This window comes from Lontra canadensis, unplaced genomic scaffold (genome assembly GCF_010015895.1).
Source record: "Lontra canadensis isolate GAN:19392208 unplaced genomic scaffold, GSC_riverotter_1.0 scaffold25, whole genome shotgun sequence".
In the NCBI taxonomy this organism is placed as follows: domain Eukaryota; kingdom Metazoa; phylum Chordata; class Mammalia; order Carnivora; family Mustelidae; genus Lontra; species Lontra canadensis.
The window spans coordinates 11,557,827-11,680,454 of NW_022631019.1; the positions used below are offsets into that span (position 1 = coordinate 11,557,827).

The 122,628-nt window shown below is 55.8% G+C and overlaps 4 protein-coding genes and 1 non-coding gene across 16 annotated transcripts; 2 read left to right on the plus strand and 3 right to left on the minus strand.

Moving 5' to 3' along the window:
• Window positions 1–939: 939 nt before the first annotated feature.
• On the plus strand, window positions 940–48,739 carry CROCC (ciliary rootlet coiled-coil, rootletin). Of its 9 annotated transcripts, none has more exons than XM_032863542.1 (38): window positions 8,938–9,142; window positions 9,737–9,881; window positions 10,371–10,529; window positions 10,995–11,149; window positions 15,711–15,896; window positions 15,996–16,079; window positions 16,153–16,214; window positions 16,298–16,463; window positions 17,284–17,390; window positions 20,427–20,663; window positions 21,121–21,217; window positions 22,237–22,320; window positions 22,743–22,976; window positions 23,702–23,901; window positions 25,694–25,876; window positions 26,727–26,871; window positions 27,553–27,699; window positions 27,971–28,201; window positions 28,933–29,126; window positions 29,396–29,523; window positions 30,891–31,060; window positions 32,883–33,062; window positions 33,755–33,907; window positions 34,266–34,409; window positions 34,837–35,075; window positions 35,525–35,684; window positions 37,123–37,290; window positions 38,408–38,780; window positions 42,298–42,467; window positions 42,579–42,699; window positions 42,975–43,138; window positions 44,470–44,685; window positions 45,354–45,578; window positions 45,969–46,118; window positions 46,365–46,565; window positions 46,746–46,877; window positions 47,640–47,819; window positions 48,489–48,739. In XM_032863542.1, exons 1-38 carry the CDS (start codon window positions 8,948–8,950, stop codon window positions 48,573–48,575), a joined length of 6,372 nt encoding a protein of 2,123 aa, XP_032719433.1. In that variant the 5' UTR covers window positions 8,938–8,947; the 3' UTR covers window positions 48,576–48,739. The 9 variants fall into 9 exon arrangements, with proteins under 9 accessions (XP_032719440.1, XP_032719442.1, XP_032719439.1 ...); XM_032863543.1 differs by having other exon boundaries at window positions 33,755–33,889; XM_032863549.1 differs by lacking the exons at window positions 8,938–9,142; window positions 10,371–10,529 and adding an exon at window positions 940–1,305.
• Window positions 48,740–50,273: 1,534 nt separating this feature from the next.
• On the minus strand, window positions 50,274–56,086 carry MFAP2 (microfibril associated protein 2). The gene is made up of 9 exons (XM_032863557.1): window positions 56,064–56,086; window positions 53,763–53,838; window positions 52,671–52,757; window positions 52,471–52,497; window positions 52,286–52,372; window positions 52,128–52,172; window positions 51,287–51,374; window positions 51,002–51,075; window positions 50,274–50,792 (listed from the first exon to the last, which is right to left on the minus strand). The coding sequence occupies exons 2-9, from the start codon at window positions 53,797–53,799 to the stop codon at window positions 50,689–50,691; spliced, it is 549 nt and encodes a 182-aa protein (XP_032719448.1). The 5' UTR covers window positions 53,800–53,838; window positions 56,064–56,086; the 3' UTR covers window positions 50,274–50,688.
• Window positions 56,087–59,231: 3,145 nt separating this feature from the next.
• On the minus strand, window positions 59,232–77,574 carry ATP13A2 (ATPase cation transporting 13A2). 4 transcript variants are annotated; one of them, XM_032863553.1, is made up of 29 exons: window positions 77,427–77,574; window positions 70,888–70,982; window positions 70,579–70,761; window positions 70,221–70,279; window positions 69,939–70,050; window positions 69,589–69,665; window positions 68,788–68,865; window positions 68,568–68,637; window positions 67,723–67,857; window positions 67,557–67,623; window positions 67,347–67,478; window positions 66,667–66,822; window positions 66,085–66,195; window positions 65,943–65,989; window positions 65,665–65,853; window positions 64,492–64,698; window positions 63,936–64,031; window positions 63,699–63,858; window positions 63,496–63,616; window positions 63,176–63,300; window positions 62,249–62,409; window positions 62,009–62,125; window positions 61,799–61,878; window positions 61,444–61,596; window positions 61,256–61,352; window positions 60,193–60,416; window positions 59,942–60,093; window positions 59,636–59,805; window positions 59,232–59,549 (listed from the first exon to the last, which is right to left on the minus strand). In XM_032863553.1, exons 1-29 carry the CDS (start codon window positions 77,434–77,436, stop codon window positions 59,415–59,417), a joined length of 3,519 nt encoding a protein of 1,172 aa, XP_032719444.1. In that variant the 5' UTR covers window positions 77,437–77,574; the 3' UTR covers window positions 59,232–59,414. The 4 variants fall into 4 exon arrangements, with proteins under 4 accessions (XP_032719444.1, XP_032719445.1, XP_032719443.1 ...); XM_032863554.1 differs by having other exon boundaries at window positions 67,723–67,830; window positions 69,589–69,668; XM_032863552.1 differs by having other exon boundaries at window positions 69,589–69,668.
• On the plus strand, window positions 71,071–71,201 carry LOC116871425. Its single transcript, XR_004383395.1, has one exon. It is a non-coding gene; the product is annotated as a small nucleolar RNA SNORA16B/SNORA16A family (small nucleolar RNA).
• Window positions 77,575–83,994: 6,420 nt separating the features above from the next.
• Window positions 83,995–113,512, minus strand: SDHB (succinate dehydrogenase complex iron sulfur subunit B). Its single transcript, XM_032863558.1, has 8 exons — window positions 113,366–113,512; window positions 102,783–102,910; window positions 94,761–94,846; window positions 91,644–91,780; window positions 90,916–91,032; window positions 88,299–88,400; window positions 86,755–86,877; window positions 83,995–84,214 (listed from the first exon to the last, which is right to left on the minus strand). The coding sequence occupies exons 1-8, from the start codon at window positions 113,435–113,437 to the stop codon at window positions 84,137–84,139; spliced, it is 843 nt and encodes a 280-aa protein (XP_032719449.1). The 5' UTR covers window positions 113,438–113,512; the 3' UTR covers window positions 83,995–84,136.
• Between the last annotated feature and the right edge of the window lie 9,116 nt (window positions 113,513–122,628).

Consider the following 122,628-nt stretch of genomic DNA (forward strand, 5'->3'; position numbering starts at 1 on the left):
AAAAAAAAAAAAAAAAGCTATTTATATAGTTGTAAGGAACTATCATTGAGCTATATCGAGGGTAGGCAGCAAGGTACAGAATACGGCGTAGATAGAATATGCTCTTTTGCATAAATGGGAAGGGAAAGCTTTATGAGCATAAAATATCTCTGGAAAGATACCCAGGAAATAGCAAGTTGCCTACATGAGAGACTGGATGCCTGGGAGACAGAGATGCTGGATACTAGGAGATACTTTTGTAACTTTCAGAATCTGAACCATATAAATATACCATCTTTTCAAAGAAAGGAAGAAAGGGCGCCTGGGTGGCTCAGTGGGTTAAAGCCTCTGCCTTTGGCTCAGGTCATGATCTCAGGGTCCTGGGATTGAGTCCTGCTTTGGGCTCTCTGCTCAGCAGGGAGCCTGCTTTCCCTTCCCCCCCACCACCTGCCTCTCTCTCTCTGGGTCAAATAAATAAATAAAATCTTAAAAAAAAAAAAAAAGGATCTCTCTCTCTCTGGGTCAAATAAATAAATAAAATCTTAAAAAAAAAAAAAGGAAGAAAAAATCTTCATCTGTTATATCAACACTCAAAGATACAGAGCAGAGTGAGCATTTTAGTGTCTTCTCATTTTATTATATATATAAGCAGTAAATAAATTTTTTTTTACAGATAGGGGCTTATTCTTTTTTTTTTTTAAGATTTTATTTATTTATTTGACAGAGAGAGATCACAAGTAGGCAGAGAGTCAGGCAGAGAGAGAGGCAGAGAGAGAGGGGGAAGCAGGCTCTCTGCTCAGCAGGGATGCTGAGGCAGATGCTCGATCCCAGGAACCTGAGATCATGACCTGAGCGGGAAGGCAGCGGCTTAATCCCCTGAGCCACCCAGGTGCCCCAAGATAGGGGCTTATTCTGTCTAGTGTTCTGAAACATGTCACTTAATAACTTATAACCATTTCTCCAGGCATTGAATGTTCTTCTCTAACATTTGGAATGATTTCATAGTTTTCCATTAAAGAAACCACCCAAGATTAGGTATGTTAGTGCTGGACCTTCCAGTCTTTCTCATTTTTTGCTATCAAAGTTGGATCTTATAGAAAGATTTTGCAAGTTACCTTTGAGATATCCAGTGAAACAAGTCAATCAGAATGCCTCGTCCTCTAAGCCTCCTGGTTAATGTGGTTTTACGGATGGTGGGCAGAGTCCAACCCAGCCTAGCGTCCGGATTTGGCAGGCAGTTGGCCCTAGCAACCCTGGGGTGGCAATTCCAGTCGCTTGTTTTCCAGTTACCTGAGCTGCAGATTTAGAACCCTCTGCAGTGAGCAGGTGAGCCCCCGGCACGACTCCCTTCGGGTGGCTGATCTTGGGGTCACTGGGCTGAGCACCATCTGGGTGACCAGATGGGCTGGGTGACCAGATGGGCAGCAGTTCTGGGGACTCAGATGACCACTGACCAGGCTGAGCTGAGCAGAGCCACTGACTCAGCACAGAGAGGGGGGCCAGAGGTATGTATGTGACTCCCCGCAGCAGGGTCCTGTGAGCTCTGGGATAAGAGGGTCGGGAGAGAGTCGCTGTGCTTGCTGTCCCTCCCAAAGACTCCTATCAGGTTGCATGGTATAGAGGAAAGAAGGTGGGATTGAAAGCTACTGAACTCCCTGCCGAGTATCATTGAGCGAGTGACCGTACGTACTCTGAGTCTCGGTTTCCTCATCTGTAAAATAGAAATAATCCTAGAACCTGCTTCGTAGCCTAGATTCTGTGTCAAGAGCATTCAGAGGGGACTGAGGATAGCATGAGAAAATGGAAGCCAAAGCAGCCAGCACAGTGTGGTACGCAGCTGGTGTAGGCTGCCTTCGAGGTGCACATGCCTGTGACCAAGGGACACCTGGTGGAGGCAACAGGAGGTCTGTTGGAGGGAGGGACAGGGATGTGGGCCTGAGCTCGGAGCTTGGTTCTGGGAGGAGCACTCTGGAGTGAGGGCTCTGCAAGGACACCGAGGATCAGCAGTGGACTGGTGAGGCCATGAGACTGTCAGGGCCTGGGTAGGGACCCCCCGCAAGTCTGGGGACTCCAGACAGGGTGACACAGACCTGGGCCATGCTGGGGTGCCTCGGAGCCAGCTGTGCTTACTGGCAGACGTCAGCCAGCCCTCTCCTTTGTGCCCTTCCTCTCCCAACCTCACAGCTCCACCTCCCCAACCCCAAACCCTAAGGATTGACCCAAACCTTTCTGGATCAATAGCTCGTAGCCCCGGCCCAGGCCACAGCCTCACTTGCGCCGTCCCAGGGTGTCAGGGCTAGAATGCCACGTTGGCAGCCTCAAATGTCGTTTCTCAGATATAAAACCCAGGCTCTTCTTTCACAAAGAGAAAACTCCTACTCACCCCCTCCTGCCCATCTATTGACTGTTTTCCAAATATAAAATCATCAAGTTAGGAGCACCTGGTTGGTTCAGATGGTTAAGCATCTGCCTTCAGCTTAGGTCCTGATGCCAGGGTCCTCGGATTGGGCCCCACCATGGGGCTGCCTGCTCGCTTCTCCCTCTTCCTCTCCTTCTGCCACTCCCCCTGCTTGCGCTCTCTGTCATATAAAAAATAAAATCCTTTTAAAAAATCATAAAACTAAACATGCTTTTTCAAACCAACCGCACCCCTCTCTCCGCCATAGATTTTCAGACCTGCCTCCCCTTTGAAAATGGGTGATTTGATTCAATGCTTTGGAGCACAGAGCGAGATTGAGCCCCAGTGGGCAGATAGAATCTACAGATCACGGTTTAGTTCCCAACGCATGGTTTCCTCGGAGGGCCTGTGAAGCTGGAGACTCTTGACTCCAGGGTTGTGAGTTTGCGACCCACTTTGGGTGCAGAGATTACAAAGAAAAAAGAAAAGGCATGGTTTCCTCTGTGTTCTGGTCCCTATCCCATTTGGGCAAGGCACATGAGTTTGAAACAAAGAGTGGGTAGCAGATGGGTTCATACCATTTCACAGATGAACAAACTGAGGCCAGGGTGCCTCAGGCAAGGTTGCAGGGCGATCAGGAAAACGTTCTCCTGCCGGTGCAGTCATCAAAGCCTCAGTACTGTTACTGTGGGCTCTGAAGGCGCGGGGCGATGGCGGGGGATTGCCCCTCGGTCTAGCTGGCGACAGGCGGAGGCCAGAGCTTGAGTTTTAGACCTTCAAGGCCGGGCCAGGGAATATAAGCGAGACCACAGCGGGATTCTGCCCCTTAGTGTGGGCGTTTTCTGTTATGCAACAGGAGCGAATAATCCCTCTTTGCTCGATTGTCCGGAGCCCCAAGTGAGACCGCGCTGGAAAAGCCCTCAACCCAGTACCCGCCACCAGCTAGCGCTCCATAGTTTGAGAGCGCTGCCTGGGTCAGGTCTGCCGCCACCCCGGGGCCCAGGGACCCGACGCGCCCCTCGCGCGGGGCTACACGGGAATGCGGGAGGGCACTGGCACGGGTCCCTCCCCCGAAACGGCCTTCGGCCCCGTCCCGCCTTGGACACGCCCTTAGGCACGCCCCCTCAGTCCCCGCCCCCGCCCTTGCTCCGCCCCGCCCCGCCCGGCCTGTGCCGCGGCTGCGGTGGCGGCGGCGGCGGCGGCGGCGGCGGCGGCGGCGCGCGAAGGTAGGAGGCCGCGGGCGCGCGCTTCGGCGGACGGAGGCCGCAGGGCTGAGGTGGCGGCGCGCGCGGGCGGGAAGGCGGGAGCGCGCCAGGGGGCGGGCCGGAGCCGTTGTCCCCCGGCCCTTGGGAAACCCTGCGCGGTCGCCGCGTCCCCGCACCCCCCCGGCTCTGTGGGCGTCGTGCCTGCCCTCCGCTCCAGACCCTGTCCTGGCTCTCGCGGGCTGGGGGCCGGGCGCGGCGGGGGCCTGCCAGGCTTGGCGGCCTGAGGCCCCGGCGGGCGCCCGCGTGCCGCGTCCCCTCGCCCCTCCGGCTGGACCGCCGCCAGAGGCCCTTCCCCCCCGTCCCCACAACAGGAGCTCCCGCGCTGCGGCTTCCTGTGGGCCCGACACCGTCCCTGCGGTCCTCGCGCGGGAAGGGATTTCGCCCTCGCGGCGACCCGACGGAATGCAGAGTAGCCTGCAGGCCCAGAGTGGTCAATTGAGTTACCGAAGATGGCACAGCCTGAGCAGGGGATCTGGGCCCTCCTTGGGTTTCTCAGCGTGGGGTTTAGGGTCGGCGTTTTGAACGGCTCCGTCGTGATTTTTATGCAAACCCAAGAGGACTGTGTTCTGGCTAGATGTCTGCTCCCTTGGTGGCCAATCTCCCCAGCTCCGCCTGGGACTGGGACTTGTCTGGGGGATTGGGACATTGTGGGACAGGGTCTGTCAGGGTACCTTCTGTCTGTTTTCATCGGAGATTTCCTCTTTTCCTTAACTGGGCTCGCAACAGGTGCTTAATAAATAAACAAGTCTGTGTTAGGAGCAGAGGGAGGCTAAGGCCAGGCTGGGCTCCTAAGTTCAGAGCAGGGTTCAGAAAAGACCTCAGGAGTCAGAACCCATCGATCTTGAGGCTTTGCCTGACTTAGCTCTTCTTCTCCCCAGACTCTCTCTCAAGCCCTGAGGATGAGGGCCAGCCCTTGGACACTAGGCACCCTTCCCACTCGGTGGTCCCTGTGGGGACCCTATCAGGTTTTTACACTAAGTTCCTGGGATGGAGCAGGTGCTGGCTATGTGTTCCCTGAGGGTCGTTCTGGGATCCCAGTCTGTGGGTGACATCGTTTATCGCCAGGACTTACCCGATGTGACCCCCAGCAAAGCTCAGGAGAATTGTTATTTTTTCTTTAATTTCTTTCATTTAGTTTCCTATATTATTACTTGTTTCAACATTCATTAATTCAACAGCTGTTCATGGAGCATTGGCTGTGGAGACAGCACTGAACAAAGCCAACTTGGTCCCTGTCCTTGGAGGAGATAGACAACATACATGTTAGATAGACAACATACATGTTACACAACATACATGCCTGGCTACGGGCAGGCACCACTTTAGCTGGTATTTTTGAGTCAAGGTCTGGTTGACAAGCAGGAATCAGCCATGCAGAGGAGGGAAGAACATGGCAGGCAGAAAAAGTGGCAGGTGCAAAGGTCCTGAGCATGCCTGGTGTGTTTTGATGAGAATCAAGGCCAGCATGGCTAGGGTGGCGTGAGCAGTGGGGGAGCGGGAAGAGGATGACGAGGTGGGAGAGGTGGACTGGGGCCAGATCCGGCAAGTCTTGTATGCTGTGGCGGGACTTTGAATTTTGTTATTTTGAGTGTGATAGGAGGCTGTGTGATGTGTGTGTGTGTGTTTGTGTGTGGGGGTGGGTGGCGGGGGTATTGAGAAGAAGAAGCGATCTCCATTGCTTGAGAATATACTGGAACTGAGGGACAAGAGTGGAAGCCGGCAACCTATGAAGAGCCATCTCGGTGGTGCAGGCAAAAGACGGCGACAGCTTGTATAACACACACCCGAGACCCCCGGTGGTGTTTGGCACACAGTAAGCGCGACATAACGGGAGCCATTGCTGTTATTGTCCAAAACTTTGGAACCAGGCATGCCTGGGTCTCACATGTGGCTCCAGCTCTTCATGCTGGTAACTTTGAGCAAGTTATTTAACTTCTCTGAGCCTTAATGTTGTCATCTGTAAAGTCGGTAGAACAGTACTGGCATGACAGGGCTGTCAAGAAGGTTAAAACAGGGGGCGTCTGGGTGGCTCAGTCATTAAGTGTCTGCCTTAGGCTTGGGTCATGATCCCAGAGTTCTGGGATCGAGCCCTGCATCGAGCCCTGCATTGGGCTCCCTGCTCGGTGGGAGGCCTGCTTCTCCCTCTCCCTCTCCCGCTGCTTGTGTTCCTGTTCTCACTGTGTCTCTCTCTGTCAAATAAATAAATAAAGTCTTAAAAAAAAAGGTTAAAACAGATATGTACAGATGCAAAGTTATAGGCAGAGGGCTGGGCTCATGGTTGGTTCAATGTTTTTGTTATAATTTCTAGTCAGTAATAGGAGAGTGAAGGCATAAGTAGGTAAGAACATGGTGTGTTTGAAACTCATGAGTAATCTCTGGGGGACTTTTTGGCTGATTCCTGCCACTGGATCTGGCAAACAGCAGGCTGGGAGGGTGGGCCAGAGCCCAGCAGGGGTGGGGAGGGAACAAGTGCAGAGTGTCTCCTCTGTATTTATTTGCTGAACAACGGCTGAGATATGCCACTGTGTAGCGGGTACAAGGTTCCAGAATGGGTATTGGGAAAAGTCAGTAACACCAGCGGTAGTAATGATAACGCCAGTAAGAGCCAGCACTCACGCACTATTTAACATGTAATCATTAAGGTGATACCAGCTGATATGACAGTGAGACCCGGAAGTCTCAGAGGCTTAACAGAAGTTTATTTCTCATTCATGGAAAGCCCTGGTGGGTGTTTGGCAGGTGGCTTTCTACATGGCGACCCACGGACCCAGACCCCTCCAGCTGGTGGCTCTGGCATCCCCTGGGACCTCAGCATTCTTTCCTTCCAGCTGCTGGACAGGGCAGGAGATTAAACAGTCCCTCATGCAAGGTTTTCATGGGAAGATATGAAGTGGCACACATTCTACTTAGATTCTGCTGACCAGAACGTGTTACATGGCCATATCTGACGGCAAGGGAGTCCCATTTTCTAAGAATTGGAAGTATGTTTTGGTGAACACATAGCAGTCTCTGCCACACCACATCCAAGCACACAGCTAGGCATGGATCACCTTATTGAATCCTCATGATAGAAATAGGCACCATTATCATCCCATTTTACAGATGAGGAAACTGAGGCTCAGAGAGGTGAAGTCACTGGCCCAGGTCGCACAGCTGGTGGGGAAGGATAGCCAAGACTGGGGTTGGATGCTGAAACTATAATGTCCAGATTTTTCCTATGAGGAATTTAATCATTGCTTCGAGGTTTGGCTGCAAATTTGGGAGACCTGCCTGCGCACACTGGGTTTAGATGTGATTTCTTGGCATCTAGAGAACCCAGTCAGACTCTAGGGGGAGAACTCTGGGCAGAGCCAAGGGTTCTGGCATCCTGCTCCCTTCCCCTGATCCCTTAGGGCACTGGCTAGGGGAAGGCACAGAATAATGGCCAGTCCACTAAGCACATCTGGGGTGCCTCCGTGCCAAGCTGGGCAAGTGGGGGGTGGAGATCCTGGTCTAGGGGGTGTTTGTGATCCGCCCCCTGCTCTGGTTATGGGTGTGCAGCCTATAGAGGGGACTTCTGGAGGGTGTCTGGAGGTGGGAAAATGGGAGTCCCAAAGTTTTGTAGTGACAGCTCTCTGCCCCTGGCCCAGTTCACTTTTGCCTGAATTTGGCCTTGCTTGCCACAGCAACTTGATGGTGCTTACCGTTTTGGCCTGGTGCCCTGTTTCCTGGTTTTCCATTTGCAGAATGGATTTCCTAGTTGAGGGTGAGGGGTGCAGCCTGACTAATGTGCACTTATATTGCACCTGCTGCATTCCCCAGTCTGACCTAGAGAGAGTAATAGAGTCTTTTTTTTTTTTTAAGATTTTATTTATTTATTTGACAGAGATCACACACAGGCAGAGAGGGCGGGGGTGGGGGGGGGGAAGCAGGCTCCCTGCCGAGCAGAGAGCCTAATATGGGGCTTGATCCCAGGACCCTGAGATCATGACCTGAGCCGAAGGCAGAGGCTTTAACTCACTGAGCCACTCAGGCGCCATGAGAGTAATAGAGTCTTAAAGGGAAAATGTCTGGCTTCGCCTTGGAGCACTTACTGGGGGGCTGCCTGGCCCAAGTGGAATGAGCTCTGGGCTTACCACTTCCCTGTGGCATGTCACTTTGAATGGGTGAGGCTCTAACCTCTCTAAGCCTTGGTTTTCTCACCTGGACATGGGTTGAGGTGGGGACTTAATGAAGTAATGCGACTCTGCCTCCTCTGGGACATGGCACTTAGTGAGGCCGCAGGAAGCAGGAGTGATCCTAATGAAAACAGGACAGAAGCTACCTTCTGCTCACTGCTCACTCCGTGCCCGCTGGGGTTCTATCCCCCTTAACCTTTCAACCCACATGATCCTCAGTGACTCTGTGTGGCAGAGGCTCTCAGTCCCATTTTAGAGATGAGGGAACTGAGGCTCAGAGAGAACCTTGGACAAGGTCATATTGCCAAGGAGTGGCAGCGCTGGGGCTCCCAGGTGACCACAGATATGCCGCTCAGTCCAGGCAGCCTCCCTGCCGGCAGGGCAGGAACTATGGGACGGGTGGCCGGACCTCTGGCCCTGGGATAGAGGGACTGGCCATTTTGGATTTTCAAATGAGTGCAGTCGTTATTTATTGAATGCTTGCTATGAACCTGGCACTGAGTCACACGCTCTTTGTGCCCACATGGTTTTTGGTTGACTCTCCCAGACAACTCCGTGAGATGGGTGCCAATCATTCTCCTCATCTTACAAGGGGATGGTGAGGCTCAGACAGGCAAAGTTGCTTTCTCAGAAGTACACAGCCTGTCTGTGTGTGTGGCGGGGAGTGGTGATGAGGGGATGAGGGGATTCAGATCGCTGGGTATGGGCGATTCCACAGCCTGCGATCCTTACCTGGAACCTCTTGTGAGAAAACGTCACCCCAGCGCCCTGGGAATAAGGGCTTAGCAAATCACGTGACCCCTGTCTGGGTCAGCAAAGAAGGTCTAAGACTGGCCTTTTCCACCTCCTGATGCTGACCCCACTGCCTGGGCTTGGAGGGCTCTAGGACCCAGCAGCTGGGGAGGGTGGACAGTGTGTGTGTGTGTGTGTGTGTGTGTGTGTGTGTGTGTGTGTCTGTGTGGTTGGGAGGGGTAGATCCTTGGCTCCAGGGCCCTCCTCCCCCTTCTCTCCACCCTTTCCTTTTCTCGCCCACCTCCTCCCCTCTTTCCTCCCCTCCCCCCTCCATGCCAGCTCTTTCTCCTCTTCCCTCCCCTCCTCTTAGTTCCCGGCCCCTCCCCCCTCTCAGCCCCTCCCACCTCAGTGGTCACATGGGGGCACCGCGGGATTTAAGCCTAATCTGCCCTGTGCTCAGCACAAAGGTCTGGCTGTGGGATGGGCAAGCTGAGCTGGTCTCTGGGGCCCTGGAGAAGGGCCTGGAGGGGGCTGCCCACAGCTTGCCCTCCATGAGTTTGGGGCTGGAGGAACCTTTGGAGGCCCAGCTGGCACTGGAGACGGTTATCCAGGTGGGTCCTGCAGCCTGGGCCCACCCCGTCCAAGGCAGGGGAGCCTGGGTCTAGCAGGAGTGGGGGAATGGTAGATGCCTCTTGGGGTCCTGGGGTGGGATAGGTGGGTTTGGGGTGCACAGGGGCCCCAGCTTGCCGCTCCCAGCCGGGCTGGGGGTAGAGCAGCTGCTCAGGGCTCAGCGGCTATGGCTCCCCTATTCCAAGGTCCCATGGGGAAAAGGGCATCCCTGCTCCCAGACTGAAGGGTTGAGGTGACTTCTGCTAGCACAGTGGGATCTTCATCCATGTGGGGTTGGAACTGGACAGCCGCCCCCGACACTGCCGGCCCGATGGGTTTTGTGAGTGGGCCATGCGTTTGGTTCACTTCTCTGGTCCTCCGTGGGGGCTCCTTCCCTAGGCAGGGAGCACACAGTCTTCCCATGGGGGCTGTTGGCCATTCTGACTCCCTGGCTTTCCTCCATTTGGGGGATTTCCTGAGGGTCTCCTCGGCACCCACATCTTGGGCTGCGGGACTTTGTTCCTCTCCCACCAGACCAGGGAGCCCAGCGTCCCAAATCCCCTTCAGAGCTTCTCTCCCCCTGCCCTTCCCACCAGACCCTGGAGAGCGGCGTCCGGAGAGCAGGCCAGGAGGAGGGCCTGAGCGTGCAGGACCCGGCCCAGGACTCTCCCAGGACCGCCGGCCTGCCTGCCCGCATCAGAGAGATTGTCACCCGCCACCTCTCCCAGCCTGAGAGCCAAGGTGCCACTCTTCTTTCAACCTCCACAGACACTGCCTGCCTCTCACCCCTCCTCATATCCCCCTTCCCGTGGTCAGTGGCAATGGTGACTCACCTCGAGGCAGACACAACCCTGTGATGGAGGGACCCATTTCACAGACGAGGAAATAGAGGCTCAGAGGTATATTTGCCCAGAGTTGTTCCCCATGGGGTGCTCCTAGGCAGTGGGGACCAGCACCCCATCTGGTAGCCCATAGTGAAGACTTAGACCCAAACACCACATTCTCTCCCAGGGATGGTGTGAGCTGCCTGACCCTGAGACTACAGGGGAGGGCAGCTCAGCTCAGCTCAGCTCAGGGCTTTGCAGAAGTCCGAAGGGTGGTACTGACCATTCCCTGCCCAGGCAGAGAGGCTGATGGGCCCTTGTTCCTCGCGGTGGGTGGAACCTCAGCCTCATAAGCGGTTTGAGAGTCTGGGAAGGGCGCCCTCCGATGCTACTTGTGTGTTTGCAGCTCTCCTTTCCTTGGTGGTGTTGCTGGTGCTCTGGCTGCAGTCCTTGTCCAAACTCAGCCTCCTTGGGAGGAACAGAGATGTTGAGGCCCCTAGGAGCCCCAGGCAGGGAGAGACTCAGAGAGCCCTCACCTCAGTCTGGAAGAGCCTAGAGGCCTGTGGTGTGTTGGCGTGTGTCCAGTTCTCCTGGGATGGAAGGGGAGCCCACAGGATGGTGGGGGGCACATCCACTTCTCCCTTTGGCTCTTCCTCCCTTTTCCTCCTCCCTTTTCCTCTTCCTCCTCCTCCCAGCATGACCCATACTATCTTAAGCCCTGGCTTCAGAAGCTCCATGAAGCCCTTCCCTTAAGCGAGGCCTCCCGGCTTTCCTGGTCGGGTCTGGTTACCATTCCACTCATTTGCAGAGCAGCAAAACTGAGGCCCAGAGAAGAGTAACAATTGGAGAAAGAAGGAGCTAGTCCCTGCCCCCTAGACCGAGCTTCCCTCCGCACAATCTGGGCCTGCTGGGGCCACCCTTGCGCTGCGGTCGTGTCGGCTCTGAGGCTCACTCCGGGGATGGATGTAGGGGGAGGATGTCCTGCTGCACCCTGGGGGAAGTCAACCTCGTGCCTGCTGTCCCTCTCCAGCCCCGCTGCCCGCCCCGGAGATGGCATCAGTGCGCTCACTGCAGGAGGAAAACCAGCTGCTGCAGCAGGAGCTGTCCCGCGTGGAGGACCTGCTCGCCCAGAGCCGTGCGGAGCGCGATGAGCTGGCCATCAAGTACAACGCGGTCAGCGAGAGGGTGGGTGCTGCCTGCGGCCCGGGAGCTGGGCCCGGTGCTCCTCCGATGCGAGGGCCGGGAGATAGCCAGGCCGGGGCACTGGGCCGAAGGTGGGCCCGGAGTCAGGCTGGCCTGGGTGCCGATTGTGGCTCTGCCAGCGTGAGTGGCCTTGAGCAAATCCCTGTGCCCTCGAGGTCTGTTTTCTGTCTCAGGGATGCTAGTGTGATGTGGGCTTGTGATGAGTTGACCAGCTGATGGAATCAAGTGCCTATAGCCAGGGTGTTTCATGCCTACCTGTCCCACACCGGCTTGGGGTGGGGGGCACAGAGAGTAAGACCCCTAGAGGACCCTGCTACCCCTCCAGTGTCTGGACATCCCTCTGTGCTCCCATGTACACAGGTCTTGGGGTCCGGCCAGCGGTGGCTGGACATGAGGCAGGTAGGCTGGAGTAGGCACGGGCAGCGTTCCGCCAGCCCTCTGGGGTGGCCGCGGACCTGCAGCCACTCCCAGTGGGGGTGAGACCTCGCCAGGGAAGGAAGGAGAAGCCAGGCCAGCCTCCAAGTCCAGACAGGACTCGCATTCCCCAGGCACCTGTCCCCAGGGCCCAGGCCAGGACTGTGCGTTGTTTTGGGTGCCTTGTTTTCTCTGGGCCCCCAGGCTTGTGAGAGGGGACACCAGGGAGCAGTAGCTGGTGGCTGGGAGTTGGTGAGAACGTTGCTGGAGGGAGGGCGTGTCTGGGTGGGAGACATGCAGGTGGTACCAGTCATCCCAGTAACTACTGTTTACTGGCTCCCTCTGGGCGTGGCGCTTGCTGGGTGCTTCACAGTTGCTGCCCCAAGAGAGCAGGCTCCGAGAAGGACAGCGCCAGGCTTGGGGTCACACAGCCAGTGAAGGCTTGGGCTGTTGACCCCCAGCCCGGGGCTGTGCTTTGCTGTTTTGTTTTCTGAGTGTAGGAAGAGACAACTGTGCTGGGAGTTCCAGGGGGGGCAGTTGGAAAGTTGGAAGGGCCTCAGACAGAGCCCCCTGTGCGCTAGGCAGAGCCAAGTTAGCCGAGGCTCTCTAGGCTGGGCCTGTCCCACGGGGGTTTGCCTAATCACATTGGGAAGAGGGGCACACATTTATGTGTGTGGTTGTGGGGGGTGTAAATGTCCTGGCGTTGGCTTGCCTGGACAGGCTCCTGACTTGTTGAGACTTGCGGAGGAGCAGGGCGGGAGGCCCGGAGTGGCCCCTAGCACAGGCGACAGTGCGGAGCTAGTGTTCCCAGGTTTGCAGGGGGTGCAGAGGTGGGGGCTGGCCCAAGTCCCCTGTTGTTGTGGGTGACGGGGTCTCGAACCAGCCCTCCTCCAGTTTAGCTCCCTCTCATCTTTTGGCCACTGGCTCAGTGCCAGGCCCCCAGGGGACAGTCTCTTAAATGCCAGCTTCTGACTGACAAGGAAGCTGGCGCAGCACCCCCTCGCTGGCAGGGGAAGAAAAGGAGAGATGGGAGGTGGCACGTTTCTCTTCTGCTGAGACACAGCTGCTGCAGCTGAGGCTGCCTTGGTCCAGAAGATTCCCTCGTGTGGCTGGGCAGTCCCCTGAACAGCACCCTGAGGGAGCCGGGCGTCTCGCTTTTCTGGGTGTGAGGTGGTGTGAGTGAGGCCCCCCGCGTGCAGGCAGGGTTTGGATGAGAGTGCCCTCCAGGCCTGTCCTGGGGCGTGGGCTCCCAGAGGACCTCAGAGCCTGGAGATCGCCCATGACAGATGCAGAAGCAGGCCCAAGGTAGGGGCTTGATAGGGTCGGTGGTGGAGCTGGGTTAAGGGCCCTGGTCCAGGGCTCTGCGGTCCTGTGACACTCTGTCCCTTCTGCCCACTTGTTCCCATGATGCAGGTGGCAGGGCCGGACCTTGTGGCCATAACTATTACATGTGGGCTGTTTGGAGGCCCATCAGTGAGGTTGTTCCGACCCTTTCAATCCTATGCCATCCCTGGGAAAAAGTAGCGGAGGCGAGGTCAGGATCTGTGCTCTGTTGACTGCATGTAGAGAAACTGAGGCAGGGGCTCCCCGTGGCCTCCTCTCAGGTCAGAAGGAGAACTTCATGGTCCCTATGGAGGCCCCCTCCATCTTCCTGTCCCTGAGGAGCAGGTGTTGGGCAAGGCAGCTGGGAATGGGAAGGAAGGCATGGCCACGCCCCCTGGGCTCCCCCAGTGTCCATGGCAACCTGGACCCAGCGAATGAATGGCGGGTAGTAGGCAGCGGTTGCTAAGGGAGACAGTAAACTTCTTTCATCCTTAGCTTGGTGACCCGCCTCTTTCGCTTTTGAATTTACAAGTTAAACTGAAAGGCTGTTTTGTGAGGGGTAAAGCTTGTGCGAAGGGGAGGTGTGGCTGGGAGTGGCCAGGGCCTGGCTGTGAGCTGTGGGGAGAGCCGGTGGAGCACCCAGCGACTGCCTGAACCACCCCCAAAATCACAGCAAATAGTGCCCGCTTCACACAGATGTGCAAACACACAGAGCAGGGGCCCCGGTCAGACCCAACCTGGACACACAGAGATGTCACCTGGAAACACGAGTTCCCCATCGTGATACACTCTGATTCGTGGACCGGACACAGCATGAGTCCCCCCAGCAGCCAGACGCCACACTGTCCCCACCCCCCACAATTCACCGCACGTACCACCCAGACACACAGCCACACCACCGAGCTGCCCTGTCCCGCAGACAGCACAATGCGTGGCCTCCCGTCTTGTGGACACACACAGCCAGACAGAGGTACGCTCATACCCGCACTTTGCACAGAGTTGCTGATACACATGCTGCTGACACATGTGGAGCCCAGACACGCTCCCCAGCCCCGCCCACTTACAGATCTGCCTCCAGACATAAAAACACATGAACGGGGCGCCTGGGCGGCTCAGCTGGTCAAGCGTCTGCCTTCGGCTCGGGTCACGATCCCAGGTTCCTGGGATCAAGCCACACATCGGGCTTCCTGCTCATGGGGCAGCCTGCTTCTCCCTTTCCTCTCATTCTCTCTTTCTCTCTCACTATCTCTGTCTTGTTCTCTCAAATAAATAAAATCTTTGAAAAACAACAACAACAACATGTGAGCACATGGGCGCTCACTGGGGTCCCTGTGAAGGCCTAGCCACAAAGACACACAAGGTCCCCTGTGGAGACAAATGACAAAGCACAGCCAGCGAGGTGCGCCCTCGATGGGCAACACACGTGGGATCTCAGTGCCACCATACTCCGAGGGAGACACTGTGCCTGCCACCCTGGTCACAGGCCTGCAGCCCACCTTCCAGGCAACAGCCCTCAAGCACTCCCCACGCGCCCCTCCTTATGGGTGGTACCCCAGTGGCCATGGTCGCCCTGCTCCGGCACTGACCCCAGCACACGGGGTGGGGTAGGCAGAGAGCAGGTTGTTAGCATGGTCGAGGGGCTCCCGGGCATTCTGGGTAGATGTAGGCCCAGAGGGCTGGCCTGGCCTGGCCTGGTCTGGTTCGTTAGCCCACGTGACAGCAGTTGCCCTTGCTGTTGGCTTCCCTGGGACTTGGCGTGGGAGAGCATGTGAGTGGCGTGCCAGGCACCGGGGAGGTAGATAGGTGGTGAGTGTGGGCCTGGGTCAGGATCAGCCAGGCTGGGCTGTCTTCCTCTTGGTTCTCCCTGGGCGTTGTCACTCTTCTCTCCGTCCCACTCATCCTCAGCTGCCCGCTCCCCCGTCCCTTCCCCAACAGCTTGAGGAGGCTGAAGGGCCCCCTGGGACCAGCAGGTGCCCAAGGGGTTAGGAGGCTCTGCCAGAGCAACGATGACGACAACAGCGCACGCACCCAGGCATCCGGCCTGTGCTCACGGGGTCTGCTAATGAAGGGGCTGCCAGCTGCCTGGGGGCGGAGCCTGGCGCCGACAGCAGCTTTCCATGGACGCCCGCCCTGTGCTAGAGTGGGTGCCTCTTACAGAGCGCTGTGTATGTGGGGAGTGGGGGCGTGGCGGGGAGCCCACCCTTGTCACCCCGGGGGTGTTTGAGACTGCCACTGTGCCTTCTGTGTGTGCGTGTCTCTAAGCTCAGATATGCATGTGTGTATTTTTGCCTCTGTTTGAAAGTATTCAGATGTGCTCATGCGATTAATTCATGATTCAACAAGCACGCCACTGCCACTCTCCTGGGTCTAAGATACGATGGAGAACAAAAATCTGGGTTTTCCTGAGCTCACCTTGGGTGGGGGTGGGGGGACAGGGGCCTGTTCCTAATAACCTCCCGCAGCCGGGTGAGGTGTTCAGCCCAGAGGCTCATGGTGCCCCCAGGCAAGAGCACAGAGGGCCTGTAAGTTTCCCTTCCTGCCAACCCCGGGCAACTTTGTGTTTTGCATGCGCGTGTTCATGGGCCCGCCTGCATGTGTCCACCGTGCCTGATCTGTGTGTCCATGCGTGCCCAGCCTGTGTCCCTGCACAGCTGCGTTACCCTGTGCACGGGAGCGCTCCACCCTGGGCTTGCCCACGTATGCCTGCAGGGCATGTGGGTCTGGGCCCAACCTGGCATCCTCTGCAGAGTTCCGTGCCTGCCTTCCCCGGAGGCCCGGGCCTCTCACCCAGGGACCTTCCCTGCAGCTGGAGCAGGCTGTGCAGCTGGAGTCTGGGGAGCTGGAAGCGCCCGAGCCCAGGGGGCTGGTGCGGCAGAGCGTGGAGCTGCGGAGGCAGCTGCAGGAGGAGCAGGCCTCCTACCGGCGCAAGCTGCAGGCCTACCAGGAGGGCCAGCAGCGGCAGGCCCAGCTTGTGCAGCGGCTGCAGGCCAAGGTCAGGGCCACCCACTCCTGCTCCTGTCCCCCTCCCCCACCTCACTTTGCTCTGCCCCCATCCCCTGGGGCTAACCTTCCACTCTGCACCTGTCCACAGACCCTCCAGTACAGGAAGAAGTGCTCAGAGCTGGAGCAGCAGCTGGTGGAGAGATCCACAGAGCTGGAGCAGCAGCGGCTGAGGGTGGGTGCCAGCAGGGGTCAAGGCAGGCCCTTCCCTCTGCTGGCCCAGGCTCATGCCCACTTCTCCTGCCCAGGACACGGAGCACAGCCATGACCTGGAGAGCGCCCTTGTCCGCCTGGACGAGGAGCAGCAGAGGTGGGATGCGGCTTTGAGGGCGCAGGCTGGCAGGGCTCTCTCTCTCCTGCCTTGGGCCCACCAGTTCCTTTTGCACCCCGCAGGAGTGCCAGCCTGGCCCAGGTGAACTCCATGCTCCGAGAGCAGCTGGACCAGGCGAACTCAGCCAACCAGGCTCTGAGTGAGGACATCCGCAAGGTGACCGCCGACTGGACACGCTGTCGGAAGGAGCTGGAGCAGCGGGAGGCGGCGTGGAGGCGTGAGGAAGAGGTGGGCATGGGGGTGCTGGGAGGCCAGTGGGGCCTCAGGGGCCCAGCCTGACCTGAGGGGTAGGAATTAGGGGTCAGGAGAGGGGTCCCTGCTAGCAAGTGAGCTCTTTAGCAGAAGTAAATAGTTGTTACCCTAAGAGCTGGCCTTGCTCAGCCCATACCGCGTGCTGGCACGCATTTTCTCCTCTGTTCCTCATAATAACTGTGTGTGGTAGGTGCTGTCACGCTCATTTTAAAGAGAGGTTACATAACCTGCCCACAGTGAGGCAGGGATGCCGCTGGTAGCAGGATCTCTCTCTCTCTCTCTTTTTTTTTTTTTTTTAAGATTTTATTTATTTGACAGAGAGAGAGGTCACAAGTAGGCAGAAAGGCAGGCAGAAAGAGGGGGAAGCGGGCTCCCTGGGAGCCCCATATGGGGCTCGATCCTGGGATCCTGAGATCATGACCTGAGCTGAAGGCAGAGGCTTTAACCCACCGAGACGCCCAGACGCCCTCTCCAGCATTTTACGACCTTGACCTTTGCGCTGCCAACTGCAGCTGCAGCCCGTGGAGGCGTTGCAACCCGATTCCCTGTGCGGGAGGGAGGCGTGGGATCCCGAGCGGGCCAGCCCCCACTTCCCCTGTACGCTGGCCTGGGGCGCTGGCTCAGGGGAAAACCCACGCCCTGGTCCCGGCACCATCGATCTGAGTTGTGGGAGGAGGCGGGGCGGGGCCGCGGCGGGGGCGGGGCCGCGGGGGACAGGGCCGAGGGGGACGGGGCCGCGGGGGACGGGGCGGAGGAGGGGGCGGGCCGGCCCTCACGCAGCCCGCCTTCCCTCCAGTCCTTCAACACCTACTTCAGCAATGAGCACAGCCGTCTGCTCCTCCTCTGGAGGCAGGTTGTGGGGGTCCGACGGCTGGTCAGCGAGGTGAAGATGTCCACCGAGAGGTGAGTGAGGCCCGGGTGGCAGAGGGGCGGCCTGGGGAGACGCTGCGGCAGCTGAGAGACAGCCCCGGTTTTTGAGTTGGATTCAACTCAGCTCAGTTGAACTTCAGTCCAGCCCAACACACCTACTGTGTGCCAGGCTCTGTGGAAATGCAGAGACAACTAGTAATGTGAGCTCCTACCAATCCTGGCAGTCAGCATTTACTGGGTGTTTACAGTGAGCTAGGCTCTTGGGCCATTTTGTTTCTTCTGAGATCTACAGCATCCCTGGGAGGTAGGAACTATAATCCCCATTTTACAGATGAGGGCACCGAGGCTCAGAGGGGTAGAGTGACCTTCCCAAGGTCACACAGCAGTAAGTAAGTGGCTGAGTCAGGATTTATAGCTCCTGCTTTTAATCCACTGGACCATTCAGCTTCTGCTACAGGACCTCACAGGCTCTAGTGATGCAAAGATACGGACCCCCAAAATTCTAGACTGAGGAAGTGAGTGGTGAGTGACATGGAAATAGAACAGAGCATATCCCAGATTCTCAGGAGGATGGCAGGGTTGGGGAGGTCAAAGAAACAGTTCATAGAGGAGGTGGAATTTGCACTGACCTCAAGGGCTGGGTAGGATTTTAACCAGCAGAGCCAGGGGCGCTCCAGGCAGAGAGAAGAGTGGGAGCAGAGGCTTGGAGGTAGGAGGACATGGCAGTCGATGGGGCTGAAGCAAAAAGCAGGGGAAGGGAGGTCAGGCTGGGAGAGCCTCAAAGGGCCACATCAGCAGGGGAGCGTGTCCTGCTTAATCTTTGAGCAGGTGAGACTGTGGGAGAGCTGAGGCAGGCCAACCCCTTTCTTTCCTTTTCTGCATTAACATTTTGTTTAATTAATGATCTTATGTTAAAGTCATCGGATATTCAGTGTCCATATTTCCAGTTGACACATCAGTGTCACAGATGATTCACTCTTTTTTATTTTTTTTATTTTTTTAAGATTTTATTTATTTATTTGACAGAGAGAGACACAGCAAGAGAGGGAACACAGGCAGGGGGAGTGGGGGAGGGAGAAACAGGCTTCCTGAGGAGCAGAGAGCCCGACATGGGGCTCGATCCCAAGACCCTAGGATCGTGACCCGAGCCGAAGGCAGACACTTAAGGACTGAGCCACCCAGGCGCTCCGAGTCCCTTGTTTTTATAATTTGTTTGAATTAGAACCCATAGATGCTCACCAAATGTGACTGGCTGACTTGTGTTTTAAGTCTTTTCATTTATTCGTGTAGGAAACTGGGATAGTTGGGGGGCGCCTGGGTGACCCAGTCAGTTAGGCGGCTGCCTTTGGCTCAGGTCATGATCCCACTGTCCTGGGATCCAGCCCCACAGCAGGCTGCCTGCTCAGCGGGGAGTCCGCTTCTCCTTCCTGCTGCTCTTGCACTCCTCCCCCCGCCCCCTCTTAAATAAATAAATAAATAAAGGAAAGGAAACTAGGACAGTTGTCCTAAGAGTTTCCCACAGTCTGGATTCTGAGGTGGTGTTTAACACCTTGTCCCCTATATTTCCTGTCAGTTGGATGTTAAATTTAATTCTTTCTTTTTTAAGATTTTACTTATTTATTTGAGAGAGAGAGAGAGAGAGCACGAGCAGGGAGGAGGGGCGGAGGGAGAAGGAGAAGCAGACTCACTGCTGAGCAGGGAACCCAAGGCAGGGCCTGATCTCAGAACCCCAGGATCATGACCTGAGTGGAAGACTAAGATGCTTAACAAACTGAGCCACCCAGGCGCCCCTGGATTTAATTCTTGATCAGATTCAGGTCTGGGTTTCAGGTACCCCTTTACTTAGTTTCAATTTAAGATTAAAATTTTTAAAACTTCATTGAGGTATGGGGCCTCTGGGTGGCTCAGTTAAGCATCCAGCTCTTGGGTTTGGCTGAGGTCATGATCTCAGGGTTGTGAGCTGGAGCCCCGTGTTGGGCCCCATGCTTGGTGTGGAGTTGGCTTGGGACTCTCTCTGCCCCTCCCCCAATAAATGAATAAATCTTTTAAAAAATAAAAATTTAACGTTTTACTTTTGAACAACTCACATAGTCACACGGTTCAAATTTCAAAAGGGTGTACAGTGAAAAGTCTCCCCCGTCCCCATTTCTCTGCTCCAGATGCTTCCCTCCCCTCCTGGAGACAAGTGGTATGACCAGTTTCCTTCATGACCTTCCAGGCTTATTTTATTCAAGCAAATACAGCAGATCACACACACACACACATACACTCTCTCTCTCTCTCTCTCTGTCTCTTTATCTCCCTCCCCTCCCCCTTTGCTCCATACTCTTGGTGGAATTTCATCTTTGTGTTCTTGAAGATGCGGTCTTCACCGAATAGCTATAACTCGGAGGTGGCTCCGTCTCAAACTTTGAACAGCTTCCCCATTTTTCTTGGCTACAGAGTATTCGCTGAGTGGATATACCAATTTTATTTAATAGTAGCCCTCTTTTGGGGTGCCTGGGTGGCTTGGTTAAGCATCTGCCTTCAACTCAGGTCACGATCCTGGGGTCCTGGGATGGAGCCCCACTTCTGGCTCCCTGCTCAGCGGGGAGTGTGTTTCTCCCTCTCCCTTTGCCCCTCCCCTTTTTTGTACTCTCTCTCTCTCTGTGTCTCAAATTAAAAAAAAAAAAAGTAGTAGCCCTCTTGATGCACATTTAGACTCTCCCCAGTATTTCTTCCATGAGCAGTGCTACAGGGGATCACCTTGTGCACAAGTCCCTTTCCTTGCATTGGGGCCATATCTGTAGGATCAGCTCTTATGGGTATAGTCGGTGGGTCAAACAGCCTATCCACTTATAATCGTCAGAGCTCTTCCTAATTGCCCTGTGTCGTGGTTACACCCACTTACCCTCCTGCCACAGGGCCTGTTTCTCCACAGTCTCACCTGCATTGTGTGTTATGTGACTTTTCTTTTTTCTTTTTTTGCCAACCTGTTAGTGCCATCCCACTGTAGCATCCTGGGATAGTTTTAATTTATCCTTGGGAGCCTGCCTGCATCCCATGCCTATCCTGTGCTCTCTCCACCAGAGACCTGCTGCATTTGGGAGGGGAGCTGGCCCGGACCTCAAGAGCCATCCAGGAGGCGGATCTGGGGCTGAGCACCGGCCTGCAGCTGGCTGAGAGCCGTGCTGAGGCGGCCCTGGAGAAGCAGGCGCTGCTGCAGCTACAGCTGGACGAGCAGCTGCGGGACAAGGTGCTCCAGGAGAAGCAGCTGGCCCAGCTGCAGGTGCAGAGCAACCTGGACAAGGCCAATCTCAGTGCCAGGTGGGTGCCTGGTAGGCAGCACAGGAGGCGGGCTGCCCTGCACAGGGGGCATCTGGGGATGCAGGGAGGAGCGAGTACCTGTTAACTGGCCACGGGCCTTTCTTCCCAGTCTGCCCCAGTCACACCCTGTGTGACAGAGGGAGAGACTGAGGTTCGGGGGCTCTTGCCCAGGGCACATTAATGAGCAGTTCAACTGCTGATGCTAGAACTTAGGCTCCTTGCTCCAGAGGCCTGGGCGAGTCCCCAGTGCTAAAGCAAATGGCAACCTCCTTCTCCTTTATAGAGGATCAGCCTGAGCTGCAGAGGGGAGGGACTCACTCAAGGTCACACAGCCAGGGACGCAGATGCTAGGGTCTCTCCCTGAGGTTAGGGAAGGCATGAAGGACACAGAGCTGGTGGGTTTGAGGAGAAGGTGGGGTGCGTCTCCCTTTCACCTCTGTTACTGCCCTTCCTCCAGAGTGACCGAGCTGGCCCTGACAGTGGAGCGCCTTCAGAACCAGAATCTGGAGAAGGATCGGGTCAACAAGGCCCTGAACGAGAAGCTTGAGGCCCTGGTGAGATGCGGCTGCCCCTGAGATCTGGAGGACGGGATCGAGAGATAGACCAGACCCCTGGATGAGGGTCATGTTTGCTTGGGCCACTCTTAGCATCCTGTGTTGGCTCAGTTTCAGCCCTCATTCACTGAGCTCCTAGTGCATGCCAGGCTTAGTGTGAGCCCATAGTGTGTGCCAGGCTTAATGTGAGCCCCGAGTGTGTGCCAGGCTTAGTGTGAGCGCCTAGTGTGAACCCCTAGTACATGCCAGGCTTAGTGTGAGCCTCTAGTGCGTGGCAGGCTTGGTGGTAAGTATGTTCACCTCCTTCATCCTATTTCAAACTCTCAGCAGCCCTGTAGCAGTTTCCCATTACACAGATGAGAAAGCTGAGGCCAAGGGGAAGTACTTGCCCAGAGTCTCAGAGCCAATAAGGTGGGGCTTGAACAGATGCCTGTGCCCTGCTAGCCCAGGGCTCCTTTTCTTGGAGCTCAGCTGCCTCCCCCCCAAGAGAGACACCCTTCAAGAGTACTGCTGGGTTGGTCATCCTCCTGTGTGGGGCCTGGCCTGGGTTCTTTGTTGTTTGTTTTTTTTTTTTCTTTTAAAGATTTTACTTATGTATTAGAGAGAGAGAGAGACAACACAAGCAGGGGGAATGACAGGTAGAGGGAGAGGGAGAAGCAGGCTCTCCTTGGAGCAGGGAGCCTGATGTGGGGTTTGATTCCAGGACCCTGGGATCATGACCTGACCCAAAGGCAGATGCTTAACCAACTAAGCCACCCATATGTCCCATGGCCTGGGTTCTATGTCCAGCTCTCCTCCAATAGTCTGTGTGACCTGTATGGTGACGCTGCGCCTCTTTGGGCCTGGGCTGTTGGGTGCGGGCCCTGGGGCTGCTACGGGGTCTACCAAGTGGCGGCCTGTGGTCATGGCCTTAGAGATCTCCTGATGGGCAGGGCCTCCAGGAAGGGAGAGGACGGGGGAGCTTCAGGTTGGGCAGAGAGCCTGACCATCGTTTCTTCATCTCCACGACATCACTCCAGGAATCCCTGCGGCTCCAGGAGCAGGCGGCCCTGGAGACAGAGGACGGAGAGGGGCTGCAGCAGACCCTGAGAGACCTGGCACAGGTGTGAGGTGGGAGGGAGCCCTGTGCGGGGCGGGGCTCGGCCGGCTGGGAGCACCGCCGCTCTGGTGGCTTTAAGCTGAACTGCAAGTGGTTGGGGGCCCTGGGGACCCAGGCTGTTGCTGTTGGACACCCCTGTTGGCTGAGCCTGGCCTCTACCCTGAGGGGAGCCCCAGCCTGAGAGGGGAGGCACTGCCGGTTCCAGGCCCATCGGTGAGAACGGCCCAATCACGGCTGGGTGATACACGGGAGACCTCACTCGGGTGCCGAGGGCTGTGAGCCAGGAATGGGGAAGACCTGTAGGAAGCTTAGAATGTGCTGTGGAGTGTGCGAGGAAGCCGGACACCTGGCCCCGGGACCCCACTGCCTCGCCTGGGCCAGCTAATCCGTGGCCCCCTTCTCAGTGGCCTCCCTACTCCACCTCAGGCGGTGCTGTCGGACATGGAGAGCGGGGTCCAGCTGAGCGGCTCTGAGCGCACTGCGGATGCATCGGACGGCAGCCTGCGGGGACTCTCGGGCCCCCGGACCCCCTCCCCGCCGCGGCGTTCCTCGCCGGCCCGCGGCCGATCCCCGCGCCGAGGCCCATCCCCAGCCTGCTCCGACTCCTCCACACTCGCCCTGATCCACTCCGCCCTGCACAAGCGCCAGCTGCAGATTCAGGTAGGAGGGGCCCCAGCGCCCTCCAGGCGGTGCCAGAGTCCCAGGGGTTGGGCTTTGGGTCACTCGGGGCGGAGCCAGTGCCCTGGGGGTGGGGCCAGAGTTCCGGGGGAGGAGCCCGGGTCTGAGCTTTTCGGAGTAGAGCCAGAGCCCTGAGAACGAGCAACTGAGTCAGGACCCATGGAAGTGGTCGAGAGCGAGCAGGCAGATCTGAGCCCAGAGTGGGAGGTGCTTGGGCAGTGGGCGGCGGAGCCTGGGGCAGAGCTAGAGCGCGGGTATAGAGAGATTACTGGACAGACAGAGCCAGGACCCGGGAACCAGGAAAAGGCCGAGTGTGTGTGTGTGGGGGGGCCCGGGAATCAATCTAGGATCAGAGATGCTGGAGAACTAGGGTCAGTGAGGAGTCTGGGGGAGAGTCAGAACCCGGATGCAAAGGGGAGGGGCCTGGGAGCCCTTGGGTAGTCAGAATCCCGGAGAGGACAGAGTGTGCTTGGTGGTTTGTGTGGGGCTTAGGTGAGAGTGGCCAAGGAAATGGAGGCTCCGAGCCGTGGCAGGGCGCTCTAAAGGGCAGTGGGGGCGCAGTGAACAGGAGTGGAAACCTAGTGTGGGGCCTTAGCCCCCCTCTCCTGGCCCGGGCCTGGGCTGCAGAGTGGGCTGGTTGAGCGGAGGAGGGGGCGCTCTGGGAGCTTCCGAGGGCTCCCCCAGACTCAGCGGTTCCCATGCCACAGGACATCCGTGGGCGCTATGAGGCCAGCCAGGACCTTCTGGGCGCCCTGCGGAAGCAGCTCAGTGACAGCGAGAGTGAGCGCCGCGGCCTGGAGGAGCAGCTGCAGCGTCTGCGGGACGAGACCAGCGGGGCCACCCAGGCTCACGAGGATGCCCAGCGTGAGGCCCAGCGTCTGCGGAGCACCGTGGACCTTATGAGCAGGTGCCTGAGAGGTCAGAGGTGGGGGCCCGGATCTCATGCCATCCTGACCCTGTAAGCACGTGGTCATCACTGGCCATGTATGTCTGTTCAAATTCAATTAAGCATTATGGGGGCTTCTGGGTGGCTCAGTCGGTTAAGCGTCTGCCTTTGGCTTAGGTCATGATCCTGGAGTCCTGGGATTGAGTCCCGTGTGGGCCTCCCTGCTTCGCCCAGGGTCTGCTGCTCCCTGTGCCCTTCCCCTTGCTTGTGCTCCTAGTAAATAAATACATAAAATCTTATCTTTGAAAAGATTTTATGTATTTATTTGACAGAGAGAGAGAGTGAGAGCACAAGCTGGGAGACAGAAGGAGAGGGGAAGCAGGCTCTCCCCTGAGCGGAGAGCCCGATGTGGGGCTCGATCCCAGGAGTCAGGGATCATGACCTGAGCCCAAGGCAGATGCTTAACCGACTGAGCCACTCAGGTGCCCCCAGTTAATCATTTTAAAAAGTAAAAGTTTAGTCCTTCAGTTGTCCTCGCCACATTTTAAGTGCTCAGTAGCCACACATAGCCATAGAACATTTCGATCATCTTAGAGAGTTCTATGGACAGTGCTAAGAAATTACCTGCTCTTACCTGCCTGGTTATTTTTGTGTTTTGTTGTTGTTGTTTGCTGTGTCTCTTCATAAATGTAACCACAGAGTAAAAATCTCCCAAAATGAAGGGAAAATAAAAACGTGGGCCCTCGTCGCAGCCTAACCCATGCATGCACTAGTTCTGCTTCCTGTTGCGCTTCTGGGTAGTGAGGCAGGGGACGCTCCCGCGTGCCAGGACACCTACCGGGTGCCAGGCTCAGTTCCAAGTGCATTACGTGTCTTAGCCCAGTTAGTGTCCCCGTCAGACTCACGCTGTTTGGAGCTGTGACTGTCCCGAGCTTGAGAGACTGGTCCAAGCTGACACAGTGGTGTGGCTGGGGGTAGAACTTGGAATTCACGTCCTTCTGGAAGCAAAACCAGAGCTTCCCATGCCTTGGAAGGAGGGCATTTCTGTAGCCGTGTACACAGTGAACACCTCACTTCGCGTTGTGCTGTTTTAATGTTGTGCTGTGTGGTTTTTCTCACGTGCCGCCGATGTTAGTGTCTAGTGCACACCCAGGTTGTCACTTCGAGTGGAGAGGTAGGGGCCATGGAGACGATGCCAGCAGTCAGTCCTCTGCTTGAGCTGAAAACCCCAGCTGGCTTGGAAGGAGGGGTGACAGATCTACTCCCCACCCCCGCTTTGTTGGGACTGCTGGAGCTCGGGGAGAAGGCAGAACCCTGAAAATCTCCAGAGTTCCCGGTTGCCGCCCCGTCCCTCCACGGCTGGCTCCCATGTGCTGCTGGCCCGTGCAGCAGGAAGGGAGGCATCTGGGCCCACCGAGCTCTGTCTTCCAGAACTGTGGGGCTTGGGAGGGTGGAAGAGCCGTAGGGGCGTCTCCTAGTTGAAGGGACTGGCACTGCCTGTGGGTCCCGGGAGCCTGGCCCGGCCTCTTCAACCGGGTGGGGTGGTTGGAAATGATGCCAGTGCCTCCATCCATCCTGCTGGGCCTCTGAGCTGGGGGGGTTGGCTGTTGGGGTGTCGCCCTGGGAAAGAGTCGGCTCCAGGGAGATGTGGATGAAGTGAGTCACCCATGGAGGGGGGCAGGGAAGGCTTCCTGGAGGCACCGTGCCTTAGAGGTCAGAGGCTGTGGCTGAGGCTAGGACCGCAGCTTGGCCTCCTTCCCTGGGGAAAGCAGCCCCGGTGTCCCCGACAGCGCCCCCGGCTCTGGTCCTGCAGGGAGAAGGACAGCCTGGCCTGCAGCCTGCAGGCAGCCCAGCAGCGGGCCGAGGAGCTGCGGCAGGAGCGGGAAAAGCTGCAGGCGGCCCAGGAGGAGCTGAGGCGCCAGCGGGACCGGCTGGAGGAGGAGCGGGAGGACTCCGCGCAGGACAGCACGCGGGCTCGCAGGGAGCTGGAGCGCAGGTCAGTGGCTCCTGGTCTCCCGCCAGGGCCACTGAAACAGACCGTGGGGCTCCCAACGGTGTTCCTGGGGGCTGGCGGCGGGGAGGGGGGGAACCCACGCCCCCTGCTGTCTGGAGGAATCTCCAAGGCACCCCTCTGAGGCGGGGCCTTCCAACCAGCCCTGTTTCAGGCAACAGGCTCAAACATAGACTCACTTCCTGGGATCAGAGGACCGCTGTGAGGTAGGGGTGAGGGTGGTGACAACAGCCAGCGTTCAGATGACCGTGGTAAGAGTCATACTGTATTGTAAATGGCAAGTTACAGGAATAGTGTTAATAATAACATTACCAAGTGCCGGACACCATTTTAAGCGCCGATGTCCTCTTGTTCAGGCCTCATGGTAACTCTGTGATGTAGGACCTGTCGCTGTCCCCATTTTGTGGGTGCTGAGACTGAGGCACAGAGGGGTCATGTAATTTGACCAGGGTCCCAGAACTAGTTAGTAGAAGAGCCAGGATTAGAACCCAGGCATTCTGCCTTCAGTGTTAACCTCTTCACCGTGCACGCCCTGCTTTCTCCTCTGAGGCGTAAGTCATGGTGCTGGTTAGTACCTCGTGGTACTCGGTATCACTCATGCTTCTGCCGGCTGTTGGAGGGGAGGTATGTCAGGCACTGTTCTAAGCACTTCGTGTTCAGTAGGTCCTGTATCCTTACAACAGCTTCATGAGGCAGCTGTTACCCCATTTTGCAGATGTGAAAACCGAGGCCTAGAGTCACAGAGCCCGAAGCAGAGGGCTTGGCTGTTCTTTTGAGTAAGGCTCTGGCCTCCGGGGCTCCTGTCTCAGGCCCGCCGGCACCCTCTGTCCCACAGCCACAGACAGCTAGAGCAGCTGGAAGGGAAGCGCTCAGGGCTGGCGAAGGAGCTGGTGGCCGTGAGGGAAGCGCTGAGCTCTGCCACGCTGCAGCGGGACATGCTGCAGGCAGAGAAGGCCGAGGTGGCTGAGGCACTGACCAAGGTGGGACCCTCGGGGTGGCACCGCCACTAACCCGTCCCTCCCCCAGGGCCCTAGGCCTTCTCACTCTGGCCGCAGACTGACCCCGGCGCCAGGGTGGCCTCGGGCTGAGCCCTTGTGCCGGGACCACAGGCTGACCTCACACCCCAGCCACAAGTGACCTGCCCTCTATTTGTGGTCCTGTCCTTGCCTTTCCGCACGCTCCTGGGCCGGTGCCTGTTTTTCAGGTCAGCCCGTCCCATCTCCAGATGCAGGTCCTGGGGACTGTGGGAGCCAGGGGCGCTGTCCTTGGTGGGTGCCTGCCCACCCCATAGTCTGGGTCCTGACAGTGCCCCCCTAGACCCCACTCTGAGGGACACTCTGGCCCTGGCCCTGCCCTGCACGACCTGGGGTCCCCCTGCTCCCACACAGCTTTGCCATGTGTGGCTTTTGCCTGGCTTCGAAGGCAGCAGGCCTTCCTCACTGGTTGTTTTCCGTCTCATGTCATGTCTTCTCTCGCCCCCCCCACCCCACCGTCTCGGAGGGGTCCCCTCTCTCTGCCTCTTGTGCCACCCCACACTCCTGCCTCCATCTCTCTACCTTCTCCCATCTCCCTGTCTCTGCACATCTTTTCCTGCCTTTCCCCGGCTCTCTTCTCTCTCCGCCTCTCCCCTCTGACCATCCCTGGCCCCCCTGGCCCCGCAGGCGGAGGCCGGCCGCGTGGAGCTCGAGCTCTCGGTGACCAAGCTGAGAGTGGAGGAGGCCTCGCTCCGGGACTCCTTGTCCAAGCTGAGCGCCCTCAACGAAAGCCTCGCACGGGACAAACTGGGTCTGAACCGCCTTGTCGCCCAGGTAGGCTGGTGCCAGCGGGCCCCCCTGCCCGGGTGCCTCCCTCCTTGTACACCTCTAGCCCTGCACCTGTCCTGGTCACTGCCCCTCTTTCTGTCCACACGCCCGAGGGACTACCCTTTCTCCCCATGGGCCCTCCCCTGGGCTGGTTGGGGTGGGCGAGTGGGTAGAGAGGAGGGGGCGTCCTTGGTCCTGGGTGGGATCCCCTTCCGTAGGTGGAGGGGCTGAGCTGACCCGCTCCTGCTCCTCCTGGTCCACCCGGCGGCTGCTGCAGCTCGAAGAGGACAAAGCCGCCCTGCTGGGCCGGCAGCGGCAGGTGGAGCAGGAGGCCTCCTTGGCCCGGGAGGAGCAGGAGCGGCTGGAGCAGCTGCGGCTGGAGCAGGAGGTGGAGCAGCAGGGCCTGGAGGGCTCCCTGCGGGTGGCGGAGCAGGCCCGGGAGGCGCTGGAGTTCCAGCTTCCCGCGCTGCGCCAGGAGCGCTCCCGGCTGCAGGAGCAGCTGGCCCAGGTGGGTGTGGGGGCGGGGCGAGGGGGAGCAGGTGGGAGGGGCTTTTAGGCTTCCAGCCCCCTGCATCCCGTGCTGGCCTAACTCCCAGGCCTAGGAGCTTGATTCTGGGTTTAAATCCAGCCCTCCCTTTGCTAGCTGGGAGCCTTGGGCAAGCTACCCAACCTCCTTATGCCGCAGTTTCCCCCTCTGTAACATGGGGCTAACAGTTCTCATCACAAAGGACTGTTCTGAAGTGTAAGTACTTGGTAGATGGAGACCTCGCTGCTCAGTAAGAATTCATGATATGATACCAGATAGAGAATTTTTGAATTGGAATCTTAGACTGTAGAACACAGCTGGAAGGCACCTTAGGGTTTTAGGGATCCAGGGGCTAGGGGGCTGGGGTTCCTGGGAAGGGGCTCTAGGGGATGGGCCATGGGGCATCCCCTAGATGGGGAACAGGGCTCCAGGTCTCCACTCCGAGTCTGTTTTATATATTCAGCCCCTCCAGAAACTTACCCCCAAACTGCGTGAGGACGCTTATGTGCTTTGGTACGCATGTACGTTGCGGGTCCAGAGCGGGCTGTGACTAGTCCCAGGCACTCATAGCACGTTGGGGTCCAGCCAGGGCTTGAACCCAGGTCTCCCACCTGCCTGGCCAGGGCGGGGTTGGGCTCAGGCTTGGAGAGCTGCTTGGTGAGCAGCTGGGAGATTCGGGGAGTGGTGCTCATAGTGCCCGGGGTGGGGGGCAGCTCTCCCGGCAGCTGAGCGGGCGGGAGCACGAACTGGAGCAGGCACGGAGGGAGACCCAGCGGCAGGTGGAGGCGCTGGAGAGGGCGGCCCGGGAGAAGGAGGCGCTGGCCAAGGAGCGAGCTGGCCTGGCAGTGCAGCTGGCGGCAGCTGAGCGAGAAGGCCGGACCCTGTCGGAGGAGGCCACTCGCTTACGGTAAGGCCCTTGGGCTCACCGCCACCCTGGGGGTCTGCCCGGGGCCGCGCTGTGACCAGCCACACCCTGGCGTTGGTCTGCAGGGATGGTTACTTAGGACCCAGGCTTGCCAGCATGTCCTAGCTAGGGGCCCTGGCTTCCCCAGGGAGCGTGGGCCTGGCTGAGCAGGTAGGTTGGCACCTGGCCCACGCCTGGCCACGCCCCGGGAGTCACCGTTTCCTGGGGCCTGAGAAGCCGAGTCCCAAGGCCTCGGATCGTGTGTGCTGCAGCCTGGAGAAGGAAGCCCTGGAGAGTAGCCTGTTTGAGGTGCAGCGGCAGCTGGCGCAGCTTGAGGCCCGCCGGGAGCAGCTGGAAGCCGACGGCCAGGCCCTGCTGCTGGCCAAGGAAGCCCTGACAGGTATGGGGGCGGGTCCTGAGCTGGGGCTGGGGAACTCCAGGCTCCAGCCCAGGCTGTAACCTGTCAGGTCCTGGGGTCACCAGAAGTTGGGAGCACTGGCTTTGGAGTCTGGCTGACCTGAGTTCCAGTCCTGCTGCTGCCACTTAGATCCGAGCTTTCTCGGGCAAGCCCCTTCCCTCTCTGGGCCACAGGTTCTTCATCTGACAGTGAGCAGTGCTAACACTCACCTTCTAAGGCTGTTGCTAGGATGAGGTGAGAAAAGCACGGGAAGACCTTGGCACAGTGCCTGGCTTGGCCAGCGGTGGCTGTTTCTCGTCACCAGGGCACTTAGAGAGGTCTGAGTTCTTTGCAGAGCTGTGGACTCTCTCAGCCCAACCCCCTGCACAGCCCTGCTTCCCTCCATGTTCCTGGGGCCGCACTGTGACCAGCCACACCACACTGCTCTCGTCCAGTATCTGAACTCAGGGCTTCCTCTTGCTCAATAAGCCTTGACTAGGCATCTGCTTGGGCCACAAAAATTAGCTTTCCCGTCCACATCTCCCTGGGCCAGACAGAACCAGGAAGGGAAATGCCGACAGAGGCTCTGGCGGGCTTCCTACCCAGGAGATGGCTTTTAGATTGTCCACAGTGGGGGGTGGCTTCCCCATGGTCATATCCATTGGTGCTGACAGCCCACCAAGCACGTTTGTAGCCATCAGTCATGCGAGGAGATGCTGTATGGAAAGCCGTTCGGCTTTGGGGAATTACCTGTCTCCTCTGAGCCTCCACTCCCTCCTCTGTAGGTTGGGCACGAGGTCAGCTACCCGAGTGTTATAGTGAAGCTGCTGTGAGCTAGCTCTCACGGGCTCACCCAAGAGTCTGAGCCCTTGGGGCCCCTGGGTGGCTCAGTGGGTTAAAGCGTCTGCTTTCGGCTCAGGTCGTGGTCTCAGGGTCCTGGGATCAAGCCCCGCATCGGGCTCTCTGCTCAGCAGGGAGCCTGCTTCCTCCTCTCTTTCTCTCTGCCTACTTGTGATCTCTATCTGTCAAATAAATAAATAAAATCTTAAAAAAAAAAAAGAGTCTGAGCCCTCGTAAGCACTCAGTCCTTTATGGGGGTGGTTGTATTTGCTAACCTCCCTATGTCATTTCATTCCTTTGATGCCATTCTGGCTAGATAGGGAGGGGGACAGAGCCAGTGGAATCATGTGGCAGATGGGGACTCGGGCCCAGGGTGGGTAAGAAGCTTCTCTAAGGCAGCTCAGCTTAGATCCCAGGTGGAGCCTCTCCGCTCTGGGATTCTGCCCACGTGACTCATCTGGCTTGAGTCTGCTGGCCCACAGGGAGGTTCTGACCTGAGCGTGTCCCCTCCTCCCGTCCCTCCTGTGCAGGGGAGCTGGCAGGCCTACGGCAACAGATGACAATTACAGAGCAGAAGGCAGCTCTGGACAAGGAGCTGATGGCACAGAAGCTGGTGCAGGCTGAGCGGGAGGCCCAGGCCTCTCTACGGGAGCAGCGGACAGCCCACGAGGAGGACTTGCAACGACTTCAGCGAGAGAAGGTTCGGGCAGTTGGTTGGGACAGGCAGGCCTCTGAACCCATGTCTCCTCTATGACCTCAGAGAACTTATCCTTCTCACTCTGCATCGGTCTCCAAATCTGTAAAATGGAACTTCATCTCTGTTCCAGAGACCCTAGGGGCAGCTGAGAGAAGCCACTGGGTATGCCTTCTCAAACGCATGGTTGCCCAGGCCCCACATCTGGTTCAGCCATGGTGACCCTGATGCAGGTGATCCAGAGCCACAGTTGGGAAATGCTGACCTAACGTACAGTAGGAAAGCATTTTCATTTGCTAAGAAGTACTGTCTGCATATGAAAGACCACTCTGGAACCTGAGCACATAGAAAGACATAGAGCCAGGTTACTAGAAGACAGAACAGAGCTATCTAGGAACACTGGTTCTAGAATTTCATTGCCTGGGTTGGGACCTGATCTTGGCCGCATCCTGGTTAGGTTACCTGAAGGACCTTCATTTCCCATCTGTAACAATGGGGACAATGATGCTGTAGAGTATTGTGAGGATGAGGCGGGGTAATCCCTAGAAGGGGTTGAGCATAGTGACTGGCATTTATAAGTGCTCCGCTATTATTATGGTCCTGAGATACCGTCCAGAGCCGGCCTTGGGGCAGGGCTGCCGAGTCACCCGTGTTGGACAGGGCTGCCTCCGACAGAGGTTCAGGCTGTCCTTTATGACACCACATCCCCCCTGTAGTCTTGGATTGGAGCAGGTATGCATCTCACTTCTCCTGCAGGCGGTAGCAAATCACTCGCAGAAGGAGCACTTGTGTCTACTTTTTTCACTAACTGGTGGGGCCTAGTGCCGGGGCCAGATACCTGCCTGGGACCCCGAGGGGGCCTATCTTTCTCTCTGGGTTCTACCTACACACCCGCCCACCCTCTAGGGAGCCAAACTCCTGTGTCCTCTCTGACTCCTCCTGCACCTTCTGACTTGGCCTCCTTTTTTTTTTTTTTTTAAGATTTTATTTATTTATTTGACAGAGAGATTGAGAGAGAGAGAGATCACAAGTAGGCAGAGAGGCAGGCAGAGAGAGAGGGGGAAGCAGGCTCCCCACCGAGCAGAGAGCCTGATGTGGGGCTCAATCTCAGGACCTTGAGATCATGACCTGAGCTGAAGGCAGAGGCTTAACCCACTGAGCTACCCAGGTGCCCCCTGACTTGGCCTCTTAATGTCACCAAATCTGCACTCGTCAGGCCAGCTGTTCTGCTATCCCCTGGCCAGCTTTGTCCCTCACAGCGCACCCAGCTCCTCTCTACCCGAGCCCCAATCCCCATCCCTCTTCCATAGCTTTGAACAACTCCTTAGTTGCAAATTCGGATACTCCTTGTCACCCTGACATGAGGCTCTCTATTGCCCTGACTGTTCTCAGAATTGGCCAACTTCTCCTTACAGCCTAAAGGGCCTAGTCTGGCCTGGCTGCTGCCTGTGACTCTGGTTCCTTTGCTCACCGTGTCCCCTCGTAGTACAAGCTCCAGGGGCCTTAAACAGTGCATCAGCTTCTCTCTAGCCTCCAGGCCATCTCTGGGGCTGGACTCTGGGCCTGGGGCTCTGTTTCTTTTCTCTCTTGACCTGGTTGACCACTGCCCATCTCTCCTTCGGGACATGTTCTCTGACCCCCAGGCCAGGCTGCTGCCACTCCCTGGGGCTTGCACAGCCCTGGTGTGTCCCCGTCACAGCCCTGATCACTCACTCCGCCTTGTAGTTACCAGGTCACGGGCCCTGCCCCTCAGGGTCTGGGCTACAAGTGGCTCTTACTGCCTGGGCCGAGCCTGGGGTGGTCACAGGTGCCTGGGCCTGGCCCACAGGAGGCAGCCTGGCGGGAGCTGGAGGCCGAGCGGGCCCAGCTGCAGAACCAGCTGCAGCGGGAGCGGGAGGAGCTGCTGGCGAGGCTGGAGGCGGAGAAAGAGGAGCTGAGTGAAGAGATCTCGGCCCTGCAGCAGGAGCGGGACGAGGGCCTCCTCCTGGCCGAGAGCGAGAAGCAGCAGGTTCGTGAGCCCTGGTGTGGCCTCTCGGCTGCCTGAGGGGACCCCTGTTCTGGGGCCGGTCCCTGCTCAGCCACCCAGCAGCTAGGAGCTGGGAGTCCCTCTCTGGGTCCCAGGGTCCCCGCCTGCAGGATGGGGGGCTCAAGGGGCATGTGTGAAGCGTCGCTGAGTCCCGTGGTCAGCCACGCCTGGTGCATGGTGGGAACTCACCGAGTGGCACTGCCTTCGTGACGCCTGGGAGCCCACAGATCTGAGCAGTCCCCGTGAGGCCCACATGTATCAGGGGACCCTCCTCAGGAGAACGAACTCCTGTCTTACCCATAATGTCGTGATGGAGTCAGGCTAGATAGCATCCATCTCCTCATTAGCCGTGGCCCCCTGAGCAAGTCACTTTACCTCTTGAGTCCATTTCCTCATCTGTAAAAGGGGAGTGATGAAGGGCAAGGATTGTTGCGGCCAGTTAGGGAGATTTCTAAGTTGTGTCCATGTCCAGACTTACTGTATGGCTGTTGTGCCCTTTTCTGGGGCCATAGAAGGGGTGTGTCTGCACCGCTGCCTGGGTCCACCTGCAGTGACCCAGACGAGGTACCAAGCCCGCAGTGGGCACATTTCCCCGGGGAGGGTGGGGGCAAGGCCCGAGCATGCCCCCATGACCAGCCAAGCTCCAGGCATCTTTGCTCCCTGCCTCTGCCCAGGCCCTGTCCCTGAAGGAGTCCGAGAAGACGGCACTGTCAGAGAAGCTGCTGGGCACGCAGCACAGCCTGGCCGCCATCTCCCTGGAGATGGAGCGGCAGAAGAGAGACGCTCAGAGCCGGCAGGAGCAGGACCGGGTAGGGCAGGCCAGGCAGGTGGGCCTCCATCTCAGCTGGGAGACTTGGCCCTGTCTGGAGGGGCCCCGTGTCTAAGGCGTGGGGTGCATGGCTCTGCCCTAGAGAAGCCTCAGGGCTGTGGGGGAAACTTCAGCCCTTCCTTGGGAGTCCCCATCAGAGGGAGGCGGCCGAGCTCTGCTCGGTGAACCCTAGCCTGAGGAAGAGAGCAGCTGTGGGGACAGCACTCACTGGGCATCGAGGGACCAGCAAGGCTGTCTGGTCGGGCGGCAGGAAGGGCCGTGTTTGGAGCTGAAGGTGGACAGCTGAGCTGGCCCCGCTGGGAGCAGCCGGGGGAGGGCTACGGTGGCAGCAAGTCTGAGGAGCCCGCCTGTCCTAGAGCACCGTGAACACCCTGACGTCCGAGCTGCGGGACCTGCGGGCCAAGCTGGAGGAGGCCACTGCCGCCCACGCCCAGGAGGCGAAGAGGCTACAAGAGCAGGCCCGAAACCTGGACAGGCAGCGGGAATCCTCGGCGCGCGAGGTGAGCTGTACCCCCTCTTCCGGGCAGCGCACTGAATGCCACTGGGGCCTGGCCTGTGGGGTCTAGAAGAGTGTGAGATTTGTCCCCGCATGTGAGAGCAACTGGACAGCCAATGCAGAAAGGAGGCAATAAGCATTTATGGAGTGCTTGGGGTGTACATGCGGGACTCAGGGCACTGGGGGGAGGGTCCCAGGCCTCTTGGGTGTCCCTCCATTGCAAGATCGCAGGGGCTGATTATTCCAGGCCCAAACACCACTAACTCCATCGTGCTTTGCGCCAAATCAGATCTCACACATGTGGTCTCAGTGGCTGCAGAGGGAAGCGGCAGGCGCCCGTGCCCAGGGACAGGAGTATGGGCTGGTTTCAGCCAAGTCCCAGATGGACCGGAGCCCGTACCCTGTCCCGTGACGTCCTGCCACCCTCCCAGGCAGAAGAGTTGCGGACGCAGCTGCGCCTGCTGGAGGAGGCCCGGGACGGGCTGCGGCGGGAGCTGCTGGAGGCCCAGCGCAAGGTGCGCGAGGGGCAGGATGGCCGCGAGGCCCAGTGCCAGGAGGCCAACGAGCTGCGGCGCAGCCTGAGCGAGGGCGTCCAGGAGCGCGAGGCCCTGCGGCGGTCCAACGAGGAGCTGCGGGCCGCCGTGAAGAAGGCGGAGAGCGAACGGATCAGGTGGGGCAACGCGAGGGGACCCGCCCAGAGTCCTTCACACTGGATCTCGTCCCTGGAAGCTAACTTCACCCCGCGGTTCTGGGGAAATCACACAGATGGGGAGTCTTTGCCCCTGGGGCTGGGCGCGTGGGGGGTTTTAGGTGATTTTCCTATCTGAAAGAAAGGGAAAGGTAGCAGAAGGCAAGGTGACCCCACCTGTTGGTGTCACCCCAGAGACTAGCCCCAACCTTGGAGTCACTGGCCTACCTCTTGTGGCCTTGGACCTGGCCCCTGGCCCTCCAGGGCTCAGCTCAGGAGGGGCCCTGTGGGCAAGTAGCACTTGGGGCACCTCTGGGCCAAGAGCCGGCCGGACGCACTTGAGGAATCAGGGAGCGGCCTCTGTATAGACCTACACGCTGTACTTTTCCCGGGACCAGTGGCCGCCTCTGACCTCTGCCTCCCCACGCCAGCCTGAAGCTTGCCAACGAGGAGAAGGAGCAGAAGCTGGCACTGCTCGCGGACGCACGGGTGGCCGTGGGCAAGGAGGCCGAGGAGCTGCGGGCTGGGCTGCAGGACGTGGAGCGCTCCCGGCTGGAGGCCCGCAGGGAGCTGCAGGAGCTCCGACAGCAGGTACTGTCCCTGCGCTCTTGCTGCTGGAGCAGCAGCCCTCCGTTAGTGGAGCCTGGGCTGCCACATCTGCAAAACCAGGGCCTTGATCTCTAACAAGCCTTTCCAACTTAAGAACCCTTGAAACTGTGCAAAAGTGAGTGTGTGTGTGTATGTGTGTGTGTGTACATTTGTGTAAGTAGTCACTCACCTTTGTCCCTGGAGCTCTTGTCCAAATCTCAAAGCAGTTCTTGAACACCTCGAGGTACAGACCCAGTGAGATGGAGCTGGAGCTGCAAATATCTTTTGCCAAGAGCCTGGCAGTAAATATTTCTGGCGTTGCAGGCCACACAGTCTGTCGTAACCACCCAGCTCTGCCATCGGAGCGGGAAAGCAGCCCCGCACGGCACAGAGATGCGTGGGCATGCGTTCCACTCCAACTTTGTGTCTGGACACCAAAATTCGCGTTTTATATCATTTTTCACGTGTAAGAAATGTTGTTCCTCTTTGGTTTTCTTCTAGCCATTTAAAAACAAGCCATTTCCAACTATTTAAAAATATAAAAACCATCCTTGGCTCAGGCCTTCCCAGAAGACTTGCAGAGCAGGCAACGGCCCCAGTGGGCTCCTCGGCTCTACCTTGCCCAGAGCTAGCACGGCCTGACAACCACGTCCTCTTCATCTCCCACCAGCACCCCCTCCACCCTTTTAGCCCCCTTCCTGCTCAGTGGAAGTCCTGGGAAGCCATGGGAGTCCCCAAAAGGAAGGCATGTGTGTGCGCCAGGCTCTCGCTGGGGGCTTCGGGTGCTACGGCATGATCTCTGTTCCCTTCACTCCGGGCCTGACTCCCCACCTGCTCCTCTGGGGAAATAGGGGCTTAGAACTTACCTCTGCATTCTGCTTGTCCGAGATCGACTCCCAGTCTGCTGCTTGTGGGCTGTGTGACTTTGGACAAGTCGCTTCTCTTCTCTGAGCTTTAGTTTTCTTGTCTGTTCAATAAGGATAATGTTAGTACTTGCCCGTATAGAATTGTGTGAAGATGAAATGAGTTCATACAGTTGAAGTGCTTAGACCAGGGGTGGACACGTGGCAAGTACACCATAAAACTCATGCATCCCTGCAGAGAAAGGGGGCCAGCAAGCTTTGCCTTCTGCCCTCCAGAGTTCCTCTTCCGATGGGGGTCCGCCCCTCCCCACGGTGAGTGGTTATGATGAGGTGGTCAAGTGGAGGTCCTCGGTGCCCAGGTGCCAGGCATGGCTGGAGCTTGGTGAAGTTATCTGGGGCAGGTTCCCAGTGGATCTGAGGTGGTGTAGTGTTTGTGTCCTTAGAGCACTGGGTCCTGAGTGCCCCCCGGGCCTGGGCCAGGCAAGGTATGGGGCAGAGTTGAACAGGCTGTCAATATGTTGGGCTGTGGATGCTGAGAATGGGTCCGAGGTCCTCCCTGTGTCCGCTGTTTCTCACAGATGAAGATGCTGGACAGTGAGAACGCCAGGCTGGGCCGGGAGCTGGTGGAGTTGCAGGGTCGCCTGACGCTGGGTGAGCGGGCAGAAAAGGAGGGCCGGCGGGAGGCCCTGGGCCTCCGACAGAAGCTACTGAAGGGCGAGGCCAACTTGGAGGCCATGCGGCAGGAGGTAACTCGGATGGGCGCGGGCTGTGTGGAAGGGGAGGGTCTTAGGAGACAGTTGAGGTGCCCTGTGCTTCCTCCCATCAACAAGAAGTAGGTGGGGACTCCAGTGCTGGAGTCACTCTGAGAGATCCCTCCCTAGGACTTGACCCTGTCCCCCACTCTTTGAAATTCTTTCCCAGGTATAATAGCAATAACAACTGCGAGAACTGTGTAGCAGGGGTGGGGAGGTGAGGGGGAGCTCTGTAGACATAACTGGTTTGAATCTCCCAGCTGCCTCGGGAGATAGGTATGCTTAGTCCCATTTTATACAGACTGCCACCCAGGTCTGTCTGACTCCGAAGCCTGCGCTTTTTCCGTTCTGCTTTTCTGGCTGTTCCCCTGTAGTGAATCTACTGTCTGACCTTAACTAAGTCACTTGACCTCTCTGTGCTTCAGAGCATTGGTGGGATGGGGGCCCTGGCATAGGTCCTGGCTTCCAGGTCCTCCGTAAATGGTGGCTTCTAGTGAAACTCATGACCGTCAGGGGTTGACTTATTCCCTAAACCAGAGTGCTGTGTGTGTGACCATGCACTCCGTCAGAAAATAATTTTTTAGTACATGCCCTATTGTATGATTTATTGATAAATTATGTGCACAGAGAGGCAGTATGAGCTCATAGTTAAAAGAACAGCCTGTGGAGCCTGTGTGCCTGGCTTTGAATCCTGGCTCTCAACTTAGTAGCGGTGTGGCCTTCCATTAAGTTATACAACTGCTGTATGCCTCAGTTTCCTCATTTGTAAAACGGGGATGATTCACAGTGGTAATTGGAGTTGTTTGCAAAGTATTTAGTGCCTGGCACTGTTAAGCCCTATCTATGTAAGTGTTGGCTGTTAGTTTATTGCTAAGAAACTGTGTATATTACAAGGCATATACAGAGAAGGAAGAGAAAAAACAAATTCTAGCAGTTAACTCCCACACTCCCAGGGTTCTTCCTGCACATCCTGCCTGGGTGGGGACCACTAAAAACCAGGTGTTGTGCAAGCCGCTTTTGGGGGGCTGGGCTCCAGGCTGGACCTGGGAGGCAGGGCCCCCGGTTGGGGGAGGCCCTACTGACCCCCACATCTCGGCCTTGCCTGTTACAGGTCCAGGGGGCCCAGAGGAAGCTGCAGGAGCAAGAGGGCGAGTTCCGGGCCCGAGAGCGAGGCCTGCTAGGCTCCCTGGAGGAGGCGCGCAGCGCTGAAAAGCAGAAGCTAGACCACGCCCGCAGCCTGGAGCTGAAGCTGGAGGCGGCGCGGGCCGAGGCGGCGGAGCTGGGGCTGCGGCTGAGCGCGGCCGAAGGTCGGGCTCAAGGCTTGGAGGCCGAGCTGGCCCGCGTGGAGGCGCAGCGGCGCGCGGCCGAGGCCCAGCTGGGCGGCCTGCGCTCAGCCCTGCGCCGGGGCCTGGGCCTTGGGCGCTCCCCCAGCCCGGCCCCGGTGCCCTCGCCAGGCTCTCCCGCCCGGAGTGCACCGGCTGGAGGTGAGGAGAGAGCGGAGGGCAGAGGGAAAGGGGGGGGGCGGGGGTGTGTGTCTTGTGGAGTCTCCGCCTCTGGCCACACCCCCGTCTAGTTCTGCTCCACCCCAGAGTCCGTTGGGGGCGGGGCTGCACCTCTCCTGGACGCTGAGTCTCAATCCCGCCCCCAGGTCACTTTCCTTCCCTTTGGGGAACCTGCCAAGGTTCCTCCCCTTCGCTGATCCGTGCTCCCTTTGTTGCTTCATGGGGGCGATGGTGATGCGTCTTAAGGCCCCTGACTCCGAGTCTTTGAGGCTCCATCTAATAGAATCGATGCTCACCGTCTCCCCATCAGCACCCCATCCTCCGCAGTCTTCCACCCCTAACTTGACACACCTCCATTCTAGGCTTGTGACATCACAGCCACAACATCACAGCCAGACAGATACACACCCAGCCTACGAGCCCTTCCAGCAACTTCGTCAGACATCCTTCCAGTCCCATTTGCTCCCAGTGACCCTGGGAATGTCAGCCCTGTGCTTCAGGGGGTGTGAGCATCCACCTGGTCTCTGCCTGACCTAATCTTGATTCCTAGGGCCTATTCTAGGCCATCCTAGGGCCTATCCCCATCTTAACCCTGCCGGCAGTTGACTCTGGGATACTGAGTCGTTGCCTCTTCAAAAGCACAGATATAGCCCCAGGATCCCATTCATTCAGTCACTCAGTATTTATTAAGCACCTACCATGTGCTGAATACAATTGGACGGAGCAGTAGACAGAACGACTAGCATTTCTGCCCTTACAGAGTTTGCAGTCTAGGGATGGGAGCCGCAGACAATAAATGCGGTATATAAATGAAATAGAGAATGTCCTGGGTGGTAGTAAGGGCTCCGAATCCATAAGGACAAATGTATCAAAGACGTTGCTAGTGAGAATGTACTTTTACCTGCCGTAGAAGATAGTTGGCAGTTCCTCGGAAAATTTAGGGTTACCGTGGGCCCCCACAGATCCACCCCTAGGTTATAACCCAAAGAACTGAAAAAGGGAACTGGAACGGGTACGTGTGCGCCCATAGCAGCACTATTCACGGTAGCCAAAGGGTGGAATCGGCCAGTGTCTCCACGGACAGATGAACGGATAAACAAAATGTGGTGTATCCATACAGAGGAACGTTATTCAGCTTTAAAAAGCAATGCCAGGGACGCCTGGGTGGCTCAGTCGGTTAAGCGTCGGAGGCTTGACTTCAGCTCAGGTCATGATCTCATGGTCACGAGATCAAGCCCTGCATCGGGCCCCGCACTGAGCAGAGTCTGCTTGAGATTCTCTCTGTCCCTCTGCCCCTCACTGCCAGCCCCACTCCCCACTGCTCTCACTCTCACTCTCTCTCTCTCAAAAAGACAGTGACATTCTGACACGTTACAACATGGATGAGTCTTGACATTATGCTAAGTGAAAGAAGCCAGTCACGAGAGGGCAAGTGTAGTCTGATTCAGCTTATATGAAATGCTTCGAAAAGACACATTTCATAGAGGCAGAAAGTAAATTTGGGGTCCCCAGGGCCCAGCACGGGGGGAAGGGGAGAATTGGGAGTTATTGCTTAGTGGGTACCGAGTTTCTGTTTGAGGCTGTGCACATTTGTTTGCTTGGCCAAAACAAAGTACCGTGAACTGAGTGTCTTTTTTTTTTTTTTTTTTAAGATTTTACTCATTTGACAGAGATCACAAGTAGGCAGAGAGGCAGGCAGAGAGAGGAGGAAGCAGGATCTCCGCTGAGCAGAGAGCCCGATGTGGGGCTCGATCCCAGGACCCTGGGATCATGACCTGAGCCGAAGGCAGAGGCTTTAACCCACTGAGCCACCCAGGCGCCCCTGTGAACTGAGTGTCTTAGGCAACGGAAATTTGTGTCTCATGATTCTGGAGGCCAGAAGTCTGAGATCAAGGTGCTGGCCAGGCTGTGCACCCTCCGAAGTCGCTAGGGAAGGGTCTATTCCAGATCTCCTGGCTGCTTGTAGTTCCTAGGCATGTGGCAGCAGAACTCCAGCCTTCAGATTTCCCCTCTATATTAGGACACGGATGTGCTGGATCAGGGGCCCACCCTACTCCACCAGGACCTCATCTTAACTAATTACATCTGCAACAACCCTACTCCCAAGTAAATTCACATTCTCAGGTACCAGGGGTTAGAACTTCAACCTATTAGTTTTGGGGGGACATAGTTCAACCCCAAATAGGGGTGATGGAGAATATTTGGAAATAGTGGTGATAGACATACGACGATGTGAATATAATTGATGCCCCTGACCTGTACACTTAAAGATGGTTAGGCCATCAAAATAGACGCAGAAAAAGCATTAGATAAAATACAACATCCAATTATGATCCAAACTCTGGGAAAACTAGAAAAAGATTTCCTTAACTGATAAACTAGATCTTCAAAACCCTATAGCAAATACTACATTTAATCCTTCTATTTAATATTGTTTCGGAAGTCTCAGAGGTCCTAGCCAGCACACTATGGTAAGAAACATAGAATTACGATGGTAAGGTTCAGGAAGGGAGAAACAAACTTGCCACTATTTACAGATCACGTGATTTTTCTATGTAGAAAATATAGGAAAGCTACAATCAGTTGTTAGAACAAATAAGAAACTTTAGTAATTTTGCTGGAAACAAGGTCAACATACAAAAATTAATTATATTTTATTATATCAATGGAAGCAAAGGCAAGAGGATGCTGGGGACAGGCTGACACCCTGCCCTGCAGTTCCGCGGTTGGCCTCCAGGTGCCACCCTGTCTCTGTGCTCACTGCCCCTCCCGCCTCTTAAAGCAAGAGTTTATCTTTCTGCCTGGAAATAGGGCTTTACCTGGTTCCCCATCTCAGCTTGGGATCGTCCCAGCTTTGTGACCAAACAAATTCCTTAACTGCTTTGAGCCTGTCCGGCCTGTGCAGGGGGGTCGTTGGTCCTTCTCAGAGAATTATCGTGAAGGTGGACTAGGGTGCCAGAAGAGGCGGTGCCTGCACTGCAGGGAGATGGTGCGGGGGTGGAGTGTCCACCTTTGGACTGGGCCCTGGGGGTGCAGCCCTCGCAGTGCTCCTGGTCTGGGTGGGGAGGCAGATCTCGGTGCCTTATGAGGGGGTGATGAGCTCACCCCAACCCAGCCTGGGTTTGGGGACACCTCTGGGGAGCAGGCCTAAAGGAATGGGCCAGGCAGAGAGAAGCCAGGGGGAGAGAAGGGAGGAGGGAATGTTCTAGAACTTGGGACCTGAGGGTGATGTGGAATGGACCGCTTGTAAAAGTGAGGGCTGTGCTAGGGTGAGCAGCAGGGCCTCTGTGTGATGGCAAGGAAGTTGGGGCTTATTCTGAGGGCCGTGGGGGCTGGGAAGGGTTCCGCAAAAGGGGGAGAGCCCCAGCATAGTGCAGGAAGCTCATGTGAGCTGCTGGGTGCGGCAAGGTGAGTGAGGCGGTGCACACAGAGCCCGCAGGGCCCTTCCAGGCAGGAGAGGCCAGGGCTCCCTCACTGCTAAGCGTGCCTCCTCCCCTAGGAAGTGGCGAAGGGTTCTACAGCCCCAGCCCCTTGGAACGTAGCCCTGGGTCTGAGCCACCATCCCCAGGACCTGCCACCTCCCCAGCATCCCCAGACCTGGACCCTGAGGCGGTGCGGGGGGCCCTCCGGGATTTCCTGCAGGAGCTACGGAGTGCGCAGAGACAACGGGTGAGGCTGGGTGTGAGCGGCTGGAGAGGGAACCGGGTGTCCAGGGTCCTCCGGGATGCTTCGGGTTGTCAGAACCGAGGTCTTCCCTTCCCCCGGACGCTGGGGCCTCAGGATGAGTTTCGGGCCCAGATGAGCACCCTGAGTCGCCAGCTGGCCGAGATGGAGGCCGAGAGGGACAACGCGACGTCACGGGTGAGGCAGCTGCAGAAGGCTGTGGCCGAGAGTGAAGAAGGTGAGTGTCCACCCTGGGTCCTTGCTCTGCTCTCTCTGCTCTTAGCAGCCGCAGTGGGACCTGTGGGATTGGCCCTAACCGCTCCTGCGTCCCAGCCCTGGCCATCGTGACCTGAGTTGGGGACCTGTCTCCTTTGGGGGGCCCCACTGGCTTTGGGCAGCCCCACTCCATGTGTCCAGACTGGCAGACCCCTGAGGGCCCTGTGGTGGGTTGGGGGGCGGGCAGGCCAGGTGTCTGGCGGCCAGGCCGGGCCTGACGGGGCTGGGGGTCCGCAGCCCGGCGAGGTGCGGACGGCCGGCTGAGCGGGGCACAGGCACAGCTGGCGGAGCGCGAGGAGAGTGTGCGGCGCAGCGAGCGGGAGCGCCGGGCCGCCCTGGACCAGGTGGCTGCCCTGGAGAGGGGCCTGCAGGCCACGGAGAGTGAGCTCCGGGCCAGCCAGGTAGGCAGGAGCCGAGGGCCACAGGGGCAGGGGGAGTCCGTGTGCGCTTCCGCTGCGGCTGTGGGTCCTACTGTGCCTCTCTGTTGCTGTCAGCCTGGGGCCCGGCGCCCGTGAACGTGACCAGCCTGGGACTCCGCCCAGAAGCACGTTCAGCTTCCACACTCCCCTTCCTCCCCGGGGTCCCTAGGCTGTAGAAGAAAAGTCCTGGGCTTTTGAGCCCGATGGAGAAAAGCCTGGATTCTAGTCCTGGTCCGGGGGCTTGCCCTGCCCACTCTCACTTTCTTCCTCTGTGAATGGGGGAGAGCAGCCATTGTCTCCTGGAGATGGAAATAACGTATGGTGTTCGGGGGACCATTTCTTTTTCCTCTGTATAGCCATACAAGTGTGTACGTGTGTGTGTGTCTGTCTGTCTGGGGCAGGACACCCTGGCCCTGGTAGTGACGGTCCAGGCCACCAAAGCCTTGAGCCTTTCTCACAGCCACAGATCCCCTCGCTCCTTCCCCCCTCTCTCCTTAGCCCTCCAGCCTTGCCCCCACAGCCCACCCCCTGCCTCTGGCTCCAGGTCAAGTTTGAGCTGGATTGTTATGTCTGTGGTTCCAGCTCTGGCCTCGGGCCCAGCCACAGGGGCCGCAGGAGGAGGCCAGGAACAAAGCTGGGCAGGGGCCAGCGTGGGGCTGCCGGGCCCAGACATGGCTGCATTGGGGCTCTGAGCACGGCGGCAGAGGGGCCGGGCACAGGGCAGGGTTGTATCGGATGTAATGGGATGGGAATCTGTCTTCCTTTCCTGTCCCCACTTCTCAAGTTTCCTTTATTGTCTGACCCCAAGTGAGGGGAAGAACACCATCCCCTAAAACCAGGTGGGGCCCAGGGCTCCTACCCGGCTCTGCTCAGGTCCCACAGTTGCAGCTTCTGGGCCTGCTTCTGGGGAGTGAGGCAGCAGAGCAGGGTCGCCCTGGAATCTGCATTTTTACCCTCCCTCCGTCCTCCCCAGGGCTCTGTGAATACCTTGTGGTACCCCTCCCCAGGCAGTGTAGTCTCCCACTATACATATTTGAAATAGGGCCACAGAGCGGAAAAAGAGAATTCTGGATCACAAAGCCTGGTACACTCAGCCCAAACCAGAACATACTCTGAGATTCTCAGGTCAACGCATCCTGCAAACATGTGGGTTGACTGAGGCCTCAGGAGGGTCACAGGCTGGCCCCAGGTCACACAGGGAGTAGTTGGACCAGCCACCTCAAGGCCGCTCCGCACTTTCTCCTGCGGGTCCTGAGGGGATGGGGGGTGTGGGGCAGCAGGGCAGCCGGGGCCTGACCCCTCCGTACCCCCAGGAGAAGATCAGCAAGATGAAGGCCAACGAGGTGAAGCTGGAGAGCGACAAGCGGCGCCTTAAGGAGGTGCTGGACGCCTCCGAGAGCCGCACCATCAAGCTGGAGCTGCAGCGGCGCTCACTGGAGGGGGAGCTGCAGCGCAGCCGCCTAGGCCTGAGTGACCGTGAGGCCCAGGCCCAGGTCCTGCAGGACCGGGTAGACTCCCTGCAGAGACAGGTGGGTCCCCACTTCCGCCTGGAGGCTTCTCGTCCGCACGCCCAGTGCCAGGTGCTTCACAGGGACCACGTAATACTCCCAACAGCCCTGTGAGGCAAGCGTCATCCTCATTTCATGGACGGACAGACAGGGGTTCAGAGGTGACCTCGTCACCCAAGGTCAACATAGCTAATAAGAAACAGACAAAATTAGAGTGTGAGACTCTCACAACAGAGTCTAGGAAGTCTGCTTCCCACCTAGGAAGTAGGTGGGACAAGTTAGAGATGTAGATTCCACTCGTGTCCCTTTTTGCCTTGGCTGCCAGGAAGCTCAGCTCTAGAATGTTCAGGAACTCTGCTAGCCCTGCATGGTCACCTGCCAAAGTCAAGAACTCAGAACATTTCCAGGTTGTGGAGGCTGTGGTGGTTATTTTCTCTCTTCTATAGCAGGGAGGAGACCATGGGGTCTGAGACAACCAGGTGGGTGGCACTCCAGGGGAGGGACGTTAAGCAGCAGTGAGCCAGGGCCCTGGTTGCAGTGGGCTGAGCCAGCGGGAGCACATGGAAACAATGAGCATCAGTGATGAAGGCCGAGGCAGAGTGGGAGGGGCTTGGCTTGGGTTCAGCCTCCTTGCTGGAGGCCCTGGTGAGAGCAGAGCCACCTTACCGTCCTCCGTGTCCTCCTGCCAGGTGGCAGACAGTGAGGTGAAGGCAGGGACCCTGCAGCTGACAGTGGATCGGCTGAGTGGGGCTCTGGTCAAGGTGGAGGAGAGCGAGGGGGCCTTGCGGGACAAGGTGCAGGGCCTGACCGAAGCCTTGGCCCAGAATAATGCCAGCCTTACCAGCACCCAGGACAAGAATCTGCACCTGCAGAAGGCCCTCACTGCCTGCGAACATGACCGCCAAGTGCTCCAAGTATGGATTCCGGGGCCTGGCTCGGGGTGGGCTCAGTGAGAGTTTGCCATCAAGGGCAGGCTTGGAGGGACCCTGACAGAGAGCCAGCCCCTGGGGCCATCAGTTGGGAACCCTAGGGAGCCAGTCAGTGAAGCTTGGAGCGGGGGTGGGGGGGCAGTAAGAGAATAAGTCTACTCATTGAGGCTTACAGGGACCCAGAGGCAGGGTTGATAGGACAGAGCTGGGGTCTGAGGGATCCCCACCTTATGTAGGTCCATGGGCCAGGGCTGCCATCTGCCTTGCCCTCCAGATAAGATTTTGGAGCTGTTTTATGGGCTGTGACCCTGACCCAGAGGTAGAGTAGAGGGGAGCCTTTGCTCCCTCCTGGTACCACCAGCCCCTGTCCCCCAGGAACGGCTGGAAGCCGCCCGTCAGGCGTTATCCGAGGCACGCAAGCAGAGCAGCTCCCTGGCCGAGCAGGTGCAGACGATGCGGGGCGAGCTGGCGGACCTGGAGCTGCAGCGGGCGGAGGCCGAGGGCCAGCTGCAACAGCTCCAGGAGGTGAGGGCCGGGATGGGTCCCTTCTGTCCCCAGGATGCCGAAGCCCTCCAGATGGAGAGGGACCTTCCTTATCCCAACCTCCTCCCCGATCTCGGCTCAGCCTCCCATGGGGAAGCATGGTTCCTTCAGCCCCCGCCCCCATTACACAGATGCAGAAGCTGAGGCCGGGAGAGGCGGCCTCAGCTGGTAGCTGTCTGACCGGCTTCGGGAGGCTTGGCCGCACTGGCGGCTCGCTGGCTTTTTCAGGTGCTGCGGCAGCGCCAGGAGGCTGAGGCTGCGGCCCTGCACGCGGTCCAGAAGCTGCGGGACGAGCGGCGGCTACTGCAGGAGCGCCTGGACGGCTTGCAGGGCGCCCTCGGCCAGCTGGAGGTTGAGAAGCGGGAGGTGGAGCGGTCAGCGCTGCGGCTGGAGAAGGACCGCCTGGCCCTCAAGAGGATGCTGGACAAGGTGGGCTGAGCCTCCGGGGCCCTCCCCTGCCTTCCTCTGGGTCCTAGCCGGGGTTGATTTTGGCTGTGTGCCCCCCGACCCCGGCCCCTGGTCTTGCTGCCTCTAACCTGACCCCTCTTCGTGGGACCTCCCTCCCTCCTTCCCGGGGCCCCCTGATGCCCTCCTGCTCTCCCTGTGCAGGTGGAGCGCGAGAAGCTTCGCAGCCACGAGGACACAGTGCGGCTGAATGCGGAGAGGGGCCGCCTGGACCGCACGCTCACGGGGGCCGAGCTGGAGCTGGCTGAGGCCCAGAAGCAGATCCAGCTGCTGGAGGTTCAGGCCCCGGCCACCCTCTCTCTCCCGAGCCCTGGAGCCAGGCCCCACCTCCCACCCTGCCCTCGGCCTGAGTGCCGAACCAGCCCAGGAGCTGCTGATGGCTCAGCCGGTCCAGGCTCCTCAGCCTCCATAACCCCCTAAGTCTGGACCCTTGGAGGGGGCAGCCCAGAGCCAGGGCCCGGAGGGAGGGGTCCTCCCAGCGTGGAGAGAAAAGACATGCCAGTTAGTATGTGAGCCTGTGTGTGTGCTCTGGGCATGTAGAGGTGTGAGTGTGCCTGGGAGTATTCTCGTGCATGTCTCCTGAGCCTTGCGCATGGATGTGGCAAGTGCAAGTATTAGGAATGTGTTTTACGTGTGTGTGTGTGTCTTTCTGTACAGATGTCTTCCTGTCTGTAGATGTATGTAGGAGTGTTGGGCTTTGCACATATGCGTGCATCGATATGAACACAGTAAGTGTTTACGTGCTTGCTTTTGTGCCTCTGTGTGCGTGTGGGTCTGTCTCTGACTACATCTGTGTGTGTGCACGCGCGCATGGGTGCACGCCTGTCAGCGGGGCTCACTAGGTACCCTGACCCAAGATTTGCAGACCAGGTGGGCCAGGAACATGGGAGACAAACAAGGGTTTCTCCTGCACCCCCTGCCTGCACTGACTTTGCCCCGAGGGGCCTTTAGGCTCCGGGAGGTGCCTGACATCCCCTTGCACGCACACACGGCACACGCGCACAGAGCCAGACCCCTGACCAGCTGCCGCTCCCACAGGCCCAAGTGGCGGCCCTGGAGGCCCAGAGCCCCTCCCGGCTAGAGGCCGAGGAGCAGCAGCAGCAGCGGGAGCTGCAGCAGGAGGTGGAGCACCTGCGCAGTGCCCAGGTGCAGACAGAGCGCACTCTGGAGGCGAGGGAGCGGGCCCACCGGCAGCGGGTGCGGGGCCTGGAGGAGCAGGTACTCGGGCCCCTCCCCGGGATGTGGAAGGGGGGAGGAGGGGGAGGAGCCGCAGAGGGCTGGCCCTGACCTCGGGTAGAAGCAGTTGGTCTGATCAGTTGGTCTGATCGGGGACCCACGCTGGTATCCGTCATGGCCAGACACGGGCCCAAGTGATGTCACTGGAACTCCGGCCCCCTGCTGTGGCTCTGCTGTCCTCATGGCTGTCCCCTGGGTGGCACAGGTGGCATGAGCAGCCCCAGCCTAGGTCATCCCAACGACCCACCATAGAGAAAAGGGGACTTTTTTCCTGAGAGCAACAGCAGAAGTCCCAGGGATGATGCTGACTAACCAGCCTGGGTCCCAGATCTCTTCCCAGCTGTCCCCAACCGACCTGTGCATGGGTAGGCCAGGCCTGGGTCATGGGTTCCCTGAGTCGGGCTAGCACCAGGACTGCCTTAATGATGCAAGTGGGGACAGGTGGCCCCTGCGGAGATGCGAGGAGCGGTCAGGAGAGAGCCAGCTGCCATGTGAGACGGAATGGGAGGGGAAGGAAGCATTTTTTCCTGAAATAGGCAGGATTGGGTCCCTTGTGGGGCCCTGGCTGCAGCCACCCCCCCATCCCTCCATCCCCCCCTTCTTTGACATTAGTCTGGTGGCCTGAGCCGCCATCTTCTCTTTCTTCTCCAGGTGTCCACACTGAAGGGACAGTTGGAACAGCAGTTTCGGAGGAGCTCAGCATCCTTCTCCCCCATGTCCGGCCCCGCAGGGGAATGAGCCCCTTCCTGGTTGGCATCCTAGAGAACAGCCGCAGCCGGGGCAGGACCGCAGCCCCCCGTCTGCAGGGTCCGCCCAGGCCCCGGCCTGCCAGGCCACCAGAGCTTGGTGGGGGGTGGGGAGGAGCCAGGTGGCAGCGCTGAGGGCCAAAGGCTGGGGACTCTGAGGAGTCTGCTCTGAGGAGCAGCTTTGTGGCCTCACCTGTGGGTCCCACCTCAGTTTGGCCCCTCCCCTGCGATGAGCCTCCAGGCCCTGTGAGAGCCTCTCTGAGTGGCTGAGCCGAAGCCCGAAGCCCGGGGTAAAGGAGAGCCCCCCCTTGTCTTTGGCTGGCCCTGGGGCATGGGCTCATGGGAAGGAGGAGGGGAGCCTGGGAGTCAGAGACCTGGGCCCTCCCCCAGCTTTCCAGAGGTCTCTCTGCCTTAGTTCGGAGTGTTTGTCAGGAAATTCCTCAGAGTTCAGAGTCCATGTATTTTTATACCTTTTTACAGTGTTAACGGTTCAGAACTATTGTGTTTTTTTGTAGCAAGGAGACCTCATTTTCTAAAAACGGTTTGTGTAGACGTGTCTCTTCACTTCTGCACCTGAGAGATTGGAGGGGCCAGGAGGGGGACACCGGGGCCTGGGCCGGGAGGGATGAGGCCCCTGGCCAGAGGTACACAGGGAGGGGAGGCTTGAGAAGTGCTGGGAGGCTTGAGAAGGGCTGTGGCACTTCCCAGCCTCCCAGGCTGTCGGCCTGGGGAGGGCTCTGAGGTCCTGTGCCACCTGTCCCAGGCAACAAATGCGGCTGTGACCCAAACTGCACTCCTTCCAGCCACAGCGCTCTGGCCCCTCCTCAGGACAGGGTCCCCCTCTGGACACAGGCAGGAGGTCCAGACAGTGCAGGCCTGGGAGAGACCATAGGGTCTTGTCCTGGCTCCACCGAGTGAGCCTGGCGAAGCAGCACAACCTCTTGGAGGCTCGGTTTGCTTGTGTGTAAAATGGGCACACACCTTGCAGGGGGGTCGTGAGGAGGTTCGTGTGCAAGGCACTCAGTGTTGGCGAGGAGACATTCCTCTCCTCCCTGGAGTCCAGTGGAGTCAGGCTCTGCCCCAGCTCTGCCACCTCCAGCTGTGGACCCTGGGTGGGTCACTGATGCCCCTGGGCTTCTGGTCTGTTAGAGACATTACCAGGCCCCACCACGCAGGCCTGTTGGGAGGGTGTGCTGGTCAGACAGGGGGAGCCTGGTCCTCGTGTGCTGGTCAGAGGGAGGCATTCTAAGGCCTTGGCCTACTTCTACCCTCTGACCATCAGCCTTCCCCGCCCAAAGGTGGGTCTAAGTCCACCTACCTTGACCTCCTGCTTTATATCCTAGACGTACTTTATGCCTGCGTGTGGGCAGCTTCCGGTCTGGGCTTGTATCCCTCTGATGACAGGAACTCACGCCCTCACCAAGCAGCCTGGACAATAAAGAAGCTGTATCTCCCCCTCCCCGCAATGACCCACAGACCCTGGGTGGGGAGGTTGTCACAGTCCATCTTTCTGGGTGGGTCCGCTGAAGCCGGTGATCAAGGAGGCAGGACTGGGACCGCAGAGGCAAGGCCACAGGTCACCCAAACGGTCCCTTGTCCCAGGGGGCCAGGCAGCCTCTCAATGAGGACAAGCAGTGTTGGAGGTAGCTGGCCACCTGCCCTGTCCTCCCAACCAAAAAATGACCGAATCTTTTGTAAAAACAATTTTAATTTTATATAAAACAAAGGTGGTCTATGCCCGGGAACTGTAGGAAACCCAAGCAGACCAGCTGGGGTGAGGGGCATAGCCTACCTCGAGGGGCTGGGGGGCCAGGGGACTGTCCTCACAAGGACTGAAAAGGCACATCAGAGGCCCCGGTCCCACCGAGAGACCTGGGATGCCCCTCATCTGGGGGCAAACATTGGACAATGGGGAGCCCCCTGCCTTGTGTTCCAGGGATGGCCGCAGGCTGGGAGAAGGGCCTGAGACGAAGCCCCGGGGCCACAGTCCACTAACTTTACAGAATAAAAGGAATGTGAGGCTGGGGAGAAAAGCACCAGGTCAGGCAGGGCCTGAGGGCCCCGGATCCGAGGAAGGTCCGGGGCGCGGGGCTGCCAGCTCCGTCCTAGCAGCCCCCGCAGCTCCTGGCACAGGAGGCTGCCACGGACTGACACAGGCCACTGCTGGCCATGACCCCGCACTTGGAGAACTTGTCCCGACACAGGTCAGCTGCGGTGGGGGCAAAGAGCTGGGGTCAGGGTGAGGCTGGGTGTTGGAAAACCACTGCCCCTCCCCCACCCCGTGGCAGAGAACGTTCCGAGGCTAAGCAGCCAGGAGGGAGCTCAGGGTCCCCCAGCCGTGACCCCCAGCACAGAACACGTGCTTCATAACCACGGGGCGCGGAGCGGGGAGGGGTCTAGGGGGGCAGGCCTTCCTACCTCGAAGGAGCTCCTCATGGGCACAGACCGTGCGGACACAGATCTCCCTGTTGACCACGTATACGCGGCGGAGGCTGGGGACACGGAGCCGGGATGGTGGTGTCACGCCACCGTCACCCAGCCCCACTGGGGGAGCCTGCACATCCTGACTCCGAGGTCAGAGCTCAACCAGGGTCGAGTTCAACTTCAGGATTTGTGCTTCCCTCAAGTCCCACCTCGGCTGGATGCTGCTGCCTGCCCTGCGCCCCGGCTGCCTCCCCGCCCCACTGCCCTGCGTGTGCTCACCTGTAGAAGCAGACCTCGTTGAGACACTGTTTACAAGGCTTGTGAATGGAGTAGAGGCGGGTGCACGGGTACTGCTCCTCCCGGCAGTCTGGGTGAGGGGCGGGATCAGACTTGAGCGGCTGCAGCCTGGGGCCCCGTGCTGGGGCGCGCCCCCAACACTGCCCACCAAGACTGGCTGTCCTATGGGGGTCTAGGTCCACCCTGCGCCCTCTGGCCTGGGACGCACACACACAGGGGCACGCACAGCTGCACAGACAGCACGGCTGAGCCCCCAGGGGCCGCCGGGTTTTATACAATGTATTTATATGGGCACAGATTTGCAACCACACTTGGAAGCCTGTAAGCTCAAACCCAACCACGCCCACACGCCCAGGGTCGCAGAAGCACACACCAACCACCCACCGGGCCAGGGCTGTGGCGACTCGCAGGACCACACCCTAACACTGAGCTCCGCTAGGGGAGAGCAGCGCTCACAGTCTGGCTCCCTCAGGCTTGAGGGGGCAGCATGGGCTCGCCTGGCTGGCTGGGGCTTTGGCTCCCCTCTTGGCATCACCTGCCATGAGCATCACCCAGCACCCCCTTCCCCTTCCCGGTGTCTGGGGGTAGAGGGCCCTTCCTGAGCCTACGGCTAAGCCCAGGGGCAAGGGGGTCCCCCAGAGCTGCCCGAGGGGCCCTGGAGTTTCTGGCCTAAAGCAGGGGCAAGTCTGCAAGCCACTACCCTACCATCTACCCGGCAAAAGCCAAAGGCCTGGCTGTCTCTGTCCTACCAGCACCGCACCCCACTCTACCCCAGCTTGGGGGGCCGTGCCTCCGTTTCCCCTGCGGTCGGGGAAGCTCTTACCCAGAGGCCCAGGCTCCGTGGGCTCTGTCTCCACGTTTCCTGGAACTGGTGTTGGGAGAGGGGCCGGCAGAGATCACTGAGGGGCGTCTGTTCCGAGGACCTGCCCCAGCCCAGCACAGACCCGCCCCTCCCACGGCTGACAGGAGCTGGCAGCCTACCTACGGTGGGGACCCCGATGACTTCCTGTTGGACTTGCTGCTGGGACTGGAACTGGAACTGCTCCGCGGGGGGCCGGGGAGTCATCTCTGAGATGGGGGATGATCAGAGGGTCCACTCCTTTCTCTCCAGTCCCCACCCAGCTGCCCACCCACCTGACCTGCCCCGCTCTATGCCCTGGCTTTACCTTGATAATCATAGTAGTCCGCGTTTTCTGAGAACAAAGACAAATATGGAATTGTCGGGGGTTGGGCGAGCTCTCAGTCCCAGGGGCCAAGAAGGTCACAACTAAACCCAGGACTCCCACCCCCTTCCCACCGGGTCCCCAGCTGAGTCAGGCACACCCTGGCAGGGTGTGGGGAGACCTGGGGAGGGCAAGGCCCTTACCTATCTGGTCACTGTAGTGGGTGTACTGGACGTGGCCTGGGAACGGAGGCAGTGGGTCTAGGTCGTATTGGCCCTGAGCCAGCAGGCCTACCATGAGGAAGCAAAGCATGAGGGGGTGTCCTGCAGGGAAGGACAGCAGGGGTCCCAAGGCACATCTGGGGAGGATAGGTAGAAGTCCCAAGGGCAGGCAGGTAAGACCTTACGATTCTACACCCAAACTCATTCATCAAGCATAAAGGCCCTTACACTCCCTGTTCCCAAGTCACCTTACTGACTTTTGGGCTGTCCCCTCCATCGTAGCTTTCTGACTATTCCTGGAACTCAGCATCCTCCTGTCTGCCCCAGGGCCTTTGCATTTGACTTTCCCTAGGCCTACAATCTGGTTAACTTTTCTTCCTTCAGATCTCAACTAAAAATTCAGTTCTGCCAAGATGCCTTCACTGGCCCAGCCACCCCTCTCCATCCCATTTTTCTGTTTATTTCCATCATAGCACTTGACACACTGACATTTATCACAGGGACTTGATACAGCAGCTTCCCGTCCCTAGATGGGCCGCAATGAAGGCAGGGATGTGTCTGCCTGGTTCATTACTGTATCCCCAGGGTCTAGGCCCGTGCCTCGCACATAGTAGGAGCTCAACAAATATCTGTTAAATGAATAAATGTTAGACCTGGCAGGGCCTTGGGGGTCACTCCACAGTCAAGATGATATAGGGTAGTTGGGTCCCAAATGGGTCTAGAACCCAGACCTAGAGACTCCCTACCTTGCGTGCTTCTCCCCGCTTACACATCAGTTCCCAGGAGGGTTAGTACATTAGAAGAAAAGCAGGGGCTCCCGGTGCCTGGGTGTGTGCCCAGTCTCCAGAGCCCCAGCCCGGCTGCTTCTGTGGGGGGGTTGGGATGAGGGCGTGGGATGCCCCCGACTTTGGGAGGGGTTGGCCTGTCTAGTTTGTGGTCTAGGAGTCAGGAGGCCCTGTGACCCAGGGAGCTGAGTTCTGGCCACAGGGCACAATGAAGGCTTACTGCCAGCTCCCACCCTCTGCCCACCCCGGGGGAGCCCCCCACCCCCTGCCAGCCCCAGGAGCCACTCACCAGGCAAGAACAGCAGGAAGAGGTAGGCAGCTCTCATGGCTCCGAGGTGAGGCCGTCTGGGCTGGTGTCAGGACAGCTAGAGGAAGAGGAAGGGTAAGCTCTAGTTCAGGCCCACTCACCCATGGCCGAGGAGCCCACCTCTGCTCGCCCACATCTAGCCCAGAAGAGGAGGAGGAGGAGAAGACACTCGGACCAGAAGCCAGGCATAGGGAGGGCAGGGAGTCGGGCGGTGGGGGGTGGGGGGGGCGGCCTACGGAGGGACAACTGCTGTCCCTGTGGCCCACCAGGTGTTCAGGTCCCAAGGGACAAGGCCTCCAACCTTGTTCCAGCGTTGATCTTGCAAATGGGTAGAACCCACCCTGCCCTTCTCACCGGGGGGAACTTTCTAGTCCCCCACTAGCCTGACTCCACTCTCCTAATCTACAGCCATGCCCGTCTTCTGACTCAGCGCCTTCTGGTGTCTCACGCACTAATGTGAACCCCTGACCCCAGACCCAACTTCAGGACCCCGGCCCTGCTCAGCCACCATCATAGCCGGGACTCCACAGCATACACCAAACCCACCACCTGTTCCCAATTAGCCAGAGGGCCCTGAGTGTCTTGCTCTGCAGGAAACCACATGCATGCATGGGCCCCAGGGGCCGAAGGGCAGCCAGGCCTGGGCAGGGCTCCCACCCCCAGAAGATTTCTCTCCTGCCAGGCCTCCAGGCCTCCTAAGACCTGGCTGTCTACATCACAGACTCACGAGACTAAGGTCTATTTTGTCTGCAGCGGCAGGAAGCACTTAGGGTGGAGTCTGAGGGGAGTTTCTCTGGATCCTGGAAGGGCAGCGCTGAAGGGGCCGTGATGTCACCCAGCCCAGGGGTTCTGAGCCCCCAGCACGGTATGACAAGTGTTGTGCGGGTCCTAAGTGGTCCTTAGCCTTCCCCTGGTTCTTGAAGTTCAAGAACGGCAGTGTCTGGCCACACCGTGGGGTTGGCAGGGTCCACGGTTCCCCATGTGCCGTCCCGGCTCAGTGGGAGGCAGTCTCCGGACTGGACTGTCATCCTTCTCCAGCGGTGCTGGGCGACAGCCCAGGGCTCCCCCATCCAGGAGGGCCCCTCCCACCACAGCAAAGAGAGTTCTTCCAGACAGCTAACTGGACACCTGCCTGCCCCAGGGCATCTAGGGAGAGGGAAGGAAACGTGGGCATTGGTCCCTCTTCCCTCCCAATCCTGAGCCTTCTGGGACCCCCCCGGCTGGCTCATACACTCGCCACTCCCTTCCTTACTGGGGTGGGGTGGGTGGGGTGGAGGAGATGAGGCCCATGACTCAAGCGGCCCCAGAGGCAGGGTACTCTGGCTCCCTACAGTCCTGTTCTGAAAACCCTTGGCCTCTCACGGTAGGCGGGACTGAAATACCTGGAGCTCTTTCCTCACTCCCCACAAGGCCTCACTATCCCCTCATCGTCCCCATGGACTGATGGCCGCCAGGCCAGGTGGAGCTGGGGCCTAAGGGGCTTTAGAAGTGGGGTGGGGTTGTCTGTCCCCCAAACCCCTCCTAGGCCTCTCAGCCTCCTGCATAGACTCTCCCTCCCGGGGAAGGTCTGGCACTCAGGCCCAGGCTTATTATTGCAGGGACCCCCAACCCCAGGGCAAAGGTGGGAGTAAGGGATCCTCCTTCCTCTTGGGGGGAACATATCTCCAAGCACCTCTGTCTATACTATGGATTTTGGGGTGTAGGAGAGGCCGAGTGCTGCTTAGGAGGCCCCTACCCCTTCTGGGGAGCCCACCCCATGCGACGGTGGGCAGGAGGGGATGAGCGGGGCCTCCTCAGAGCCCCCCCCCACCCCATGCTCCCCGGGTAGGGAGGAGGCTGGTTGCGGAGTGGCAGGGAGGGGGGGCGGTGGGACCAGATGTGGCCGCGCACATCTGGGAACAATCAGCCGCGAGCTCGTACGTAGGCTCCCCGCGCCCTTCGGGTCTCGGGTGTCCCTTTGTCTCTCAGCCGCTGTGGCCCAGCGGCTCTGACCAACGCCCCCACCCTACAGTGGCAGTTCAGCCTCCCGGGGCAAAGTAGAGCCACTCCCACGCCCCGACGCCCCAACTCGGGCTCCCCCAAACTTCCCCAAACTCGGGCCCCCCTCCAAGCGACTCCAAACCCCCTAAGTCCCTCTTAGCATCTACTCAGACGGCCCTGGGTTCAGGAAACCTGGCAGCCGGCCGCAGGCCCGGGGTCCTGAGGAGCCCCCCCACCACAGCACCCCCCCACCGGGGTTCCCTTAATGGCCCCCGCCGCTCCCGGCGCCAGGCCCGCGCCTACCTGGTCGGGTCACTCCGCCGCCGCCGCCGGCTCCGAGTCCGCCCGCGGAGCCGCCCCTCCGCTCTCTCCGAGCCCCCCTCCGGGCCCCCGACGGCTCGGCGCCCGCCCTCCAACCCCGGAGCCGCTGGGTCCTAACGCGAGCTCCGTCCACCTTTCGCGCCTGCGGGGCTCCAGTCCGCCTGGGGCGGCCCTGGGGGAGGCGCCCCCAGCTGCCACCCTCACATCAGCTCAGAATTCAGGTGAGCAGAACGTCTCCCCCATCTCCTCGCCACGTCTGGGCTGGGGTCTGGTGTGAAGTGGGTTTTGGAGTACGTGTTACCCCATTTCACAGAGGAGGAAACTGAGTCCCCTAAAGGGGATTCACCCAAAGCCACGCAGCTCTCCCCTCTGGGTTCTCCTTGCTTCCAGGACAGCCTTCCTGACCTGCTTTCCCTACTGCCTCTCTGGTTGTGCCTTCTGGGTCTCCGCAGCCAGCTCCAGGGTGGGGCTGGCTTCGAGAACCAGCACTGAGGTCTGTGCATGGACCACAGGCTACCAGGCCTGGCCCCAGGAATGTCCCCAAAGCAACAAGGATCCAAGGAAGATCCAAGTCCAAATTCATCCCTCCTGACCCTTCCCCAGGCCTGGTTCTCCAAGAGGTCCCCCTCTGGGCAGAGGTCCAGCATCCTTCCAATCCCTCAGGGTTCCTTGCTCCCTGCCCCTGCACCCAGCCCAGCACCCAGCCCAGCACCCAGTCCTGCACCCAGCCACTACTCCTGCGCACTGGTCCCAACTGTGGTGGAAGCTGCCATTAGCTCTTGCTTGGACTCTGTAATAACCTCTAATCTAGGCCTTCTCAAATGGGCCCTGCCCTCCCTGATCCACCGCAAACGCTGGCTCCCTTCTACTTAGAGCCTTTCACTGGCTTCCCAGGGTATCTGGGGAAAAAGCTAAACTTGCCTGTGACCGCCTACCCCCAGGACCCCACCCTTCATCTTCTCTGGCTCTTCCTCATTCCCTGCCTGGTCTCCCAGCAGCCACATGGCCTTTTGGCCTTCTCTCCCTAAACCCTTTCCTCTGCCTGCCCCAGGACATTTGCACAAGCTGTTTCTTCCTCCTGCAACACTGATGAGGTCCCCCCTACTTCAGGGGATAGACCTAACCCTCCCTTCCTCAGAGGAGCCTTCCTTTTCTCCCTGTTCAGCCCCTAAGCACCTTCTGCTTTGCGACTCATAGCTGTCCCATTGCCCTTTGTCCGTGGCCATTTGAATTCTGCTCCTCTCCCACGGGAGCTTGGGGGCTACTTGAAGACAGTCATAAAGTCTGTTCTTGCCCATCTCTTGTTTATGCTCATTAGGCACAGTGCCAGGCTCAGAGCCGCTGTTCAGTAAACATTAATGGAATGAATGAATATGCCCTCAGTTCTCCTGGGGCAGACTGTCTGGGGTGGGGGACAGTGCTGGCCCCTGCCTCTGGGGCAGAACTTTGCCCTGCCTCACCAGGGGAGCCTCGGCCTGAGGTGGCAGCTCTGGCTGGGAGGACATAGGATCTCCTTGCCCCCCAGTCATGCACCCACAACTGCCTGTCCCTTAAACTCCGAAGCCTATTAGAGAGAAACTCTGTATGTCCCATGTTTGTTCCCTGGCACTGGTTTGTCCAAAGAATGAATGAATGAATGAATGAATGAGTATCCGCCACCCCCTCTCCAGGGTCTATTACAGAATAGCAGGGACTTCTGTTACCTGGAGCCCTATGGGCCCTGGGGGCCAGCACAGCTCTCCCTGCCCCCTCCCCCTTAGCCCTTGGCTGCTGTCAGGCCCAAGCCCACTAGGGGAGGAGGGGAAACCACCTTGCAGAAAGGCTGTTCCCTTCACTCAACAAAAGGGGGAAACAGAGGCCCCTGAGCTCCCCACTCTTGTGTCCTGGCCCCCAGATCCTCTCTGCTGCCTCTCCCCCCTCCCCTGGCCCTAAGGACCCAAGCAGAGGTGGCAGCTATGCGAGGAGGGGGTAGTGGGTGTGGGTGCTCTTCTTGCAACGACCCTGGAGGCTCACTCCTTCCCTGCTGGCCTCTCCCACCAGGTTACATGCTGTCCACGGGCAGAGACCAAGTCTCTCGTCTACTGTGCTAGCACCTGTACCCGGCACATGACTGTCCAATAAATGCGTGACTAAATCGGCTCGGGGTAAAGCAGGGATTCAAACCCAGGCCTCTCCCAGTGTCCTCCAGCCTCCCCCTGCCCAGCACCTACCACCCTGAACTGTTGCTGATTGACACCGCCATGCTTGGCGCATGTCTGTGGACACACCTCGTACTGTAAATTGCTTTCTCACACCTCACATCCCTTCTCTGCGGGTTGATTCCACATTGACCGAGCTCCTGCGAGGGCAGGCTAGGTTTGGCACCAGGACTTCGGGTGATAAGGTCGGCGAGGGTGTCTGCAGGGCAGGAAGCAGTCTTTCTTTCCTGCTCTCTCTGGCCCTGCCTGCACTGACAGGCCAGATGACCGAGTTGCCTCTCCAGAGCAGGGCTTGGACAGTGTCCCACTGGTGGGATGAGGTCAGAAGCACCCACCCTTCCCCGGGGGACAGGGCACGTGGTTCGGGTTGGGAGATGTGGGCTCAGAGCCTGGATTTTCATCCAAGAGAGGAATCGGACCACAAACTTGTCCCGGGATCTGGGGCGTGGCGGGGGGGCAGAAGGGAACAGTCCTTAAAAGCCTCGGAGGCGCTGGCACTTGTGGGAGGCATGGCCCTTCTCTTGCTGACCCACAGGATGGAGGAGTGTGATGCTGGAGTCCAAGTGATCTGGCCCCACCTCTGACTAAGTGTGTGACCTCTAAGCCTCAGTTTCTGTATCTGTAAAATGGGGATGAGACTGATGCTTTAGTGGTGAGGACTGAAAGACGCCACAATACAAGGTGATTAACGGGGCACCAGGCGTGCGCTCAACCCGCAAACACCATGACTGTCCGATGAACACACAGAGGCCCTGAGAAGGGGGTTGCCCAAAATGATCTGAAAAGTCAGGGGTGCCGGGAGCAGACATGCACCGGCCCCCCGCCCCGCACCAGACATGACGTGGGAGACAGGCTGCACCAGGAAAATATTTTGACTTTTATTTGCTACACCGACAGCGGCCCCGAGGGGGGCTGGTGGCTGTCGTCTCTACACGGGACGTCTGAAGTGGGGGACAACAACAGCATTTCCCCAGCGGATGGCAGGGCAGGCTGGGCCGGGCAGACTCAGGGCAGGAGGATGACGTCTGCCAACCTCCGGGCCGCGGGAGCGACGGCGGGGGCGTCTCTGGAGATGCATCCCGGGTGGTGGCTCAGAGGCAGGGAAGTCCAGTGTCCGGGGGCCGAGAGGCCTGCACTACCTCACCGGCCTGGCGGGCGGCGGCCAGGGCTGCTCGGCCAGCTCCCGCTCCAGCTGCTTGAAACGCTTCTTTGAGACCCTTTTGGGCCGGAGCCGCCGCAGGCAGGCCGGGAGGCACTGGTCCAGCACGCTCTGCGGACAACATCAAGGGTGCAGGGGGGCGGCTGTGGCCCACCCCCCGAAACCCCCCTCCTTTCCCAACCCAGGGTGAGCCCCACCTCCAGCATGAAGGCCCCCACGAAGTTAAAGGCCACCAGGCCCAGCAGCAGCAGCTTGAAGCAGGTGTCGGCGATGTTCCTCAGCGCCAGCGGACCTTGCAGGAGGCCAGGGACCAGGAGGAGGCCCACCAGGATGGAGGCCAAGAGCGCCAGGGCCACCAGGAAGGGCACTGGGGGTGAGGGTGCACATCAGGCTGGGGGGCCCTTGCCCCCTCCCACGCATGTCCGGAGGGGAGAGTCCCCCCACCGCAGGCCACTGCAGCCCGTCCCTCCCCCACCCACACCGGCCCGGCCTCGCGGTGGCACCGTTGGTGTAGAGCGGCCGGCGGAAGGGCGCCCCCTTGGACACGGCTGCAGCCAGGATGAGGTACTGGAAGCTGGACAGAGAGAAGACCACTGTGTTCTCGTAGTTGGGCAGATTGTCTGGCGCGGGCACGGTCTGGTTCAGAGGCACAAACCTGGGTGGGGGGGACAGTGCGAAGATGGGGGCTCAGGGAGAGCATGCGCAGGGGATGGGGCGGGGGGCGGGGGATCTGGGAGCCGGGCTCCCTACTCACCAGGGTTGGGCCACGGTCAGGAAGTAGCCCCCCAGCTGCACGCCGGCCACCAGGGCCACCTGCAGCAGCAAGCTGCTTAGCACAGGGATGCTGAGCAGGGCTCCGGGTGGCCGCGCCTGCCCCAGCGCCAGCGCCGGCCCCGTGCGGCTCATGAGCACGGCCACCGTGGTGGTGATGACCAGGTCGATGGCCAGGAACTGCACATCCCCCAGGTTGGTGTTGATCTGCCGGCAGGGGAGGGAGGGCACGGGAAGATGGCAGGGAGGCACTGGCCCTGCCCTCGGGAGTCTGATGGGGAAGGCCGGATTCCTGCCCAGCAGCCCAACCGGGGGCGGGATGGGCAGCACCCTCCTGCTTCTGGGGAAATCTGAGTCTGATGGGGGAGACCCCATGCTGCCTTCAGGGAGCCCCCTTCCAGCACAAGGGAGAAGGCATTCTTGCTGACTTTTCAGACACCTAAACCTAATGGGGTCAGTTCTTCCTGTCCACAGGAAGCTCCCAGTGGGAGGGGTGCTCAGGCTCTGCCTTGCGGGGCCTCTGGTCACCAGAGGACACAGTTCTTGGTGGAGGCAGGGACAGATGCCAGCCAGCTGGAGATCTGCATTGCCCCCCACCCCCCCATGTCGCCTACTTTCCGTGGGGCCAAGCCACGTGCGCTCAGAGCAAAGCTGGGGAGATACTCTCTGAGTAGGCGTGATGGGCATGACCAAGTCTGGACCAGGGCAAGTGGGGAAACCGATGAACAGTGGGATAGGAGCAGCGGCCCTGGCTCTGTCCAACTCCTGCCTCCGTCCCTGCTTGGGCTCTGTCTCGGTCTCCCCCGCAGACAAGAGCTCCTGAGGACAGGGATGACACGTTAGCATAGGAGAGCTGTCCCTGTTTCTGAGGACCTACTCTGTGCCACCACCCAAGGCTCAGGAATTGTCCAAGTCACGCAGCCAGAACGTGGCAGAGTGGGATCTGGGGCCACACCATCCATTCCAGAAGCTGCTGGGCTCCTAGGCACAGGGCTGAGTGTCCCGTCTCTGGGCCTGCTCCAGGCAGCGGGCTCTGCCCCACTCACCGTGTAGAGGATCAGGACGGAGATGAACTGGGTCAGGCTGTACAGAGCCATGTACTTGAAGACGCTGAACGAGGTGTCGAGGGAACACCGGCCTTCCCTGGGTGCAGGGTTGGGGTGTTAGCGGGCCCAGGCTGGCTGACGGGCCCCGAGGGCACCCCCACCCCCCCGCCGGCCCCTGCCCACCTCACCTGATGACCATGGGCACACACTCAATGCTGGCCATGCTCGAGGTGAAGGGCGAGACTACCGAGGCCTCAGCCTGGGACAGCGAGATGCCCACGTCCGCCGCCTTCAGGGCCCCGCAGTCGTTGGCACCGTCCCCGCACATGCCCACGCAGTACCTGCACAGAGGGGGGGCCTGTCTGGAGCCCGCCTCGTGCCCGGAACGTCGCAGGGGCCCCGGGAGAACCTGCTGGGGTTCTCCTGAGGGTGACGATGACTCCTGAAGCCTGCGGTGGGACATGGGGGCTCGCGCACCCCCACCCCCACCCCTATCCCCCCAGCTGGGCCCGCTAGCCCACCCTCCCACCTACTGGTACGCACTGGAGTTTCTGGAGCTCACACACCAGCTCCGTCTTCTGCTCCGGAGCCATGCGGGCAAAGACCGTGCCCTGGACCAGGACCTGAGAGCACGGGAGGAGGGAGAGGCTGAGGCAGCTGCCACGTGGGGGTGGGAGCTGTGAGGAGGGGGCGGGACACGGGGAGGCTTAGGACGACCAGGGGTGCTCGGCCGGCGGCAGGGGGCAGCCCTACCTTGGGCAGCAGCTTGGGGAAATGCTTCATAAGGACACCAAAGGTGGACCCGCTGAGGGCCAGGTGGCTGGATCGGGGGTCCGGCTCCACGGTGTAGTTGGTGGCCTGATCAGGATCCTGGGGGCCCAGGAAGCTCAGCTCAGCTTCCCCTGCCCACACCAGAGCACTGGGGCCGGGGTCAGGTAGCACAGGGCAGGGTCGTCGGTGGGGTGTGTGGCTGGAACCCCGGCTTGGCCTCACCTTAGCCCCGTTCACAGCTGCGGAGGATTCCAACGGCAGGAGCTCGAGGGAGGCAGGCTGGCCTCGCTCAGGGGGGGTGGCATGGATGATGACCAGATGCTCCTGGGGGCCCACCATGCCGCAGCCCTGGGCCACCGTGACTGCTGTCTGCAGGTTGTCCCCTAGGAGCGTGGGGGCAAGGTCAGGGCCCAACTGCTGTCCGGGAGGGCCGTCCTCACCCTGACACTTACGGATGGGAAAAGTGAGGCCAGACACGCTGTCTGCCATGACCGGCTGGGTGAGCTCAGGCAGGTTCATCAATGGTTCTGAACCCACCTTCATCACCTCTAAAACCAGGCATTGAAGGACTTAGGAGAAAGTGGAGATCAGGGCTAATGACCCACATATCCTACTTAGTGCTGCAAGACTTTCTGGAAAGTGTGTGCATGCACTCAAGAGTGGGGAGGACAAGGAGAAAGACACAGACCTACCAGGCACCTCAGTGTCACCCTAGCTAGAATCTTTTTCTTGCTCCATAAAACTGTCACCACTTTCCAGGGTGACATAATTCCCCCCCATTTCCTACAGGGGGCACTGGAACCCAGAGAAGCCACGTCATCACAGGCAAGAGGCTGGGCCCCCGGCTGCTTTGCATGGGGGGGGGGTGTGGGTGTGTGTATGTGTTGGTGTTGGGGTTGGGGGGGTGCACAGGGAGGATGAAGGCAGGGGTTGGGGGGGTACCTAGAGGCCATTCTACTCCCCGGGGCCTCACCGTCCTTATCTATCAAGCGGAGGGACAAGGGCCACTTGGGAGGGATCCCGTGAAGACCCATGAGACATCTGGAAAGGACCTGGCCTGAGGCAGGGATCCGAAAAGAAGGGGTGCCTCTGTCCATGATGGTGGAGGGGAATGCCGCCCTCCCAAGCCAGCCTGTGGCCCACAGGCACCTGTCACCATGACGGTACGGATGCGGGTCCTCCGCAGAGCCTGGATGACTGCTGTGGTCTGTGGCTTCAGCAGGTTCCTCATGACCAGCAGCCCCAGGAGGCTCAGCTCCCGCTCCAAGGTGTCCCTGGAGGGTGGGCGGACCCAGGTCAGAGGTCACAGGGTGGCTCAGGACCCTGTCCCCGCCTCTGGGCAAGGCTCTCTCCCCTAACACCCTGCCCTTGTCCCCCGCCACCCTGGGGGCTCCTAGCAGAGAGGCCCCCCCTGCTCCGGCCGCACCAGGGCCAGAGGCCCAGTCCCCGGGGGGCGGGGGACAGCCCACCTCGTCAGCTGCTGAGCAGCCTCCAGGCTGGGTGCCACGGGCAGCGGCTTGCTGGCGAGGGCCACCACGCGGTAACCAGCGGCCGTGTAGCTCTGCAGCCTCTGGGCGAAGTCCGGGGGCACTGCCAGGGAGAGGCAGGTGTCACCGGGACAAGGAGCTGGGGGCTCACCCCGTTCTGGGCCGCGGCGGCCTGCCCCCTTCACCTGTCTCGGGCTTGCAGAGGCCTGCCACCAGCTCAGGGGAGCCCTTGACGTAGGCCTCGGGCTGCGCGGCTCCCGGCCACGCCACCACCACGTTCATGCGCTGCAGAGCTGACGAGAAGGGGAAGCGGCTGAGGATGCTGACGGGTACTGGGGGCTCCTCCTGCAGAGACGGGGGGACAGCTGAAGGGCCGGCGCAGGGAGCCCGCCCCTCCCACCCCACACCCCACCATGACTCACCACGCCCTGCAGCTGGGGCTCCTGGAGTGGGGGTCTCATCACCGCCAAGACTTGCGTCCCAAAGGCCGAGTCGGCAGCCGGCCCCTCCTCCAGGACCTGGGAGGCAGGCAGGGAAGGTTGGCCTCCGCCAGGGTGGCAGTGGCTGGGCCCACAGAGGGAGGCGGCGGGAGACTCAAGTTAGCCTCCTGGAAGCCTTCCTTTGTGGGAGAGCGGAAGTCACGGGCTGTGGAGTCGGAAGGACCCCAGTTCAAACCCTGGCTTTGCCGCTCACAAGCTGCAGGGGGACCTTGGACAAGTTACTCCGACTCTCCCTCAGCCTCCGCTTCCTCCCTCTGGGGCAGGTTTGGAAGCTTCCCTCTAGGGCTCCAGGGGAGCGCGAGCCAAGGCCTGCGCCGCAGAGCGCTGGCACCAAGTGGGGGCTCCCACGTGACCCGGGCCATTGTTGTTAATGATGGTGGCACAATGATGCCACCCAACGTCCTGGCATGAAGACCAGGCGGGGCCAGTGAGAGCCCAGCTGCCCAGAGCCGGGGGCTGACCTGCTTGGCCTCCTCACCCAGCCAGTCGATTCCACCATCTTGAGGTCCATGGGGTCGCCCACGGGGGTGTCCTGGAGCCGGCTGAGGGCATGGCAGGTGGCCAACGCTCGGAGCAGGGGCCCCATGGGCAGGCGGCGGGGCTCTGGCACCAGAGGCAGGAACGCCTGCCCTTTCAGGGGCACCACACCCATCACATCCAAGCCGTCCTCCGTGAGGGTGCCCGTCTGCAGGGGGCAAGGGACGGGCCAGTGAGGAGTCCCGGGAGGAGCTGTGTGTGCCTGCGTGGGGCGCCCCCACCCCAGGCCAGGTGGGGGCCGTGGGAAGCCTGGGAGCCTGTGCAGGAGCCAGAAGCGGTCTCTCTGCCAGGGTGGCCCTCCCCAACCCCCGCCTCCTGTCTGGCACCACTGCCTCCAGGAAGTCTTCTGCCCACTACAGCAGGGTCAGGAGGCCCCTGCTCTGGGCTCCCACCCATGACCACCACTCTGTTACCCCCTCCATCACTTGTTTGATGGGAAGCCAGGAAGGAGGCCTGGCCACACTGTTTCAAAACTCCCTGTGGCCCCCAGTGCCCTCAGAATCATTAAGGTCCGAACTCCTCAACGGGGCTCACCAGCCTCTGCCTGGCCAGGGTCCCAGCTGCCTCGGCCTGGCTCCTTACCCGCTGCTCGCCGTGCCCCAGGTCTGTTCCTCCAAGGAGCCAGGCTGACTGCTCCCCAGCCCCTGCCTCCCCTGCCTCATGTCTCCAGGAACAGCCCCCTACCCCTGCCCCGAGGTCACAAGGAGCCTTCCTAGATGCCATGTCCTGAAGGGAGTGACCCCCACAGTACCCCCCTCTCACATGACCCTGTTCACTTTCTTCCCCAAACCCATCACCACCTGTAGCTCCCTGTGCCCCACAAGTCACTCATTCTGGTGGGGGGACATCACCCTGGGGGTCTCTGCTGGGTCTCAGTGATGAGAGAAGCCCCAGAGAGCGACTAAATGACCTCAGACGGTCTGGGTTTTGTCTGCCAGAACCTGAGCCGGACATGCGTGGGAGAGGGCAGGGGGTGGGGTCTCTGAGCATTTCCTCCCCAGGACAGGATGTGTGTGGCACGGAGCTGGCCCTCGGTCAAGGCTGCCAACTGAGGTATACAGGTGTAGGGACCTGGTCGTGGTAGAGTCCGTGGCCCCCGCCCTGCGGCCCCCACCTTGTCAAAACACACCAGCTGGAGCTTGCCCCCCAGGTTGATGCGCAGCGGGTGGATACAGAAGATGCCCTGACTCCGGAGCCGGCTCTGGGCGTAGAGTGTGCACACGGTCATGGCGGCCGGCAGGGCGGGGGGCACCACCACCGTCACCAGGTCCAGAGCCCGGATCACGATCTCATTCAGCGGCATCTGGCAGGAGGCACGGTGAGCACCAAGGGCCAGGTCGGCCCAGGTCCCCACTGGCAGTCCCCGCCCCTCCCCGGGGCCCCGAGGCTCACCCGGTTGCGGTGGAGGATGAAGATGCTGTAGATGGTGCCGAGGAGAGCTGGGGAGACAGCAGGGAACATCAGTCCGATTTGGGGGCAGGGATTTGGGGGTTGGGGCCAGCCAAGGGAGTACAGGGGGGCCCCCCCGGCTCACCCAGGACTGAGAGGGCAGCTACGAACTTCATGCTGTGTTTGTAGAACTTGAAGTTGATGGGCCGGGGGTGCAAGATGGAGCTCACCAGACCTCCTTTTGCTGTGCAGAACCCTGGGAGGAGCCGGGAAGGGGTGGAGTGGGGAGGGCAAGGGTCAGGGGAGGTCCTCCCAGCAGCCCCTGCCCTACCCCACCACACCCGGGGGCTGTGAGACACTGCTCCTGGGATGAGAAATCATCCAGGTTGGGGTGACTCGTGATGGCCCACACACCTTGCCCAGCCCTCACAGGGTTTAGTGAAAACGGAATGAGTGGACACCATCTATAAAGTGGGCGGTTTCACTTAAAATCCAGGTATGTGGCTTCTGCTGAAACACTCAGACTGGGGGACACTAGGTCCCATCCCCACATGACAAGAACCTCTCAGAGTCGTATAGGGCTACTCCTGTCCTAAGGGCTGGGCTCCCACTTGCTGGTCACATCCCTGACCACGTCGTCTGGCCAACCCCAAGCTGGGGGGTGGGACTCTCCGGCCCTGCCCAGGGTGGTGAGCCTGGCATCCCTCCCTGCTTCCCTGACTCCCACCTGTTCGAGTCACCACTGCCAGGACATGGGGTCCGATGAACGCCCGTGCCTGCAGGACGAGGGTCCCACAGAAGAGCGTGTGCCGCCGGTGGGTCTCTGGGCAGTAGGGCACGGGTCCCTCCGGCAGGGCTGTCTTTAGTACTGGGACGCTCTCCCCTGGGAGGGATGCGGTAGGAAGCCCGTGAGGGGCCTCCACGCGCCCCTCCCTACCACCCAGACAAGGGTTAAGCACACTTGACTCTTGTAACCATACGTGCGGAAGTCACTGCCCCCATTTTACAGAGAGGGATACTGAGGCTCAGGGCAAAGGACATAAAGACACAGCCAGACAATGCGGAAAGAGGTGTGCCAGCCGGGTACCGGGGGAGCCCGACAGTGTGGGTGCGCACCCCTGTACCCAGCCGGGGGAGAGGGCGTGGAGAAGACATTCTCACTCTGTTGGGATTATTTTATAACAAGCCGTATTATTTTTATAACTCAAAGCAACACACCAGGGGCAGGGGCAGGGGCAGGGGCAAGGGCAGGGGCAGGGGCGCTCAAGCTCTCGGAAGCCCGGGCACCTGAGGGGTGTAGGACCAGCAACTCAGGAGAGCAAAAGGGGAAGAAAAACCTCAAAGTGCTGCTGTGAGGCCGGGGGCCTGGTGGCAGGGGCGGGAGCGGGGAGGCGGCGGGCCGCTGACCTGTCAGAGCGCTCTCGTTGACCACGCACTCGCCGGCCACCAGGGCCGCGTCACAGGGCACCAGCCCGCCTTCCTGGGGCAGCACCAGGCAGTCTCCGGGCACCAGCTCGCTGCAGTCCACCCATTCCTTCTCTGCAGGCAAGCGGGGGCCTCAGCACGGCCCAGGGTAGCCCCCGCCACCTCCTCGAGCCCCCCCTCCCGTGCTCTTACCTCCCCCGGGCCGGCACACACACACCCGCGCTGACAGCTGCACCATGTCCCTCAGAGTCTGGCTTTGCTGTGGGCAAAGGGGGGCACGTAGGGAGTGGCAGGCGGGGGCCCCGTGGGGGGCCCACCCGCCCCGCCCCCCGCCCCACTCCCACCCACCCCCACCCACCTTTCTGGTCTTGTAGATCGCCAGGCAGATGGACGCGGTGGAGATGAGGAAGATGCACAGGGCGTACGAGTAGTAGCGGTCGGCCAGCCACAGCCCGATGCTGAAGGCCTGGAATCCATAGTAGGGGTTCAGTGCCTGGGGGAGGGGCGGGGAGGCAGCATCAGGGCCCGTGTCCCCGGGGTGGCTAAGCCCCTCCAGACATCCCTGGAGCCTCCGCCTTCTTGGATCTGAAGAGGACGCAGGCATGTAGATGCCAGGCCCCCGCTAAGCCCGTCCTCTAAAGTTCATCCAGTGGTGATGACAATTCCAAGCTCTATTTTGCAAATGAGAGCACTGAGGCAAAGAAGGCTGCTCCAGTCACTGGCCCCGAGCCACACAGCTCCCCAGGGACTGCCTGGGGTTCCCATCAGGCCTGACTCCAGGAGCCAGTCTCCCTCTCGTGGGGGTCTGCCTCTGGCTCAGAGCGCTGGGACGCTCAGTGTCTTCTAGGGTGTCTGCATCACTGGCTCCTCTCTGTCCCCTAGGCCACATCACCCCTCTGAAGCTTGGGATCTTAGCATGTGAACTGAGTGCCCCTACTCGTGTGGCTGCCAGAGGGTCAAGGTGGCTCAGGGGCAGCACGGCCCGGGCTCTGTGGCCTGGCCTCCCGGCCTCCACTCCCAGCCCCAGCCCGGACCCCAGCCTCCAATCCCTTGGGCTGGGTAGACGGGGCTGGGTGTGAGGTGACTCTCCCTTGTGGAGGAGGGGAGAGTCCCTATCAAGTGACCCTAAGACAGCAAGCCCCCGGCCAAGGTCACACAGCCAAGCCAGGCCAGAGCTGGGGCGAGGCCCAGGGCCAGCCCTACCTCGTCCACCAGCAGCTGGGGATAGGACTTGACTGGCACACTGATCACGTTGGGGCCGTATATGGTCTTCCTGTAAGAGAAGCGGCCGGGCGAAGAGATGGAGGGCGCAGCGGCAGCTGGACCCTCCAAGGGCGACAGAGCTCCTCATCTTACCGCCCGGGAAACTGAGGCCCGGAGAAGGCAGGGGACCGGAAGACCACGTGTGCAGGGCGGTGCCCACCTCACGGTTTGGTCCTGGAGGCTGAGGCCGGAGCAGGAACGGTGGACGTCGTTGCAGGTGCGGCCGCGGTCCAGCAGGCTGGGGGTGGGGGGTGGCGGGTAACTCGTGTGGGCGACGCTGCCTCCCTGCCCCATGGGACTCGGGGCTCCAGGCCCCTTCTGGGCCACTGAGCTCCTGGCCCGGGGTGGGGGGGCAAGTCCCTCACTGACTCTGGGCTTAACCTTCTCCTGCCCCTCTGATCGGGCCCCAAACCACCTCGCCGCAGAACACCGAGCGAGGATAAGAATAACGAAGAGTGACAAGAATCGCTGTTACTGAGTGACGGGGGGACTCTTTCCAATGACGATGCTTCTGGAGGTGACTTAACCTCTCTGTGCCTGCTGCCTCGCCTGCAGTGTGGGGGTGGTAAAAGCACCTGCCACATAGGGCTCCGGGGGTGAGAAGCCACACAAAGCACGTGGCTGGTGCATCCCCACGTCCCCTTGTCACCCACCTGTGCAGATGCAGCTCCGTCTACGAAGCACTTGGGAGGCGGCAGAGCAGGGACGAGCCCCGAGACGGGCAGTCCGAGCCCAGAGCCTGAGGTCTAAGTCAGCGTTTCCACCTCGGCCTGAGGCTGAGCCAAACTTTGGGCGAAGCTTACGTGCTTCCCCCTCAAAAAAGCCCGAGGAGGCAGGGATTCTCTCTATGCCCAGGTTACAGACAAAGACCCCGGGGCCTGGGGAGGCTCAGTGACTGGCTCGCATCCCAGGGGCATGGCTGAGCGGGGCGCTCACGCCAGGCCACGGCCTTGACCCCTACCTGACTTGGCAGAAGGCCTGCTGCCTCTCGATCCAGACGTAGCGCTGCCCTCGGAAGAGGTAGTACCGCAGTGTCCCCTGCTGGGCAGGAGAGAGAGGAGGCTGGGGGCAGCTGCAGGAGGAGCGGGGGTGGGGGCAGAGCAGGGGAAGAGGCCAGAGTCACAGGAAAGAGGCCAGGAGGTTTGGGTGTGTTAAGGTGGTCGGCTGAGCATCCTGGACACTGGGGACATTGGGGACAATGGAATTGGAGGTGCCCAGGGAATGTGGCGTCCCACCCTCCCATTGTACAGAGCATGAAACTGAGGCCCAGGGAGGGTTAAGGACTTGTCCAGAACCCAGCTGTCCACTCACTGCCTCTTCGCTCCTGCAGAACTGGGCAGTGTCCTTCCACGCACCCTCTGGTACTGTCCCCACCGCTGCCTGGCTCCGGCCGTCCTCCGGGCCCTGTGCAGGCAGCTCCAGGCTGGGAGGAGTGCGGGGAAGCTTGGGGAGGTCTGGAAGCTGATCCAGCACCTCCCCACCCCACGGAGCCTCAGCCCCTGCCCCGGGGTGGGAGGCACTGCTGCCTTTGTTCGGAGGCTTGTGGACAGGGGCGAGCGGGGGCTTCTGGGAGGGGTGACGGGGCTATCTCACCTGCCCTCGCTGACGGCCTCAGTCTGCACCTGCACAGTGTACAGCTGCCACGAATTATCCTGGAACAGACGTTTGGACTTGCTACTAGGGGAGACTTCTTGCCTCCCAGGTCCCACCCCGCCACCTGGTGGCCCCTGCCAGGGATCAAGGACACAGGTGACCCCCTTAGGAGCCACCCTCTTCCCCTTCTGCCCACTGCTCAGATGGGAAAGCGGAGCTCCAGAGATGACAGCCTGCGTGAGGTCCCACAGAAAGTCAGTGGGCAGATGGGGCTGCGACTCCACGCCTGATCCTCCGGCACCCCCACCCTGTCCGACCCTGCCCCAGCACCACCCTCTCCAGCACGAGGCCGCCTCACCTCTTTGTCTCTTATTTCGATGACGAGTGTTTCTGCGCGGGCCAGGTTGCAGGGCCGGAGCCGCAGCCGCACCCCCCACACCGGCTTCCAGCGGAAGAGCAGCAAAGGGATCCCCGCCATCATCCAGACGACGATGTGATAGCCTATGACCCTCCATGGACTGCCACAGTAGCCGCTGAGCCTCTGTGGGGGCGACAGACAGGCCCTGTAGGGGCGGGGCGGGGCAGGGCAAGGGCTGGGAGGAAGAGTGGGGCGGGGCCAGGTGGGGGGGCGGGGCCCAGGGGGTGCAGGGGCTCCGGGCCCACCTACCACGGATGAAACTGAGGAGCTGAGGGGATCTACAGATGTCTCTATCGTCAGGGTCCCATAGCCGGCGGGCGTGCTGCCCACGAGAGGGCTGCTGTCTGTGGGCACAAAGGAGAGAGGTCATGGTGGGGGGCGCTCTTCCCTCTCTCATGTCTTCAAACAAAATTAGCATCAGCATCGTCATTTTGTGGCCCCTATCAAAGTTGCGGTGGCTTCCGCACAGCAGCGGTGGTCAAGAAGGAGCCGGAGGGACTGTTTTGGACGTTTGCTGTCCTGCTTGCTATATCTGACCTGTAACATTTGGGGAAAACACAGTCCCCACCGCCTGCCATTTCTCAGGCTTGGAGAGAGCGCTTTCTTAAAACTGACACGCAGGGCGCCTGGGTGGCTCGGCTGACTGAGCATTCAATTCTCCATTTTGGCTCAGGTCACGATCTCAGGGTCGTGGCATCAAGCCCTGGATCGGGCTCTGTGCTGGGTGTGGAACCTGCTTGGGACTCTCTCTCCCTCTGCCCTCCCCACCCACCGCACTCTCTCTTTCTCTCTCAAACAAAAAAACCTGGCATGTTCCCAGAAACCAGCAGAAATGTTCCATTGATGGGGTCTTGCCTACAGTTATCAGAGCAGAGCTTTTGAGAAGTAGCCTGCTGAGACCAAGGACCAGCACTGAGGGGCAGATGGGAGCGGGTTGGACACGCGAACTGGAAAAATGCAGCGGCACATGGCACAGGTCTTTGCAGTGTTTTGGGTCCTTGCCCTGAAAAGCTGCAGGTGTCGGTCCCAGGACCAAAGGCAGTCAAACCTTTGATGCAGAAGAGCGCAGGAAAGGGACTATAAGACTATTCAAGACAGTGGTATTTGCAGCTGGGTGAGACAAAGGTTCTGGCAGGAACCAAAGTGGCACTTTCTGGTTGAGTGAGGATCCTGGGGTCACGGCCGCGATGGGACACAACCACCTTGGGACCTCGCTGCCCCCATGTTTCCTGGCAGTGCCTGATTCTGAAGACTGAAGACCCCAGCTTGCTGCTGGAGCTGGGCTTTAGAATGAGGTCATGGCCAGGAAAGCGGTCTTCACCTATGATTATGGGCTTACACTTGGGAGAGGAACACTATGGGAATGAGGCAAGCGGGAAGACCACAGGTTATTTTATTTTATTTTAATTATTTTTAAAAGATTGTATTTATTTATTTGACAGAGAGAGAAATCACAAGTAGGCAGCGAGGAGGCAGGCAGGGGGGAGGGGAACAGCCTCCCCGTTGAGCAGAGCGCCCGATGCGGGGCTCGATCCCAGGACCCTGAGATCATGACCTGAGCTGAAGGCCGAGGCTTAACCCACTGAGCCACCCAGGTGCGCCACCACAGGATATTTTAGATGGAAAACCACGACCTCTGTATTTCTGCTAATGCTGACAGGACCAAGGAAAGACTTGAAGTAAAAAAGAAGAAAAGCATCGCTAGGGGGCGCCTGGGTGGCTCAGGAGGTTAAGCATCTGCCTTTGGCTCAGGTCCTGATCCTGGGAAAGCGGAGATCCCTGCTCAGCCGGGAGTCTGCTTCTGTGCCCCTCCCCCTGCTTGTGCTCCAGGGCTCTCGCTTGCTCTCTTTCTCAAATATAAATGAAATAAAAAAAAACAAACAAACACACTGCAACTTTATAAGCTGCTCTGATAGACCCAATGGCTCAAGGCTTCACGGGTCTGTTATCTGACTGTTCTGGGGTTCGCTCACAGTGTCTTGTTCCCTTGTGTGTCTGGTTATCCCTGGCTCGGTGTGGGTGTGGGTGGACAGGGCCTGGTGAGTGCCCTGAGCTTCCACAGCCCTCACACACCCAGCTATCTGCTTCCTGGGAGCTCTGAGGCCCCCTTTTGCATCCGGGCCCCACCCAGAGGGCACAGATCAGGGCTGCTTATCCTTGTTCAACTACGATGCCCAGCAGAATCCTGGCAGCAAGGAGATGCTGAGAAGACGAGTCTGGACCTAGGAGATGTCAGGCCTGCCTTTGACAGCAGCCAGGAAAGGGGCCCCCACTCTCAAGGTGGGATGGGGTACGGAGGAGCTCAGCCAGTGTGTAGGGGCAGGGGGGCAGAGAGGAGGGGTAGGCAGAGGACAGAAGCCGCTATGTCCCAGCTGAGCACGTACCAGGGTTCCTTACTTAACCCTCTGCGGGCAAGGCCTATCACACCCATTGTATAGATCAGAAAACCGAGGCTCTATTGCAGAAATTCTGTTTCCTCCTGTCTCCCCTATGGCAGAGCTGAGACACCCTGCAGGTGCTTGGGCCCATCCCCAGAACTTTGGGAGCAACGGCAGCAGTGCTGGGCACCTACAGGCTTCACAGGAGCCTCTGGCTTCACTTAGGGATGGGCGCGCCCGGCAGGTGGGGGCAGGCACCAGATTTCTGAGCTCCTGCCCTTTCCCTTCCCCAGCCAGGGCCCTGCAGAGCCCTGACCTAAAAGTTTCCACCAACAAGCCCAGAGTGTCCCAGGCCACTGCCACTGTCACAACATCCCCAGCCCCTCAGCTGCTCTGTTCCCAAACACTTGGGCTTCCCCGCAGCGTTCAGAACACTTCCAAAAGCCCACTGTGAGCAGGCTCTGCTCCTGGCCCTTTTAAATGCGGTTAACATACTAACCCTGCCGCATGAACTCCATTATTATCTCCTTTTTATAGAAGAAAATGAGGTTCAGAGAGGTTAAGCAACTTGGCCAAGCTCACACAGCACGGACACGGTCGAGTCAGGATGCAAGTCCAGGCAGGTGGACCCCAGTGTTGGTTTCATCCCTCTGCTACACCACCCAGGAATGCCTGAGGACTGGGGCCTCCTGTCCCCATCAACCAGGCAGAGTCTGCGCTCTCCCCCCACAGTCCCCACATCTCCACATAACGATGGTGACCATAATTACAACGGTAATGACCGTAATCAGAGCTGCCAACAGCCATTAAGCACTTCCCAGGGACAAGACCCACTCTCAGCCTCCAGACGAATTAGCTCATTCAACCCTCCAGCAACGCAAGGAGGGGGACTCCTTTCTCTCATTTTACAAATGAAGGAACCGAGGCTCAGAGAGACAAAGACCCCCCACCCCACCCAGTAAATGGTGGGGCCAGGACCTGGGAGCCAGATCCTGCTCTTTACGGCCAGAGTGGGCTACCAGGGCTCATGGCCTCACCTCCCCAGACTTCTCTGAACTCATGATTCAACAGCCCAAGCCACACCTCCAGCCAGGCCCTCCCAGTCCTCTCGGGTGACTCAGAGAACAGAGCCACCAGCTCCAGGAAGAGGCCAGTCCCTGGGGAAAACACACACACACACACACACACACACACACACACACACACAGCCTGTAGCCTGCAACCACGGGGTTCTCTGGCTGGTAGCAGGAGTGGCAGGCTAGATCAGCCTTCTTCCCTGGGGCTCCCACAGACCCGAACCCGAATGCTTGTCAGGGAAGCATTTCCTTCCCTTCCTGACAGCGGCCTGCACACAGCACACAGCAGAGGGCCCTCTGCCAGCTGCGGGAGCCTGGGAGGGGGTGACTCGCTCTGGCTCCCGGCCTGGGGGGAGAGAGCAGAAGGCCTGAGGGGCAAGTGACACAGCCTGGCCAGCTGGACTCTCAGGTCCTTGCCACCAAAAAGCCACAGACGTCTCTTGCGGTGGTCCAGTTGCTAGTGGAGTCCCAGCTGTCCTTTCTTCCAGAGTCCTCCACCGGCCCCAGAGACCCGCTCCACGAGCAGGGCATGACGGGTTGTGTTTTGGCCCTGAGGGCTGGTCTTGGGGGTCTCCATGGCTTAAAGGAAAGAGCACCTCGGGGTTCTAAGGGGTTGACACAGGCCAGGCACTGTTCCAGGGGCTTCAATACATCAACTCACTTACTCCTCACCCACACTCTATGAAGAGGGTACTACCTGTATCCGTGTTGTACAGATTAGGAAACTGAGGCCGGGAGAGGTGAAGCTGGGGGCCCAGGGGCCACAGAGCCAGAGAGTGGTAGGATCTGGATCCAGGCAGCCTGGCTCTCAGGTCCACGCTCCTAACCACGGCACGCCCATCCTCAACGGCTTCCTCGCTGGGCCCCTGGTTCTCTTAGAGGCAAGCTGTGTTTTGGGAGGCAAGTGCCTTAACATTTCTGGGTTTCCATTTCCCCTCACTAGGAGCGGACCCCTGAGCAGCTGGCACGCAAGGAGGTGTGAGCGGCGGCCGCCCTGGGGGAGGCGGATGCTCCTGAGGCCTGGGCCTGTTTCACGGGCAGCTGCCGGCTTCCCTGCCAGAGGTGTGGCTCGGCTCTGACCCATTTCTCAGGCTCTCCTCTATGTCCCCATCAGCCTGTCCAAGTCCACTGCCGTGCCCCTGCTCCCCTCGGTGGCTTCTCCCCGGCTTGCTGCTGGGCAGGGCATGGGGAAGAAGCCCGAATGGCATGCTGGGCCCCTGGAAGCAGGTCGCTTCGGTTGTGCCAATCTGCAACCACCCTGCAATTTATCCCATTTTACAGGTGAGAAGACTGAGTCTTGGAGAAGCAGTTGCTCCCCCAACTTGTCTAGCAGCTGGGAAGGGTCTGTGTGGCCTCAGCCGCACCCACCAGCAGCCATCATGCCATCGGGCCGGACCAGGCGTCCCCATCCTGCCCACAGTACCTGGCATGTGGCTGGGTCTCAGGAACCATTTACTGAATGAGGCCCAATGTGTGCACGCCTGCACACCTTGCTCACAGAAGCCAGATGCTGGGGGGCGAGCCTCTTCAGGAAGGGCCCTGCCAGAGGTCACCTTGTGCCACCCTCGTCTGCTTGCTTCCCCCTCGATCTCAACAGTGTTCCCTCTGGGACGAGTGTCCTGTGGCCTATCACACACCCCTCACATCCTTAGAGAGCACGCTCTCCCAAGTCCACCTTGGGAGGAAGGACAAAAGAGGGGCTTGAAGGAGGATGTCACGTCTGTGGAAAACTAATCTCTCGGCAAGGTCAAAGCTCAGTGCTCTCTCTCTCCTGCGGGATGACCCCTGTCAAAACACTAGGAAGTGCTGGTTTGTCTCCAGGCACATTTCAGTGTCCCCAGGGATGGCACAGGAAGGTCAGGGCCGTGTCTGATCTTTCAGGAACACCAGCTCAGGCTGGCTGCCGAGCGGGCTATGCGGAAGGAGAATCCTTTTCATACTAATCGCACTGCTCTTCTGAGTAACAGGGACTGATCACCCGCCACCCTCGGAGGAGGGGCTGTAATCAGCTCTCTCAACAGCAGGGGAAACTGCCGGAACTTTCAAGTACCTGGCCCAGAGTCAGACAGCCGGAAAGCGGAGAAGCTGGAAGTGAGTGGATCAGAATGAACACATTCCCTAGTTCTTCCTCACAGCCACCCCGTGAAAAGTATGGATTTGGATCCCATTTACCAGGAGGCACATCTTAATACGTCCACAGTCGCACAGCTGCGGGTGGTCCAGACTAGACTTGAACCTCCCCTGACTCCACAGCCCCGAGGCCATGCCACCAATTTGCAGAGGGGAGGGGCTGCAGTCAAAGCCATCTCAGAACCTCTTGTTTCCTGCGGAAGCCCAGCTTCCTGCAGCTGACCTGGCAGTGGCCCAGGGTGGCAGGGCAGCCTCCTCCCTTGCCTGTGCTCCCCCTGCAGCCAGAGGCTCCTCTCCTCTGCCAGGCTAGGGGGGGGTGAGGAACAACCTGTGAGTAGTAACCTGAGCCTTAGGTCTGGAGTTCAGAGGCCCTCTCTCCTCAGCTTTCCCCCCTCCCTCACCAGGGTGCACACTGAGCTTCGGGTTGGGTTGGGGGAGAGAGGTGGAAGATGGGGAGGGAGAGAGCAGAACTGAGGGGTCTGCCTCTGTAGACGATGCTCAACCTTTGGTGGGCCCTTTGCTGAGGTCTGGGGTCTGAGTGACTGCCATGGAGATGAGACCCTCCTGGAGAAGAGAGGTCTCCGGGCTCCATTCCCAGCACGTGGGATTTAGACTCCAAAAAGGGTGGGCCCAGGACACAGGGTCTGGACTGGGCAACATGCAGGGTGTGGTCCTCAGACCTGGGTGTTGCCAGGCTTCCTCTGGGGGCTTGAGGCAGATCAGGAGTGGCATTTGCATCCGGGACACTCTGACTCAGGGATCCGGGAGCCCTGGCTTCTCCAACCCCCATTCATTCATTCAAGAGGAGTACTTCCCAGAGGCTGCGGATGCAGCGGCCTCCATGGCTCTTCCCGGACCTGGACATCTGTCACTGAGGGAAGGAGTCCAGTGGGCGTGGGGCATCTTCCCGCGCCCCTTCCCCGCGGACCTCCAATCACCCTCCTGCACAGCGCCCAGGGCTGCAGGAAGGCGGGGAGGAGCCGGTTCCATGCACCGCCATACCCGGGGCTCCCGTCCTCTCTGGGAACGCCCCGTGCCCACTCCCCAGACGGGGGCGGGGACGGGGACGAGCGCGGGGATGCCCCCAAGGGTTGTTCCCCTGACCCGCGAGCCTGCGGTGGGGGTGGCGCGTGTCGCGACGACGGGAGGCCCAAGAACCGCGCCCGGTACCGGGCGGCCCGGGCGGCCCGAGCTGCGTACTCACCTGCGCTCATGCCGGCTCCTCGCGCTCATCGCCGGCCCTGGCGCTGCGGCCCGTGGCCCCGGCCCGGGCGTCGCGATGCCCCGCAGCGGGGGCGCGAGGCGGGAGCGGGAGGCTGGAGCGTGGGGCGGAAGTCCGGGGGGCGCGAGGTGGCCCGGGGCACCTGCTGGAGCCGACCGCCGGCGCGGCTGGGAAGGTGCCGCAGTCGGGGTGTGCGCGCAGCCAAGCCCCGCCCGGCCTACTGCGGCCCCACGTCCGCCCCGCGCGCGGGCTGCCGGGACTCGTAGTCCGAGCCGCCTGCGCCGCCCGCCGGCGACAGACACACCCTGGAGACGGGCGTGCTCAGGGACTGCGACTCCCATCCCTCAGACACAAGAACACAGAGACACACACTATGAGACAGCAACCCTCGGACACACACACACACACACACATACAGAGTCACACACACAGGTGACACGTAGAGACAACGCACCATACGCAACAGCGCTGTGACACTCAGAAACACAGATACAAGCGCCGCGCGTGCGCTGTAGACCCGGAGTGAGCCCCAGCTGCCTACCGCAGTAGCTAAGGCCTCTGCCTACGGCTTTCGGCTGGCCTCCACCTTTCCAGGCTGTGTGACCTTGCGCAAGTCACCTAACTCTCTGGGCCTCCTTTCTTAACCTACGCGATGGCAGTGACATCCACGATGCCCGCCTCATAGAGTTGTGAGCCTCACGTGAGGGAAAACATAAAACACTTGGGACAGCACCTGACGTGGCTTGATAAACACTAAAGAAGGAAGACACACCCGCGCAGAGACTCACAGACTCCGACATGTGCGTGGACAAGGGGAGCCTCTGCAGTGAGGCATGGGAGGCGTCTGAAACGCCAGAGGGAGAGCCGAGGGATAGCCCAGCTCCCAGAAGCCTCGCAGCATGACTGCGGGTACCCCTGCACAAGTGGGATGGATGGAGGCCCTGACAGGCACGGACACTTTGTCCCTGTATGCAGTGTGGAGCACACTGCCCTGTTCTGACAGGTGCAGACACAGTGTCCCCTAACCTGGGGTTGGTGGCTTCTGGACTAAGGACTTCCAAAGGCCGACTGTGAATCCAAGACCCCAGGGTCTGGGGCAAATCAGGGAAGGATCATATTAGGGCCAGGATAGGACTGGCCCTATTCATTATCCATCCAGTGTGACATGCGCCATGCCAGGCACTGTTCTAGGAGCTGAGAACAGGACAGTGAATGGGACAGACACCATGAGCAGCCAAAGGCAGGCAGAGAAAACTCCAGCAATAATAACCTGTCATGGAAAGGGCTGGAAGGAGCCAGAACTTCGATGGGGGGGTAATGGTGCAGGATAGACTCCAGAAGGGAAAGCAGGGAAGGCCTTGACAGTACCAGATACATGGCAGGAACGCATGCAGACATTTGCTAAAGGAGCAAACGCTGACAGCACTTTCTGATGGGTGGCATGTGGAGTGCAGGAGTGTGGCATTGGAGACGCTCCCGGGGGTCTGTTTATTTATTTATTTTTTAAGATTTTATTTATTTATTTGACAGAGAGATCACAAATAGAGAGGCAGGCACAGAGAAAGAGGGAGAAGCAATTTCCCTGCTGAGCAGAGAGCCCGATGTGGGGCTCGATCCCAGGACCCTGAGATCATGACCTGAGCCAAAGGCAGAGGCTTAACCCACTGAGCCACCCAGGCGCCCCCAGGGTTCTATTTTGAGTGGGGTCGGTGGGGGGGAGGGACAGGGGGACAGTGGAGCCGCTTGCTGAGCTCGGGCAGGCTCCTGGCCCTGCAGCTCGACCACTGGAGGTGTGGCTGGCTTCACTCCGTTGAGAAGTGCTGTGTCATCTGCTGATGAGATTCGTAGTGTGGGCAGGTGACTTCTCCGAGTCCCCATGTCCTCCTTCAGAGCCCAGCCTCACGCCTGATGGACCTCTTGCCTGGGGAACCCAGACCCCCCACAGCAAGCAGAATGGCTGGGTTCAGAGAAATGGCTCGCTAGGATGGCCTTGCCAAGAGGCAGTGTGGTACGGGGACTGGAGCTGGACTGTGGCCCCAGAGACCTGGGTTACGATGCGCATCGGGTGCTTTTTAGCTGGACGAGCTTTAAAAAGTCACTTTCCCTCACTGAGCCCCTCTCCTGCTGTGGAAAACGGAAGCCGTTCAGAGGGCGGAAGGAGATAGCAGGTGCTTGGGGAAAGCTGGTCGCTTTCTCTAGCTCCTGGTGCTGGGCTGGATGCTTCATAAAACAAGGGTCTCAGAGATCGCCTTGCCAGATTGGTCCCCTGGGCTGGACTTTGAAGAGGCTCCGCCCTCTAAGCCATCTGGGAAGGAGCCGCACCTGCTGCCCCGCCTGTTGCCTTGACCTGCAGGAGGACAGAGGAAGCTTCTTTCCAAACCACAGAGGATGTGGAAGGTCCTGCCGTCTGCTGGGTTTACCTTTGGGGAAGTGGCTCTCACAGTGTGGTCCTCTGAGTGGTCTGTGGGTTGGGCTCTAGTCACATGTGGGTCAGAGCCCATCAAGGAATTTTCCTTGCAAGTGGCGGCTCCCTTGGGGGCCCCCCAGAGAAGGACATAAAATATGCCTGGTCCAAGTGGCCAAAGGTTTGACAAGTCACTAGTGTGAACCTGTTTTTTCTGGAGCATTGCCTTACTTCTCCATTTCGCCAGTTTCACTAGATTTTTGCAACAAAAGTGGATTTTCTCTTCTAGAAACAAACCCCATGACAGGATGATGCCTGTCTGGACACAAAAAGGGGGGGGTTTCACAATTTGTCTTATAGTCTCCTGGGCAAGGAGAAGGACCTGAGAAAATTTGGGTGTTGGGGTCTGTTGCAGCACTCTGAGCGGTCAGTGTGACCCCAGAAACGAGCGCCCAAAAAAACCATCCTCTAGACAGGAGTTCCCTCACTCTGGCCGGAAGTCCTGGGTGGTTCCTGTGACCCTGAGGGGGCCTTCCACGCCATGGGGATTCAAGACAAATCCACTCAATTGTGTTTCTGGAGCATTTGCTCTACCGCAGGCTAGATGCTGTCCCATTTGTCTTTATTTTCTTTGGAAATTAATATGTTAAGTATTTATTTAAAATTTCTTTTTCAAGTTTTTTGAGGTATAAAGGATTGTCTTCCCTGAGTTCACATATCTATCAGCTCACATATTTACTTTTCGGAGGGGGGGTTGAGAACTCACATTTATTATTTTCATTTGGAATTGAGCCACAGTTCTTTTTTTTTTTTTTTTTAAAGATTTTATTTATTTATTTGCCAGAGAGAGAGATCACAAGTAGGCAGAGAGGCAGGTGGGGGTGTTGGGGGGAAGCAGGCTCCCTGCTGAGCAGAGAGCCTGATGCGGGGCTTGATCCCAGGACCCTGAGATCACGACCTGAGCTGAAGGCAGAGGCTTAACCCACTGAGCCACCCAGGCACCCCTGAACCACAATTCTGAGCGGTGAATGCTATTAATTCCCATTTTATAGATAGGAAAACAGAGGCACAGAAGTTCAAGTTGCCCAAAGACCAGGGAAGAAAAGATGGCTGGGTCCCGTCTTAGAGAAATTTGAGGAATTCCACAATATTACTTTTGTGAATGAAGGCACATTGACTGGACACGGTCGGGGCCACGGAAGTAGCATAAGGGACAAAATACCCTTTGTCTGCTCAACTATGAAGTTTTTATTAGAAAAGTCTTTGTGACTGTTGAGATGGAATGTTTGCCCAAAATCCAGGGAAAGATTAAATAAGCAGTAAGTGCAACCATGGGTGGGTCACTGAGACGTGGTGACAGTGGCCGGCAGTCATGTATTTGCCAGGTGCAGAAGAAGACCAGCGGTGGCAGCTCCCAGGACAGGACACTGCCTCGTCCCCGGAGCCAGTGGCGCAGAGCTGGCATTCCAAGCCATGACTTCATGCACGAGAAAAACCCTTTTTTCTCTATCCAACAAGGCACGAGAAGTAAAGTCAAATCATATGTGGATCCAAGAACTGGGACCTTCCCAGGGCCGATAGAGGTGGACAGAGTGTGAGCGGGCGTGGAAGGTGTGGGGACTGCTGGGGTCTTTAGATTCCCACTTCCTGAGGACGGGGTACCATGTAGTCTTCCAGGGCTGGTCAAGAATTTGAGATTGGACACTTCAGGGCAAAGACCCTGTTCTGAATTTCTCATGAATCAGTGTCCGCTCCTTTTTAAGTTGGTGACTTGGGCTCCTCGGTGGCAGGGAACACATATTACTCATCTCTACCCCTAGCACCTAAACTCTCCTAATAATGGAGACGAGTCCTGCTGAGCTGTCCCTTCTCAAAGCCAGAAACGCTCATTAAGGTTCATCCTGGATGAGTCAGACATTTATCTTAGCTGCCTGCCTCGCAATGGCAACGCCAAGAGGCCTTTGTTTCTCTGCTGATCTCACTGCTGTGGGTGAAAAGAGCCACTGTGGAGTGCTCCCGAGGGAGAGGAGGGTTGGTCACCGTGCACCTGCGCCAGAGCTTTGAATCTGGGGTTCGAAAGGCTCAAGCGGAATTTAAATCACACACACAGGTAGATCTTTATTAACATCAAAGAGGCCCTCTGTTATCGTGGGGTGAAAACAGAAGGCTGCTGTGATTCACAACAGCTAAAAGACGTGGAAGCAACCCAAGTGTCTACTGCGGGATGGATGAGTCCACAAAATGTGGGGTCTACACCCAAGGGAGGATTCTTCAGCCTGAAAAAGCAAGTTCAGGGGCACCTGGCTGGCTCATTTGGTGGGACATGCGACTTTTACTTTTTAATATTTTATTTATTTATTTGACAGAGAGAGACACAGTGAGGGAGGAACACAAAAGAGAGAGAGTAGCAGACTTCCCGCTGAGCAGAGAGCCCCATGTGGGGCTCGATCCCAGCACCCTGGGATCAGGGCCTGAGCTGAAGGCAGACACTTAACGACTGAGCCACCCAGGCCCCCACGGACATGTGACTCTTCATCTCAGGGTTGTGGGCTTAAGCCCCACGGTGGTGTAGAGATCATTTATTTTTTGCTTTTAGAGTATGCACAGGGTTGGGGGCGGGTTGGGGAGGGGCAGAGGGAGAGGGAGCGAGGATCCTCAGTGCCCCCTACTCAGCACAAAGCCCAAGGCAGGTCTTGATCCCATGACCGGGGCTGAAATCTAGTGTTGGATGCTTCATGGACTGAGCCACCCAGGTGCTCCTTAAAAATAAAAACTTAAAAAACAAAAAAAGGTTGGGGCACCTGGGTGGCTCAGTGGGTTAAAGCCTCTGCCTTCGGCTCGGGTCATGGTCTCGGGGTCCTGGGATCGAGCCCCGTGTAGGTCTCTCTGCTCAGCGGGGAGCCTGCTTCCCTCTCTCTCTCTCTCTGCCTGCCTCTCTGCCTACTTGTGATCTCTGTCAAATAAACAAATAAAATCTTAAAAAAAAAAAAAAAAAGAAAAGTGGTTCTGACAATAGGCTACAACACAGAGGAACCCTGAGAATTTTATGCTAAGTGAAGTGTTTACCAAAGAGGAAATACTGCCGGGCCGCCCTCTCAGGAGGGAGCCGTCAGTCCTGCAAACAGAAGTAGAAGGGTGGTGGCCGGGGTGGGGCAGTCGTTTCATGGGGACGAGTTTTGCAGGACACAGAGGTCCAGACGGTGGGGGCGGCTACACAATGATGCGAATGTACGTCCTGCCGCTAATAGAGCACTTAACGATGGCTGAGGATGTACATTTGCTACATGGATGTGACTGCAGTAAAGGAGGAAAAATGGGAAGCGGACAGGTTAGATCACACCCCGCTTTTTTCCCTAAGATTTTAAGATTTTATTGAGAGAGACGGAGTGCATGTGCCAGGGGTGGGGGGGGAGGTGGGTGTGGGGGAGGGAGAGAATCCCAAGCAGATGCCACACTCAGCCCGACACCGGGCTCGATCTCACGACTCTGCGATCATGACCCGAGTTCCACGCTTAACTGAGCCACCCAGTTGCCCCATATCACACCCTGATTTGGAAGGGAAAGCTTTCTGTGTGCCCATTTGTCAGGACATAAAGGTCTGGGAGGAAATACAACCATCAGCGGGGGTGGGTGGGCTGTTCGGAGGGCCTTTCACTTCTGCCCTGATGCACTTTTGCCCTGTCTGGCTTTTAGTGAGCGTTGCGGCCTCGGTGGTAAAGCCAAGTGCTGGGAACCCGAGCTTGCCGGGAGAGACCCCTGGAGGTCCGCCGTGGAACTCCAGGTCACAGCTGACCTGGTCACTGCTCCGTGTTGGGAGGCAGCCAACCTCGCATCGGTAATTCTACAAGAGCCAACAGTGAGCGTGCAGGAAAGTCTGTTCCCGCAGCCATGGGTGAGGCGGCCAGGCACCACCCTCCCCGTACAGACGGACACACGGCGAGACTGGAGGAGGAACCCACCCAAGGGTGTGGAGTGGGGAAGGGGCAAAGGGAACCCCCTGCTCGTTCCCCTGTGCAGACAGGCCCCGCCCCACGCCCCAGGGCTCAGCGCAGGCGCCGGCCCCTCTCCGAGGACAGGGACTCTTCCTTCTGGCACCCGTGCATTCCTCTTCAGGGAGTAAAAGGAACAGGCTTGCTTTTTTGTTAATAAAGTAGAATAACATTTATTTATTTCTTAAAATCTTTATTATACATGCTGTATTCATGGAAAACCAAGACCTCCGAAGGGACTCAGATTGGAGATACAGCACGTCTAGCCGAGCTGGCTGTCGTGCTGAGTGTGGGAACAGTTACACGGACGCCTTCTTCCCCTTATAGGTGGCCATCATTTTCTTGATTTCAGCAATAGCTTTGCCTGGATTCAGCCCCTTGAGAAAAGAGAAGAGAACTGATATCACCAGGTCAGCGAGGCCAGCGCCTTGGGCAAACCCCCCAGTGGGACAGGGACAAAGCAAGGCGGATGCGAACAGCACCCTTCCAAAAGCCAGGGAGTTGGGCTCAGGGCTCTCCCGCCTCCACCTGCACTGGCCTCCTGGCAGTGAGAGCCTTGCCCAGGGCCGACCCCCCCCCACCCCCCCCCGCCTCCTGCCGTGTGCACACACATCCAGGAGAGGGCGGCTCTTCCACGGCCATGGCCGGTGTCCCAAGCAGCCAGCCGCCCTTGGATCCTTACACATTCCCCAGGGCACACACGCGCCCTCCTGGGTGACCCAAGCCTCGTGGGTGGCCCCTCCCAAGCGCCATCGGCAGTCTGGCCCGCACTGGTTCTGCAGGAAGCACCACAATGAAACCCTGCGCAGACCTGCCGACCGCCTACAGGTAGGCAGACACGTGAAGATGTGAAAAACGAGACAAGGGCTCCTCTGAAGAGTGCTGCGTTCTAGCAGGACAGCTCTAATCCTGACACTTAAGTGTGTGGGAAGAGGCCCAGAAGACGGCTCGTGAAGACCTGAGCAGGAAGCAAAGTCTGTCGCCTCTAACACCCAGGAACTGGCCAAGGACATGTGGCCATGCCCTCTGAGGGGCAAGAAATTCAGGGCCGAGTTTGTACGCACACATATTGTCAACAAGCACGCAGAGAAGACTGAGCAAGGAGGGGACATTTGTAACAACTTTCTCCCTGGTGCCAAGTGCCCAGCTCTGCCTGAGACCAAGCCAGCTCGGCCCCCTGGTCCTGCCCAGATTTCCCCCCAGGCCTGGCCCTGAGGACCCCCTGCCCACAGACTCCCCAGGGCCTGATGCCCTATGGTCAGGCCTAGCCACCCCATCCTGGGCTATGTGGCTGTTGCTGTGTGCCCTGCGGTCCCCGCACAAGGCCACCGCCCCCTTCTGCCTGCTATGGTGTGGTCCCGCGCACCAGGATGCCTTCCGCGGAGACCCGCAGGCTGATGTGGACTCCGTGACCTGGAGGCTCCAGACGGTGGGGAGCTTTCGTACGCAGTCTACTCTCCCTCACTCCCGGCACAGTCTATACTGGTGACTGCCTCATCCCACCCAGCTGGGAAGCTTTTGTCTGTGCAACTCAACTGCAAAAAAAAGCACTTTTGTGGTGGGAAAAAAAAAGTGCATGGAAAGGAGGAAAAAAGAAAAAGAAACAAGAGATCTTCAGAGAGAAAGGGAGAGAGGACACTCTTCAAAGACGGATACAGAATGGTCTCCCAAGGAAATTAAGGGGAAAAGGCAGTGTGAGACGGAACAGGAGCGGCGTGTTTGTGCACAGCATGGAAACTGCAAGGGCCTCCGTGGCGCCCCTGCCCACCCCCGTTTACCGCAGGACCTGGGGGGTCTGTGCCCACCAGCACACCTGGGGCAGCAGGAAGAACCGGGTCAGGGAGTCTGGGGGGCTCTCCCGGCCCTGCCCCAACAGCGACCTCAGCAAGTGGCTGGCAGCCCACCCCCTGTGCCCGGGGCTCAGCGTCCCCAGCTGTGGAAGGGACCCTTCCAGCTCACACAACCCGGGCCTCGTCTAGTCCCTCAGGTCACGAAGGGCCTCTGTTCCTGTCTGCTGCAAAGGTTAGGAGCCCAGATGGGGCTCCCGTGTGCGGGCCCAGCTACTAACGGCTCACGCGTGCCAGGCTGAAGCCTGTGCTCTCCCTCACCGGGGGGGCCCCCAGGCCCCACTGCTGGCCGGACATGAGAAGCACCGTGAGACAGAGGGCCCTGGAAACAGTCTCCAGGCAAAAAAGCAGGGAATTACCCAGTCTCATTTCCTGTTTAAGCTATGCTATCTCCCCCCACCTCCTTTTTAAAAACTCCCAACTGGGTACCCTGGAGTTTTCCATCTTGCTGCCTGTTCCCTCGCTGCCTCTCTCAGGGACCCCGCTCTGCCCACAGTCTCTGCTCAAACGGTAGCCGTGTCCTGAGCCGCGTGGCCCTGGGCGCTCCCTGCCCACTGAGCAGACCAGGGTCGGCACCTGAGCGGAGGCCACAGCGGGCCATCCTGCTGGCATGCAGGCCCCACAGGCAGGCTGAGAGATGGGCAGTGGCGGGAGCCAAAGGTCAAAGGGAGCGCAAGAAGGGGGAGGATAAGCAGGATTGGGGAAAGTGTGGAGAGGAGCCCTGACCGAGGGACACCGGGGACAAAGGGGCTCCTGTGAGAGCACAGCATGTTGGCAACAGCGTTGTGAGCGGAGACCCTGCGACACGGAGCCGGGATCCAGTCCCCACAGCTACCCGCCTTCTGCCACCTCTCGAGGCTCCTGAGTCAGGGAGAGCGAGGACAGGTTCCTGCTTGTGGATTCCTGGGGCACGCGGACTCCTCTAGGCCCGTGTGTGCCCCGCAAGGAAACCTTTCTCCGGAGGGGGAGGGCCCGAGCCAGTCTGGTCCTCAAAGCTCAGCTCATCCGGGGAGACCTGGTTCTCCAGCCCCTCTCCCGGAGCCCTGCAGGCAGGGCTGGGGACCGCGTACCTTGGGGCACGTCCTGGTGCAGTTCATGATGGTGTGGCAGCGGTACAGGGAAAACGGGTCCTGCAGCTTGGCCAGGCGCTCCTCCGTGAAGTCGTCCCTCGAGTCAATCATCCAGCGGTAGGCCTGGGGAGCCGGGGGCCGATGAGCCATGCTGGCATCCCAACCGGCCCGCTCAGAGCCCCGGGGGAGCAGCAGAAAGGGAGTCCCTCAGCTGAGAGGCCTGTCTCTGCTCTGTGGTTCCTGCCATCTGTCTGGGAGAGTCCCTCCTCGAGAACCACTCTCTACTACGGTGCCCCCTCCTCAGGGCACAGCACCCCGGGTACCCTGGTGCTTCATCACGTCATCAGGCATCGTCTCATTATCTCAAGGTGCTCACTGGCTTCCTGCCCGGATTCTGAGCGCGGGAAGGCAGGGACGGTGTCACATGACTCTGTCTTCACAGCACCAACCTAGGTCTTCTAGTAGACCCATGACTTAGGAGATCTGTCAGGAGACCGTATGTCTCCTGGATGGACTCTTGGTCTATCTGCCCCGGGGCCTGGCTCGCAACGGCCGAAGGCAGCCCGGGCTGCTCGCGCAGTGAAGCGAGGGCTGCTTGTCCCCCCGCAACTCACTGCGTTGGGGGGGGGGCAGAGGCCCACCGTGCACACGCCTCATTATTCGATGTTTTCTGTGGACGGACATCAATACTGCTAATACAGTCACACAGCTTGTAACTTCCCTTTTTGTGGGAGGATGAGAAATGAGAACTTGCTTTTTGGAATTGGGAGTCTGTGAAAAGCACTGACCACAGATTGCAAAAGCACAGCTTTCTGGGAACGAAGGCAGTTTCTTTGCAGTGAACTATACGCGTTCGCACGTGCACGGAAAAGCAGTGCTGCCTTCTTGCCAAATAACCCCGAAGCCCAGGACTCCAGGCTTTCATTAGCCTGGAAACCAGTTCCAGCCTTAGAGCTGGCAAGCTGCCCCTCCAAGAAATGGCTTTCCCCTGCTCGCATGTCAGACACCCCCGTCCGAGGGCGCTGGGTGGCCCCCGACAGATGCGGTGTGCGGGGGGCGGTGGGCGAGTGGGTAGACAAACGCCAGCTGCACAGGGGATACGTTTAAACACCTGCAAGGCCTATTTTATCAAAAAGCACGCCAGCACCCTTTGGGGTGGCCCGCAGCACACAGAATGAGGTATTTTGCAGGCAAAGATTTACTGAAAGCCAAGTGAAGACGGTCCTGGTTGTACTGGATGCCCGCTGGAACGCCTGGTTTCCAACAATATACTGTCCTCTTGGACTTCCTTTTTTTTTTTTTTTTTTTTTTTTTTTTTTTTATTGGGGGTGGGGGGGGGGGGAGGGAGAGAACACACAGGAGGGGCAGAGGGAGAGAAGCAGACTCCACCCCTGCGTGGAGCCCGAGGCAGGGCTGGCTCTCGGGACCCTGAGGTCAGGACCTGAGCTGAAGCCGAGCGTCAGCCGCTCCGGCGGCTGCGCCAGCCCGACGCCCGGGGCCACCTCAGCGTCAAGTGCCCGTAGGGCAGCGAGGGAGCGCCTTACCTGCATGAGAACCGCAGGTCCCAGGTACTTGTCTCCGTTCCACCAGTAGCTGGGGCAGCTCGTGCTGCAGCAGGCACAGAGGATGCACTCGTACAGCCCGTCCTGCGTGCGGGGGAAGGGCAGTCAGGACGCGCACCAGACGGCCACGTCTCCAGGTGACGGGTCGTGATGCTGGGGTCGAGGCGCGAACAAAGCGCCCGCCTGTGTGAGTTTCCCTGGCAAAGTCTTAGGGGTGGCTTGCGGAGATTATCAAGTTCATGGAAAATGTCTTGGAATTAAATATACATGTCTGCTGGGTTAGAACCCAGAGCTGGCACTTACCCTCTAATAAACACTAACCTCTCAATCGTCTAAAAAAACCATGAAAAACCAACCAACCCACCCCAAATACCCTACCACCGAGAATGCTCGCTAGGAGCAATGAGCAAGGACCTGCATACTGGGCCACTGAGGAGTCTACCCTGGTCTCTGCCTGGGCTGGCAACGGGGACGATATCTTAAATAAGCCCCCTGTGCCAACTCACTTTCCCTCATTTGATCATCCCAACAACCCTATGCTACGGCCTGAGGACTACTGGAGTCGCAGACAGATTAAGTCATTGGTCCAGGGTCGCAGAGCTGCAAGCAGCCAGGTTTGCAGGATGGGACCCAGGCGGTCCGACTCTGAAATACCTCCTTGCACTTGAACCCCGCCATGCTGACTCAATTTGTCCAGCCAGTTCTAAAAAACCAGGCTTTCTAATTTTGTGAAAACCAGAAACTGATTAAAAGCAGCACGACAGAGTACAGTGACGTCTGACTGTAACAGATGACACAGAGTTGACAGTCACGACTGTAACCACGAGTCTTTAACAAAATCTCTGTTCTCAGAGAGCATGTGGGAACGCACACTTCCCCACTGGTCTAGAAAGCACAGGGTGCCAGGCTTAAGAGCCTTCAAGATAGTCATGTTCTTTGGTCCACTTACAGAAAAACCTATTAACAAGAAAAGGAACTCACATTTTTGGCCAGAACTTGAAAGATCAAGATGTTTATCCAGCCTTATTCGTAACAGTGAACAACTGGAGAGAATTTCATTGTGCAACAGTAGGTGGACGTTACATAATGCACAGTGCATTCAACTGAAGTAGCACAAAGCAATGTTTGGGCAAATGCTTATGAAGAATTCGTAAGAACATGGGAAAATGCTCACAGTGACAAAAGTGAAGGCAGGACACAAAGGCGTATTTACATTTGATCCCATCTACAGAAAAATGTAATGTAGCATATAAAAGAAAAAAACAAAAGTAGTTGTCCATGGACATTATCCTTGGGTGCTGGAATATTACAGATTATTTATATTTAAAAATAGTTACTTGTATTTTCTAATCACCCACAGCGACCATTATGGCTTTTAAAACTGTGAGAAAAAGCTATGCTCAGCATACTCATTTAAGGAAGTGAAAAATGCTTAACAAATTTTTGGTATTTAAAGGTGTAAACTTGGATCATGTAGAAAACGCGCTCAGGGAGACTCTTTGTGCCTTAGTACCGCGCACCCAACAGGCGGTTCCTAGCTGGGGTTGCCTACCGGAGGAATGCAGGAGGGTGAGGTGGCCCAGAGAGACCAGTTCCAAGCCGGCCCTGCGGCCCTGCACAGTCACACCCTCTGTGCGAGTCAGGATTGCTGGGCAGAGCGCTGTCCTGAGGACAAGGGACTCCCGACACAGGAGAAAGCTGCCTGCGCCGCACCGCTCTACCCAGAGCGCCAGGCCCTCACACGAGGACTGTCCTGTCTTAATTCCATAGGGAAGAGGAGAGGGCCTCAACCATCTGACGTCTAGAAGGTACAGGGCGTTTACTCATCCACGTGCCTAATACGTACCGATAAGTAACCCGCGCCAGGGCCTTGGGACTCAGGAAGGAGTAAGACCCCGCCGCCACCCCGGAGGAACGCGGGACGCACAGACATGCTGTCCTCTTGGCCCCGTGCAGTCACACTGTCCATACTGTTGGGACCCATCTGTTGGGTCTCCCTCCCACCGCTCCCTCCCCACAAGGACACTGGAAGTGCTAGGACTGCAGGTGCAAACGGAGGGCTGGAGAATCGGACCAAAAACTGGAGAATGTTCACTGTAAGACGCCAAGAGAGTGACAGGCTGTCACCGCCCCACCCAGCAATCCCCCGGACCCTTGGCATTAGGAAAGAACGGCAAGGTTCCAGTGCCCGACTGGCGGCCACCTGTAACACAGGCTGGGAGCACGACTGCCAGGGGCCAGCTCGTGTCTGACGTGGCCACTCTGTTAAAGAGCAGCTCTGACAGAGCTGTTGCCTTGGCAAGACCCAATCATTTGCATACAGGTTTCCCCTGAAACAACCATCCTGCAACATGGTAATCATCTGCCCTTCCAGGCAGGGCAGCTGTGCGCCAGATCCCTGGTCCACGGGGGGGGCTCTTGTGGGATCACATGACCCCCCGGCCCTGAGAGGACGGTGTCTCCTCGGACAGATGCTCTTGCAGTTCCTTTCAGAACACACTCCGCAAATGGTCTGCAGCGTCCCGTGCTGCTACTCCCCACCCCATCTCCCCAAGCCATGCTTCCTAGCAAGGCAAGACAATAAGTGGGGATTAATGACCAGTTTCTCACGATCTTCTATGGACTGTAGATACTGCTGCTTGCCCTCCTGGGACTCGTCCTTCTTCTTCAAATAAGGCTCGATGGATTTGTACTGAGCGTAGAAGTTGCTCAGGTCCTGAGGTTAAGAGGAAGACGACAAAAGAAGGTCAGAGTCTACTATCACTCCCCAGCTTTCGTATTCACCCTGTTTCTGGGACGCGGCCCATTTCCCCATCCCACACCAGCAGAGGTCTCTCTGCCCCTGGCGAGGACCCACGCGAAGATGACCGGAGGAGAAACAGTCACAGGCGTTATTCGCTTCTGGGCAATCTCTCCTCCACCCACTCGGGAAACCCTGCAATCCCGCAGCCCTGTCGGGGAAGGTGCTCACACACGGGGAGGCAGAGACTGAAGTACGTGTAACAACCGGTACCTTCCCCGCTGGTATTTTCCACATGAATTCTTTGTAGTTAACGGCCAAATTCTTGATTCCAGGACTGTTCCAGCTCTAAAATCCTATGCCTTGTTATTCCCCAACAATCCTCTCCAATGAGAGGCTGGAGAATCTTCTAGGCCTGTTTACCTTGTACCATTCAAATTCCTTCGTGAAACTCCGGAGGAAAGCCTGCCCTAGAGAATGGTAACACATCTCTCCCTCACGCACACCTCCTTCCTTCTCCCCCCAAAATAAAAAGTGGGGTGGGGACAGTGGGGGAGAGAGTGGGATGGGGGGAGGCAGAAACTCACGGGAACAAGGTCCTTTATCACATACATATGCGGAAGAGGGTAGATTTTTGAGACTTTGCTGAGGTTGGTGTCGATCCTCCGGGTACAAGCCAGAGTGTTGCCTCCGTTGATGTTCATGGCACAAGAGCCACAGATGCCTGAGAGAGAGAACGCATTTAGCACTTCCTCACCCAAGGCCCATCAGTCCAGCTTCAAACTCTTTTTCTGGAGTGTCATTTCCCTACTATCAGGAGCAGTGGCCAAGGAGCCCCGTGGCGTTTTCCTTCTCCATCTTACCGCTTGGAATACAGATCTAATGACTGTAGCTCCAAATGCTATTTTGTGACCAGGAGGCAACCCATCTGTGGAATCTACATGCTGCAGGCGGCACTGGAGACAGAAGGGGCCCGGGGCACTGTGGGCATCATGGACTTCCCATGCCAGTCCTCATGCATTTTTGGAAATAAATCAGCACCCCAACCCCTTTTTAAAAAGCCCCTGTTATTGGTCCTCAAACTGTGACAGGCTGGACCCACAAGGAAATTGACCCTGTGCTGGTCATCTTCCAGCTGAGGCCTGGACACAGATAACCCACACACAACCCTTACTCTATCGTCCCCACTGAACTAGCAGCACAGGGGCTGCCCTGGGGACACGACACCCACATAGACCGCCTGAACACTGCCTTGCCAGGGAGAAGAATGAACTCACGTGTAAGAAAAGCAAACCGGGGCGCCTGGGTGGCTCAGTGGGTTAAGCCTCTGCCTTCGGCTCAGGTCATGATCCCAGCGTCCTGGGATCGAGCCCCGCATCGGGGTCTCTGCTCTGCAGGGAACCTGCCTCCACCTCTCTCTCTGCCTGCCTCTCTGCCTGCCTCTCTGCCTACTTGTGATCTCTGTCTGCCAAATAAATAAATAAAATCTTAAAAAAAAAAAAAAAAAAAAAAAAAAAAGAAAAGCAAACCAAGCAAAAATAAGGTGCTGACCAAAGACCCTGAAAATGACACTTTCCTTGCCGTGTATGGGAAGTGCCTTGGTATTTCAGAGTTTAAAGAGGACCAAGCAATCTGAACCCACTTTTCGGAAGCTGTTTTTTCAGAAATGTTATTACTTGTGAGACCTGCACTGGGCTGTCACTTTAGGAAGACCACCCCCTCTTCTTCTGTAAATCTTTTTTTTTTTTCTTTTAAAGATTTTACTTATTTGAGAGAGAGATAGAGGGAGAGCACAGAGGGAGAGTGAGAAGCAGATGCCCCGCTGAGCAGGGAGCCCCGATGTGGGGTTCGACCCCAGGACCCTAAGATTGTGACCTGAGCTGGCAGACGCTTAACCGACTGAGCCACCCAGAAGCCCTCCTGTAAATCTTAGTATAAGCGTGTAAGAGACAACAAAGACCCATCATAAGCAAATACTCCTAAAGTTTCCCAGGAGACTGAATGCTATCAAAATATTTACGTGTGCCCAGCATCCAACCAGAGAAGTATGTTCTTGTAAGAAATCAAATACAATTTAAAAAATAAATCCAGTGAGGGGCGCCTGGGTGGCTCAGTGGGTTAAAGCCTCTGCCTTCAGCTCCGGTCATGATCCCAGGGTCCTGGGATCGAGCCCCACACGGGGCTCTCTGCTCAGCAGGGAGCCTGCTTCCTCCTCTCTCTCTCAGCCTGCCTCTCTGACTACTTATGATCTCGATCTGTCAAATAAATAAATAAAATCTTAAAAAAAAAAAAAAAAAATCCAGTGAGTCTTCTCCGAAAAAGGCTCCCTGGAAATTCTCTTAACAGTCAATGAGGGAATAAAAAGGAGCGGCAATCGGTATCATTCTGCCTAATACTTTTTTGTCCAGATGGGTCACATCCTATGTTCTCGGCTCTGAAAAAGTCTTATGGGGAAAGGTTACTGAAAAGCATCTCTATTTCCTACGTTGCCAGGACGTACATGGGAAGGCTGGTATTTAATTACAGCAGAGCGTTCCCTAACAGCAGGACTCAGCACGACTATCATACTATCTGTCAGCGTTTGGTACACTAACTCCCATCCTCTACAATTAGCTGAATCAAAGCAGATGTCTTGGCAGGACTGAAATACTTGAAATGTATAGCAGAACACAGGCAAAAAGTGACGGGCCAAGAGCTATAGTGATTTTTCCCTTTCTGGAAGGTCATTTCAGGAAGAAGCTTCCCACTGGTCGTGGCTCAAGCGACCCTGTTTGGGTTTGATCCCAGGTTTTCCAAGCCTGGAGAGCAGCAGAGTGTACCGCCTGAGCGCAATTCCGGAATCTGACAACTCTGGCTGACTCCTGGCTCCTCACTATCTGCGTGTTTTTTGGAGTCCCTTAACCTCCCTGGGCCTAAATGCTAATAGTGCCGGTCTAGCCCTGTCCAGTGCACAGAACAGAGCCTGGTACACTGACGGGGCTCTAGGGCCATCAGGACCTGTTAGCCCTTGTGCCATCCCTCTGCGATTGTTGCTACGTCCGAGCACAGCTGAAGGATTATTTACGAGTTTTCTTAAAATCAACTCATTTTTACTTAAACTTTTAAATTTTACTTTAAACTTTTAAAAAACCAGGTCACTGTTCCATGGTCATTAGTAATTATATTTTTCTAACACGTCACCTAAATACACAGCTATTATCATGAAAAACGCAGGTGTGAACACTGCCTGAACTCAGCTCCTGTGGCGCCAGCAGCACACCGTGGGAAACTCTGTTCCCACCCAGAACGGTCCTCCTGAGTAGCTGCTCTATACACATGGAACACGTAATGCTGGGAGCCTGGGAGGGTGCACTGTACCCCAACTAGAAACTCTCCACTGTCTCCTCTCACCGCCCCCCTCCCGTGAATGAACTCCGCAGGGGTGCCCAGGTGGCTGCCAGCAGGCGGGAGCAGCTTGTCCCCAAAGTGTGTGGCAGCTCACGGGGATGACAAAGGCAGTAACCACGTGACATAAAGCTCCGGATGGGAAGGAAATTCAGAAACCGTAACCCATACAACACTTGGAATTTTTGGTGCATTTACCCAAGGAAAGGGGAAGTGCGATGTCCAGCAAGGTCCCCTGGCGGAAGGCTGCTAGCTGGTCGTGGCAGGCCCCGGAACCAGAGCCTAAGCTTCTGAAGCCTAACAAGGAAGGAAATGCTTACCTTCTCTACATGATCTTCGGAAGGTCAAGGTAGAATCAATTTCATTCTTAATCTTGATTAAAGCATCCAACACCATAGGACCACATCTGCCCAGAAACAAGAGAACACCCCAGTTGTACTGACGCAAGTTCAAGGTCCCTGCCTCAGTACAGTATGATCTGAGATGCTACACACGGTAGATGCTCTTCTCATCCATTTGGTTTTCTCAGGAAACACTCAATTTTTTCACGCTTTTTTGTGTATTCTTTTGCATTTTCAGCACGGCGGAGTCACACCGCCTATGCATTTCTAGGAAAAGAAAAGCTACAGGAGACAGTCTCCCACTCGACAGCACTGCGAGTGTCCACCTGCATGGGGGCAGTGAGCGGGGGGTGGGGAGAAGGGCCACAGTACCTGTGCCTGGACGCTGCGGAGCAGGCCTGGCGCCTGGGAGCCCGGGCAGTGTCCAGGCTTGGACACTCACCAGGTTCTCAGCAAACCCCTTCCTCCTCAGCTCCCCACCTACAAAGCAGAGAGCAGCAGCTACATCTCACAGGACTACGACAGGTGAACTGACCCGGGAGGAAGATGAGGCAGGGAGCGCCTGCCCCATTTGCTCAGTTTAAGCACGACTGTTATCCTGTAGTGTGCAGTTCTGTGGAATGGCTCAAGTTCTCTGAGCCTGCTTCTTATCTGTAAAATGGAACTGATCTTTATGTCACAGGCTTGTTAGAAAAAACTAAAAAGCTGCACTTTTCATGGTCGCTGGCACACAGACCAGTGCTCAACAAACCCATTTCTGGCCGCTGCCCTGTGTACTTCCCAAGGCATGGCATTTAAAAACACACGCCCCCTTCCCCAAACAGCCTTCAGCATGACCCAGACTTTTCCCTAGCTTTACTGGTATCATGGCCAAGGTGCGGATTTAAGGTGTTTAGCAGGACAGTGTGGCACAGAACCGGGCGTCTCTGTTGTGAAATGATCACCAGGATGAGATTAGCTACCGGGCTGTTAGCCGTCTATCAGCAATGCGCAAATACCCCACCGCCCTAGCCCTGTCTTTGCTAAGATCGGGAACTGTGACCTTAACAACCTCTGATATTTGAGGAGGGAGAAGTATTACCATTGTCAGTGTTTTTAATGGGAGATTGAATTATGTCATAAAATGTCATAAAATCAGAGATTTTTCTGTACTCACTGTTAGCGGCAAGTCTGCTCTGTGCCGGGTTCTGGTCGGGATGCTGGAGGCGCACCAGAGAACAGAACACACGAAAATCCACGCCTGTGGCCTATTCCTTCTAGACAACCAATGCCCGAAACTGTCCACTGTGTTCTCTGCCCCTCTACTTACGAGATCTGGGAACGTTTTTTTAAAGGCAGTTTTTTCAGCTGTGAACCTTTCACCTGCTCACCCCGATACCTCACTAGATACTCATGGTCACCAAATGTGTAGCTTCTGGAACCGAGCAACCTTGCAACACGAGCTGGGTGTCCCACATTGGAACTCAGTCTGCCGCCATCGACACGGAGACAGCGTCAGATCCCTCCTCAGACTCTCCCAAGTCCAGGCTGTCCCCTGTGCTCCGAATGGCTGGCTACAAATCAGAGATTCTCACGATCCCTTCCTTGGGTTTGATAACTGCTACAGAGGCTCACACAACTCAGAGAACAGTTAACTTACTGGACTATGATTTAGTAGAACAGCCAAATGGAAGAGATGCACAGAGCCGCGCTCTCTCCCCACAACCCCACGAGTTCACCCACCCACGCTCTCTGAACCCCACACTCCATGAATTTTAGGAATGTTTCAGTGCCTCAGCACGACTGAGTAATGCCTATTGGTTTAAGTGATTCGACCTTTAACTTCAGGTCCCTCTTCCCAGGTCAAGGAGTAGGGCTGAGGGATCCAAAACTTCCTGAAAGGATTGGTTCCTCCCACTGAAGTAGGAGATTATCTAGATTTCGAGAAACCACCCCATTAACATAAATGCCAATGGCCAAAAGGGGCTTGTTATGAATAACAAAGGACCACCCACTTTACCTTTATTATTTATCCAGAGCTATTTCAGGAACTGGGAGCAAAACCAAACTATAATAATACAAGATGACCTTGTAGCTCTTTAAAAAAAAAAAAAAAAGGAAAAAGGAAAGAAAAAAGGAAAAGAAAAAAGATTTATTTATTTATTTGACAGAGAGAGATTGAGAGATCACAGGTAGGCAGAGAGGCAGGCAGAGAGAGCGAAGCAGGTCCCCTGCTGAGCAGAGAGCCCGGCGCAGGCCTTGATCTCAGGACCCTGAGATCATGACCTGAGCCGAAGGCAGAGGCTCAACCCACTGAGCCACCAGTCACCCCTGACCTTGTAGCTCTTATTTCTTAGGATTTACAAGGGTTTTAGGAGAAAGCCTGGACAAGACCAAAATATATACCACAAATCTGTTATATCTGATGCTAACCCTCCCCCTCCCTCACACAGCCCTCAACCAGCAACTGGCTATTTGAGTTCTAATTTGGATAGTAGAATTACCCAATTTTCAAATTACCCAATTTGAAAAAGGCAATTTTTCAAAACACAGATTTAAATGCTTACATCGTTAAACTGACTACCTCTTCCTCTTAGGATACTATCACTTTTAAATCTAAGACCACACCCCTTCCTGAGGTTTCATGAATACACAGAATTTTCTCCTAGCTTTTACATCTCTAAATATATATATGTATGGGAATGGCGGGGGCAGAGGGACAGAATCCAAAGCGGTTCCATGCCCTGCATGGAGCCCGACAGGACCCTGAGATCATGACCTGAGCCGAATCCAAGAGTCAGATGCTCAACGGGCTGAGCCTCCCAGACGCCCCTGCATCGTATTTTATTTTTTTAAAAAAGATTTTATTTATTTATTTGACAGATCAGAAGTAGGCAGAGAGAGAGGAGGAAGCAGGCTCCCTGCTGAGCAGAAGGCCCAATGTGGGGCTCCAGGACCCTGGGATCGTGACCCGAGCTGAAGGCAGAGGCTTTAACCCACTGAGCCACCCAGGTGCCCCTAGAGCATATTCTTTGACCACAAGGCCATACATAACCAATACGCTTTGTTCTTTCTTCCCACTCCTGTCTGCCTATAAATCTTTCATTTTGTGCAGCTCTGGGGAACTCCTTTTTCTTTTCTTTCAAGTAGGCTCCAACCAGAACCCTGAGATCAAGATTTCGATGCTTAACTGACTAAGCCATCGCGTGCCCCTTGGGGAGCACCTTTCCACCTGCTAGACTGGATGCTGCCAGATCCAGGAATGGTTAAACAAAGCCAGTACATCTTTAAAATTTACCTAGCTGAATTTTGTTTTTAACAATATTTAAAGCGCATTTCTTGTAAGCAGCATGAAATTGGGTTTTGGTTTTTATCTATTCTGACAATCTTTGCCTTTTAATTGGAGTGTTTACTGCCTTTGCATGGGTAGGATTATTGATGTGGTTGGATTTGGGTCTCTCATTGTCCCAACATCTTTCTTTTCCCGTTCTTTCTTTCCTGACTTCTTTTAAGTAGTATTTTTATTTATTTTTAAAAAAGATTTATTTTAGGGAGCGAGCATGTGCGTGTGAAGGGGAGGAGGGGAAGGAGGAGGAGGGAGTGGAATCCTCAAGCTGACTCCCAGCCTTGTGAGGCTGGATCCCAGGACCCAGAGATCAGGACGTGAGCCAAAACCAAGAGTCGGATGCTCAAACGAGCCACTCAGGCTCTCCTAAGTAATATTTTTAGAGTGAGGAGATATTTTTGGAATTCCATATAATTTATAAATTGGCTTTATAGCTTGCTCTCTCCGGATTAAAAACAAAATGGTTACTTTAGAATTCTAATGTGCATCCTTAACTTTTTGATCTACTTAGAGTTAATATTGTACCATTACATGTAAGAGCTTCCAACCTTATAGGTCAACCTGTTCCCAGCCCATACACTAGTTCTCATACGTATTACATCTGTGTGAGGTGTATGCTACACGATACTGTAATTCTGCTTTAAACAGTCCTATATATACTTTAATGAAAGTAAGCAGAAAAATGTCTTTTAATTTACTGTAACTAGTGACTTTCATTCTTTTCCGAAGAACCAAGCTTCTTTAGCCTAAGTAACTCCTAGCATTTCATGTAGTACAGGTCTTCCGGCTATGAATGCTTTTATTTTTTTGTTATCTGAAAATGTCTTCATCATTTTGTTGAGTACAGAATTCTGGTTGGTAAGTGTTTTTTCGAAGTAGTTTAGAGATGTCATTTCATTGCCTTTCGGTGTCTACAATTTCTGAGGAGAGTAAACCACCATTTGTACTATTTCCCAGATGTAACATGTTTTCCCCTTCCTGCCTTCAAGATGTTCTCTTTGCTATTTCGATCTTCAGGAATTTGATTATGATGTTCCTGGAGGTAGTTTTCTTTGTATTTACCCTGCTTGGGGTTCACCAAACTTCTTAAATATGTCAATCATGTCTTTCACCAGCTTGGGGGGAATTCTTGGCCATTAGTTATTCAAGTATTTTTTGCCTATTCTCTCTCTCCACTCCTCCTGGGACTCCGATTACGTATATGAGACCTTCTGATATCATTCCATAGATCAGTAAGGTTTTTTTTTTTTTTTTTTTAAGTTTTTGTTTCCAGGCTAAGACTTCCTATTTCATGAGCATCTTTCCCTTTAATCTGTGAACATAGGTGAAACTACTTAAAATCCACGTATGCTAATTCCAATAACTGGGTTATTTCAAGGCTGGGTGGCCTCTACTGCTTGTCTTTCCACTTGAGTTTGGGTCCCGTCTCACTGTTCCTGGTATGATTAGTGATGCTGCACTGTATGTTAGACCTTGTGAATAACATGATGTAGAAACTCTGGATTTTACTGTCTCTCTGGAGAGTACTGATTTTTAAAATATTTTTTAATTTAAGTAGGTTCCATGCCCAATGCAGGGCTTGAAGTCACAACCCAGAGATCAAGAGCTGCATGGTCTACTGAGCCAGTCAGATGTCCCTGATTGTTTTTATTTTTTTTTCGAAGATTTTATTTATTTATTTGACAGAGAGAGAGAGCACAAGTAGGCAGAGAGGCAAGCAGAGAGGAGAGGGAGAACAGGCTCCCCGCTGAGTAGAGAGCCCGATGTAGGGCTCGATCCTAGGAACCTGAGATCATGACCTGAGCTGAAGGCAGAGGCTTAACCCACTGAGCCACCCAGGAGCCCTGCCCCTGATTGTTTACTTATTTATAGCAGGCACCCAAAAGCAGGGGGAGCAGCAGAGAAGAGAGCATCTCAAGGGGACTCTGCAGAGCGTGGAGGCTGACATGGGGCTTGATTCCACATCCTCAAGATCATGACCTGAACTGAAATTGAGAGTCAGCTGCTTAACCAACTGAGCCACCCAGGTGCCCCCCCCCCCATTTTTTTTTTAAGCAACAATTAATATGGGCTGAACTCCCAACTTGGACAGAGTCCATAAATAGAATCAGCCCCCCTCTGCCCCATTTTCTGGTTGCTGTGGTAGCCATACAGTGTACCTTCCCGTTTTTCAGTCATTAAGTCTGGTTTAATTTTTGTTTTTGTACCTACACATCAAGTGGGGTCTGCCCTCAGGAAGGAGCACCCAAAAACCTGTTCATCTGCCCAGCAGCATTCTGTTCTTCCAAGCACCAATGGCCTGCCCTCCCAGTACCTGCCCGTGACAGTTACTCTCCTGTGCCCACAGGTCATTACTTCTCACGTTTTGTCTGAAGTTTTCCAAAGTTTACAGCTACTGTCTGGGAAAGGGCAATCTGATGAAAGCTACTCTACTCTGACTGGAAGTGAATGTAATTCCTCTTTAAAATTTTATCATTTGGGGCATTTGGGTGGCTCAGTGGGTTAAGCATCTGCCTCTGGCCCAGGTCATGGTCTCAGGGTCCTGGGATCGAGCCCCGCATTGGGTTCTCTGCTCAACAGGGAGCATGCTCCCACCCCGCTCCTCTGCCTACTTGTGATCTTTAAAATCTTTAAAAAAAAATTTTATCATTAAAAATTACTAATTAACTCTTCCAGTTTTAGCCTCATTCTGTAAGTTTTGATTTGTAATGCTTTTATTTTCCAAGCAGCTAACAATATTTTACATTATTCCTTAATAAAGCAGTTATTTAAAAGAGTGCTTTCTAATTTTCAAGTAGCTCAGAGTCTTTTGCTTCTGATGTGAATTTTTAGTTTTATTGTATTAGGGGCGGGGGGGGCACGGGGTGGGGGGTACCTGCGTGGCTCAGTCAGTTAAGCGTCTGCCTTTGGCTCACGTAATCATCTCAGGGGCCTGGGACTGAGCCCCATGTCGGGCTCCTGGCCCAGAGGGGAGGCTGCTTCTCCCTCTCTGCCCCTCCCCCTGGTGTGCTCGCTCTGTCAAAAAAATAAAGATCTTAAAAAAAAAAAAAAAAGTGCCCTGTATAATTTCCTTTTCTTTGAATTTTACATATGATTTTTGGTTGCTGAGTATTTGGTAACTGTCTGCTTGACAAGGTTATATATCAAGAACTTATGTGTTGATACAAAGTCAAAGAAAGTGTGGATAGTATTTGTTTTCAAACCATTTTCTGGCACCACAGAAGCTTTTGTTCAACAGAAATAAAATACTTACTAACTGACAAATGAAAGAGGTCATAAAATAGAGAAGTTCTGGTTATGCTGGGGAGAGAAGGGGGGGCTGGGTGGGGGGCCCAGTGGGAAGCTCGAGCCCCAACTCACTCCCCTTCCTTCTCTTTGGCTACCTGTGGAGATCCTTCAGGGTGGAAACCTATAAAAGACAGTGCCTCAGAGACAGAGGAAGGACTCAAGCTGCTGTTGGGGTCCCTGGAGGCCAGACTATGAGCCACAGAGCAAAGAGGCCTAAAAGCTGGAAGTAGCCCTGAGCTTACAGCCAACGAGGAAACAGCACCTCGCTTTTGCAATGGTAAGGAACTGAATTCTGCCAACAGCCCAAAAAATAGAAAATGGATTTCACCTTAGTCTCCAGAAAGGAACATGGCCTGCTGATACCTTGGTTTTAGTCTGATGAAACCTTCACCAGACTTCTAACCTGCACAACTGGGAGATAATAAATCCATGCTGTTTTAAGCCACTAAGTTTGTGGCACTTTGAAGATTTTATTTATTTATCTGATAGAGAGTGAGAGAGAGAATGAGAGGGGAGAAAGTCAGAGGGAGAAGCAGACTCCTCATGGAGCTGGGAGCCCAATGTGCGATTCGGGATCCCTGGATTCAGGGATCATGACCCGAGCAGAAGGCAGTTGCTTAACCAACTGAGCCACCCAGGTGCCTGTTTGTGGTACTTTGATGGGACAGAAATTGAAAAAATAATAGAGGTACAAATGGTTGTTAATATTTTAACTACATCCCTCTCTTCTCCTATCACCATTCCAGCCAAATTTGTGGTGTCTACCCGCCCTACCAGTATTCTTAGGAGTTTGTCATCCTCTGATTTGGGGAAAGGAAAGAAATTTTTCAAAAAGTTGTTGTTCTTGGTATTAATTTTTTCTTTTTTCTTTTTAAGTAGGCTCCAAGCCCAGAGTAGAGCCCAACATGGGGGGTTGAACTCCAAACCCTGAGATCAAGACCGAAGGTGAAACCAAGAGTCAAATACTTAATTGACTGAACCACCCAGGAGTCCCCAGTTAGCTTTCTGAATCAGATACATACCTCATTCTTATTTGAAAAGGAGATGATAAATTCCAGACCACCGAATGGTCTGTTTTTAAACCTTCTAAGGATGGGACGCCTGGGTGGCTCAGTTGGTTAAGCCGCTGCCTTCGGCTCAGGTCATGATCCTGGGGTCCTGGGATCGAGTCCCGCATAGGGCTCCTTGCTCGGCAGGGAGCCTGCTTCCTCCTCTCTCTCTGCCTGCCTCTCTGCCCGCTTGTGTGTACTCTCTCTCTCTGACAAATAAATAAAATCTTAAAAACAAAACAAAACAAAACCTTCTAAGGATGCGAAAAGCATGTCCTTCAATCACATCAAGAGTTCACTTCCATTTATCAAATACCTAGCTCTCACACAGATACTCACTTATTCAAATCAATTTCGTAAGTTTGCATACGGGGTTTATCTCCAGTCTTGTCTGGGTCCCATCGGTAGATGGCAAATTTCTTGATTCGGGGAGCTGCAGCGGCAACTGTCTGGGCCCCCCGGCAGGCCTGCAATTGAAAAATTCAGAAAGAGGAAAAAAAAAATTAAAATTGCAAGATAAATCCTGTGTGTAGTTGGCACTATGAACTTCCACACTGGATACAAGCCCACTCATGACTGACACACAGGTTTCTTTTTTTTTTTTTTTTAAAGATTTATTTATTTTAGAGTGGGAGCACCTGTGTGCACAGAGGGGGAGGGGCAGAGGGAGAGCCTAAAGCAAACTTCCCTGCCGAGCACAGAGCCCAAAGCGGAGCTCTGATCCGTAACCCAGAGACCACAAGCTGAGCCGGAATCAAGTTGGACACCTAATGGACTGAGCCACCAAGGTGCCTCCTGATAAGAGTCTTCCTGAGAAAGGCAGTGAGTCATTTGATAATCCAACAAACACTAATAAGCACCTAGCACATACCAGACAAGGTGCTGGGGGCGGGTGAAGTAGCACATAATGAAACCGTCTTTGCCCTCACAGAATCTACTCTGTATAAGCAAGAAAGAAATTTAATTAATTTATTTATTTGACAGAGAGCGAGCGAGCACACGTGTGCACACGCTAGAGACCGCACAAGCCGGGGAGCAGCACGGAGGAGAGGGAGAAGTAGACTCCCTACTGAGCAAGGAGCCTGATGCAGGGCTCGATCCCAGGACCCTGGAATCATGACCTGAGCGGAAGACCCATGCTCAACTGACTGAGCCACCCAGAAGCCCCAGCAAGAGAGAAATTAAATATTCATAAAACAGTATAAAGAGGGAAGAACACAGTAGACTTGTGCTAGGAGACTGGGGAAATCCCCATAAGGGATATTCAAGCCGTGGCCTGAGGAGTAGGGATCAGGGGAAGGAGTGGGGTGTATAAATGGAGGGAACAACACGCGTGGAGGCCCAGATGGGGGAGAGCACAGCACATCTGGGAGACCTGAGAGAAGTCCGAGTGAGGGAAGCTTGAGTAAGGATGGTGGTGGCAGATGTGAGCAGGTCAAGATTTTGATTTTATGCTAAGAGTGAGAGGCCAGCACAAACGATCAGGTGGGAGACATAATCATGTTTATTTCTAAGACTATCCCTGGCTTGAAGGAAGAACTGTCAGACAACATGTGGAGAAACCAGCAGAAAGCTACTGGAGTTGTCAAAATGAGATGCTGGTGCTTTTAGATTAGGTGTCCTCATGTGTCTGGGCTGCCGTGACAAGATGCTGAAGCCTGGGTGGCTTAAACAACACTTGTTTCTCACAGATCTGGAGGCTGGGAAGTCCAAGATGAAGGTGTCAGGCAGACTTGGTGTCTGGTGAGGACCCTCTTCTTGGTTTACAGATGGCTGCTTTCTTGCCGTGTCCTCATGTGGCAGAGAGATCTTGTCTTTTCCTCTTTTTTAAGGGTGCCAGTCCTGTCCTAAGGGCCCCATCCTCATAACCTCATCTAACCCTAATGCCCTCTCACAGGCTCCATCTTCAAGCACCATCACAGTGGGGGCTGGGTTTTCAGGTATGAATTCTGGGGGAAACACAAACATTCAGGGCACAGGAAAGAAGAGAACACATTTAGGGAACTAACAAACAGCTAAGTCCTGTTCTCTAGGATAATTCTATTCCATCTCCTGGACATTCTGTCTCTGCCAGCGGCTCTCACACCAAGAGCCCAGAACCCTGGGGTGCCACTGCAGGGACTGCTACGAGAGGGTCAGGTGAAGAGGCCTGGTCTGACTCCTTCCTTCCGTCCTTCACCAGAACAGCTTTTTCCTACAAACGTATTTGCCAAAAGGGTGCTATTGCTCAAAAATTTTGTATTTAAATTCATATTCTTTTTTTTTTTTTTAAAGATTTTATTCATTTGACAGAGAGATCACAAGTGGGCAGAGAGGCAGGCAGAGAGAGAGGGGGAAGCAGGCTCCCCGCTGAGCAGAGAGCCGGATGCGGATGCAGGGCTCGATCCCACGACCCTGAGATCATGACCTTAGCTGAAGGCAGAGGCTTAACCCACTGAGCCACCCAGGCGCCCCCGCCCCAAGACTCATTTTTAAAGCCACTATTTATGATGAGCTGATGAGAGCGGCCATGACTGGAACCCAAGTCTGTCTGTCTGACTCCAGGACCCAGGTTCTTAAATACTACACTATCCTACTTATCTGTGAATATTTGCAGGTCTCTTCTCAGTTCTGTCTTCTTTTTATGTCTTAAATTCTTTGAGGGTATGTATACTAGAGTTCTCCTAATAGAATCAGAAGTATGTGTATTTATATATACATATACATGTCTACATATGTATGAAAAAATATATACATACTTACACATATTTATAAGAAGAGATTTTATTATAAGGAATTGGTTCATGATTATGGAGGATAGCAAGTGCCAAGAGCTGTAGCTGGCAAGCTGGAGACCCAGGAGAGCCAAAGATGTAAATCCAGCCAGAGTCTGAAGGCCCATGTTGAGCCAGGAAAGCCGATGATACAGTTCTAGCTCAAAGGCCAGCAGGTTTAAGACCCAAGAAGAGTTGATATTCAGCTGGAAAGCAATCAGGCAGGAGAAATTCCTTCTTATTTGGAGGAAGAGGAGCCTTTTGTTCTACTTATGTCCTCAACTGATTGGATAAGGCTCACCCACATTAAGGAGGATTTTTAGTTATTTGAGAGAGAAAGACTGCAGAGTTAGAGGGCAAAGGGAGGAGCAGCAGCAGAGGGAGAGGGAGAAGCAGGATCCCCACAGAGCAGGGAGCCTGACGTGGGGCTCGATCCCAGGACCCTGAGACTATGACCTGAGCCACCCAGGTCTATTAATTTAAATGTTAAACTCATCCAAAAACACCGTCACAGAAATACCCAGAATGTTGGACCAACTACCTGGGCACCCTGTGGCCCAGCTGACTCATAAAATTAACCATTCACAGCATGGAACAGGTAACATTTTACATCTCCCAGCATGCCTGGTCCAGGTCTTTGCGTACGGCAGTTCAATTTATGGTTAGGAATAACTGAAGAAAAATGCAAAAAAATTATTTACTGGAACTTAAAATAAATTTGAAAAAGGAAAAAAGAAAAAAGCAAAACTTGAGCATTAGACAAATACAAACATGCTGTTCCCACCGCATAGCCCTTGAAACTCTTTCATCCAAGTAGAGGACACCAGGCAAGTACCCTGGGCCCTACATAGGAGGCAGCGAGGTGGGCGGGGCCGGGGGGGGGGGCCGGTCGTCAGATCCTGTCAGTCCAAAGAGCAACCCGCAGCTGAGCCCCCCGGTTTGTATGCAGACACACGAAGACTATCTCCCAGGCCAGCTAGTTCTCTTATAAGCTGATTAAAAAAAGATGAAACTGGGAAGGTTAACTGTGTAACTACAAGAAATGTGATGGTCTTACCTACTGGCAAAAAAGTGTCCTGAATTAGGTGAGGCTGAAAATATAAACATCAGCTCTCAGTATGAGAAAAGGAAACACAGAAAATATGAGAATGAAAGTGAAGATAAAAGTAGTATTTTCCTTTATCACCGACCTGACTCGGATCAGCAGTAAAAGGAAAGTAATTTTTAAAACAGAATGTCTTCCATTAGGGACCCCATCTTCTCCCCCTCCCCCCTTTTAAAGAATTAAAGGCAGGATTCTCTTCTAGTCCATTCTAGTTTATTTATTTTTAAGCTCTACATGGGGCTTGAACTCACAACCTGGAGATCAAGGGTCACTCCCTCTAGCGAATGAGCCAGTCAGGCACCCGCCCCCTGCACCCCCACTACATTTTGTAAAACGGCAGAACATGTGGTTAGCGCCACCCTGTGGCATGTAAGACAAAGTGGAGGAAGTAAAAAGATTACTTGAGATACTTATTCCAGCAGCTTTCTGCTTGCTTAGTGCCTCCACCTTGTTTTGGTTAGATTTAATGAGGTATAACTCATTACAATAAATTTCACCATTTTAAGTGTATAGTTTGATGAGTTTTAACGAAGTGGTAGAACTCCTACCGTAATTATGACAGAACATTTCCACCCAGAAAGTTCTCTAGTTTTCCGTTATAATCAGTGCCCTACCCTATCCCTTGTAACTGATGTGCTTTCTATCACTACAGATTTGCCTGTTACAGAATTTCACATCAATGCAATCAGATAATCTTGGGTCTAGCTTCTTTCGCTCGACATAATGCTTCTGGGATTAATTCAGTGTTAGGTATGTCCAGAATTTGTTGTTTTAAAAAAATTGAACTTTTCATTTTGAGATACAGAATCACATGCGTTTCTAAGAAATAAGGAGATCTCTCAAATCCTTTACTCAATTTCCCTCATGAAGACACTGCCCAAAACTATAGCACAACCCACCACCAGAACATGGACACTGATACACACAGAGCATTCCCACCCCACAAAGACCCCCAGGACTGCTCTCTCAAAGCCACACCCACAGCCCTCAGGCCTCCCTCCCTTACTCCTTAACCCCTAGCCACCACTAATCCGTCTCCATTCCTGTAATTTTGTCATTGCAAGAACGTTATATATAAATGGGATCATCTAGTATGTAAACTTTTGGGATTGGCTTTTCTTTATTCAACATAATTCTCTGGAGAGTGACCGAGTAGCGTTTCTTTTTACTACCGAGTAGCGTTTCATGGAACCATGGATTGCCGCTGGTGTAGCCATTCTCCCACTGAAGGGCATTTGGGTTGTTTCCGGTTTTTGGGTACACGAATGAAGTTACAATGAATATCTGTGAACATGTTTCCATTTCTCTGGGATAAATGCCCAGGAAGGTAACTTGGGCTGTGTGACAGTGACGTGGGTGGCTGCCCTCCCTGTGGTAGGTGGTGGGAGAAAGAGGGACAAAATGCCTTTAAAACACAGAGCTTTTTTTTGGGGGGGGGGGGGCAAAACATTAGTAAAGCTTGGACTTTCAAAAGAAGCTGGGACTTTGGAGTTGCCAACTCCAGCTCCATGGCTGTGAAGGCTGCTTTAGTAGTTCTGTCAGGGGGCAAAGTCATCCAGTCCCAGGAAACTCAGTCTCACTCCCACAAAGGCTTATCAAAGGTGATGGCCATTACCGGCCACAGGTCCTCACCCTGACACTTCTGATACTTAAGTCAGCTTCATATCCACTTTGTATTTTGCAGACTTGCTCATGTATTTGCAGACTTGCTCATGCAGATCTTCCCCAATGTGATTAGGGTTGTTTTTTTTTTTTTTTTTTTTGCAGATCATTTAAATTCTTATCCTACAAATGATGTGAGACAAAAACAATGCGGGGGGGGGGCATCAAAACAGAGTACTACCATAAGGCAATGAGTCCCAACATAAATTTTGGGGTATCCCAAAGTGTTACTGATTTTTTCTAAACAACTAATTTAAACTTGTTTTGTATATTTTATACAACACTCAGTAGGATAAGGGCGGGGGAGGGCCAAGAGGAAGGAGAGAAGATACGGAAATCAAAACTACCAGAGGAGGTTGTGGTTCTATAGTGAAGGAATGGTGGAATATGGCAGCTGCGATAAGAACAAATAAATTCGTGCAACAGAGAAATCTTAAAAGTTTGTTACATGGGTATCCTAGGAGAAGGGGGTGGGGGAGCTTCGATTCCCTGAGCCCTTACCATGCGTGAAGTGTTGTACTAAATTGTCTCTAATCTTTACCACATCTCAACAACAGAAATTTTATTATTCTCAGTTAAAAAATGAAAGTAAAAAAATCACGCAACGAAAGAACCAGGATGCAAACACAGGTCCTTCGACTCCAAAGTTCCACCCTACACCCATTCTGTCTGTGGCGAAAACGCGTCTGAACTAGAACAGCACGAAAAAGATAATCCGTCTTCACAAACAAATTTAAGAACACTCAACTCATACAATTAGCAAGTTCGTAGGTAGTAGCTGGCCCAGACCTATTCATTTGTTTATTTGCTCAATAAATAATTACAGAGTGGCTTCCGTGTTCCAGGGACTGTTCTAGGCCCTGGGGATCAAGGGCAAAATACACGTCCATTCTGATCCTCACGGAGCTTGCAGGGGCCGGAGGCACACACGACTAACACTGACAGTATGTGGGCTCTGGGGGTATGTGCAATGGGGGGGGGTGGTAGGGGACAATAAAAAGAAGGGAATGGGGGTCCTGGCTGTAATTCTACAATTCTAAATGGGGTGGCCAGAGAAGGCTTCATTAAAAAGGTGACCGTTGAGCAACCTCTGAAAGAGGTGAGCAAGCAAGCCATGCCTGTACCTAGGGCAAGAGCAAACTGGGCAGAGGGGACACTCTTGGGGCGGGCATGTGTCTGAGGAGCACCAAGGCCGTCAGTGTAGTTGGGAACAGAGTGAGGGAGAAGGGCAGGACAGCGAAGGGAATTAGGAAGTTACCAGTACAGCCAGATCACAAAGGACCTTCTAAGGTCTTGTTTGTTTGTTTGTTTTGTTTTGTTTCTCTATGCCCATAATGGGGTTCGAACTCATGACCCTGAGATCAAGAACCACACGCTCTATTGACTGAGCCAGCCAGCCAGGCGCCCCTAGCAAATTTCTTTAAATGTACTTGGTGGAGGTTGTATATTTGAGATTCAAACTTTGGAGTACATACATTATTTTTAAAGGTTTTATTTATCTATTTTAGAGAAAGAGAGAGAATGTGCAGTGAGAGGCAGAGGGGAGAAAACCTCAAGCAGACTCCATGCTGAGGGCAGAGCCCCATGTGGGCTCCATCTCATGACCCTGGGATCATGACCTGAGCTGAAACGAAGAGTCCAAGGCTCAACTAACCTGAGCCACCCAAGTGCTCCCCACTTTTTTTTTTTTCAAAGATTTTATTTATTTATTTGACAGAGAGAAAGATCACAAGTAGGCAGAGAGGCAGGCAGAGAGAGAGGGGGAAGCAGGCTCCCCGCTGAGCAGAGAGCCCGATGTGGGACTCGATCCCAGGACCCCGAGATCACGACCCGAGCCAAAGGCAGAGGCCCAACCCACTGAGCCACCCAGGTGCCCCCCCACTTTTTTTTAATTAAGTAAGCTCTAGGTCCAAATGACCCTGAGATAAGAGTGGCATGCTCTACCGACTGAGCCAGCCAGGTGCCCTGGCCTTGTAAGGGTTTTTGCTTTTACACTTAATAAGACGAGAACTACTGAAGATTTTGAGCAGAGGAGTGACAAAGTCAGACCTAAGTTTTGAAAGGATCATTTTGGCTTCTGTTATGAAAATCAATCAAAGACGAAAGCAAAAAAACTAGGTAAGAATTGCAGTAATCAGTCATCAGCTATAAGATGACAATGGCTTGAACCAGGTTGTTGGCTATGGATGGCAGGAAGTGGTAAAGTTTTGAATAAGTTTTTTTTTTTTTTTTTTGAAGATTTTTATTTATTTGACAGACAGAGACCGCAAGTAGACAGGCAGGCAGAGAGGAGGAAGCAGGCTCCCCACTGAGCAGAGAGCCCGATGGTGGGGCTCGATCTCAGGACCCTGAGACCATGACCTGAGCTGAAGGCAGAGGCTTAACCCACTGAACCACCCAGGCGCCCCAAGTTTTGAATAGGTTTTGAGAAAGAACTGACAAGAGCTCCTCAGAGACTGGATATGAGAGTGTGGCAAAGAGCAAGGACGACTCCAGTTTCTGGCTCAAGCCACATGGTATAAAGATGAATAGGGAAATGGGGTGGTAGCTGGATTTTTATTTATTTTTTTTTAAACAGTGGGAGAGATTATAGCATGCTTGCGTGCTGCTGATCTGATGGAGAGGGAAACACTGCCAGTGGAGGGAAGGGCAGATTCACTGGAGAACTACCTCTGAATGCGCGATGGGATACAGAGCGCGAATGAAGGGTTAGCCATAGGAGTCCTGCTCATTCTCCCACAGTAACATGAAGAAAAGGAGAATACATGGGCAGAAGTGGGGAGGTGGGAGCAATTTAAGTTTTTTTTTTTTCCTTGTGGTCTCTCCAGCAATTTATACTACAAGCTCAAAGAAGATCCTTCAAAGGCATTTCTACCTTGATCTATAAAACTGAGTATTCACGGCTGAGCATGGCCTTCTAGAAAATCTCAGATAAGATTAACTCCATAGTTTATAATTAATTTAAGGAAGGTCCCAAGACAATTAACAACTGGACTGCACCAGACTGAGGAGGATGGATAGGGTGAATTCTGGATCACGCTAAAGGCTGCTTGTTATTTCTTTAGGAAACCTTCCTTAAGAACAGGCTTAGAGCTCAATAGAGCAGACAAAGATTTGGAGGTAGGAAAAGATGTGGAAATGGGAGAGGAGGAAGGCAAAGAAGTCTGCATAAGCCTGAGTAAAACAGAAGGTGCAGGCTTGTTTCTGAAATGTGTGAGTGGCACTGGTTTAAATCCAAGCTCTACCACTTAGTAGCTGTGTGTTCTTTGGCAAATTACTGAACCTCTCTGATTCTATCTCCTCTTTTGTATAAAGAGAAGGGAATATTAGTATCTACCTCGTAAGATTAAACTGGAGGGCCAAGTGGCTAGCATAGTCCGTAATGTAATTTCTGCTTTTCAACACTGGCAGTATCATCAGTTTCTGTATCATTCTGATTGGCAGACAGGTATCCTAAGACCTGCGAGTGCTAAGTGCAATGAGGTACACAAATGAGAGAAGGCGGCACTTGCCCTAACGTTGTTCACAATCTAGATGAAGAAATAAGGCAACACAATCAATTAATACATTACAGCCAAACACTTATAGGCAAGAACTATGATTCACGGGAACAGATATTCAGAAGGGAAATCCTGTATCTTAAGAGTCCTAGGAACCGGAGTATCACCTTAGATAATACACCAAGCTCATTATTTCTTTTTTTCTTTTTTTAAAGATTTATTTGACAGAGAGAGAGAGCGCGAGCGAGCACAACTGAGCACAAGCAGGAGTTGCAGGGAGAGAGAGAAACCGCCTCCTGACTGCAGACACTTAACGACTGAGCCACCCAGGTGCTCCTGATTATGGGATTCTTTTGAGGTGGCTTTTATGGGAATGAATGCACATCCCTAAGAGCTGGAGAGGAGGGACTCTTCAATTTCCCTGCCCTCAGGAAACCCTGCAACGGCCTCACCTGGAATTACGAAACTGACCTATGAAATAAATTAGCCTTCTCCTCACTCATTCACGTAAGAGGGACCTTAGAACTCTTCTCATTGGTGGGGCTCTCACACCTTCATTGCTTGCTCAGCAACTATAAAAGGAACTGGTAAACAAGGTCATTATTAGTCATCAATTTAATGCTCAGAGGACTTGAACTTGAGGCTCTGGTAGGCAGTCCTCCTTCCCTATCGCCCCTTTTCAGAGAGCCTATAAAATGACTTGTCTGAGTTCACAGCCAGCATACTGGAAAGAGCTAGTACCAGAAGACAGGCCATACATACACTGTCTGATAGGGCCAGAGCAGTATTTAGAGGGAGAGATATCCTCACGTAAGCACAAGAAGGGGAGAGGAACTAGTAATTCTGGGTTCACCTGTGTCCAGATCTGTGCTAGGAGTTTTTCTCTTATCATGTTTAAAAAAAAAAAAAAAAAACAAGCAAACTGGATTTAGGTCTATCAGTTCTTGGCCATCATATTCTGAACAAGTAAAATTTTCTTTCTGGGGCCTCCGTTTTCAAACTGAGGAGGTAGAGAACTGTTAATCACCCACCCTGCAGGGGTTGTTGAGGAGCCCAGAGGAGGAAACAGACTTGAAAGGAATGTGTAAATTTTTAGTCCTTTATGCGTGCCATGGCAATTTCCCTCCCCCTTACAAACAGCCCCATTTAGAACGTAGATCAGAAGCGTGTGGTTTCCTGACCATACAAGGGGGGGTGTGGGGAGACGTACCACTGCACACTGAGTAATATAAACAAATACAGGAAGGCAGCGCCAAGCTCTGTACCTATGAGATCCATGCCAAAACTCGCGCTCGGTATTGTTGTATGCCCTTTACAGACAGAGACACTGAGAGGATGACACCCAGTCTTTCCCGCAGCCCCCCGCCAGAGGAAGGGCCCAGATCCTTCAGGAGACAGTGATCTGCCTCCATGTCTCCCTTCCCCTTCCCTTCCCAATCCCGGCCCAGTCCCTATTTACTGAGCCCTCAATCTTGCACGCTGGAGGAGAGACCTCCCTTCCCAGTTCCCATCCCTCCCACTCCCGCAGGTCTGTCTCTCCCACAGTGGCTAGTTTGAAGACAGAGAAAGAGCTTAGCGCCCAAAGGTATGGATTATAATTCTGCCTCCAACAGTGTTACTCGCTTGCCATGTGACCTTGGGCAACTCGAGACTCCTCTCCGAACTTTTTTCCCGTATCTTTAAAAAAACCTCCGCCCTGATAACCTCCCAGGCTGCGGCGAGGCGCAGGATAACGGACGGGATTGCTCCACGCCCAGACCCGAGCAATACGCAGCGCGAGCGGGTCCTCCCCTTCCCTGAGGCCTTGCGCTGTGCTCCCTCGGCCTCCTCCACGGCCCCCTGAGCAACAGGCCGCCTTCATCACTCTCCTGCCTGCCCTCTCCCTCCCGCCCCGCACCTCACCTGCAAGCAGGCTCTGCCAAGGGCTGCAGCCGGGAACCGGCGTTTCAAGGAGACTCCGACCACCGCCGCCATCTTGGCTTCTGACGTCGCGCCCCACCCCTTAACCCCGAGGTCGCTCTCCGCCGTCGTCCCGCCGAGCACCGCGGCGCCCAGCCGGCGTCCACCCAGGACCCGCTAGCTGCGCTGGAGCCGCCGAGTGGGAGGCGGTTCCGGTTTCCCGAATGGGAGGAGGGAAGGCGGAGAAAGAAAACGCGAGCATGCGCAGTTGTGCGTGCGCGGCGCATGCCCACTTGGCCTCCCGCCTTCCTAAGGTGACCTTCCCAGAAGGGGGCGGAGTCTGGAGGGGAGGGTGTTGTAAGGACCCGGGCTAAGACCGTGGGGTGGGGAGGAGCCCTCCGATCTGAGTCCCGTCCCCATGTTAGCCCCCTTCCTTCCTGAAGAATTGTCAGGGGTACCACTCATCTCTTAGTGATGAGCTTATCGGCTTTAGTCCGACAGTTGTCAGACACAGTGTGTTTGCCCGAGACTGTCCCGATTTCTGCATCCCGAGAGTCCTGCATCCCGAGAAACTCCTCAGTCCCAGGCAAACTGGGAGGGTTGATGAAGGAAACGAGGGGATGTCAAAGATGATGGGTCATCCACCCACCCACCCAAGCATCCATCCATCCATCTGAAGATACACCAGCAGCACTGCTCTGTGCTGGGCGCTGGGTCGCTGTTGTGAGTGAGCAAGTCAGACACAGTTCCTGCCCTCACCAGGTTTACTGTGGGATAGGGACGCAACCAGGCACTCACGCCTCAGCGAGCTTTGCTCTGTAAAATAGTGGGGAGAGGGGAGCCAGCCGTTGGTGGCTTACTTAGCCATATAGCACCAGAAACCATTGATTGAGCACCTGCGATAAGCCTAGCGCTGGGCTCCATCATCTCACTTAAGCCTGCCAGTAGTCTTGTGGGAGAAGTCCGTGTGTGTCCGTCTTCAGTTCAGTCCTCTCAGCTGCTTTCCCTGACCTCTCCGAGGCTCATCTCAGAGCCTGCCTCCCTCCGGGGGCTTGATTACCTCAGTCCTCCAAGTGGCTTGGTCTCTTGGGTCACCTCTGGCAAACTTTATGTACGCAGTTGGCTTTGCAGGTATCAGTGTTTGTCAGGAATGACGTTTTCCCTTCTCTGCCTGCTTATTTCTAACATATGAAGGGCATCTTTTTACAGTCTTTGGTTTTCTCACAGATCATTGAGATGTGACTGGGGAAATTAAGAAGGCCAGACAAATTGGTTTGTTGGGGCTAAATTTCTGGAGCCCTGAGCTGGAACCTGGCTACATTGGTCTGTGGCCTCATTAAAAGGAGGGGTGTAGTGAGGCCACATGGAAATAGCCTGGACCCCAGGTCTAACCTCCAAACTTCTCAAGCCTGTGTGACCTTGAACAAGTCCCTTCTCATCTCTGGCCTATAGTTTCCTTGCCCATATCACCAGGGTGTTGGGCCAGCTAATGCAGGGTTCTGTGATTCGGGAGGCTGCCTGGGGGTGCTGTGGGGTGGGGGCCATGTGGAGCGTAACTGTTGACAGGGCTGAGGTCACCTTAACTTTTCACTGGGCTGACCTGGCACAGGTCTCCTCTGTGTCTGCCTCAAGGCCTCTTGGGCCACCCAACCTGGGTGAATTCATGGGAAGATTGTCACTGTCTCTCTAGCTCCTCCTGGCTGAATTGTCTTCTGAGATGAAGGAAGAGTGTCCTCTCCTTCCAAGGAATATGTTTCCAGAGAACTGGTCCTGTTGGCTTTTTCATGATTTTTTCATCTCGAAGGCAGATTTTATTCCTAGAGAAGTGACTACCCTTTTACTTTGCCCAGGTCACCTTGGAAAAAGCAGTCTGAGGCCAGCAGAAGGGAGATTTATGATTTATGGAGGGGCTCTTGGTGCCAAGGGGCCCATGCGCCCTGCAGTCACACCATTCCCGGGCTTCATGGGGATTTGGGGAGCTCAGAGTTATGGAGGAATAAATTCCTGGACGGCTGCACCTCCGCCCTGAACTTTGGGATTCCAGAAAGGCACAGCTGCAGGGCTTAGAAGTTTTCATGGCCTGCTCCTGACAGATCTTCCCAAGGTGTCCCCGTGGTGAGACCTGAGGTTTTTTTGTTTGTCTGTTTCCATTTGTCTAGTGAGTGAAGTATTGCTTTTCAGCAGTCGGCTACGTGCTTTAAGTTTATGTGGAGCTCCATCACTTACAGATTTGTTTACATAAATAGTCTTCTAGTCCTCATAACAACCCTTCTTGGTTGGAAGAACTACCCCCATTTTATAGACTTTCTTAGTCTTTGGATAATGGGAAAGCTGAGCGATCTTGGTTGGGTGGGAATCTTGCATCAGGAGCTCCAGTCCAGAATTAAAAATTAAAACCAGGGGCGCCTGGTGGCTCACTCGTTGGGTATCTGGCTTTGACTCGGGTCATTGGGATCGAGCCCCACATTGATCGGGCTCCCTGCTTGGCGGGAAGTCTACTTCTGCCTCTCCCACTCCCCCTTGCCTGTGTTCCCTCTCTTGCCGTGTCTCTATCTGTTAAATAAATAAATAAAAATCTTTTAAAAAAATTAAAAAATAAAAATTAAAACCAAAACCATTCTGGTGTATCAACTATCATTTGTACAATCAACTATATTTCTAGGGTCTTGTGATTTAGGGCAACCTGGCTAAATTCCTCCCCAGCCAGAGGGCCAAGGATTTAGGGAAGATTTATCAGATAAGATCTAGGGGAGAAATATCAGATAATTTTGTTGCCTTGGAGAGTTATTTGTCTTTGAGAAAACCCACCTCACCCCAGTTAATCTCTGTGGTGGGACTCAAGAAACTTTTCATCCAAAATTTGGGATTTCGTTTGCCTTTGACCAATGGGCTCTCTCTTCCGTTTCTGGCTGACTTCTTCCCTTTGTCCAGCTGTCTCCTGAGCATCTCTATCTGGGTGTCCCAGTGGTCTCTGAAACGCAAGCTGTCCCCAATCATATGTAACACCTGAGGCGTTAACAGCTCCTCTTTTCTCAGCACCACTAAGCCAGAAATCTGGAGTGTACCTCGACTCTCCGGCCTGCCACATCCAATCGACCACCCACCCCCAGCATGGCCTCCAGGTCAGCTGCCACGTCCGGCAGACTCATGGGCCCTGAGTATCAGACCTTTTGCAAAACACTTGGGGTCCATTTTCGTCGTCTAATCATGAAAGCAACCCCATGAGGTAGGGATTTCTGTCTTTCATTTAAAGTTGAGGCAGGGACTATGGGGAGCCTAGGTGGCTCAGTGGGTTAAAGCCTCTGCCTTCAGCTCAGGTCATGATCCCGGGGTCCTGGGATCAAGCCCCACATCGGGCTCTCTGCTCAGTGGGGAACCTGCTTCCTCCTCTCTCTCTCCGCCTGCCTCTCTGCCTACTTGTGATCTCTGTCTGTCAAATAAATAAATAAAATCTTAAAAAAAAAAAAGTTGAGGCCGGGGGCGCCTGGGTGGCTCAGTTGTTAAGCTTCTGCCTTTGGCTAAGGTCATGATCCCAGGGTCCTGGGATCGAGCCCTACATCGGGCTCTCCCCCTGCTTGTGTTCCCTCTGTGGTTGAGGAAGCTGAGCCTCATAGAGGGTCAACAACTCACTTAAGTCATACAGCTAGGAGGTCAGTGTCCTCCGTTAGGGTGATGCCTGGGCTCTAGACAGGCTCCTCAAGGTTCCCGGGATCCAGGTGGTTGCAGCTACTCTGGTCCACCTGCAGAGGGAGCCGCGGCCTCATGGAACTGTCCACAGCTCCCTAATAGCCCTTCTCAACCTGCCCTTAGAAAGGGCTTATCTAAACCCTCCTCCCTCTAAACCCCACCATATAATTAGACGTCTCAAAATATTCTCTCTGAGTGGGATGGGGACCATCATATGCTACAGACTTCTCCAATTTCATGAGCAGTCTCTATGGAACTCCCGGAGCAAAAGTCACGAGGCTCCTCCACTCCAGATGGGGTTGCGTTTCACACTGCTGAAGTCAGCTCAGCTGCTGGGACTTAGCAAGTGGCCCAAGGCCTTCTGGGGACTGTCACGTTTCTGGGCCCTATAGTATCATACCACACCACACATACACATACACACACAATTAGAGCTCACCCACCCCGCTAACCTCTGTCTCACTCCCATCTGCCTGCCACATCACCAGCATACTCTCAAATTAGCAGTTAATTTGATCCTCCGGGTGTGTGCTTTGTAAACACAGTCCGGGGTAAAATTCCCTTTCCAGCTGAATCTGAATTTGAGCACCCCTTTCTATCAGAGAAGGAGTTGTGTCCATGAAATGTGAAAAACGCATAGCAGTAAATACTCATTGGTAGTGAGTAGACATTGGCTCCCTGGGAACAGAATCAGTCAGATGGGTGCAAAAAACTAAAGCAACTTCTACCTTCTAGAGAACAGGGAGGTGGAGTGGTTAAGTGTGCAGGCCTTTGGAGGTTCAAATGCTGCTTTATTGGTCTTTTGCTGTGTGACCTTGCACAAGTTACTTACGTTCTCTGTGCATTACTTTTATATTGCGTAAAATGGGGAAAAAGAATCATAGTCGCCTCACAGTCAGGAGTAAATGAATTAGTATCTGTAAGGAGCTGGTGGGTCGTAAACTGTGGTGGAAAGCCCAGCTGGGGGAATATAAAAGTGGAATAAAAGAGATTATGCTAATCAGGATAGAAAGACTTCAGCATAAAAAATGATGACATGGGTTTCAGGCAGCTTTAAAAAAATTTTAATATACATATGTAATTAAATTCTCAGGAAGTAAAAATTTCAAGCAACATAGATAAAGTTTAAATCCACTCAGTCACACTTCCTTTTCCAGAGGTGATTACTATTGTCCGTTTCATGAGATTGCTTCTATATCTTTATCTTTTGCATGTATATACATATGTATGTTTCTATAGAAATCCATGGCTTTGCTTGGTGGGTTTTTTTTTTTTATTTGACAGAGAGAGAGATCACAAGTAGAGAGAGAGAGAGGAGGAAGCAGGCTCCCTGCCTAGCAGAGAGCCTGATGTGGGACTCGATCCCAGAACCCTGAGATCAGGACCTGAGCTGAAGGCAGAGGCTTAACCCACTGAGCCACCCAGGCAGCCCGGTGTTTTTCTTTTTTTAATACTGACATCAAATGCTCTGTCTTGAAGCTCTTTTTTTTTCTTTTTTGTTAAGGATTTTATTTATTTATTTGAGAGAGAGAGTGCAAGTAGGGGCAGAGGGAGAGGGAGAAGCAGACTCCCCTGCTGAGCAGGGAGCCTGATCCCACTCCAGGGATCACGACTTGAGCTGAAGACAGGTGCTTAATGGACTGAGCCACCCAGGCGCCCCAATGTCTTGGAGCTCTTTCCATGTCAGTGCTCACTGACCTATTTCATCTATGTACTCCCAAATGTGTCAATGTAGGCATGTACCATGGTTTGATTGTTCTTCAGGTAGTTTCTTAAAAATGATTTTCCTATTAGCTTAAGAGCAGTAAAACATATATATATGTTACTGTCCTCTTTCTAAAATGCAGAATTGATCACGTGGCCGCAACTATCCTGAATGTTCAGGGGGTCCCCATTGCTCAAACCCTTGCGTTTTCAGCAGGCTTTAGTTTACATCTTAGACTTTCACTATTATCACTATTTCTTTTTTTTTTTAAGATTTTATTTATTTATTTGACAGAGAGAGACATAGCGAGAGAGGGAACACAAGCAGGGGGAGTGGGAGAGGGAGAAAGCAGGCTTCCGCCAAGCAGGGAGCCTGATGCGGGGCTCGATCTCAGGACCCCAGGGATCGTGACCTGAGCCAAAGGCAGACGCTTAGTGACTAAGCTACCCAGGCGCCCCTATGATCACCCTTTCTGAAACATGGCACACATTTACTCCCCCTTGTATGTCTGCTCAGCTTGGCAGTGCCCCCTTCTCTGACTAGTCATCCATTCCTACACTCAGTCGATGCTCATCCTAGCCTAATGAACACGAGGGCCACCGTTGGTCACTCTCCCAGCTGGAAAAATTGTGTGTGCGAACGTGTGTGTGATTCCAAAGGCTTTTGTATCTTTTTCGCTCCTCCATGCAGCAAATACTCATCAAGTCTCTACTCCATCAATCTGCCTCCTGTCCGTCACCCTGACTTGGCTATCAGTTCCTGGGAGGATGAGATCATGTCTCATGCATAGGGGTTTCCAAGGAGAAGAGATAACCTGGTTTGCCCAGGGTGGTTCCTGTTTCACGCACTGCTATCCGGTGAAATTATTAGTAGCACCTCCTTTCACTCTGCTTGAGGTGAGAAATCATATGATCACTTTAGTTTTACGCACGATAGATGCTTCCAGTAACTGTAAATTGGAAAAAAGAATGGATTCGGCAGATGAGTGAATGTAATTTGCTTCTCACGTTTGGAGATGCCCTCTTACTCTGAGCTGAAGCCTGGAGAGAACACACTACCTTGTGGAGATGCCATTTCACCCTGGGCTCTCGTGCCTTTGAGGGATTTATTAGAATCCTCTAATCCCCAGACAGATGCTTGCAGGTGGTGGGACATTCTTCTTGTAAGGTTCTAACGGGCCACGCTAAGAAATGACTGGTGTGAAAGAAACATTTGTGAATAAATGAGCTGATGACCCATTGGACTCGGGTTAGGAAGCTGCTTCTCAGACGGGGTAGTCCAGGGCAGAGGTTCAGCGTGTGGGCTCTGGAGTCAGGTCACCCTGGTGGGAATCCTGGTTCCACTACTTTCTGCTGTGGAAACTTGAGCCAAATCACTTCCTCCCTGAGCCTCAGTTTTCTTATCTGTAAAGTGGGGATAGTAACCTCGCGGCTCTGTGGTAGGGGGGGAATCAGAGGCGATGAGGAACGTGAAATATCATGTGAAATCATCTCTATTTGATCATTTTGACCTTCAAAACGGCTTTTTCACATAGTTCAAGCAGGCAGGTGCCTGGCACGTAGTCAGTGTCTAAGACATGGTGGCTATTAATACCTCCCACGTGGTTGGGCTGATCTTTCTGCTTCCATTGCTTAGCCGAACAGACGTTTCTTTCTTTCATTCAAAATGCAATTGGGGTGCCTGGGTGGCTCAGTCTGTTAGACGTCTGACTCCTGATTTCAGCTCAGGTCATGATCTCAGAGTTCTGGGATCGAACACTGGGTGGAACTCTGTGCTCAGCTCAGAGTCTCCTTGTCCCTCTGCCTCTGCTCCTCCTCCCCGTGCGTTTGCTCTCTCTGTCTCTCTCTCAGATAAATAAATAAATAAATAAATAAATAAATAAATAAATAAAATCTTAAAAAAAAAAAAAGGTCTTTGCTGAGCGCTATGTGCTAGGAATTGCGGGAGGTAAGTAGAGTAACCCTTATAACATTGCCAGTAGCAGGATAGCATGTAAGGAGAGTTCCAGAATGCAAGTCAGAGACAGGTCCATAAAATTCATCTGGAGGCATACCCACGACGGACAAAATGGGCCTTAGATTATAGAGCATGAGGGGCCAAGGCACAAGCAGGCTTGACCTGAACCTGGTACTTTCATTCCAGACTAGCTAGAGAAGCCCAGACCTTTGCTTTCTCAGCCATCAGGGCTCAAAAGGAGCCTGGGCTGCCCAGAGGTGAAGCTCAAATGGAAAGGCAGATTTCTCACAACAGCTAGCCTGGAGACAAGGCCGCAGAGCTGAGCTTTCTGCCTGAGCATGTCCTTCTTCTGGCTGTCCAGCTGGTGGAAGAGATACCATGTGCTGTCATTTGATGTCACTCACTGTATTGAGTTACCAAAAACATTGCCCTCAGTCCCCTGGACCTGACGCCGCTTGGGTGAGGATCCTGGATACGTCCCCCCGGGGCAGGCAGAATTCATCCCTGGCTGCTCTTTTTATTTTGGGGGAGGAATCCCACTTCCACAAGCTCTTGGCTCTACTGAGGTATGGATCAGGTCCCATCAGGAATGAAGGTGCTGAGATAATGGGGACCTTGACTCCACTCAACCGGGACCTGTAGACAACGTCTCGCAGGAAGATGCAGGGTCGAGTTGTGGAAGTGAGGCTGTTCTATTTTCCATGGGGCTGATGGGGATTCTCATCTTGACAGTGGGCAGAGGTGGCCTGCCTAAAGGTACTCCCCTTGCTGAGGGCAAGGCCAGTTCTGGTAACATGGCAGCAGCCACAGCTCAGGCAAGAGGACCTTCTGGAGGAGCAAGGCTCTGCACACTGGGGCCAGGGATGGCTGATGTCTATTTTATGCTTCTCTTTTTGGTATTATAATAATAAACTTCTGTTAGCCATTGCAGTCAGACTAGCTGGACTCTGGGGACTTAAGGAATGCGCCTACTCTTATAATTGGGCTCAGCCTGGCAGAGAAGATTCTAGAACTGTGCTTTCAAACATGGGTGCTCCTTGTGGCTAATCTGAATGAGGATGTCCTATAAGTAGAAAATTTAAAATTACATGCATAGCTTGCATTACATTTTTGTTGGAAAGTGCTGTTCTAGAAGTCTAGAAGTCTCAGGGTGACTTCCAGCCATCCTGAGGTAGGTGAGTGGCCAAGATATGAAAGCACCACCAGGGCTGGGTTTAACACACCAGCATCCCTTGGGGAGTCTCAGAAATTGGTGGATGTGGAAACCCTGATGAAGATTGCCATTGCTGTGGCTTGGGCCACCTTAGTTGGGTATAAAAGGGAAGAGTGATCTCAGACAGCTGGACCCACAGGTTAAATCTGGGAGTATGAGAACTAGTGATTTTCATTTTGCAGTTGCTCCTTAAGATAGCTTCAACAAAACACCAGTCCAGAAGTCCAAGATGGGGCTGAGGGACAAGAAGCCCCCAGGTCCATCCCAAAGAGCTCAGGAGTGGTTTCCAGGCTTGGGAAGTAACTAGGTGGCTTTATTTTTAGGGATTCGGAGAGTTTGTTCACAAACTCTGTTAGACCATGGCTATGTAGTATGGATTTTTATACCAGGAGTCAAATCACAAATGTCCTCATGTAACAATTCCTATGATAAGAACATGATATGGTCCAGAGTGGTAGACACTCTTGGTGCCCTACCAGATCCTCTTCTGGTTGTGAGCCCATACCCCAGCTCCCATGAATTTGCTGCTAACTGCAGCTCTGATTGCTACTGGTGCCCCCTTGCCCATTCAGAGAGCCAAAGTCCCCATAGCCAACGACTGACTAGAGCAGGTGTACAAAACTCTGCCTCCAGGTGGGACAGCTCCGAGCTACATTTATGCTCCAGGGCTTTCCAGTGATCAGGCTGAGGCTACACCTCAAGTCA

Coding starts and splice junctions, on each gene's coding strand:
- CROCC (XM_032863542.1), top strand. CDS start 8,948: ATGGGGGCACCGCGGGATTTAAGCCTAATCTGCCCTGTGCTCAGCACA. Junction 20,664..21,120: donor AAGGCCAATCTCAGTGCCAG/GTGGGTGCCTGG, acceptor CCCTTCCTCCAG/AGTGACCGAGCTGGCCCTGA. Junction 47,820..48,488: donor TGCGGGGCCTGGAGGAGCAG/GTACTCGGGCCC, acceptor TTTCTTCTCCAG/GTGTCCACACTGAAGGGACA.
- MFAP2 (XM_032863557.1), bottom strand. CDS start 53,799: ATGAGAGCTGCCTACCTCTTCCTGCTGTTCTTGCCTG. Junction 52,173..52,285: donor CATCGGGGTCCCCACCGTAG/GTAGGCTGCCAG, acceptor TCCCAACACCAG/TTCCAGGAAACGTGGAGACA. Junction 50,793..51,001: donor CCATGAGGAGCTCCTTCGAG/GTAGGAAGGCCT, acceptor CCCCCACCGCAG/CTGACCTGTGTCGGGACAAG.
- ATP13A2 (XM_032863552.1), bottom strand. Junction 67,858..68,567: donor CCCAGCTGCTGGTGGACGAG/GTAGGGCTGGCC, acceptor CCCCTCCCCCAG/GCACTGAACCCCTACTATGG. Junction 59,550..59,635: donor TGGGGGCCTTCATGCTGGAG/GTGGGGCTCACC, acceptor TGTTGTCCGCAG/AGCGTGCTGGACCAGTGCCT.
- SDHB (XM_032863558.1), bottom strand. CDS start 113,437: ATGGCGGCGGTGGTCGGAGTCTCCTTGAAACGCCGGTTCCCGGCTGCA. Junction 88,401..90,915: donor TAGAAGATCGTGAGAAACTG/GTCATTAATCCC, acceptor CCCCGCACGCAG/GACGGGCTGTACGAGTGCAT. Junction 86,878..88,298: donor GACCTGCGGTTCTCATGCAG/GTAAGGCGCTCC, acceptor CCGGCTCCCCAG/GCCTACCGCTGGATGATTGA.